Here is a 138,901-nt window from a genome sequence, read left to right as displayed (position 1 = left end):
TCTAGCAGGGTAGTGATCCAGTAATCCTCTAGTGAAGGGATGACTACAAACTGAAGTCAGTACCTTTAGAAAAGAAAAGAATGCCCTAGAACAATGGGCCCTGGCCCAGATCACCATAGGGTCAGCAAGGCAATAAGATAGGAAGAAAGAAATGAGTGAGGCATGTTTGAAAAGTAAGAGGCTGCTCAAGAGCCAGTAAGGAGGTGACAAATGTAGCACTAAGTGAGGTGAGTTTGAGGGAATGTTTGGGAGTTAGTCAAATGGAGAGATCAAGTTCGAATACAGAAAGCTGAAATAAAGACCAAGGAGAAAAAGGACCAGAGCTGAGGAAAGGCAGCAAATATGACCTCAAGGCTGAGGAGAGAGGGGTCTTAAGTACTACAAAAAGAAAATACATACTCCGTATGGAGTGTGTTCCATGCAGAGAGCTGACAAGTAGAGTGAGTGATTAGAGGAAGTGCCAGCAATTCTCCAAGCAGGCCCATCAGTGAAAGGGTGATGAGGTGCTGGTCAGGCCCAGAGGGCATAGGTGGTTCAGTAGAGATCAAGACGTTGGTCTGAGGCTATCAAAAGAGGGGATCAGGTGAGGAACACAGGAAAAACTTGTAGGACACAAAAAGGATCAGGATCAATGATGTCCAACTCTGAATTAAGTGGCAGAAACCAGGATACTAGAACAGTGGAGGGGAAACTGACCTGAGAGTAGAGTAGGAGCCTCTCCTTGCCTGTAACCTAACAGTGGGGAGGTCTGCACAGCCTTTGATTCTGAAAATTATAGAGAGTTCCATTCTTATGGTATCTATTGTTTCTGGAAGTAAATGGTAGAGAATATTTGGAAAAAAAAGTTACATGCAAGAGAAGAGTGGAGAAAAAACAAAACCCATAAAACTCTAAGGTCTGCCAGGTCAGGGAGAAGAGGATCCAGAAGTTGAGGCAAGGCTCATGTGCTGGGCTACATTGTATTCTCTAACAGGACCTACCTGCTGGGCTGACAAGCGCTATGAAAAAACTAAGAGGCCTGAGAAGGTTAAGGTAGATGGGCTTCCCTGAGGAGACAATGAGAAGTACTGGACAAAAATGCCTAATGAAGGAAAGAGCGTGAGCAAAGGCCCAAAGGCAGAAAGGAGCAAGAACCTTTAGAGTAACAGAAAGACCATGGTGACAGATGCTCAGTCAACAGAGAGAGGGTTAAGGAAAGACTAGCCAACAAAGATCAGCTTGGGGGATGGGGTGAGGAGTGCTTGAAGGCCACGTCAGACTTTATTAGTCTTTATTTTTTTTAGAGGAACAGGAAATTTCCTCCAGTGTTAAGCCCAAGAAGGCCTGGAGGGTTCCTCCCCATACCAGACCTGGAACTTTAGACTTCGGGAGCATCTGTTTGCTCATCCAGGAAAGAGGGATTAAAAACAGTCTAGCTCACAGGTACCACTGTCAGGAGTAAATAAAACTTTGTACAAAGATACTCAGCTAAGTGCCTGGTAAAAAGCAGTGGCTTGGCAAGTTCTCACACAAGCCCTTTATACCTGCCCATCCCGCCCAGCTCCCCCACAAGCCACTGGGTACTTTAGGATCAGTCTGCATCTCTTTTCCCCTGCTTGAACCTAGCACTGTGCCCAGCATACAGTAGGCCTTTAACAAAACTTGTTAATGAATTGTCTTTAAGCCTAAGGCATGTCAAAAGTCTAGTCCTGAACCCAAGGAAAGCATTTGAGCTTCTGAACTACATTCCCATGGCTGCCAGCCAGACTTCTTCACTGCCACCTGACATGGCCCAGTGCACAGTAGGCCTGCAGTCAACATTTTCCGAAGCCCTCTATAGCAGGGCTCCTACTGGGATGGATCGCTGGGAGTGGCTGTTCTTCAACAGCACTCCAAGTCACCAGCAGTACACAAGTTTTAAAACAATAAGTTGAAATGTACTCGCCAAGGAAGCCACCAACCTACAAAGAAAACCTTATCGCTGATCTTGCAATGAGCACCAGCCTCCCCTTTGCAAGAGCTGAGATCAAAAGATAAAGAAGCTATCAAAAAGCCATCTGCCCACTTAAAATAATATCATAAGTCACGTTAGGAACCACACACCTGGGGCCAGTTACCAAAACAATTGCCTAAATGAGCTGCTTCAATTTCTCCTTAAAACCACCTATGTATTTTTAAAAGAAAAACACCCTTCCCACCCACCTTGGCCCAGCAAGGTTTTGATTTCTCTGTTCTCTTCCTTTCACACTCTCAAAAATGACCAAACTCCATTACACAAACTGTCACATCTTACAGTCTGGGCTCTCACGAGAGCTAGCAAGGATGACAACTTGGGGAAAATGATAGAAATGAAGATGGTTCTTGGGCACTGGAACTGCTCGACCCCTTGACCTGAGTGGTGGTTATGCAAGTGCTTGCACAGGTACAAACCCATGGAACATACACTTAGGATCAATACACTTGATGTTAGTATACCTCAATAAAACAAAGTACTCAAAAGAGGTAAAAGACTTACTAGACACTATGCTGAAAACAAACTATACAACTTGTGGAAGGAAGGGGTGATGATGTCCAAAAAGAAATGTACTCATTACCAGACTTATAAAACTGTAACATCTCTGTATATCATTTTTAAAATAACAATTAAAATTTTTTTTAAAAAAGAGGTAGAAGAGTTGGGCACCAGTGGCTCATGCCTGTAATCTAGCTACTCAGGAGGCTGAGATGTGAGAATTGTGGTTCAAAGCCAGCCCTGGCAGGAAAGTCCATGAGACTCTAATCTCCAATTAACCACCCAAAGTGAAGAAGTGAAGCTGTAGCTCAAATGGTAAAAGTGCTATCTTGGAGCAAAAAAGCTCAAAGACAGCACCTAGTCCCTGAGTTCAAGCCCCAGGACACACACACACACACACACACACACACACACACACACACACACACACACACACACACACACACACACACACACACACACACACACACACACACACACACACAGAATCTGCACACACACACACACACAAAGAATCTGCCCTCAGACCTGCTAGGCCTTCAAGAGGACCAGTATTTTTTAACAATACACACACACACACACACACACACACACACACACACACACACACGAATCTGCCCTCAGACCTGCTAGGCCTTCAACAGGACCAGTATTTTTTTAATAAACAATATCCCTAGCATTTCTTCTCTGTTATCAGTCATTAGCTGGGTAACTGAGAGCAAGCTGGATACCACCTCTGAATTCCATTCTCCTCTCTTATGTGGGTATAGTCACAGTACCTACAACACACAGTACATGCAGCTGGCCTAAAAGAGAATGCACCTGGCCCTCTCAGCTGACATAATGCTGGCCTCCATTATCTTTTACAGCTACTACCTATTACCTTGCTCATGTTTGCTACATCCAACACAACCATACAGTGATCATCCTTCCCCCTTTAGCAGATGAGAAGATGGAGATAAGGCCACACAGTTGACAGGAATTTAGGAGAGGTCTCAAGAAAACTATACATTGAGTACCTGAATATTAATACTACCTAACACCTCTGTAGCATTAATTTGAACTAGGTTCAGTTCTAAGAGTTTTTATACCTCCTGTGAAAAAGCCATAGTAGAGGATAAAGTTATATGATGCATAGTACTGTTAAGATCTGGCCAAGAGCAGGCACTAGTGATTCATGCCTATAATCCAAGCTACTAAAGAGGTAGAGATCTGAGAATCAAGGTTCAAAGCCAGCCTGGGCTGACAAATCCAAGGGACCTTTATCTCCAATTAACTGGGAAAAAGCTAGAAGTAGAAAGTACCAGCCTTGAGCAGTTTTAGGCCAAGTGATGGGATAGCAGGAGTGGGCCAAGTTCACAGTCAGAAAATGGCAGGGCTGGGATTGGAACCCAGGCAATCTGATGCCAGAATTCATGCTCAATACTGTTTTTCAAAAGAAAAAAGGCATGCTGGGCACCAGTCACTCACACCTGTAACCTTGCTACTCAGGAGGCTGAGATCTAAGGATCCAGTTCAAAGTCAGCCAGGCAGGAAAGGCCATGAGACTCTTATCTCCAGTTAACTAGCAAAAGGCCAGAAGGGGAGCTATGGCTCAATTGGCAGAGAAACAGCCTTACAGGGAAAAGCTATGGGACAGTGCCCAGACCTGAATTCAAGACCAGGACTGGCACAAAAAAATAAGTCATGCTGCCTGCCCCCTTTCAACTAAGTCTCAAGGCTCTGGCTGGGTTCAGATTGGCAAGTGGGTGCTTGATTGCTTCCTCACTTACTCAGGCACTTCTGCTCACCGGGTGAGAAGTAAGACATTTCTGAACCACTCACAGCTCACCAAGATCAGTAGATCCCATACCTTGCTGCAGCCAGCGGCTTCTACTCAAGCAGACCCAAGGGCCAAATGAGCATTTCCCTTTCCATTCCCATTTTCAGCCCTCCAAGGGGCGGGGAAATTTTAGGGAGACTCTATTGATCCCCAGATTGACTTAGATGACTACACAAGGAATCATACCAGCTGCTGCCCTTGAAAAAACTCACAGCATAATAGGGGAAACCTTAAAAAAAAAACAAAAAAACAAAAAAACTCCTGTATCTGGATCTCCTGGGATGTAACTAGTTCTCTCTTTTCCAAGACTCTGAATAGTTTGTGGGAGCTATGGCAAAAAAAAAAAAAAAAAAAAAACCTACAAGGCACAGCTGGGAGCCTGTAGCTCAAGCCCATAATCCTAGCTACTCAGGAGGCTGACAACTAAGGATTGAGGTTCAAAGCCAACCCAGGCAGAAAAGTCTTTTAAGTCATCTCCAATTAACAACATAAAAGCTAAAGGTGGAGCTGTGGCTCAACTGGTAGAGTACTAGCCTTGAGTTCAAAAAAAACAAAAACAAAAAAACAAAACTCAGGGAGAGTGCGAAGGCCTGACTTCAAGCCCCAGGACCCACACAAAAGGGGGGGGGGATATTAAGAGCTGGAGGCATGACTCAAGTGGCAAGGCACTTGCTAGGCCCATATGAGGGCAAATTCAAACCCCAGTACCACCAAAAAGAAAATTAAGACATGAGCTTCAAGTACAAATCCCATTTCATTCTGCTTCTGGCAAAATACTGAATCCTTATGAATGGCTTCAGTCCCTTACCCCTACAGGAGGCTTCAGACTAGATAAGAGCATAACAGTAAAGAGCACACTTGGGCTTCAAGGTCAGGCATGGCTGAAGTTTAAAAGCCATGCACCATCACTTCCTCAACCAGTTTTGCCACCTCTAGAACCCTGATTTCCTGCTGTCAAATGCAAATCAGACTCCCTACCCACAATTGGCAAGGCCTTTGGCCATACTACCACGTCACATTGCACTTCTCCAATCCATCACACTGCCCATCATTCACACCAAGCTCATTTCCCACTTCAGGATCTTTGCACTTGCTTTTCCCTCTATCTAGAACAGCTTCCTTCCATACACATACATAACTGTTCCTAATCATTCAGGACTCAACTTAAATGGCACCTGCTCAGAATTCTCTCTGTTCCCTTTTCTACCAATTCTCTCATATAACTCACAGCATCCAGACCTTAACTCAAAGGCTCACCCTTAACGTGTCTAAACTGCTATTCCCTCCCAACTGTCCCTTACTGCATTTTCCTTTCCTCTCAGCATCTAACCATATCCCTATTCATATTCTGCTTACTTGCTTGCTTTTCCAAAGTACCTCACAAAAGAACCTTTTCATGATCCTTAAAGTCAGGGAAGATGTCTCTTGTTGGGGGCTGCAGGATGGAACTCAACAAATGAATGAAACCCCAGGAATTAAAAACAATGCCTAGCACGATCGTCCTCCACTACTCTTTGACTGAATGCACCCTCCTCCCTGTCCTGGGAAAGCAGGCCTGATGGGCTCTTGGGCCAGGATGCTTGTCATCCACTCTACCATACAGCCCTTGGTTGGCGGAGGTGGCGCTGGCAAACATTACCTGCGCCTCACCGGCTTCATGCAGCTCTTCAGCTGCCTGGCCTCAGCCTCCACGGGACCCTGGCACTCAGGCTGTGGCTCCAGCTGCTGCAGCTGCGGCTGCTGGGTCAGCCCTTCGACATCAGTGGGTGTGGGAGCGGGTGCGATCCGGAGCAGGACTGTATAGTTGCGGCCGTGGTTGTTGGCCCAGAAAGTGCCCTCGGGGGTCTCATAGCGCACCACGAAGTCGAGGCGCGCCCCATCGCCCGCACCCTCAGCAAAGGGCAGCTGGAAGGCAAAGCGGTCAGTGCGGCCGCCGTCGTCGGGCGAGGAGGTGGACGCCTGGCCAGGGCCCAGGCCGAGCCCCGGATCCAGAATATGGTCTCCTGCTCCTGGTCCTCCCGCTCCTGCCCCAGGTGCGCTGCGCGGGACGTAGCGCGCTGGGTGGTCGCAGAACGTAGCCCAGCCGTCGTGTGAGGCCCGCACGTGCACCGCCTTCTCGAAGGAACGATTCAACACGCGTACCAACCCGCGAAGCACCGGCGGGCGGCCCCCAGGCACCCACACCCCGGCACCCCCGGGAACCGCTCCAGGAGGCGGTAGCAACGCCTCTAGCTCTACCATGACGCGCCCCAAGCGCTCCAGACGGCCTGGCGCGGGCGGCAGCGAAAATGTGGGCACCAGGTAAAACCCCCCGCCAGCGGGAACGGGGCATAACGGCGAGGGATCGGGACAGGCCTCCTCTTCCTCCTCCCCTTCATCCCCATCCTCGCCATCGTCGTCCTCGTCAGCCCCGCCACTGCCGCCATCTTGCCCGGCCGCCGCCGCCATCTTGCCCGCCCCGGGCCCGCCCCACGGCCGGTAGCGGCGCAGCTGCGCCAGCGGCAGCCCCAGGGCCTCGTCGGCGAACAGCACCCTCCGCGGGGCTACCGTGGCCTCGACCGAGGCGCGGGGCTCACCCGCCGCTGGCGAGGGGGGCGCAGGATGCCGCAGCGGGGGCTCCACAGGGGCCGGGCGCGCCATATCGGCGGCGGCGGCGGCACCGACGGCACCGGCGGCGGGACCGGCGGGGGCAGGGCCTAAAGGGGCGAGCAGCCAATGGGAAGGCCAGGGCGGGAAGGTAGGGCTCAAGGGGGCGTAGGCGGCAAGATGAAGACTGGTATAGCAAAAAGCCAATGGGTAACGGCGCACGGGTGACGTAAGTGGGTGACTGGAGAGCCAATTCACGCAGCCAATGGAGATGACTGAGAGTGGGCGGGGTGGGAGGCGAGATGATTAGGGAATCAATGGGGAGGCGCGAGTAGGGGTGGTGTGGGACCCAGGATGCCGAGAGAGGCGGAACAACTAATGCGAGCTGAATGAGATCGGTAGTGGAAGCAGCAGGGAAAGTGGAATGGTTTCAAGCGGTGGTAACAGCAGGGAACGAACCCAGAGGTCTGAAAAGTGGGAGATCCGCGGGTTGCGTAGGCGGTGGGACGTAAGATAGAGACAGAACAGCCAATGAAGAACCGCGCGTCAATGACGTAAAGGCAAGATGACGAAAATGACTACAAGTAGCCAATGGAGAGTCTGGCGAGCATGCACTGCGGCTTCAAAGGGCGGTACCAGGGCAAAATTAGCCAATACAGAGACAAAAGGAGGCCAAGAGGCGGTGTGTGAGCAGCCACGGAGGCGGGGCTGTAGGAGGAAGCGCTAGTTGGTATGGGGAGGTGCTAGGACTGAGGAAGAGAAAGCAGATATCCTATAGGGTTGCCATGGTGAGAGCTGTTGGATCTCAAAGGGCAGTGGTAGTCTGGAGTTAACCAATGCCGAGGCTAGATAATGTAGACGGACAAGGGAGGATTTGGAGACCGATGAGAAAGAACTGAGCCAACGGAGGCCAGTTTAGGTAGTTGAAAGAAGCCCTGGGTAGCCAATAAGGAAATTAGAATGGAGGACTGGGCGTTGGCAGAGGCACAACTACTGGGTGATCCAGCAATAGACCTATAGAATACAGGCAGAGTATATTACACTGGAGGAAATATTTACCTTCTCCTTAACCTTGCATGAATCCCCAGCAATGCACCGAGCCCCTGGAGGCAGAGACTGCACCCTAGTGTGAGACCAAAGAAATCAAAACATGACTTTCCCTGAACAGTTATCAGGTCTCTCTTGCCATGAGCAAGAATGCCCCCGATTGTTCCTTTCTGGCTTAAAAATCTCTCATTGATCCTCAGCATTATCCATGACGTGGCACCATTGTTGAATGAGTGACGAAATGGAATTTTTTTTGTCAGATTAGCTTTTACTATCTTCAGTTCAATAAACACTGATTCTTTGTGCCACCAAGAATTAAATTGGGCATGTTGACAGTGGCTAATATAGCTACAAACCAAAACCTGTGCTTAGCCAATTTAACACTGCATAACCCATATCCCACAGAAGCGAGAGGGGGGGGAGGGGAGGGAGGGAGAGAGAGAGAGAGAGAGAGAGAGAGAGAGAGAGAGAGAGAGAGAGAGAGAGAGAGAGAGAGAGAGAGGGAGGGAGGGGGGACTGAAAACCTGCTTTATTTATTCCCCAGCTCTGCTTTTCCTTCTCTCCCAAGTTCCTTCTGCTTTCTCCATCTAGTTACTCCTCTCACTCTCCCTTTGAAAAGGGAACTGAGAAACTCCTAAAGCTGCTGATAGCAAAACACACCCGTTCATAGAATCCCCTTCAATTCTGGAAGGAATTACTGCATGCCTACCATCTGCTGCAGTTCTAAACATGCAGTTATCCAACCTTCACAGCATCCTTAAGAGGGAAGCAATCCCTCACAGTGGCTCTCTCCGTCAGGTCTCTGTTGAGGATAGTGTCATGAGTCAGGAAGGATTATGTTCAGCTACAAGTGGCATGAAATTACATAGAACTTGTTCCCGTTTTTTTCTCACCTAAAAGTTCAATCTGGCAAGTAGTCCAGAACTTCATCCTACCCACCCATTAGAGACACCATCTGTGTCCTGATCTGTCCCCCTCCCCCCAGCACTCATTCTTCAGCAAATCCTGTAGTTACTCTATTGAAAACATTTCTCCAATCCACCTGCTCACCACCACCTCCACTACTGGCACTGTCACCAGTCACCCAAACCCCTGAACCCCCTGCACTCCACTCTATATTCAGCAGCCAGGAGAATCCTGTTAAATCCTGACAGTTTGTATATGTTCTCTGCTCATAAACCTCCCATACTTCCCTCCTCACACAAGGTAAAAGCCAAAGTCTTTCTCATAGCCTAAAAGTTCCTGCATGGTCTAACCCCACCAGTCTCCTCTCTGTCCTTATCGCCTACATATCTTCCTCTCACTCATTCCACTGTAATCACACCAGCCTCCTTAGACCTAGAACAAATCAAATATACTCTTACCTCAAAGTCTTTCCACTGGCTGTTACTTCTGGAGTTCCACAGGTATCTACATGGCTCCCTCCCTTGCCGCCCCCAAGTCTTTGTCAAAGGCAACCTTCTCTGAGGGTGTTTTCTCAACTTGTTTAATCCTACTCCCTCACCCCACCTCCTATCCCTCCCAATCCCCTTCCCCAGAATCCCCTGTGCAAGAGGATATAGTCCAAGACAGAGGACAGGTAGTGACCTCTGCCCTTCTGTAACCACCTGATCCCCAGCCTTCATTCTACAAAAATCCTGGCTTTCCAGAGCATTATACCTCCCACATCCTAAACCTCACTCAAGTAGCCTTTTGGAAACCTTTGGCCAATTTAACCTCTTGCTTTTCTCCCACCTTTCTGACAATCACTGTCATGGAGCAAGTGACAGTAAAAGATAGATAGTTAGGGAAAGCATAAGGACCCTGAAAGAGAAAAACAGTTCCTACCCAGTCAGAAACAGGTACAGGGAATGGAAAGGGACCTCTGTTTATAATTACACAGGATGTGTAAGGAATGCTCAGACCCAAGTCCACAAGGAGCAGGGGATTATTAACCTTGGGGACATGCTTACAGTCAGCTCCCCAGATTCCTTCCTGACAAGAATGTTCCTCACTCTCTCTCTCTTGCTTCCTCCCACACGTAATAATTTCTGTTATACACAAGATCCCTTCAGACCTCCAAGTGGAGGGTCCTCATTCTACCATGATACCTCCTCCAGCTGCCCAGCACACACATGAGCCATCTTTGGGTCTTAGATGTATCCCAACATCTCAGAATCAACCAGTGAATGTTGTTTTAGTTGTTTCAGACTAATGGTAAAGAGGGTTGGGTTTTTGTTTTCTTTCTTCTCTTCTCCTCTCTTCTCTCTTCTTTCTCTTTTTTTTCTCTTTCTTTATTCTTGCCAGTCCCAGGGATTGAACTCAGGGCCTGAGCACTGTGTCTGAGCTTCTTTTGCTCAAAGCTAGCACTCTACCACTTGAGCCACAGTGACACTTCTGGCCTTTTCTGTTTATGTGGTACTGAGGAATCGAACTCAGGGCTTCATGCATGCTGGACACACACTCTACCACTAAGCCACCACGTTCCCAGCTCCCCCCCTCTCTTTCTTTGTTCTAGACAAGTTTTTGCCCAGACTAGCCTTGAACTCACAATCCACAGTCCTCCTGCCTCAGTCTCCTAAATGCCAGGATCACAGCCTTGAACTACTAGCCTAGTAACATTTTCTTTTAACTGCTTTGGGCTAATTTTTTAAGGTCTTTTGCCAGGCCAATTGGGCCTGGAAAGTAAATTGAATTAAGGAAGGATGCTTTCCTTTTTTGAGTGCTAAGAGGGGGGGGGGAGGAGGAGGGAAAGGGAGAAGGAGCAGATGAAAGAAGGGGCAAAGGGGTAGGTCCTGGCCACAAGGTTTGTACCTTGTGAATAAAAAGGCTGTTGGCAACTTCTCTTCCCCAAGCCTGAAGCCAGTTTTACAGAGGGGCCAGAATGGATGTTGGATAACTAGAACCCCAAGCCATGAAGAACACTGAAGAGCAGGGAACTAGAAGCCCAGCTATGCCCAACAGGAAAAGCCCCTGGAGGCTGGTCTCCCAATTGATTAATTGTTGGAAGGAGTGGGTACATGCTGAAGTGAGAAAATGCAGCTACCAAATAATGACCAACTTTAAAACCTCACAAATGTCGAGGCCCCAGAGGAATCTCCAAATCCCAGAACCACTCTATCGTGGCATAGAGAAGTGAAAACCTGAGACTTTGGGGGTCAGGGAAACTGGGGGCTCCAAAGGCTACCCACTAAGGAAAACAACATACACACCCTCTGTAATCTGCCAACTCGGTGATCTTGGGCAAATTGTTTGACTGCTTCGTGCCTCCATTTTCTCCTGTATAACAGCAATGCAGTCATGACCAGATGGACCGCAAAAGACTGGTGAGGACTGAACACAGTTCTTCGTAAGAAGCATGTCTGGCATGTGGAAAATTGAGATAAATGTCAGCTACCAGATGATGGTGCATGTTTGGAATCCTACATCCTTACAAACTGAAGCTTTTCAGAGTGTAATATTGCAAAGGCAAAGGATATCAGAAACATCAAGTTATGCTGTTCCTAACAGGATAAAAGGATCAGAAAAAGCCTCTGGGCTTCTTTGTGAAGTTCTGTTTTATTGTGGTGGTGGTGGTGGTGGTGGTGGTGATGGTGGTGGTGATGGTAGTTTTCATAGTAATGGTGGTGGTTGTTTTTTGAGACAGGGTCAAGCTGCTAATGAAATTGTGATCTTCCTGCCTCAAACTCCTAAGTACTGGGATTACAGACATGCATCACCACACTCAAAAGAAATGTTGTTGTTGTTGTTTTTGTGTGTGTGTGTGTGTGTGTGTGTGTAGTTTTCTTTTTCATTTTGCTTTTGTAGTGCTTGAGATGGAACCCAGAGCCTTGCAAGCACTCCACCCCCTAAACTACACTCCAGCCTTTTTTTGTGAAATTGGATGCATTGATACTGGGGGCCACTCCGGACCTTCTCAGTAAGATGGCAGCTAGGCCAGAGCACTTAAACTCTAAGACATGTAAGGCAAGACTTTTCTCCCTTCTTACTCAGTGACTCTCAGTGGATTCTGGGAACCAAAGACTCTTAACTCTTCAATTCCATGAATTGTGGGGGACAGGGGTGGATGCCCCACTTTTTTCTCTATGAATATACCTATGAATGTATTCTCTATGAATGTATGATGTGGGTGTCCAGAGATCCCTCGCCCTGGGCAACACAAATGGTGGTACCCCTATTGATTCCACCTAAGGGAAAACTGAGGCTGGCAGAAGGACAAAGTTATGTTTTCGATTCATTCTTTCTTAAGCTAGAGACCCTCAAATATCTTCTCACACACAGAGTGCTGTCTCTGCCTCACCTAGGATACCCCTGTGATTTTAATTCTTTTCCCTTATTTTTTTCTGAATCTACACACTTTTGTTTAAAAAAAAACTGTGGGTTTTTTTTTCATGAGCCCTGTTATCTCATTGATACCTCTCACCTCTGTGGTAAGGGGAAGAAATCATATTTTCAGATGACTGGTAAAGGGCAAAGAAAAAACCCAAAATTTCAAAATTTCCGTTTAAGTCTCACAATCAAGAAGCAAAGAAACAGCAAGCAAAAGAGAGAGAGAGAAAAAAAAACTATGAGAACCCCCCCCACCCCGTGATTATCAGCACACATACTCATCAGAAAAATTGGATTATTAGAAGAGAGAGGTCTGTGGCTTCCACGCAGTGGTTTTTCTTCTCGGTATAAAAGCAACGTTGTTTTTGATACGTGACAGTTTCCCACAAGCCAGGCTCATCCTTCTCTGTCACTCCACTTCATCAAGGTGAGTGTCCCTATCCTACTCTTTCCCATCAGATGCGGGTCCCAAAGAAGGAGATGACAGGGAGGTAGGCTTTGAGGGGTCAGGAGCCCTCTCTACAGTTGGACACACCCAGCCACTTGTGAGTCCACCAGGTAAGGTCTTTTTAAATTTTTTTAAAAGGCAATAAATTGCCAGATAGGTAAAGCACTCCATCAATGCTTGGGCAGGTACAAAGACCAATAAATTAACTGATAGGTGTGCAGATGAGTACCATTTTTAATACGTAAACTGCCAGACTTTATGGATGTCAGAATTTTGAGCAATTTGAAATGCCATCCAGATGTAACTTGAAATTTCAGTTGCATTCCGTCATCTGTCTCTTCCCTCTCAATGCCTCCTTATTCTCCATCTCACTGCTCACCCTGTCTGTCCCTTCCTGTTTCTCCATCCTCCTCTTTCTCTTGCTATTTATCTGTCTGTGTCCCTGGAACTAAGATTCTCTGTCCCTCTATTTTCCAGGCTCTGATCATCTCCCCTGTCTAACACCTCCATCTTGGCCACATTCCATCCATCACCTTTCCTCCATTTCTCTCCCATGGGCTCTCTACTCTCTTGACTCACCTTCCCTCACTTGCTTTCCCACCCAGCATCCAGCACAGAGATTTGGACACAGATGACACTTAATTATAGTGAGTTGAGCTTTATATTTTCCAAGAATGGGCATCAGTTCTGTTTGCCCCAGTAGCAGGAGGATTGTAAGATATCAAGTTAGGCTGAGAATTTATTTAACTGACCTTGGGTTTGCATCGCATGAGAGGAGACTTTCCTGGGGCGGGGGGGGGGGGGGGGCTTTCATACCATGGTCAGTCATGGTTTAGTACAGAACTGGGTGCTTATGACCAGAGTCCGTGTCCAGGAGGAGTTCTGGCCCCTCAGGGCTAGGGTGAGTTTGTCTCTGCTGGCTTAGCACTCTGGAATATTCTAATGCTCATTAAATGTTAATTATTAGTATTTATAACCAAATTGGAATCACTCTATTTGTTTTGTGCATGCTTTATTCAACTAATGAGTTTTATAGCCCAGTAAAAATTGAACACATGATCTTTCATGCCTGTTATGACTGTCTTCACATTGTCGTGAATGGTGATTGAGTAGATCAGGTGCTGATCATTGGACATTTGGGTTGGCTCTCATTTTTCCCCATAAACATCCCATCCTGGCTCCTTAAGATTCTTGAAAATGGAATTGCTAGGGAAAAAAGGATGCATATTTTTAAGGTTTCTGGCCCTCTTTGCAAATTGTTCTTCCAAAAGATGTCCTGTTTTATACTCCCTGTACTCAATCTAATCCTAGTGGGTATTGCTCCTTTATTCAATGCTTTTCCAATATAACAAGAAAACAAAGTACCGACTTGTTGAAATCTGTATTCCTTGCTTGTTTTTACTGCTTATGAGCAATTTGTGCTTTTGAGGATTGTTGTCTTGTTATATCCTTAGTACTAATAGAGTGTTCATCTTTTTCTCTTACTGATTTGCCATAGCTCTTTAAAAATATTTTTACTATCTTTAAGTAGTTATACAAAGGAGTGCCATGGCTCTTTATTTGGAAAAATAGTAACCTTTGGTCAGCCATAAATATAGAAAATATTTATCCCATCTCATCATGTGCCTTTTCTATTTGTTTATGGTGTTTTGTGATACTTAGGATGTTTTTTGTATTCAAATAGGTTAGCTTTTTTTTTTAGTGTGGTTTCTGTCTGGTTTTGTGCTTAGAAAGTCCTTTCCCACTTGAAAATGAGATAAATGTTCACCTCTGCCTTGGCTTCTAGTCTTCTTTATGGCTTCATTTTTTCCACTTACTATAGAGGTTAAGAGTGTACTGGAGCCAGACTGTCTGGAACGAATCCAGACTCACCCAAGTCATTTGTGTGATATTTAACTGTACTTCCACTTCCTCATATGTACCGTGGTAGTATCTTTTTCAAAGGGTCTTTGTAAAGGATTAAATTTATTAATCATAATAAGTGCTTCACACAGGGCTAGACACATGATAAACAGACAATCATTGTTAGATATTAAAATGTATCTCTGTAGTAGATCAGGAATTTATTCTAGAGCATATGATGATTGTGACATTTCACACTGGGCGGGGAGGGGACTGGTGGGAAAATGGACTGATTATCCATCCAGTCACTTTATTTTCCCTCTAATTATCTCATAAACATTTGTTAATCTAGCCTACCCTGTTCCCCATGTTGAAATACTGTATTCATCACACAAACTCAATACCCAATTTGCACAGGTCTGTGTCCAAGCTTTCTATTCTATTCTGTTCCTCAGTGTGGTCCTTGTACCAATGCAACACTACTTTGCTGATTATTGCTTTGCAGTACAATCCAATATCCAGCCGTGGGTGTCTCTAACACCTTGTTCTTCCCTGGTCTTCATTACTACAGTTGACATATGTCCTCCAACTAGTGGCCAGTGACTGTTCTGATTTGAGGCGAGCCTGTCTCTCTGTGTCAGTTTCTCATAATAACCCCCTATATCTCTCATTCTCTATGTATCTATTTCTGTCCACCTCAGGTCTCTCTCCACCTCAATTTCTCTTACTGTCTCTGACCTTCCATTTCTGTGTGTATGCATGTTTGTCTCTCTGCACCCCTGCATAGAGGGGCATCTATGAATTCAAAGCCTTCTACATACCTCATAACTCACACAAACCCCAAGGAAAAGACTCCTTGTCCTGTCTGTCCTATACCTTCTCCCTTCCCTTGTATGGAAGGGGCAAACTAAGGCCCAGATATGGGCAAGAGAACCCTTATCCAGGCCTCACAGATATGTACTTGCATAGTTAAAACCAGATCTCAGAATGTTCAGTGGGCTCTTGCTTGGTTCTGTCTCTTCCCTACTGTGGGCCTCAGTTTACCCCCTCTGGACCTTTGAGGTAAGCAAAGTGAGACCCTGGCTGCCAACTCCCACCTTCTGCCTTTTCATAGGTTGTACCCTGACTTAAGCAGGGCGATCCATAATCATGGCATGGGGCCCAGACTCACAAAATCTAGTGGAAGTCCTGGGCCCCTAATGATAGAAGGATATCAGTCTGTCTGTCTGTGTCTGTCTCCTCAGAACTGGTGCTACTCTCAAGGGATTTCTATCCTAGACTCCTTCCAGAGAGCCTGGTAGTAGACTCCCTCTGTAAGGCCCAGGCCACAAGGCCAGTCAACTTCAACTTCTTCTTCCTACTGTACCCATCTCTGGCAGAGTGCTACAAGCTCAGGGGCATTGTCTGAGGCAAACTGTTAGTCTGAGGCCATGTACATGCCCATTTACAAAGCACCGCCATTTTGCTCAGCAGTTCTTGTTTATTCATTTGGAAGATTGTACCTATCACCAATGTAGATATAAACTTGAAAGAGTGTTAGAGCTGGTTGATGACACAGCCTGATCCCAGGCTCAGGGCAAGAGAAGAGCTCTTCTGATTCTCTGCTATCATAGTTCAGGAGGGAGCTAGAGGAAGAAGCTCATTCCAGGCCTAGTGAGCAGGAGGCCGTCTGAAGTTTTGAGCTTCCCTGTCCTTCAGGTAGTCCATTTGTTGTAAACCAAGGACATTGATCTATGTGTATTGAGAAGTTAAGTCAGTAAACTCCAGTGAATATGTGGTATTGAGATTCTGGGATCCTTTGAATCTAAGAAAGGATGCCCTACAATTCTGGGGTTCTGGCGCTGGGCTATTTGAAGACCCCAGGGGTCTCAATATCTGTAGGGCATGCCTGGCACTCACCAAACTCCCAAGTCAGGGCCCTTTTGTAACCCAAGAAAGACCCAATTTACAGAATCCAGGGCTTGTACAATGGCCAGATGGATGTCACCCACCACATCCGCTAGCACCCACGTCATCCCACCTGGGCCAAGGCAGCTAGGGCGGGCTAGCGAGTTCTCGGAACAAAACCCGTGTGGTGGAAATGTACCTCCTTCTCTTCCTCCTCGGTGCAGATGAAGCCCAGCGTATCCGGCTGCCATGACGTCAATGGCAGAAAAACCCGTACAAGTTGGAGGCTGCGATAACAGGGCCTAAGTGTAGACCCCCAATAGGAAAACATAATCTGTCTCCCAGAAACATCCTCAATATAGCTTCTGAGAAACCTAGTCAGAAAGGGCCGCCCCAAGAGACAGTACAGGAAACTGACTGGCCAGCCCAGCCCTCCAGGTACCCCACCACCAGACAGACCATATCCAGGTCCTTTCTGAGAAATTAAATGTATTTCCCAGAGTCAGGCAGTTTCCAGATGTATTTGGGGAGGATATATCTTATAAACTCTAACAAAGTGTCCAGGCAGATGAAGAAGTGACAAGCCAGCCCCATGTAGGCTAGGCCAGCATGGCGGAAGACATTCCCCTTGCTCATCAAAATTGATATGTTTGTTCAGGCTGCTGTAATGAAGTATCACAAACCATGTGGCTTCAACAATATAAATGTATCATCTCAGTTCTGGAAGCAAGTCCAGGATCAAGATGTGGATAGGGTTCCTTCAGACATCTGCATGGGAGAATCTGTTCCAGGCCTCTCTGCTGGTTTCTAGTGATTTGCTGGTGATTGTCAACGTTCTTTTGGTTAGCAAAAGCACTATGTCACACTTGCCTTCATTTATCAGTTCAACTCCTCATCTCAGCAGCCCCCTTCCCAGGCTCTGTTCTCCGCCTTTGTAGACACAGACTTATGATTTGTACACTAATGTTTTAACCCCAGAAAAACTAAGGACCTAATCTAGATTCTTGCACATTATCTCTATGAGCACCACAGCTGACAACCCCCATGAAGTGATGACAAAGAAAGGATGGAGTGACTGCCCCCCCTCCCCAGGACCCACCTGTACTCCCCTGTCAGCAGCTATGTGTCCATCCCAGTGCTATGCTGTAGGACAGGAAATCACATGCACATATGTGCACACATGTACACAAAGCAAGGAGCTTATGAAATGGGCACAATACACTTCTGGAGAAAGAACTAAAGGTCTCAAGTTACCTTGGGACTGTGGAACACTAAGCCTGGGTGTCCCCTTCAGCAAACTGGAAGTTGGACTGGACAGTCCCTTCCAGCTTTGACTTGTTGACTGAGATTACAGGATTCTGAGAAACTGAGGCCATATTCTTCAGGGAGTATAAGGCAGTGGGGGCAGGCAGTGCTGGTGGCTCACACCTGTAATCCCAGCTACTCAGGAGGCTGAGATCTGAGGATTGCAATTCAAAGCCAGCCTGGGCAAGAAAGTCCATGGGACTCTTATCTCCAATTAACCACCAGAAAAGCAGAAGTGGGGCTGTGGCTCAAGTGGTAGAGCGCTGGCCTTGAGCTGAAGAGCCCAGGGACAGTGCCCAGGCCCAGAGTTCAAGACCCATGACTGACCAAAAAAAAAATTGCAAGAGGCTGACATCTGAGGATCACAGTTCAAAGCCAGCCAGGGTGAGAAAGTGTATGAGACTCATATCTCCAGTTAACTACCAGAAAACGGGAAGTGGTGCTGTGGCTCAAAGTGTAGAGCAAAAAGCTTAGGGACAGCATCCAAGCCCTGAGTTCAACTCCAGGACCAACCAAAAATAAAAAGATTAAAATAAAGTGGGATCCAGCAGAGGAGTTTGGAACCACTGTGGAGGCTATTCAGGAGAACAATAGAACAGCAGGCCTTGAATGGCATAGCTAGGAGAAGAAGTATGGGCAGTACAGGTGGAGTGAATGGCATGAGCCATCTGGAGAGCATGGAGTGAGTTGGGCTGGTGGCTAGACAGGTGTTTGCTCAGACTTGTAACAAAGTATCACAATCTAGGTTCATAAACAACACAAATGTATCAGGAAGTTACAAAGTCCAGACTCAAGTTGTCAACAGGCTCAGTCCTTTAAGGGGGGGGGCAGCCCTGGGGCTCAAACTCAGGGCCTGGGTACTCTCCCTGAAATTCTTTTCTCAAGGCTAGCATTCTACCACTTGAGCCACAACACTACTTCTGGCTGTTTCTGTTTGTGGTACTGAGGAATCGAACCCAGGGTTTCATTCATGCTAGCTAGGCAAGCACTCTACCACATTCCCAGCCCCAAGCTCAATTCCTTTAGAAGGCTATGAAGCCTTGACTTAAGAAAGCCTGACCTCCCTCTCTTTCTTTTTGGCAATCAGCTCTGCCAGCTCTGTGCAGAATACCCAGAGATGATGTCCCTGCTTAGCCCTGAACTTCATACTCCTCTATTCAGTCATCCACTTGTAGGTTACACAGATGCCTAATGCCACTAGCACCAGACCCCTGAACCCATGTACACCTGATTACCACCCCACCCCATTTCTGCTAGCATCAGCTCTGTCCTAGTTGTTCAAGCTAAAATCCAGAAGTCCCCTTGACCTTCCCTTTCTCCCACCCCCCCCCCCCCCCATATCCAAGCTGCCAGCAACTTCTGACTGTAACTTGAAGTCAGTAGCCCTACTACCATCCTGTGCTGGTGCATGACAGTTAGCAGAGTACTGGACCTGTGCATAGGGAGAGGAGCTTTACATGCATGCCTATGTTCCTTCTATCAGTGTGTCTGTGCATGCACACACGTATATACACATAGAATAGTGGCAGGAGGAGCCAGAGTTGGATGGAATGTGGTTATGGGGACCTCTGAGACAACGAAGCCAACACTTTCTCTAACTAGAGAAGTGTCCATGTGGTCTATGTACTTGAGAATCTTACACTGCCCCTAACACATATGATTCCTTCTCCCTATCATCCCTGCAGCCTGCCCTCAAACAAGGACCAAATGCCCAACCCTAGGCCAACCAAACCCACGGCCCCTTCCTTGGCCCTCGACCCATCCCTAGGAGCCTCTTCCTGCTGGAAGGCTGCACCCAAGACCTCTGATCACCTGGGGGCCAGGGGCCCTGGAGGAATCTTGCAAGGTTGGAACCTACGAGATGGGGCCCATGCCTCTTCTTCCTTGAACCCCCTGCCACCATCACAGCTGCAGGTGAGGCCCAGGTCCAGAATGGAGCAGACAGGGTGGGGTACCTGGGTCTACAGGTGCCGACCTTTACCGTGGCACAGGGTGAGAGGGGGGGTGGCTGGGGCACAGGAAGTGGTTTTGGGTCCCAGGCAGCAAGTCTGTGACTTATGCAGATGTTTCAAGGCCAAGAAAATCCCCATTTTCTGGGCCTCAAAAAATTTGAGGCTCTCCACGACCACCCAATCCGTTTCTGGAAAGGAAGGGACCCTATCATAGTCCCATGGGCACAGGTATGTGTCCTCATCTCAAGCGTACAAGAGGAGATAATGGGGCCCAAAAAGTTGAGGTGACAAGGTTGAGGCCAACTCTGCCTAACTCTGATCTTAATATATCACTCCACCTCTGTGAGCCTTGTTTGCACATGTGTAAACTGGATATGACCATAGTACTGCCCGTGTATGGCTGTGGTGAAGTTACATATGAAGTAGACCCCAGAACAGTGAGGATGAGATTGGCAACTCATGGCACCTGCTTTCTCCCTCCAGCTGCCTACAGTGCCCCTAGTCATGGTGGCACCTTCTGGAGCCCGACTGGGCCCCTCACCTCACCTGCAAGCACTTCTCCAGGATAGACCACACTTCATGCACCAGGTAGGAATCCTGCACTGACCAGGAGGAGGGAGCAGAGGGAAAACTTATGGGAAAGGTCCATGAGCCAGGCTGAGCTGTGGGCGCCTATGTGTCTCCCAGCTCTCCACAGTTGATGCCCATACCCGGACTCCTGTGCTACAGGTGCACCCACTGGACAGCCCAGCCATGATCAGCTTCCCACCACCCACTGCCACCACTGGGGTCTTCTCTCTCAAGGCTCGGCCTGGCCTGCCACCTGGTAACACCTTAGCCCATATCCCAGGGCTTCAAAGAACCCCCAAAGTCCCCAGACCCTTGAAAATGCACAAACTTAACGGTTCTGAATTGCAGCCCTCTGGAGGTCTGAGCAGGGTGGGACGGGGGGAATCAAATCTTAAAGAGTCATGGAAACTCCAACCTCCAAAAAACTGTCAGGTTTCCTGAAGACACAGAATGTCAAAATCACAGAACCACAGATCTTTACAGTTAAGTCAAAATGTCAGCATTTGCCAATGGCTGTCTTAAGAACTGTTCTGCCAGAAGCCCTGGACTGTTGGAACTGCAGGGCCTCCTGGGAAGGTCTTCAAGACTCAAGATGGGGGGAGGCCACAGCACAGCCCACAACACAAGTGCCCTGTCACCAACCCCCAGGGATCAACGTGGCCAGTCTGGAGTGGGTATCCAGGGAACCAGCCTTGCTTTGCACCTTCCCAAGCCCAGGTGCAGCCAGGAAGGACAGGTAAGTGGGCAGGGCCAGAAGTAACTTTTCACCTTACTGTCCCCTTCTCTAATACCCTCAATTTTCCCCATCAGCACTCTTTCAGGCACACCCTCAGGGCCCTGCCCACTGCTGGCAAATGGTGTCTGCAAGTGGCCTGGATGTGAGAAGGTCTTCAAGGAACAAGAGGACTTTCTCAAGTGAGAAACCTGGTCCAGGGACTTCTGGTGGGCAGACAGAGGTGTGGAGTGCAGATCACAACTCAAGCTGCCTCCAGATAGGTAGTAAGATAGAAAAGGGAAAAGCTAAGCCTAGACCCAAATCCTATCTTCATCACTCCTGGCTGGGTGAATTTGGACAAATAACATAGCTTCTCTGGGCCTGTTTCCTCATTTGTGTAATGGGACATAATACTAAAAGTACGTGCTATTATTATCTCTACTTCATAGACAAAGAAACTGAGACCAAACAGGGTAAATGTCTTGATCAAGATCACTCAGTTCCTAAGTGGCCGAGGTGGGAATTCAAAATCTATACTCCTGCTTTGCCCTGCTATCTCTCATGCCAACAGAGCATATTCATGATTGCCAAAGCCCCAGCTTCTCCAGATGGCTGATGCTGCCTCCCCTTCCTTCTTATTGTTGTTCTCTCTCTCCCTCCCTCTCCCTCTCCTTCTCCCCATACACACACACACACATACACACACACACACACACACACACACACACCCTTCCACTTCTCTGTAATACCTATTAGCAGCAATTCTTCATAGCTGAGCCTTTGCACAAACTGTCCCTTATATGTGGAATACCACTTCCACTCTCACCACCCTTCCAACATCATTGTCCACACCCTGGTCATACTCAAGGGGTAAGTTCAGATCTGGAAGGCAATAGGTAGCAAGAACAGATGGCGAAGGAAGGTCGAGTGAGAAACAGCCTGAGGGAGACTGTAGAGGGGACCTAAGGCTCTGAGGACAGGCCTCCTACGGGGTCTGGGCTATCCTCAACTCTAAACCAGGAGACAAGGCCTGTTGTGATCAGCTACATGGAATCTCCTTCCTACTCAGGCATTGCCAGGCAGACCACCTTTTGGATGAGAAGGGCAGAGCACAGTGTCTCCTCCAGAAAGAGGTGGTACAGTCTCTGGAGCAACAGGTATGGACCACAGGTAGCAGGAGGGATGGAGGATGGTGGAAGAGCAGCAGGCCCACCTGTGCCAAGAAGACTCATGTAGGACAGAAGCTTTCTAAGCGGGGAGGGAGAGAGGGTACTCCCAAGGAAAGCCAAAGCCTAGACAAAGATGTGGCAAAAAAGAAAAAAAGACCAGATGGAGCCTTCACTTTTGTGCTCATCCCCACAGCTGGAGCTGGAGAAGAAGAAGCTGGGAGCTATGCAGGCCCACCTGGCCGGAAAAATGGCACTGACCAAGACTCCAGTTGTGGTGAGCCACCTCAGACCCCTTAAGGCAGTGGACTTGGATTGCTGGTGGGCAGGAAAGGAGAAGATGTCTTTTCACAGACAGACCCTGAGGTGTATGAGCCATGCCCAGCTCCTTACATGCCTGAGCTGGGGATCTTTTCCATCTTATACATACTCTAAGCCTTCAATCCCCAATTACTGTTAATTTTCAAAGGAAAAGCAGCCAGCCATTTAAAGAAGGCAAACTGTTGTCCCCACAGCATTAACTACATAACTCACCAGGGCTGGCACAAAAGAACAAGGCAGAGATCTGTGTTCAAATTTCAAGATAGGAACCCCAGACCACTTAAGTGTGGGTTCACATATGACCCCACTGGCTACCTGACTACTAAGCCAGCACCATTTCTGAATATTCTGCTGTGTTAGCTTATTCAAGCCTCATGATACCACTATGAGATAGCTACCAGTATTATCCCAATTCACAGATGAGAACTGAGGGCAAGAAGATGTGATTGGTTCAATAAGAGGCAGTTTGGGTGCTAGTGCTAGGGGAGCCCAATTCAGCCCCACCATCTGTGACAACACATTCCTGTACTCTAACCAATATGGCTTACAGTGCTTTGTGAAATCTGCTACAGACTACTAGAAAATGTGCTTTTCATCTTAGAAATACAGCGTGATAATACATGCCTGTGATCTCAGCACTCAGGCTAAAGCAGGACTGTGAGTTCAAAGCCAGCCTGGACTACATAGCAAATTCCTGTCTCAGAAAAGGAGGAGGCGCTGAGGTTGTAACTCACAAATAGACTGCTGGCCTAACATGCACAAAGGTTCTGCCTCCCAGCACCTCAAAAAACAAATGAAAAATAAATCCACTGTTTTAAACCAGGCACAGGCTCACCCACCTATTATCTCGGCTACTCAGGAGACTTAAAGTAGGATTACTTGAGCCCTGGAGTTCAAGACCAACCTGGGCAACACAGTAAGACCCGGTTTAAAGTAAGTAAATAAAATCCAGGCACCAGTGGGTAACACTACTTATTTCCTAACTACTCATCAGGAAACTGAGATCTGAAGATTAAAGTTCGAGCCAGTCTTGACAGACAAATCTGAGAGAGTCTTATCTCCAATTAATCAGCAAAAAACTGGAAGTAGCTGGGCACTGGTGGCTTGCTCCTGTACTCCTAGCTACTCAAGAGGCTGAGATAGTGATTCAAAGACAGCCCTGACAGGAAAAGTATGTGAGACTCTCTCAGTTAATCACAAAAAAGCTGGAAATAGAGCACTAGCCTTGAGCAAAAGAGCTCAGGGATAGCACCAAGGCCCTGATTTCAAGCCCCAGTACCAGCACACAGAAAAAGCTGGAAGTGGAAGTGTGGTTCAAGTGATAGAATGAGAGCACACAGTTCAAGCCCAGTACCTACACAAAATTAAACAAGTAAAAAGGAAGCCCTGTCAGAAAACCGGAGTACTGCCAAAAATGAAACATAAAATAAGATGAAGTTCAAGTCTCTGGGTCACCAGCCCCCAACCCTGCTTTCTCTAGGAACCATTAGACAAGGGTTCCTGCTGCATTGTAGCTTCTGGCACCCAAAGCAGCACCGTCCCAGCCTGGTCAGGACCCCGGGATGCTTCGGATAGCCTGTTTGCTGTGCGGAGGCACCTCTGGAGTAGCCATGGAAACAGCACCTTCCCAGGTAAGTGATCCATGCCTAGCCTAATTACTCTAAGCCCCAAATCCCAACTCATGCTGGGGGGAGGTACAAAGGAGCTCCATATTGTTTCTTGTTACAGCCACTACCATCACTCACCCTTAGGGACAAAGTTAACTGCTTGCCAATGCTTCTCAGGATTTCCATGGCCTTGGCACCCTCTATATGGTCCCAAATATCTAGCCCAACCTTGTCTCCTGTGAGGACTGGAGCCATGTCTCACCCACTTTGGGATTGGGCTACTCTGATCTGGTTATCAGAAAGAATCTAGGCCAGGCGCTGATGGCTCATAGCTATAATCCTAGCTATTCACGAGGATGAGACCTGAGGATCCTAGTTTAAAGCAATCTTGGGAAGCAAAGGCTGTGAGACTGTTAGATCCAATTAACTACCAAAAAAGCCACAAGTGGAGCTATGGCTCAGTGGTACAGTGCTAGCCTTGAGCAGAAAACTTCAGGGACAGCATTCAGGCTCTGAGTTCAAGCCCTAGCACTGGCATCAGAAAAAGAAAAAAGAAAAGGAAGGATCTAGTTACGTAATTCTCACAGACCCTCCCTTGGGTGGATTTGCCCAAGGTTACCAATCTCTCTCCTACCCTTTCAGAATTGGGCTGTGGGTTTAACAAGGATCAGAAGCGTATCATCCTGGCTGTGCCACTTGACTGCTCACATGGGCAAGATACTTCCTTTCAATCTTGGGGAGGACAAGGTGGGCCAGAGTGGTACAGAAAGGAGACACACTATGTCAAATACTCTGCAGCCAGTAGTAGGGAGTGGAACGGGGAATCATGGGGCCCTACATGGGGCCTGACTCCTCCTTGCCCTCTGCCAGAGTTCTTCCACAACATGGACTACTTCAAGTTCCACAATATGCGGCCGCCTTTCACCTATGCCACCCTCATCCGCTGGGTAAGCCAGGGCAGTTCAGGTCCACAATGGAGGGAAAAGAAAGTGGGGAGGGGAGCCAAGTACCAGTAGCTCATGCCTGTAATCCTAGCTATTCAGGAGGCTGAGATGTGAGGATCATGGTTCAAAGCCACCTGGGCAGGAAAGTCTATGGGACTCTTATTTCCATTAGATACACAAAGCCAGAAGTGAAGCTGTGACTCAAGTGGTAGAGCACCAACCTTGAGCACAAATACTTGGGGACTGTTCACACACCTTGAGTTCAAGCCCCAGTGGGGAGGGGTCTGCCTCCTACACTACCACATCCCTCTGAGGAGTCCCAAGGCATTTCTTAAATATGACCCCTTCTGCTGGATTCAAACCAGACCTGTCACTGAACCCAGACCAAAACCACCAGCCAGGCCACTGCAAGCCCAATTCTGAGCCTAAATGGACCCTTTCCCCCATGTCTACCCCAGACTCCACCACACATCATCTTTCCCATCCCTCCCCTGCCTCCATAATTCTACCACCAGTGCAGGGGGCCCAAAATAGACTATCTCTCTTAGCCCTGACTTCAGGGGACACTCTCCTCACCCCATTCCACTCCAAAATCCAGGCCATCCTCGAGGCTCCTGAGAAGCAGCGGACACTCAATGAAATCTATCGCTGGTTCACACGTATGTTTGCTTTCTTCCGAAACCACCCTGCCACCTGGAAGGTGAGTGCCTCTGGAGGTGCTGGTGGCTGGGGTGGTCTCAAATATTACAACAGCACAGCAGCAGGCAGACATGGGGCTGGCCTCTCAGGCCTATGGGGAAGGGGAAGGAAGTTGGGAATGGCCAGGTCTGTTGCCCTCAGTGGGGAACTGATTGCCTGCTCTGGCTGGTTGGTCCTCCTTCCACAGAATGCCATCCGCCACAACCTGAGTTTGCATAAGTGTTTCGTGCGGGTGGAGAGTGAGAAAGGAGCTGTGTGGACCGTGAATGAGTTTGAATTCCGCAAGAAAAGGAGTCAGAGGCCCAGCAGGCGCTCCAACTCTACACCTAGCCCCTGATCTCAATACCATGGAAAGGAAGAAAGACAAGCCAGGGGCTAAAAGGGGAAGAAGTGGTAGGGGTAGGGGTGGCAGGCCTTGGACATACCTACAGAAACCAGGAAGGAAAGTATCCACAGCCTTGCCTTCCAGAATGTCTGCTCCCTGAGTTGGCTGCCATCCTGGATCCTATCTTCTACCCTGAGGCTGCTCAGAGGGGCCCCAGTCCAAGTCTAGCCTCAAACCTCCACCTCCCAGCCCCCAGACTTGGACTCTCCAGCCAAACAGAGCTCTTGAACCCAGCCACACACATACAGACTGCCTCAGATACTCACAGATGGCCTCAGGGTGTGAAAAGTGAAATAGACACAGTTATGATCCTCCCACAAAGCCCTCAAACATAAAGAGCCAGCTTGGGTACCCTCAAATGCCCTCAAAGCTGCATAGACACACACAGACTGTCCAACTCACAGACCCAAGGCACCCACCCACCCAGCCTCTGAACCCACAGGTATGGCGTCACTCAGAAGCAGCATCAGTACCCTCAGGACCACAGGTCCTAGAAAGCCACACAGACACATGACCGGTCATACACAGTCTCATGCAGCTCCTCATACACATATGCCTATTCACAGACCCAGCCTGTAGAACTCCCCTGCATATCTCATACATGTGCACATATGCACACACAAGCTCCCCACCCAGTCCCATGAAGATATACACTGACTGGCCATAGTGTACCCCATATTCCACTTGCCTTCCCTCTCCCTCCTATGTCTTGGGCCCGATCCATGCCTCAGCTTGGACTACAGAAGAGCCCCTCCTTTATTTGGGATCCATGCCCCTCTCCAAGTGCCCACCCAATAAAACTGCAGCTGAGCCCCTAACAATCTGGATAATCGGTCCAATCAGGGTTGGGGCCAAGTGGGTAGACATCTGGTTCCCAGAAGGAGAAACTGAATGATAAACAGAGGGAAGAGCTAGGGCAAGTGCTTAGTCACTGCCTCCAACACCCCAAATCTCTGCCTGTGGCTGTGGGAAACCTCCATCAGGAATCCTCAGGCCTCCCGGACTCGGCCCAGGAGGCTAGCATTCTCCTGGCGAAGGGCTCGGTAGTCCTCACAGATCTTCTCCAGGTTGCTGAGAGTCTTCTTGCCCATTTCTGTCTCGATCTAAGGTAATAGGGGATATATACAATCTCAGGGCCACTTTCCCCACCATTGTTGACCATCCCCCTCCATTAAAGCTACTTTGCACCCCTCCTGCACCCCCAAAAGTGGCCTGCTCCTTCCCACATATCATTCCCCTCATCTAAAGCACCCCCAAGGCAAAACGTCTGCCACTGGCTCTGGGAGATAGGCACGACCCTCAGGGTAGAAGCAGAAAGGACTCAGAGTAGGCCACTGGCTGGTCCCAGGTACCAAGCATAGGCACTAAGGAGCAGGGCTGAGTCGCTAGCTGTAGGCTATCTTGTCCCACAGCCTCTGTCAGCAAAAATCAAGGAGCTTCCCCCTGGCCTGTAACACTTCCCCTCCAGCTCCCTGGTTTTACCTGCTCCTCAAGGTCTCGAACCTCCCGCATAATCGTGCCTGTATCTTCAATTGTCTGGATGAGCTGGCTGCAGTTCTGGGGACAGCAGTAACAGAAGGTTTGCACCTATGTTGGTTCCTCTATAGCCACCCCCCCACAACCCCTTCCCTCTTGGGGCACACACTGTTCCTCTCACCTCATGCAGAGCAGCTAGATATTTGTAGGCCTTCCGAACTGCATCATCTTTCTTGGCATCCTGACCAGGCAAAGGGGATCTTGAAGATATCAGCAGGCTATTCCCACCTCCCCTGCCACCTCCATGTCCCTCAGGGCCACCCTCTCCCACCCTTGCCTTTCACTTGGCACATGTGTAAATAACTGTGTGCCTACAGACTCACAGAGAGCCCAAGGCAAAGCTAGCCTTTGAGCAGATGGACAGGCAATGGTCCAGCCCCACCTGCACCCTCCCACCAGTCTGGTGTGCCCCACACCTTGAACACAAGCTCATCAGTCACTGCAAATGTCCGGTCCAGCTTCCCAGAGAGGGAGTTAATTTCCTTCTGAAGCTCCTTCGTGTCAGACAAGATCTAGCAGACACCAGGGTGGCCATAAGCAAATGTCTGGGTCAGAGTAGGTACTCATATGTATTCTATGCATGTACTCAGGGCCTGTGACAATGTGGCTAGGGTAGACTGTGTGTGACTGTCCTATCAGGGTAGCTGGAAATTTCTGCCTATCAGAGTGTAAGATTGCCAAGTGCCAGTGGCTCATGCCTGTAATCCTAGCTACATAGGAGGCTGAGATCTGAAGATCAGAGTTTGAAGCCAGCCCAGGCACAAAAGTTCATGAGACTCTTTTCTCCAATTAACCAGCAAAATGCCAGAAGAGGAGCTGTGGCTTAAGAAGTAGCGTACTAGCCTTGAGGGAAAAAAAAAAAAAAAAAAAGCTAAGGAAAAATGCCCAGAATTCAAGCTCCAGTTCTGGCATTAAATAAAAAGGAATGTAAGGTCCTTGTTTGGCCACCCTATACCTGGATGCCTGTGACCCACTCGCCAGGGCCTCAGTGGTATGTACCTTAGTGATCTCTTCCTTCTGCTTCCGGATATTGCCCACAATCTCCAGGATGCGTTGTGTGTAGGCCAGCCGGGACACATCTCTTGGCAGAGTCTCCAACTCTGACACCTGAACAGGGACATGGCAGGCACTCCCCCAGGATCTATATCCCACCCTTGCCACCCAGAGCCCTCAACACAAGCCTTACCAACTGCTTATAGACCTCCTCCTTCCTACGGGCCTCTTCCACAGCTGCCCGAACACTCTGGTGTAGCTCCTGGATTTCCGCCAGTCGTCGAGAAGATTCTAGCTGCCAGGAGCCCATGGGCAGAGGGCAGTGAGCAGAGCTCAAGGATGGCCACCTAGAGGCACCAGACCTTCCACACTCAACACCCAAGATCCCACCACCTACCTCCCTGCAATCCCGAAGCTTTCGGAGGTGGCGGTACTCAGCAAGAAGTGGGACCCGATGCTTTTCCCACTGACCTGCCAGGTGGATGACCCGCTGGGCACTGCTCTCCACCACGAGCTGGTAGAGAGTCAGGGAAACATGCCTCATAAGCCGGGCCCATTCAACCTTCACCCCTCCCCAGACCAGCCCAGCCTCAGCCTTGGCCCACCTGCAGCTTGGTGAGGTTGGCAGCCCCATCAGGCAGCAGTTCCACTGCCCGGCTCTTCAGGCGCAGTGCCTGCTCCCGCTCCGCCATGCTGAGCTCGCTCTGCCGACATTCAGTCTCTACCTGGCACACCAGCATCCCAGCTCCCAGTCACATACCACAGCCCTCAGCCCCCATAGATCACTACATGGCCTCTAACCCCTATAGGCCTCTTGGACCCAGTGCCATGCTCATGGCCATAAGGAGCCCCACAAGCCCCTGGCATCCAGACCCACTTTCTTCTAACAATGCCCACACACCCTCACATTCACCTATAAGGACCACAGGTACCTCTAACTCCTATAAGCCCACCAAGCTCCCAACCCTATGAGTCTTGCCTCCATCAATTCTCTGGTACCCTTAAGAGCTCTAGAAGTCCCCAAGTCCCTCTAGCATCTGCTGACCTCTACAGATCACCAGTTAGGCCCACAAGGCCCTATGCCTGGTCTGACACAGACAGAGGCCTCAGCCCCTCACCTGCACAAGGCTGATTCCCAAAGTCTTCATATTGGCTTCAATTTCTTCAATGTTCTGCTTCACACCCTCCAGATGTTCCCGAAGAGACTCTAGCTCCTGTTCTTGAGCTGCCTTCAGGTCCTGCGAGGCACAGACCAGTAGAAATAGAGGTGTCAGATCCAGTAGATAGGCAAAGTCCCCAGTTCCTCTTGCCCGACCATTCTGCTCACCTGTTCAGGCTGCCGAGAAGAGGCTGGAATGTCTGCCACCTGGGCTGCCTGGGCCTGGGGCTCCTAGCAGTGAAAACAGGGGCATCCTGGCTGTTACAGAAGACCCTGTTCCTCATCACCTAGCCTCAAAATCCCAAAGCATTACCCATACCCACTCAACTACTGACAGCTCAGACTATAATTTAGGGGGGTAAAGGTACTATATGTGACCTCAAACTAGTGTGGCTGCCAAAGGGAAAAAATTCCTGAGTCTGACCCTGAGAAGAATAAAGGCTCCTCTGGATAAGCATCTAGGAAAAGATAAGCTCAAAGAAAAGTGCCTAGGACCAGATTTGGTGGCTCACGCCTGTAATCCCAACTACTCAAGTAGCTGAGATTGAGGATCATGGTTCAAAACCAGCCCAGGCAGAAAAGTACATGAGACTCTTATCTCCAATTAACCACCAGAAGACTAGAAGTGGTGCAAAGTAGTTTGAGAGCACCCATACCCTGAGTTTTTTTTTTTTTTTTATTGTGAGAATACCGTACAGAGGAGTTACAATTACATGGGCAAGATAACGAGTACCCATACCCTGAGTTTAAGGCCCAAGACTGACAAAGAAAGAAAGAGGAGAGAGAGAGAGAGAGAAGGGGCTGGGAAGGTGGCTCAGTGGTAGAGTGCTTGCTTTGCATGCATGAGGCCCTCAGTTCGATTTCTTAGCACCACATAAGCAGAAAAAGCTGGAAGTGGGGCTGATGCTCAAGTGGTAGAGCGCTAGTCTACAGCTGAAAAGCTGAGGGACAGCGCCCAGACCCAGAGTTCAGGCTCCACGACCAACAAAAAAAAAAGGAAGGAAGGAAAGGGAGAGAGAGAGAGAAAGAGAGAGAGGGAAGGAGGGAGGGAGGGAGGGAAAGAGAGAAGGAAGGAAGGAAAGAAGAAGGAAGGAAGGAAGGAAGGGAGGGAGGGAGGGAGGGAGGGAGGAAAAGAAAGAAAGAAAGAAAGAAAGAAAGAAAGAAAGAAAGAAAGAAAGAAAGAAAGAAAGAAAGAAAGAAAGAAAGAAAGAAAGAAAGAAAGAAAGAAAGAAAGAAAGAAAGGAAAGAAAGAAAGAAAGAAAGCCCAGACAGACCCTCCTGCTACCTAGATGACTGAGGCCATGTGCTCTCTCTTGCTGGAAATATGGTTCCTCTAATAAACCTTATAATAATCTAAAAAAGAAAAAGGAAGGAAGGAAGGAAGAGAAAGACGGATGCTTAGGGAAAGGTAGTGTTTGTGACAGGAGCACCCCCCCTACATGGTATCCACCTATCTTCCCTTTCTCCACTAAAGTTCTCAGAGGTTAGGGGAGCCCTCTGAACCCCCTACCCAGTAGAGGCAGAGGAACCTGTGTGAATAAGGATGGCATTTATACATAAAGCAACTTTTGAAGCAGCTATGCCCCATTAGCACATGCTGTGTCTACTCAGGCTCACCCACCAGGTGGAAGGTGAACTTCTCTGAATGTGTGAAGCGAGAGCCCTTGGGGACACTTGTCCTGGCCCCAGCACCCCAGGTCTGCAGCAGCTCTCCCAGATCTCGAGTTTGTGGGGCGACTCCAAGTGGACCCCAGCTTTGGCGCAGATGCTCTATTAACTGTTTCTGTAGCCGCTGTCGAGGAGCCCGGGGATCCTCCTGGAACAAACAGGCAAAGGATAAGGAAGGTGCTGGAGGTCTGCTGCCCCCAAGGCCTTGCTGCTTCCAGGGACCACTGGACAAGTGATACCCACCTATCAGCCCCTTCCCTGTTCTCCTGCCCTATTGGCCTAGGAGCATCCTAGGAACAGAGGGAGCACATCTTCTCCACAGTCATACTTCACTCACTCCCCACATTGGAGAAAGATGTGTAAGGGGAGAAACTAGCCTAGAGCCCTCCCCCCCCCAATCAGAGACACACACAGAAAGGATGCGTGGGACAGAGCAAAAACAGAGTTAAAGATGCCAGGCAAAGAAAGGGACAGAGTGAATAAGAGGGAGAGGGAGATGAGGGGGAGAGAATAACAGTTGCAAGACCTCTGAGGAAATCTGGTCATAAAATCTGTGTTAGATTGTACTGAGATCATTATTCATTTCATTGTGGAAATGGGCAATGGTTACATTTTTGGGGGGAAAAAAGAATAAACTAGGCACCAGTGGCTTATACTTATAATCCTGGGCTACTCGGGAGGTTGAGTCTTAGGGATTTAGCTCAGGGCTTGGGTGCTATCCCTTAGCATTTTTGCTCAAGGCTAGTGCTCTACCACTTGAACCACAGCTCCACTTCTGGTATTTTGTTAGTTAATGGGAAATAAGTTTCACAGAATTTCTTGCCCAGGCTGGCTTCATGCCAGACCTCAGCCTCCTGAGTAGCTAGGATTACAGCTGTGAGCCACCAGAACCCAGTTCAAGAAAGTCTTAAGTAGTTAAGAGTTGCAACTATACACTGGGGATAGAAGCCAAGGCCTGTGCACAATAGGCAAATCCTCTACTACTGAACTATCTCTCTAGTCCTGAGATATGCCTTAATACAGAGAAGGGCTGGGAACATGGATCAAGCAGTAGAGCACATGCCTAGCAAGCATAAGGCCCACAAGTCAAATGCCAGTGCCAGATGATAATGATGATGTTGATGATGATGGAAGAGGAAAGGAGCTGAGGAATCTATAGGAAGACTGGCAAAATGGTATACAGGACTCATTAGAATATTCTCTCTGCTTTTATATTAGACAATTCCTATAAATTTAAAAAATAAAGACAAAGATGAACAAGTGGTAGCCAGACACTGGTGGCTTATGACTGTAATGCTAGCTACTCAGGAAGCTGAAATCTGAGGATCCTGGATTGAAGCCAGCCAAGACATAAAAGTCCATAAGACTCTTATTCCCCAGTAACTAACAAAAAGCCCTAAGTAGAGGTGTGGCTCAGGTGGCACAGTGCCAGCCTTGAACAAAAAAGTCAAGTGGGAACATAAGGTACTGAGTTCAAGCCTCAGTACTGGCACAGACGCACGCAGGCGATGAACAAGTGGCAATCGAGACAGATCAGTGGTTAGATCAATGGGGACAGATAAACAAGTAGACAGAGGGCCACAGGGAAAAGACACAAAGGGAGAGAGGTAGAGATGCAGCACAGAAATGAGAACACAGAGAGACTGACAGAGACCATGACAGGAAGGGACCAGGCAGAAACCTAGATATAGAAACCATAAGCATCACCGACAATCAGAAAATGAGAGACTCAGGGACAGGAGAAACTGGTAGAGACAAGGAGGAAGGTAACCCATCCAAACTGTCCTGTCAGTCAAGATCACTGCATACAATGGCTACTCCTGTTTTCAGAACAGGAAATAAAGCCTTGAGAAGTGAGATCAACTTGTCCCATATGCAGCCATTCTACCTCCAGTGTTCTACCAGGTGGGGACCGGATGAGTACATGTGGTGGGGGGGGGGGGCGGCAATGAGACTAAAGAGGAAAAAGGGGAAGGGTAGAAGGCCAAAAGGAGACAAATCTAGGGTTACTAGGAGCAGAAGCCTCAGCAGCAGGGAACCAAACATCTGGCAGTACCTGGGGTGGGAGGCGTGATGCCCGGCGTACCCAATCCTCATCTCCTGCATGATCTCGCCCCATCTGCTGGCAGAGCTGAAGAGCATGGCACTCAAGGAGGGAGGCTGCCCTCCCAGATGGCTGGGGCACCTGAGTGGGAGCTGGTAGCAGCATGAGACTTGACTGGAACTCCTTAGACTCTAAAATCAGGAACAGAATCAGTCCACCTTCCCACATGGCAACAGTGGGACCCAGGTGTCCCCTTCCTCCCCAGCTTCTTCCCAGTCTCAGCCTCACCTTCTCTGGAATTCAACTCAGGCAGGACCAGCCTGCTGGACTGGAAAGGCTGCTGGAGGCCAGAGCCCTGGTGTGTGTGTTAAGGCAGGGAAGAACAGAGTCAGAATTTCCAGGACAAAGTATGACAAGAGTCAACAACCATACAACTGGATGGGGACAGGGAAGGCAAGGCAGAAATAAGCATAGATCTATAGGAATCAGGGATCCTACCTGTAGGTGCTGCAGCTTGGGGGTGCGAAGGAGAGGTGGAACCCAGGGAAGAACCAGCTGGTCCCGGATTTGACTTCCAATGGCCCGAAGGAGAATAGCTGAGTCACCTAGGCCAGGTGGGGAAGAAGAAGTCACCAAATGACATGCTACAAATCCAAAAGTACACACTCTAGGAAACCACCCCTCATCTAGACATGTAGATTGATCCAGCTAGCATCTTCACTCAGTGATTCAACAAACACAGAGTACGAACTAGGCACTAGTCATCATATCAGATATTAGGGTCAAAGTAGGAACAAAGTAGGAAAGATCCCCATCCTCATACAGTCAGTCAACAAGCTAGAAGAGAGTTCATGCATAGAATTTTAAGTGCATTTCCAAACCATGGTCAGGTGATGGTCAAGGAGAGGAGGATTGCTAAAAGGAGCCTAGAGTGTTTCACAAGACAGTCAAAGGAAGTCCTATGAGGTAATGGCAGAGAGGAAAATTATAGACAGCTAAGGAGTTAACAATGAGGATATCTGGGGAAAAATAACCCAGATACAAAGGCCTTGAGAATCGACAGTGTGCCTGGTGCTTTGGGGACCTCCAACGATGCCCACATGGTGAGAGTAGAAGGAGTAAGGAGGAGGAATCAGGGAGGTCCCTCCACTGTACCCACTCACCACCTGAGTCTATCAGTTCCCCAGCCCTGCATCCATTTCCTCTCTGACCCTCCCCTCAATCCTACCCAGCTCTCCCAAATACATACTCCCATTTCTACTCATCAATCTCAGGACCACACTCCAGTCCCCAACCTCTATGTACCTGCAGGCTGGTCTGCATCCTCAGACGCATCAGAGGGCAAGCGCTCAGCCAAGAAGAGTAGCAGATCCCGAAGATCAGGCTCACTGGGGTACAGGAAGTTCTGGTAGCCAAGTTCCAAGGGATAGCCCAGATCCTGGAGGTTATCAGGTATTAATCAGGTGACAATGCCTGGGATTGGGGAAGTAGGCCCCTATAAGCCAGGCAGGCAGGATCCTCCTGCCCTGGGAGCCCCTTGACCTAGGCCATACCTGTTGCCACTATCTTACCAACCACCACCCTCCCCAGGTTAGCCAGGGTATGATTACAATCAATGCCAACAGAGAGCCAGAAAGGACATTAAAGCTCTGGCTTTGCTAACTATGAATCAAGATCCAAAGGCCACAAAAGAGAAGATGGAATTTCTGCCTACATGGAAATAAGTAGACAATTTTGAGAAAAATGTAATTAGCAAAGTCAAAATAATAATAATAAATTGGGAAAAATATCTGGAGTCTGTATTATAGACAGCAACTCTGCCTATTATATAAAGAGTGCCTAAAAATAAACAGGAAAGCTGGGATGTGGCTCAATGGTAAAGTACATGCCTAGAGTGTGCCAGACTCTGGGATCCATCCCAAGCATCACTAAAAAAAAATAATGATAATAAAACAAAATAAACAGATTAATAAAAGAGACCAGCAACACAATAGCTCAGAATGAAAATACTTCCAAGGGTTCTATATGGGATTAGCAAACAGACTATTCATAGATGAAAAAAAAAAAAAACCTTGTTCTGCCAGAGGTTTGTGTTTTGTTTTGTATGTGTTTGTTGTGTGTGTGTGTGTGTGTGTGTACGTGTGTTTGAGACTTGAAGTCAAGGCCACTAGTCCTAGCTTAGCTTTCTCCTCAAAGCTGGTACCCTACCACTTGAGCCACACCTCCACTTCCAGCTTTTTGTTGTTAAACTGGAGATAAGAGTCTCAGGGATTTGTCTGCCTGTGGTGGCTTTGAACCATGATATTCAGATCTCAGCCTCCTGAGTAGCAAGATTACAGGCAGGAGACAACAGCATCCAGCTAACTACATATTGGTCCAGAGTTACATGGACCCCAAAGAAGACTTTCTAGGTTCAGACCTACGCTCTGCCTCTTACCAACCTCAGGAAAATCACTTAACTTCTTTGTGCTGTGCTTGCTTCATCTAAAACCAAAAAGGATTCCAAAAATATCTACTCCAGAGGGTTGACATGAAATTGTGTTATACTACTAGCACAACTCAAAAGCAATCTTTAATACATTTATATATTTGCTCTGGGTCACAGAGTAAGCTGTATTTATTTAGAAGAGTCATGATCAAAAAGGTATGAAATGCATTGGGGTATTGATACATTACTGGGTTGCTTTTGTTTTTGGTCTTTTTTTTTTACCCTGACATCTGCAATCAAAGAGTTATGATGGCCACAGAAACTCACCCCGGGAGTAAGGTATGTACAGTGACAAGTGCCAACATGGAGGTGGCTTGGGCATACAAATGGGTACCAGGAGCAGGGCACTTATAGGACCAAAATAAGGCAATGCTAAGCTAAAGATACCCTTTCTGCCTGCTGCTGGCAAACAATTCCATGTAGCTTAAGAAAGCCAGATGGTCTACCCCACGCTGAAGTTAGCATGAGCTAAATGAGAGGGGAAGAGAGGGAGGACAAGGGATGGAATGGGAGGAGAAGAGAGAGGGGAGGAGAGAAGGAGAAGGCAGGGAAGGGAAAGGAGAAAGGAAAGCCTCACTCCCACATTGGCACTGAACACTTGGAATCCTCCAAGCCTGACCAAATACTTAACTTCTCCCTTAGATTGCCATCCTTGAGGACATAGCCCCAGGCTAGGGACTGCCTGCCTCTAGAAGCCACCAAGAGCCCCAGACAGAAGAATCAGGAAATTCTGACAGCTAAGTGAATCTGAGAGTGAAGAGGTGGCAGAAAACTAAGAACCAGAACTGCACAAGCAATTGGGCAAGGTGAACAACTCTGACCACGCTATGCCCTTTGTCTAAATGGATGTTTTCACTGGAGTTGCTCTGCTGCCTTCAAGAAATATTAACTGGGTGTGGGAAGTGTTTAATTGATTGCATAGCCACCAGTTGCTGGAAGGTAAACAGCCAGATCACCTCTATCTGGCTATTTAAATGTTAACTCTGCAAGTGGCTGGTAGCTCACTTAATCCTAGCTACTCAGGAAGCTGAGATCTGATGACTGAGGTTCAAAGTTAGCCCCAGCAGGAATGTCTGTGGGACTCTTATCTACCAAAAGAAAAGGCAGGAGTAAAGCAGTACCCAAGTGCTAAGAGTGCTAGCCATGAGCAAAAGAAGCTCAGGGACAGCACTCAGGCCCTGAGTTCAAGCCTCAGGACTGACACCAAAAAAAATATATATATTAAGTGAATTTTTACTGTATTTTCTTCCATGTGGGCCTTGTGCATTCAAAACATGCCCTGGAAAATTGAGCCTCTATTTCTTTAATTCATTTTTAATCTTTACAGCAACCCCACAGTAGGTACAATTCTTTTGTGTGTGTCTCTCAGTACTGGGGGCTTGAACTTGGCCTGGACACTCATCCTTCACTTTTTCTTTCCACTTTGTTTTTTGGTTGTGGTTCTTGAACTCTCTCCACTTTTTCATTCAAGGCAGGCACTCTGCCATTTGAACAACAGCTCCATTTCCAGGTTTTTGGTGGTTAATTGGAGGTAAGAGTCTCACAGACTGTCCTGCACAGGCTGGCTTTGAACCACAAAACTCAGATCTCAGCCTCCTGGGTAGCTAGGATTATAGGGGTGAGCCACTGGTCCCCAGCCAGTGCTCTTAACTACAGTAACTGGACAAAGCTCCAGACTGAGAAAGGGTGAGTTTTTCACTAGAAAGGTACTTTATTTGACCCACCACGGAGACATTTTTTGGAACTGTTACTGGAGGCGTGTTGCGCATTCTTGCTACAGGAGAATGTAACAGATACAGTTTAGTTAACTAGCACACGAGAGGGGCAGCCAATCATAGTGTCCTATAGGGATCATATGACATAGGCTGGGCCAATCACAATTCAGTGTCTAGTTTAGGTGCAGGAAAGGAAGGCCTTTCTGGAACTGCTAGATGAACACTCTGGGTGGGTGGGTGAGGTCATGATACTAAGCTTAAAATATGAAAGCTAGGGGCAGCCTCGGTATATATGGGATCACTCATTTAATGCCCATAACATTATTTTTATGATGGCCACAGATAAGAAAATTGAGGCCCACAAGGTTTAGAGGTCAAAGAGCAAATGGTAGAGCTAGGGTTTGAACTACTTACAGTTTGGCAATAGGACCAACAGCTTTTAACCACTAATGAATGCTAAACCACAAAGAGAGATGGCAGGGAGGAAAGGCAAAAGTGTCGCAGGAGCTTGGTTACTTTGTAAAGGAGGAAGTAAGATAGTGTGTGGACTGGAAGACACTCACCATGCAGGCCTGAGCTAGGCTCATGGCCAGGCGGAACCGGGCTGACATGGCTGGAGGAAGCAGGGGACTGAGGCTAGAGCCCACAGCAGGGTTGATCACACGCAGGCATCGGACCACTGCCTCTACAACTAGCTCAGTGGTGAAGGCTCGTAAGGACTGCACATCTGGAGGGATTGCCCTGAAGAAGAAAGAGGCAGGCTCAACACTGGGGAGTATTCTAGAAACGGGGAGCAGGCTGGGCTATACAGTGTCCTTCAAAAAGAAGTTCTGAAACTGGAGTGAGGGTGGGGGTCAAAGCCCAAATTCCAACAGATCCTAGATGTTAATGATTCAGACTTTGATTTGGAAAACAAAGAACTAGGTAAATCCTCAGATCCTAATACTTCCCATGTAAAAGAATGGTGGAGGGAAGAAATCTGAACTCAGCAAAACCTCCAACTTCCCCTGTGCTTAAAGGTCCCAAATTTCTGGGCTCTGAGAAAGTGAAAGGACCTCGTTAATTAGCATGGTCTCTATATTTCTTGATCCCCTCATGTTCTCTGCATGTCAGAGATCAGATCTGCTGGGGTTTGGAGATGACTACATGTAGAGACAGGAATTCTCAAGAGTTTCAAATGTCAGGGTCCCTAGAAATCAACATCTCTGGCTTCAAACAACACAAAAATTAGGCACCCTAGATTTTGGTATAGAAGACTTTTAGGGCCCTCAAATGGAAAAGTCCTTCTGTGTCAGAGTGATCCAGAACTGATGTCACCAGATTCTAGGGTCCTGGTGTTTTTAGTCCCCAAATATTTAGGGACGAAGTTTGAAGGTTCTCAAGTATCAGCCCCTGGGATTTGGGGAGTCCCTGAAAAGCAAGGTTGTGGTGGTTTTATTCCCTGGTTCTCCAGGTGCAATTGTCTTAGGAGTTCCAGATACCAAGGTCTCAAGGTCTTGAGGTTTCAAGGTTGTAAAGTCTCAGGGTGTCTGGATCCTAAAGCTTGGGTATGCCGCATGTCGAGATCAAAGAGCTTGGGAGCTTGGGAGCCCCCAGATTGTCAGGACGTAGGCGGGAGGGGATCTTAGAGACCTGGAAGTTGGAGCCCTAGATGTCAATCAAGGTGTCCTGGGCATTAAGGTTCCGGGATAACGGGGTCCTGGGTTTTGAAGTCCCGGATGTAAGCATTTAGAGACCAGTGGGGGTTGTGTACTTACGTTCCAGCCTGGCGCAAGGAGTGGATGAGGATCCGGTCTGCCTCCTCCATGGTGGAGCTGATTCAGTGCCGGGGCCCGGTCCAGGACCGGATCTGAGAAAGTAGAATGCAGCTGTAGCAAGCCCGCTCGGTGCTCGGGACTCGCGATGGCCGCGCGGGGTGGATTGGGAAGTGTAGTTCCATTGAGCAAGCCGGGCTGGGGCAGGCTGCCTGGAGGCGGGGTGTGAATGTGCGCGCGCAGGCTTTAAGACGCAATCGCTGCTGGAAGCCTTAGTCGGGCTCTTCCCGGCGGAAAAGGAGCTGTGCTGGGTGGGGAAGAAAGGGACCAAGATGGGTTTTATTTAGGGCAGCATTCGTCTTCTAGGCTATAAAGAATGTCCAAATGAAGGGCTGGAGTTTTAACACAAAGCGACTGCTTTCCTGTGTCTTGCTTTCCTTATCTGGCAATAAGGGACTCTGGCTAGTACCTCATTCCAAAGATTAAAACAGGTACTAAATGGGGTGTGGTGGTGCACACCCAGAATCCCAGTACTTGGGAGACTGAGACAGAAAGATTAGCCTGCGCAACACACAAAGACCCTGACTAAACAAACAATCAGAAAATCTTTAAGTACATTGTATTCTGTGCCTGCCACATAGTAAGAAAGCATACCATGTAAACCCTATGTGGTGGCACATGCCTGTAATCCTGGCACTGGGAAGGCTGACCCAGGAGAATTAAGAGTTTCAGGTCAGCCTTGGGCTACACAGTGAGACTTTGTCTCAAAGAAGAAACAAAACAAAACACTGAGAGTTATAGTTACTAGTATTCATCCAGTTAATATATGTTTTAGTTTCATGTTACACATATACACTCCAACGAACAATAACACAGCAAATAATTTTGTAAACACTGTGTTAAAAAACTTATATACTCACTTGGGAGGATGGGTGCTAGTGGCAAGGGTTGGTCTGAGGAGAATGAACTACATACAATGAATGTAATTGAAGCAGTAGTTTGCATGTATGAAAATGGAACATGAAAAATATTGCAACTGTTTTTGGAAATTGGGGAGGGAGAGTGATAGAGGGGGATAGATTGATTAGAATACTTTGTATACATATATGGAAAGGTCACAATGAAAGTTCACCTTGCATTCTTAATATATGCTGATTTAAAAAGGCTCATGCCTCTAAGTCTAACTACTCAGGAGGCTGAGATCTAAGGAACCCTGTTCAAAACCAGGCAGGGCCAGAAAAGTCCATGAGTCTCTTATCTCCAATTAATTAGCATAAAACCATAAGTAGAATTGTGGTTCAAGTGGTAGAGCACAGCTCTGAGCAAAAAAGCCAAGAGAGAATGTGAGGCTCTGAGTTCAAACCTCAGTACTGGCATGAAACAAGCAAACAAATAAATAAATAAAGGCTATTTTTCTCCACTACCCAGTAGTGCCAAAACTTGTCGCAAATCATGTATGTATGTATATATATATATGGCTCAGTTTCTGAACTATATTTTGTTCTTAATTACCGCAGCTTTATAATGAGCTTGATATCAAATATGGCATCTTGATCTTTTTCACAAGATTTTGGCTTTCATCGATATACATTTCAGAATTAGTTTGTCATATTCCATGGGAAAATCCCTTGAAATTTTCTTTGGAATTACATTGAATCTCTACATCACTTTGGAAAGGATTGACATCCTCATGATATTGAGTATTTCAATCAGAAAATGTTGTATTTTTTTCTGTATTTAGGTCTCCTTTAATATTTAATATGGGATGCTTTTTTCCAGACATATCGCACATATGTTAGGTTTCCCCTACTTACTTCAAATTTCAAATACTCTTAGAAAATCATACATTTTTATTCTAGTTTCGGACTAATGTGGATATCTATTCGGTAAACATTTAATCATGTCCCATTTGTGCCTAGCTTACACTCCCAACTGGCACTACTATTGCCCCGCCCCATGACCTTAATCCCCTCAAAGCTGGGGAAAGAAAGGGGGGCTACATGCAGATGGCCCTTCAACCTGGAGAGGAGGATGTCGGAATCCGAAGGCGGGAAAGGTGAGAGCAGCCATCCACCCATGCAGACCCTTGGAGCAAGCCTCTGCTCTACCCTCATCCTTTTGACCCACCCTCTTCCTGGAGCCTACTACCCTCAGAGAGCTTTGTCCCAAACACAGTCTCTTAGCCATCTGAGGGGGGATACTCAGCCTGACCCAGATTCTGTCCCCTACATCCCCTCAGCCCCACCCACAACCTTTGTTCCTAAATGAAACCAACCTCAGTCCTTACCCTGACCCCTTTCCTAGTGCCCACACCAACTCTAACACCAATTCAGCCTCAAACTGTACCCTACCTAACACAAACCCTACCAACAAGAGCCATCATCCCCCCTGAGAGTTCAAACCCTACTTGTTTTTTGTTTGTTTGTTGTTGTTGTTCATCTGGTTTGTTGGTTGGCTTGGTTTTGGGGTTGTTTGTGTCTGTGCCCATACTAGGGCTTGAATTTAGGGCCTCATACTCTCACTCTATCCCTTAGCTTTGTTGCTTGAGGCTGGCACTCTACTACTTGCGCCACAGCTCCACTACTGGCTTTTTGCTGGTTATATGGAGATAAGAGTCTCACAGACTTTTCCTGCCTAGGCGGGCTTCGAAGCACAAATCCTCAGATTTCAGCCTCTTGAGTAGTTAGGATTACATGCATAAGCCAACAGCACCTGGCTCAGACTTTGTGTGTGTGTGTGTGGGGGGGGGGGGGTGTCAGTGGTGGGGCCTGAACTCTGGGCCTGGGCGCTGTCCCTCAGCTCTTGAGCTCAAAGCTAGCACTCTATCACTTGAGCCACAGTGCCACTTAACGGCTTTTTCTGCTTATGTGGTGCTAAGGAATTGAACCCAGGGCCTCACACATACAAGGCAAACACTCTACCACTGAGCTACCTTCCCAGCCCTGGCTCAGACTTTTTTTTTTGTTGGTAGTGGGGCTTGAACTCTGGGCTTGGGCACTGTCCCAAGCCCTTGAGCCTTCAGCTCAAGGCGAGAACTCTACTGCTTGAGCCATAGCACCACTTCCAGTTTTCTAGTGGTTTATTGGAGATAAGAGTCTCATGGACTTTCCTGCCCGGGCTGGCTTGAACCATGATCCTCAGATCTCAACCTCCGGTGGAGCTAGGATTACAGGCATGAGCCACCGGCGCCCAGCTACAGACTTCATCTTGAACACTAAATTCACTTAACTCCTACCTCAACACCTAGATGCCAGACTGTTAGTAAGTATTGTCTCTGACCCTTCTTACAAAAGACATACAGAACAAGAACCCACACCTGATCATGATAGTAATCTGGGAAGGCTTTGGGAGTCAGGCTGCCTACTGGGTTTTGTTTCTGTTTGTTTTTGCTGTTGGTATTGTTTTATTTGTGCTGATACCCAAACTTAAACTCAGAGCCATGATCTGTCACTCAGCTTGCTTGCTCAAGGCTGGCACTCTACGACTTGAGCCATTGTCTCTAGTCCAGCATTTTGCTTATTGAATCTCACAAACTTTTCTGCCCAGACTGGCTTCAATACAGGATCCTCCAGGTCTCAGCCTAATGAGTATCTAGAATCACAGATGTGAGCCATGACTCCCAGTGACCACCTAGTTTTGACTACTAACTTATAGACTTCACTAAGCCATTTAACCTTTTTGCCTCAATTTCCCAGTCTTTAAAATAGGAATAATGCTGCAAGTCAGGCATTTCATTTTATTTTATTATTTTTGCCAGTCCTGGGGCTTGAACTAGGGCTTGTACATTGTCCCTGAATTCTTTTGCTCAAGGCTAGCACTCTACCACTTGAGCCACAGCACCACTTCTGGCTTTTTCTATATATGTGGTATTGAGGAATCAAACCCAGGGCTTCATGCATGTTAGGCAAGCACTTTACCACTAAGCCACATTCCTAGCCCAAGCCAGGTATTCTTCTGAATGCTGAATTCATTTAATCCTTATACTGCCACCATAATGCAAGTACCAATATTATCATCCCCATTATACATATAAGAAAAAAAGGCTGAGAGATAGCATATTTACTCAAGATGTCAAAGAGCTTCAGAGTGTACAGTCAGGATTTAAACTCGGATAGCTAGGGGTCTTAACCTGGCTAACCTACTGACCCTCAGAGGCTGAAACAAGGCCATAGGAAATGGAGATGGATTTAGCTGAAAATCCCAAAGCAAAACTCATATCACACTCAAAACTCAATTTCAGCTCTATCCTTGTTTCAAATTCTAATCTCAATTCATTCAGATACCTAGTCGTATCCATAAATATTAGCCAAACTCCACTCTCACCTACATTTAAATTCAACTCCACCAACCTAAAACCCACCATTCCAATTTAACCTTAAATTTGTATCCAATTATATAAACTTACGCCCACTACATGACAATATTTTGTAAATCTCACTCCACACCAATTGTGAGTGTGTGTGTGTGTGTGTGTGTGTGTGTGTGTGTGTGTGCGCCAATCCTGGGGCTTGAACTCAGAGTCTGGGCCCTGTCTCTGAGCTTGTTGTTGTTGTTATTGTTCAAGGCTAGCACTCTACTACTTGAGACACAGCTCTACTTCTGGCTTTTTGTTGGTTAATCAGAGATAAGTCTCAGACTTTCCTACCTGGACTGGCTTCAAACTGTAATCCTCAGATCTCAGCCTCCTGAGTAGCTAAAATTAGAGATGTGACCCACCTGGCTACTGCAGCAATCTTTTTTTTTGTTTTTGCCAGTCCTGGGCCTTGAACTCAGGGCCTTGGCACTGTCCCTGAGCTTCTTTTGCTTAAGGCTAGCACTCTACCACTTGAACCACAGCTCTGCTTCCAGCTTTTTCTGTTTATGTGGTACTGAGGAATCAAACCAAGGGTTTCATGCATGATAGACAAGCACTCTACACTAAGCCACATTCCCAGTCCTACCGCACCAATCTTTATTCCAACACTGTGTCTTTCTTGTGTGTGTGCCAGTACTGGGGCTTGAACTCAGAGCCTACGTACTGCCCCTTAGCTCTTTCCCTCAATCCTATTACTCTACCACATGAGCCACACCTCTACCTTGGGCATTTGGTTAGCTAATTAAAGATAAAGGTTTCTAGGACTTTTTTTGTCTGGGCTGACTTTGAACCTCAATCCTCCAATCTGAGCCTCCTGAGTAGCTAGGATTATAGGCATAAGCCACTGGTACCCAGCCCAACATAAATTTTTACCCTTCAATCCTTAACCCAAGTATGCTCAATTCTCCCTAATTTTTTTTTTGGTGGAGGGTCTGGTCATTGGGCCTGAACTCTGGGCCTGAGCACTGTCCCTCAGCTCTTCAGCTCAAGGCTAGCACTCTACCACTTGAACCACAGCACCACTTCTGGCTTTTTTCTTTTTTGCTTATGTGGTGCTGAAGAATTGAACCCAGGGCCTCATGCATGCAAGGCAAGCGCTCTAACACTGAGCCACCTTCCCAGCCCCTCAATTCTCCTAATTTTTCATGCTCTTCTCTCCCTCCTTCAGATAGAGGAGTAGGATCAAGTAAGAAGTAGCTATGTCACTGGGCACCGGTGGCTCACACCTGTAATCCTATCTACTCAGGAGGCTGAGATCTGAGGATCTCGGTTCAAAGCCAGCTTGGGCAGGAAAGTCTGTGAGACTCTTATCTCCAGTAAACCACTAGAAAACTGGAAGAGACACTGTGGCTCAATTGGTAGAGCGCTTCCCCTTGAGCTGTAAGAGCTGAGGGACAGCACCCAAACCCAGAATTCAAGCCCCATGACCGACCAAAAAAAAAAGAAAAGTAGCTTTGCTTGCCTCAATGTCCTGTCCCCTTATGATTTTGTTTCTCTGCACAGACACCACCTCTGAACCCAGTCCAGCCAATGGGATAGGCCCTGGTCCTGAATGGGGGCTTTGTCCCGGCCCTCCAGCCACAGGAGGCGACATCAGTGGGACCTCAGGCCTAGAGACTCCTAAGCGAAGGACACAACACAATAAGCATAAAACAGTGGCAGTAGCCAGTGCCCAGAGATCACCTCGAGCACTCTTCTGCCTCACTCTAGCCAATCCCATTCGTCGGTCCTGCATCAGCATAGTGGAATGGAAGTATCCTAAAAGCCTCAGGGGTAAGGGCCACCAGCGTACCAACAATCAAACATTGGATCAGGACTGGAATGGAAAGGGGCCAAGTCACCAGGAGTCAAGAGTCAAAAGCTGGGGACAGGGAATTCCTGGAACGGGGGTGTAATTCAGTGGTAGGATGTTTGCCTAACAAACGACTGTGGTTTCCATCCCCAACATAGCAACAAAAAAAGGGGGGAGGGGAGAGGTGGAGTCAAGTACTAAACCAGATATGGTATCGCAAACCTGTATGCGTGTAATTACAACTCTTGAGAAATTGTAGCAGGTGGATTTCCTGTTCAAGGCCAACCTAGACTACACAATTATACTCACAAATGCTACGCTCTGGTGGCTCACTCCTGTAATCCCAGCTGCTCAGGAGGCTACCTGAGAATTGCAGTTCATAACCAGCCCAGGAAAGAAAGTCCATGAGATTCTTATCTCCAAATAACCATCTAAAAAGCTTAAAGTGGAGTTGTGTCTCAAGTGGTAGAGCACCAGCTTTAGCAAAATAAGCTCAGAGACAGTGCCTAGGCCTTGAGTTGAAGCCCCAGGACTGGCAAAAAAAAAATTAAAGATGAAATCAAAGCAAGAGTTGGGAATGATTACTAGTGGGGAGAGGTGGTCAAAGTCAAAGCTCTAGTCAAGCTTTTGAGAATTGCAGAATATCATAACCAGTAATCTACAAGCCATGGGTCAGCACTAGGTGGGAAGGGCCCCCAAGGGAACATGGGTATTTTAAGGCCGTTCTGCCTGGGTCCTTGACTGTGTCTACCTGAGACCTTTTGACATCCTCATATTGCTGACCATCTTTGCCAACTGTGTGGCCCTAGGGGTCTACATCCCCTTCCCAGAGGATGACTCCAACACTGCCAACCACAATCTGGTGAGTCCCGCCCTCCTGGTCCCTGGCAGATTATAGCCTATTAGAGTCACACCTCAAGCCTTCCAGCCAATCCCTGCCCCTCTCTGACATACCCACCCCACCCTCCAGAATATGTGCCTTCTTCCTCAACCTGAACATACTCTGACTCTGCCTCCAAATAACTGGACTTCCTTTCCCGCCCCTGGCTCTGCCCCCAGGAGCAAGTGGAATACGTATTCCTGGTCATTTTCACCGTGGAGACTGTGCTCAAAATCGTAGCCTATGGGCTGGTGCTCCACCCGAGCGCCTATATCCGCAATGGCTGGAATCTACTCGACTTCATCATCGTCGTGGTTGGGTGCGCATCATCAGAGAGTGGGGACTTCCTAACCCTAGCCCCGTTAAATTCCAAGCTCAAGCCGGGTGCCAGTGGCTCACACCTGTAATCCTAACTACTCAGAAGGCTGAGATCTGAGGATCACAGTTCAAAGCCAGCCATGGCAAGAAAGGCCATGAGACTCTTATCTCCAATTAACCACCAGAAAACTGGAAGTGGCGCTGTGGCTCAAGTGGTAGAGCGCTTGCCTTGAGCTGAAGAGCTGAGGGATAGCGCCTAGGCCCAGAGTTCAAGCCCCATGATTGACAAAAAAAAAAAAAAAAGTTCATGGCTCAGGGAAGTGACACTATCTTGTTCACTAGCCAGAATTAAGGATATGAGCATAGTTACAGTCATTTGTTCTTCCAGTAATGGATTTGTACTTTTGAGGAGAAGGGAGGGATGAAGAAGTCCAAAACCTGAACTTCTCCCTGCCCTTCCCATGCTTCACCATCAGGCTCTTTAGCGTGCTGCTGGAACAGGGACCTGGGCGACCAGGCGATGCCCCACATACTGGGGGGAAGCCAGGGGGCTTCGATGTGAAAGCTTTGCGGGCATTTAGAGTGCTGCGGCCACTGAGACTGGTGTCTGGAGTCCCAAGTAAGTGGCAGGCTTCTCTTGGTTGGGGGTGAAGGTGGGGCTGACAGTGGGGCTGTGCTGACCCACGTTTACCTCCCCATAGGTCTGCACATAGTTCTCAACTCCATCATGAAGGCACTAGTGCCTCTGCTGCACATTGCACTGCTGGTGCTCTTCGTCATTATCATTTATGCCATTATTGGATTGGAGCTGTTCCTTGGACGCATGCACAAGACGTGTTACTTCCTGGGATCTGGTCAGTCAGCTCACCATCCTTGAATCCTAACAACTTCTTTGAAGGAAACACACTGAAATTCACAAGATTTACACACACACACACACACACACGCACGCACACACATCAGGCTACCCATGGATAGCTAAGCCTCACCCCTATATTGAGGACTTTGCTCTAAACCAAGAACAAGTGGTTCAGGCCCTAGTTACTCAGGAGGCTGAGCTCTAGAGGATCAGTGATTGAGGCCAGGCCAGACAGAAAAGTTCACTAGAGTATCTCCAAAATAACCAGCAAAAAGCAGAGCTGGAGATACAACTCAAACAGTAGCCAAGACCCTGCTCTGCAGCTAAGACTACCTCCTTCACAACTGACCCTTTATCTTGGCTTCAGTTCAAGCTCTACCCTCAGTAGACTCTTGAAATTCACAATACTCCATGGTCCATGTGCATGCTTCACACCATTAGAGTGATGTGTGTGTGTGTGTGTGTGTGTGTGTGTGTGTGTGTGTGTGTGTGTGTGTACTAGGACTTGAAATCTATGGCCTCACACCCTTGCTTAGATTTTTCTTCTTAAGAGTGGCACTCCACTAGTTGAACCACACCTCCACTTCCCTCCACTTAACAGATTTTTTGTTGGTTAGTTTGAAATAAGAGTCTCTCAGATTTGTCTGCCTGAGCTTGCTTCAAACCAAGATTCTCTGATCTCAGACTCCTGAGTAACTAGGATTACAAGTGTGAACCACCAGCGCCCAGCAGATCCCTACTGGTGATATTCTCAGCTTTCCCAAGGAGAATTTGGCTCCAGAGATGGAGCTATGGGTTGCCCATGCCGTAGGAAACTCTAGGTTCCTGAGTCAAACTTTCTTTTTCTTTCTTTTTGTTGTTGCCATGGGGCGTGAAGTTGGGGCCTTGGCACTGTCCCTGAGCTCTCTTTGCTCAAGGCTAGCACTCTGCCACTTTGAGCCACAGTGCCACTTCCAATTTTCTGGTGGTTAATTGGAGATAAGGGTCTCATGGACTTTCTTGCCTGGGCTGGCTTTGAACCTTGATCCTTAGATCTCAGCCTCCAGAGTAACTAGGATTACAGGCATGATATACCAGTACCTGGCTTCTGAGTCAAACTTTCTATGAGGGGCTCCTGAATACCAGGAACTCTCTTCTCATAGCCTGCTAGTGGCCATGCTTTATAGCCTTGACCTCCACCTTTCCCATAGATGTAGAGGCAGAAGAGGATCCATCACCTTGTGCATCTTCAGGCTCTGGTCGGGTGTGCATGTTGAACCAGACTGAGTGCCGAGGGCGCTGGCCTGGGCCCAATGGTGGCATCACCAACTTTGACAACTTCTTCTTTGCCATGCTGACCGTCTTTCAGTGCATCACCATGGAAGGCTGGACTGATGTACTCTACTGGGTGAGATGAACAAGCAAGCACACAGTTCAAAAGGGGAACCTACCTTCCTCTTCAGTTCAGGTGGGCTGTCTATATTCCCTGAGGGAAGTATGCTGTCTCTTTCCAGATGCAGGATGCTATGGGTTATGAGCTACCCTGGGTGTACTTCGTCAGCCTTGTCATCTTTGGATCCTTCTTCGTCCTCAACCTTGTGCTTGGTGTCCTGAGTGGGTGAGAAGCCTAGACATTCTATCTTTCCACTTCTGTAGTCCCCTCCCCATTACAGCCCCTTCCTTTGCTTTTTTTTTTTTTTTTGCCAGTCCTAAGGCCTGAGCTCAGGCCTGTCTCTGAGCTTCTTTTGCTCAAGCTAGAACTCTACCACTTGAGCCACAGCATCACTTCTAGATTTTTCTGTTGATGTGGTACTGAGGAATTGAACCCAGGGCTTCATGCGTGAGAGGCAAGCACTCTACCACCAAGCCACATTCCAAAAACTCTGCTTCTTTTTGTATGTCAGAAAACTCCTAGGTATCTTTAAAATCAATCTAGTAAGAAGTTTGTTAATTTTTTTTCTTATGCATGCTAGGCAAGAGCTCTACCACTAAGCTACACTCCCATCTGTTCAAAAACATTCTGAAATGCTCCTTCATTTAATTTTAAACATCTACTATGGAAGAAACTGTTTTAAGAATGTAATAGGGACTTGGTGCCAGGGGCTCATGCCTATAATCCTACCTACTCAAGAGGCGGAGATCTGAGGATCATAGTTCAAAACAAGCCCCTGCAGAAAAATCTTCATGAGCCTTTTGTCTCCATTTAACCACTCAAAAACTGGAAGTAAAGCTGTGGGTCAAAGTACAGTAGAGTGCTAGCCTTGAGCGAAAGAGCTCAGGAACAGCACCAACATCTTGAGTTCAAGCCCCACAACAACAACAAAAAATGTAATATGTGGCCACACTGTAGTCCTAGCTACTCAGAAAGCTGAGATCTAAGGATTGCGGTTCAAAGCCAGCCTGGGCAGAAAAGTCTATGAGACTCATCTCCAATTAGACACCAGAAAAACAAAATAGAGCTGTGGCTCAAATGGTGAAACACTAGCCTTGTGCAAAAAAGCTCAAGGACAGCACCTGGGCCCTGAGTTCAAGTCCCAGGACTGGCTCTAGAAGTAATATAATAGGAGAGCCAGACAGTGGTCGATCATGCCTATAATACTAGCTACTCAGGAGGCTGAGGTCCAAGGATTTTGGTTTAAAGCCGCCTAGATAGAAAAGTTAGTGAAATTCTTATCCCCAATTAATTGACAAAAAGCCAGAAATGGAGATAAGGTTCAAGTGGTAGAGCTCCAGCCTTGAGTGAAAAAGCTAAATGAGTGCTCAAGGCTCCGAGTTCAAGCCCAGTACCAGCACAAACATACCAAAAGAATGTAACAGGAGCTGGTTACCAGTGGCTCATGCCTGTAATCCTAGCTACTCAAAAGGCTGAGATCTGAAGATCACAGTTCAAAGCCAACCTGGGCAAGAAATTCAGGGAGACTAATCCAATTAACCATCAAAAAGCCAGAAGAGTGTGGTTCAAGTGGTAGAGTGCTAGCTTGGAGCAAAAAAGCTCAGGGACCACACCCAGGCCCTGAGTTCAAGCCCCAGGACTAAAGGGAGGAAGGAAGGAGAAAGGAAGGAAGGAAGGAAGGAAGGAAAGAAAGAAAGAAAGAAAGAAAGAAAGAAAGAAAGAAAGAAAGAAAGAAAGAAAGAAAGAAAGAAAGAAAGAAAGAAAGGAAGGAAGGAAGGAAGGAAGGAAGGAGGGAAGGAAGGATAGAGGGAAGGACAGAAGGAGAGAAAAAAAGAAAATGAAAGAAAGGGAGAGAGGGAAAGAGAGAGCAAGAGAGTGAGAGGTGGGGGGAAGCCAGGCACCAGAACAGTCTTCACTGAGAACATGTTTTTTGTTGTTTGTTTTTGTTTGTTTGTTTATATGGTACTGAGGAATTGAACCCAGGGCCTCATGCATGCTAAGCAAGCACCCAACCACTGATCATATTGAGTATAAATGAGGCAAAGTTGAGGGAGTGGGCTATGTAACTATTTCAGGACATTGCCTCCCAAGCAACAGGAACAACTAATGCAAAGGCTTAGAGGCTAGAATATGTTTGGTACATTCAAGGAACCCATAGGAGGCTCATGTAGTGAAGGTGAGGGTACTGAGGTGGCTCCCTCACCTACTCTTTCACCTCCTCCAGGGAGTTCTCCAAGGAGAGAGAGAAGGCAAAAGCACGAGGTGATTTCCAGAAGCTTCGAGAGAAGCAGCAGATGGAAGAGGACTTGAGAGGCTACTTGGACTGGATCACACAGGCTGAGGAGCTAGACCTAGAGGACCCCTCAACAGAGGGCAACTTTGGTTCTATGGCCGAAGAGGGCCGAGCTGGCCATCGTAGGCAACCCCAAGCTGGCTCATTCCCTACTCCGTTCCTGCCCCAGATGTAGCCCACCCTCCTGAATGCTACCTGAGAGTCAAACTATACCTCTAGACTTCACCCCCAGTTCTAGCTCAGAATACCAAGCTTCAGATGCAAATATTCCCTATAGCACCCCCTCCCCTAGACATAGTCCTAACTCTATCTCAGGTTATCCTCAATTTCCTTTTTTGTCTCCACAGGGCCACAGTTATCTGAGCTGACCAATAGGAGGCGTGGACGTCTGCGCTGGTTTAGTCACTCCACTCGCTCAACCCACTCTACCAGCAGCCATGGTGTGGGCCCAGCCAGAGATGGGCAGGAAGAAGAGAAAAAGTAAAAGCAGGACCTAGGGTTTTCAGGTCTTGACCTTTGTCTTCACTTTACCCACAGCCAGCCTCCCAGCCAGTGACACCGGTTCAATGGCAGACACCCCAGGAGATGAGGATGAAGAAGAAGGGACTCTGGACAGTTGTACACGCTGCCTGTGAGGACCTCCAGCCGTGTGTGTGTGTGTGTGTGTGTGTGTGTGTGTGTGTGTGTGTGTTGATACTGGTGCTTGAACTCAGTATCCTGGGCATTGTTCCTTAGCTTTTTCTACCACTTGAGCCACAGCTCCACTTCTAGATTGTTGCTGGATAATTGGATATAAGAATCTCTCAGATTTCTATACCTGGGTTGATAGCAGATCCTCAGATCTCAGCCACATGAACAGTGAGGATACAGACATGAAACACTGGTGCCCAGCAATCCTCAGCCCTTGAGCCCTGGCCAGCCCAGACCCTGACCCTAGTCCTTGCTTTAGTCTCAAACCTTGATCTCAGTCCCTAGGCCCATCTGCAGATCCTTTTCATCCCTTTATTACAGCTACCTCTCCTCTTCTTTTCCAGAAACAAGATCATGAAAACCAGAGTTTGGTGAGTTGGTAAAGTTTCACAACTCCTTGATCCTGTGACTGAGACCCTTCCTACTGCCAAGTTCTCCCTGACCTGGGCTCCCCAGGCTTATGTAGGTGATCTCAATGGTGGACTTTCTTCCTATCAGCCGCCGCCTCCGCAGAGCCAACCGGAGCCTCCGAGCTCGTTGCCGGCGAGCTGTGAAATCCAATGCCTGCTACTGGGCCGTACTGCTGCTTGTCTTCCTCAACACACTGACTATCGCCTCAGAGCACCATGGACAACCCCTATGGCTCACCCAGACCCAAGGTACTCCCTCAGCCTGTCTAGTCCCTCTCCTACCCCCTGCTTCCTCCACCCTACAAGTTCAAATCTAGTATTGTCTAGGGAGTCCCATAGCACACTGTCTTCCTGCTAGCATAAATGCAGAAACATTAGCCTGTCCCATCCTACCATGTCACCTACACTCATAGATGACACTTGCTGTATGCATAAAGCTCTCTTCTCAGCATTTCACATGCCTCGACTCTTCACTACAATCTTGTGTGAATTAAGAGTCAAGGTACTGATCGCCAAGATGCTGGAGGGTTAAGTCCTAAGACTCAGCTTGTTGAGAAGCAGACCTGAAATTAGAAGCCAAGCACTCTAGCCCGAGAATCCAAGCTCCTAACATTATGATATCCTAGCAAGCTAACTCTTCTGTGCCTCAGTTCCCTCATCCACAATATGGATTAAGTGGCTTCAAATGGAAAGTGCTTAGTGTGTCACATGGCTTCCCATAAAATTAATGCTGTATATGTAAGTGAATGTTTAATAAGTAATGTTATTCATTAGGATCCCTAAACCTGATTACTGAGCTTGTTTGTACCTCCAGCCCTTAAGCCAGCCTCAGTCCCAACAAAACTTTGGACTCAAGGCTGAGAGTACAATTCAGTAGTTCATGTGGTTAGCATGCATCAGGCTCTGGGATTCATCTCCTGTACAAAAAATACAAGATAAAAAGATGGAGATAAAGTTAAAGGAAAGCAATAGTGGCTCACACCTCTAGGTGGCTCCCACCTCAGAAATCTCAGGAGGCTGAAATCCAGGAAACACAGTTCAAAGCCAGCCAGGGTAGAAAAGCCCCTGAGACTCTTTAAGCACCAAGAAGTGGAGGTGTGTCTCAAGTGGTAGAGTGCTAGCTTTGAAAAATAAATAAATAAAACACCTAGGACAATGCCCAGGCCTTGAATTCAAGCATCATACCTGAAAAACATAACCCTTGAGTTGAAGGTTTCCTGAACTCCCAGAAGCTCACTGACTCCAAGCCCACCTCTGCTCCTTGCCCCAGTTCTAGGCCCTTCCAAGCCTGACCTACCCACCCCCCACCTCCAGCTTGTGGCTAGCCTGATACTGGTTACCCCAAGATCATCCATGACCCCTACTCTCCCCATATCACCCCAGAAGCTGGCCAGCCTAGTTACCCAGCCACTCTCCCAACAGAGTATGCCAACAAAGTGTTGCTCTGTCTGTTCACCGTGGAGATGCTCCTCAAGCTGTATGGTCTGGGGCCCTCTGTCTATGTCTCCTCCTTCTTCAACCGTTTTGACTGCTTCGTGGTCTGCGGGGGCATCCTGGAGACCACCTTGGTGGAAGTGGGGGCCATGCAGCCCCTTGGCATCTCAGTGCTCCGATGTGTGCGTCTCCTCAGGATCTTTAAGGTCACCAGGTGTGTACTCAGGGGAGGGGAGACTAGGTCCCCAAATACAAATCCGTAGGCAGGCTGCTTTGCCGTATCTCATCTCCAGTGAGAATTTTATCTGCCTCACCATTCATTTAGCAAACACACACTAAGCACCTACTGCGTGCTGGGTCTATGCCCTAGGGAAACACCAGGAATCAAAGCAGACATGAGTTCCTAACTTCAGCCAGGTGCTGGTAAGTCACACCTGTAATCCTAGCTATTCAGGAAGGCTGAGATCTGAGGATCAAAATTTGAAGCCAGCCTAGGCAAATTCCAGAGCCATCTCCGATCAACCAGAAAATAAAGCTAGAAGTTAAAATGTGGCTTGAATGCTAGAGTGCCAGACTTGATCAGAAAGAACTAAGCAATAGCTTGAGCCCCTAAGTTCAAGTCCCAATACTGGCACACAAAAATAAGTAAATAAATAAATAAGGCTCAGGCCTATAATCCTAGCTACTCAAGAAGCTGAGATCTGAGGATCGCAGTTCAAAGCTAGCTCAGCAAGGAAAGTCCGTGAGACTCTTATCTCCAATTCACCAGAAAACCGGAAGTGGCGCTGTGGCTCAAATGGTAGATCACTAGCCTTCAGCTGAAGAGCTCAGGGAAAGTGCCCAGACCGAGTTCAAGCCCCACGACTGACAATAAAAAATAAGTGAAAGTTTCTCCCCTTGGGAAGAGTAGAGTACGTTAGGAAAAACCTACTACATTTCCATCCCGTTCCTCAACCTCAATGCCCGGCTCCAACATTACTCTCAAGGCTATATTCAAACTCAACTCCATACTGATCCCCAACCCCCAAAGCATAACACCTTCTCTAACCCCTAACTCCCCAATGTGCATCACTCTAGGTCTATTTCCAACTCTACTATCCAGTTCTAAGCCCAGCCCACCTTCTCACCTCATCCCTAACTCCCAGACTCAACCATCACTACTAAGTACAATGCCATTCTCAAACCTCAAACAAATCCCTACTTTCTAACATTCACCCTATCTCCAGGTGCAGCCCCCAACCTCTTCTCATCTCATCTCCTAGACAAAGCCTCTACCACAACCTTATCCCAGCTCCATATCCAATCCCAAATCTGCACACCTCCAAACAACTATCCCATCCACAGCTCAGTCCCAACTTGAAACCCAATTCTAGCTGTATCAATTTCCAGCTACACCTGCATCCTAATCTCATCTCTCATGACAACCCTAATGCTAATCTGAACCCGAAGCTCAGCAGTTCCCTCATTTTTCACTCTCACCACACTCCAGCCTACAAATCACCTCTAACCTTGACTCCACAGAGTACTTTACTTTTTACTTTTGTGTGCATGAGCCAATAAGGGGGCTTGAACTCAAGGCTTCATGCTTTTGTTTGGCTTTTTCACTCAAGGTTGTTGCTCTACCACTTGAGCCATATCTCCACTTCCAGTGTTTTGGTGGTTAATTGGAGATAAGAATCTCAGACTTTACTGCCTAGGCTGGCTTTGAACTGTGATCCTCTGATTTCAGCCTCCTGAGTAGCTAAGATTACAAGCATGAACCACTAGTGCCCAACTTCCCATTGACTCAGGAACACTACCCTGGCTCCTGGTTGTCAGTAGATAGGATGCCAGCTCTGCCCTGTATATCCCTGCTGCAGGCACTGGGCATCTCTGAGCAATCTAGTGGCATCCCTGCTCAACTCCATGAAATCCATTGCATCCTTACTGCTTCTCCTCTTCCTATTTATCATCATCTTCTCCCTGCTTGGCATGCAACTGTTTGGGGGCAAGTTCAACTTTGACCAGACACACACCAAGCGAAGCACCTTTGACACCTTCCCCCAGGCTCTCCTCACTGTCTTTCAGGTGAAGCCTAGAGACTCAGAGATGGGTATGTTGGGAGGTGGGAAGGGGTGTCATGGAATTACAGAAGGTCCCAACAAGCTTCGTGGTGACTCTTCATCCACTCCCAGATCCTGACAGGGGAGGACTGGAACGTGGTTATGTATGATGGTATCATGGCCTACGGTGGCCCCTTCTTCCCAGGGATGCTGGTGTGTGTCTATTTCATCATTCTCTTCATCTGTGGAAACTGTATCCTTGGAGCTCTGAGGAGCTGGCTGGGAGTGGGCTGGGGAGTGGGTAGGGGGGTCCTTGGAAGTCTGCAATGAGGCTCCCATCTTTGCAGCCTGAGCTCATCTAAGATATCTTGTTGAATGTGTTTCTTGCCATTGCTGTGGATAACTTGGCCAGCGGGGATGCAGGCACTACCAAGGACAAGGGCAGGTGAGCTCTGGCTTTGCCTCCAAAATGGTCTTTCCCTGACTAGGGAGCCTCATACACATCCCACACCACCAGAGATAACTAATCACCCTAGTAATCTCCACTTTCACATACAAGCTTCTAGCACTCATTTATTCAACAGGTATTTTTTTCTTTTTTAATATTTTATTGTTATTATAAAGGTGATGTACAAAGGGGTCATAGTTACATAAATCAGGTCATGAATACATTTCTTTTGGGGTCAATATCACCCCTTCTCTCGTTCTATCCCAGTTGTTCCCTCCTATCTCCACCCACAAGTTATACAGTTCATTTTCAACATAGTATCCAGTATCCACTTGTTCACCCTTTGTCCCTCCAAGGACAGATAAATGTACAAACAAGACAAAAGAAAACACAACAGAAACAGAAACAAAGAAAAAAACCCTCTTGTTTCCATTTCCTGGAGTTCATTTTGAAAAATATTATTTTGTATAATCAGGTGCACATAGGCATTGCACCTTTTTTGTACCTCTCCTAAAGTACCCTCCTCTGCTTTCACTGTGCATGAATGTCTAGAGTCCTGTATAATTTATCATGTCCTGGTGTATTTTTGATCGAGCTTCCACATGTGAGGGAAAACATGCACCGTCTGTCTTCTGAGCTTAGCTTACCTTACTTAACATGATTTGTTCTAGGTCGTCCATTTCCCTGAAAATGACATACTATTGCTCTAATGGCTGTGTGAAATTCCATTGTATATAGGTACTACATATTTTGATCCACTAGTCTGCTGTAGGGCATCTGTGCTGAACAGGCATTTCTTAAGCAATTACTTTGTGCTGGGACCCATTGCAGATGCTACAGAGTGCAGGGGTCAAAATAGACACATACCTTACCTTTTCAGGAGTTGATTTGATTGCAAAAACACAAACATGAGTATATGACTTAGGTAGACATTAGATATAAGTAATTCCAGAAGCCAATGGCTCACATAGCTGAGGCAAAGATTTGAGGATTGTGGTTCAAAGCCAGACTCTGTAAGAAAGTCTTTGAGACTCTCTCTTTTTTGTTGTGCCAGTCCTGGGGTTTGAGCTCAGCCTGAGTGCTGAACCTGAGCTTATTCTTTTTCACTCATGACTAGTGTTCTACCACTTGAGCTACAGCTCCACTTCTAGCTTTTTGGTGGTTAATTGGCGATAAGAATCTTCAGCTCTTCCAATGAGGTTGGCTTATAACTGTGATCCTCAGATGTCAGCCTCCTGAGTAGCTGGGATTATAGACATCAGCACCCAGCCCGTAAGACTCTTATTTCCAGTTAATCAACAAAAAGGCAGAAGTGGAGCTGTGGCTCAAATGGTAGAGGGCCAACTTTGAGCTAAGGGATAACATCTAGAACATGACTTCAAACTCAAATTCTGGCACAAAAAAAATAAGTAATGAGAACCAGAGGCATAGTTCAAATGTGCTTAGCAAGCACAAAGCCTTGAGTTCAATCCCCAGTACTGAAAGGAAAAAAAATTCAAACTCTCACTTTGGCCCAGAATGCCCTTTTGGTCTCCCTATGATTGACCCTCAGCTCCTTCTATCCTCCTCTTTGTTCACTCCATTCCTTCTTCCTGTGGCTTTCAGTCCAAGACTTTGGCTTTTTGCTCTTGGTTGGGGGAGGGGAGCAAGGGAAGGTTGTATTAGAAAAGGAATGTGGAAGACAGGATTTTACATGCTGTGAAAACAGATTGAGGGGTGAGGGGTGTGTGTGTTAAGAGTGGAGGTGGGAATGTTGTAGGGAACCCAACAAAAGGTCTATTCTGCTCCTAATGACCTCTCCAAACTTTGCCCATCTGCTAATATCTGCAGCATTCACCTCCTCCCCAATTTCTTCACACAGAGAGAAGAGCAGTGAAGGGAATGCCCCCAAGGAGAATGGCGAGTTGGTGAGTTAGAAGACTGGGCTCTGCCAACATTTCCCCTCCCCCATACCTGTCTCTGTGTGTGGCTTTAATACCTATCCTCTGCCTAAGCCATTTTCCATTATTGAATTCCTCCCATGCATCCTATATATTTTCCCCAACATGAATAACTCCCATCTTCCTCTCTTCAGGTCCCTGATGGGGAGAAGGAAGAAGGAAATGGTGCAAAGAGTGAAGGAGCAGGCAAGTAGATAGGTGGAGGGTATATGGGGTCTTCAGAATAGAAGAACCAAGGCAGATAGCTCCTGACCACAAACACCTTCCTCTCAGGGGAACAACTTTTTCCAAGATCACTCTGAAGGCACCAAGTGTGGTGGCATATGCCTACAATTCCAGCAGTTATGAATTAGAGACAGGAGGATCTTGAGTTCAAGGCCAACTTGGGCTACATAGCAAGAACCTGGTCTCAAAAAAACAAAAACAAAAACAAGGACTGCTAGGTACCAGTGGCTCATGTCTATAATCCTAGCTACTCCAGAGGCTGAGATCTAAGGATCATAGTTCAAAGCCATCCCAGGCAGGAAAGTCTGTAAGACTCTTACCTCCAATTAACTACAAAAAGAGCTGGAAGTGGAGCTGTGGCTCAAGTGGTAAAGTGCTAGCCTTGAGCACAAAAAGCACAGGGGCAACACCCAAGCCCAGGACTGGCACAAAAATAGGATAAAGGTGTAACTCAATAGCAGAGTGCTTGTTTGACATGTAGAAGAGTTTGTATTCCATCTCCAACATGAAAAGATGATCCTGAAAAAAGAAATACACAGGCTTAGTGTGTAGTCATCAACACTTTTAAACATTGAGGTTAAAGAAGAGAATTTTTGTTTTACTACACAACTCCTCAGAGCTTTTTTTTTTTTGCCGGTCATGGGGCCTGAACTCTGGGCCTGGGTGCTGTCCCTCAGCTCTTCAGCTCAAGGCTAGCGCTCTACCACTTGAGCCACAGCGCCACTTCCGGCTTTTTCTGTTTATGTGGTCTGAGGAATCGAACCCAGGGCTTCATGCTTGCAAGGCATGTACTCTACTGCTGAGCCACCTTCCCAGCCCCTCAGAGCTTTTTTTAAAAAAAAAATTTAGGCCTCACATGCCTTTTTCCACTCAAGGCTGGCTCGCTACCACTTGAGTCACAGCTCCACTTCCAGCCTTTCTGCTGGTTAATGGGAGATAAGAGTCTCAGAGACCTGTCTGCCTGGGCTGGGTTCAAACCAAGATCCTTGGGTCTCAGGCTAGATACCAGCCACCAGCACCTGGTTCTCAGAACCTTTGTTATCAAATTATGTGCATATACAACCTTCACTGGCCTGGGTCCCAGACACTTTTCTCTGGGCTGAGCACATAGCATTAAACCAAACAGACTAAGATCCCTTTCCCAAGCAGCTGCCATTCTGCCAGGGAACGGCAAGAATTTGCCACATGACAAACACCATTCCAATTGCTTTACATCAAGTCCTCTCAATGAATTTTCTCTTTGCTTTTTTTTTTTTTTTTGTCGGTCGTGGGGCTTGAACTCTGGGCCTGGGCGCTGTCCCTCAGCTCTTCAGCTCAAGGCGAGCGCTCTACCACTTGAGCTACAGCGCCACTTCCGGTTTTCTGGTGGTTTATTGGAGATAGGAGTCTCACGGTCTCTCCTGCCCGGGCTGGCTTTGAACCGCAATCCTCAGATCTCAGCCTCCTGAGTAGCTAGGATTACAGGCGTGAGCCACCAGCGCCCGGCTTCTCTTTGCTTCTTTGTCCAGTGCCTGGCGTGGAGGAGGAAGAAGAAGAGGAGGAGGAGGAGGAGGAAGAGGGTGCAGGGCGTGTGGAACTCCTCCAGGAAGTTGTACCCAAGGAGAAAGTGGTACCCATCCCTGAGGGCAGTGCCTTTTTCTGCCTCAGCCAAACCAACCCGTGAGTGTTGGGAGCAGCAATGTGACCAAGGCAGGAGAGGGCAGGGCAGGTGGAGATCCAGGGAGCTACTGAGGCTGCAAAGGGGCCCTGCTGTATCACTTGGGCTATCCCAGCCACCACTGTGGTCCCAGGATCTAACCACAGCCCTTTCCCTACTCCTCAGGTTGAGGAAGGCCTGCCACACCCTCATCCATCATCACATCTTCACCAATCTTATCTTGGTGTTCATTATCCTTAGCAGTGTGTCCCTGGCGGCTGAGGATCCCATCCGAGCTCACTCCTTCCGAAACCATGTAAGCCTATGGGCTTAGGGCTGGTGGGAGGGTAGGGGGAGATACAAGCCAGTACCATAGTGGATACAAAGAGAAGCCCCCTTATTGAACTAAGAGAATCAATAATGATGACTACTAAAAGGGTGACATTGATCAAGATGTGTTATACTCATAAAATGATATGTTGGATTGAATCTCCTTTGCACAAATGCTTAAAAATAATAAAAAAATAATGATGTCTGGAAATGTGGCTTAGTGGTAGAGTGCTTGCCTACTCTGCATGAAGCCCTGGGTTCAATTCCTCAGTACCACATACACAGAAAAAGTTGGATGTGGTGCTGTGGCTCAAGTGGTAGAGTGCTAGCCTTGAGCAAAAGAAGCTCAGGGACAAGGGCTAGGCCTTGAGTTCAAGCCCTAGGACTGGCAATAATAATAATAATGGTTTCTTTTTTGGGGGGTGGGGTTGTCCGGTCGTGGGGCCTGAACTCTGGGTCTGGGCGCTGTCCCTCAGCTCTTCAGCTCAAGGCTAGCACTCTACCACTTGAGCCATAGCACCACTTCCAGCTTTTTTTTTTTTGCTTATGTGGTGCTGAGGAATCGAACCCAGGGCCTAGGCATGCAAGGCAAGCACTCTACCACTGAGCCACCTTCCCAGCCCCAATAATAATGGTTTCTACTAAAGCAGCAGCCCTTACCATGTATGTAGCTCACTTGGGAAAGTGCCAAACAGGGGATCAGGATTTAACTGGGAATGGAGGGGAGGGATAGGGAGCTGTGCTGAGAGATTAAGTAGGCCCAAGGGCACTAACGTAATTGGGTAGAGGAGTTCAAATTAAAGGTATAAACTCTAATGGGCAAACCTTTTGGCTTGTAGAAAAGTCTTCAGGATATTAAGAGGTAGAGAAGGTAAAGCTAGCCAGATGCCAGTGGGTCACACCTTCATCCTAGCTACTCAGGAGGCTGAGATCTGAGGATCTCAGTTCGAAGCCAAACCAGGCAGGAAAATCCATGAGACTTTTTTTTTGGGGGGGGGTTCTGGTCATGGGACCTGAACTCTGGGCCTGGGCTGTCCCTCAGCTCTTCAGCTCAAGGCTAGCGCTCTACCACTTGAGGCACAGCGCCACTTCCGCCTTTTTTCATTTTGCTTATGTGGTGCTGAGGAATCAAACCCAGGGCCTCATGCGTGAAAGGCAAGCGCTGTACCACTGAGCCACCTTCCCAGCCCCTCCATGAGACTCTTATCTCCAATGAACCACAAAAAAGCTGGAAGTAGAGCTATCGCTCAAGTGAAAGCCTTGAGCAAAAAAGCTCAGAGATAGTGCCCAGGCCCTAAGTTCAAGCCTCAGAACTAGCAAAAAAAGCCAGAAATGGAGCTATACCTCAAGTGGTAGAGCACTAGCCTTCTGCATAAAAGCTCAGGGACAGTGTCCAGGCCCTGATTTCAAGTCCTGGGATTAGCACCAAAAAAAAAAAAAAAAGATAAAGCTTATATAAAAAGGTGTACACACATAATCCACCTCTATCCTCTTCTCTCATGACTCAGTGGCTTCCCCTCTTTCTCACCCCCTCCCCAGATTCTAGGATACTTCGATTATGCCTTCACTTCCATTTTCACTGTGGAGATTCTACTAAAGGTGACTAACGAGCCTCCCCCACAACATATCTTCAGTTGTCATCCTAACACACTCCTCACCTACCCTCAAAGCCTTTCTCTCTAATTCATGTCTCCTCCTCCTAATGATCCTCTGGTCCCTAGATGACAGTGTTTGGGGCCTTCCTACACCGTGGCTCCTTCTGCCGTAGCTGGTTTAATCTATTGGATCTGCTTGTGGTCAGTGTATCCCTCATCTCTTTTGGCATCCAGTAAGTAACATCCCTTTGCCCATTCCACTTCTCCCAAAGTCAAGACCAGCCTGGGTCAGGGGCTGAGGTCCTCCCCTTCCCCAGCTCCAGTGCCATCTCAGTAGTGAAGATTCTTCGAGTTCTCCGAGTACTGCGACCCCTCCGAGCCATCAATAGGGCCAAGGGACTCAAGGTAAGCCCACCTCAGCCAGGCCCTGCCCCACCCCAGGCTCATTCATCTAAGCGGCCCTTTGCACTGATGCATGACCATATAGTCTGGACCCACTATGAAACCAGAAATTCTTTCTTTTTTATTTTCTGGTCAGTCATGAGGCTTGAACTCGGGGACTGGGCGCTGTCCCTGAGCTTTTACACTCAAGGCTAGCACTCTACCACTTTGAACCACAGTGCCACTTTACCTTTTCTGGTGGTTAATTGGAGATAAAGAGTCTCACCCACTTTCCTGCCCAGGGCTGGCTTTGAACGCTGATCCTCAGGTCTCAGCCTCCTAAGTAGCTAGGATTACAGGCATGAGCCACCAGTGCTCAACCTAGCCAGACATTCTTTTTTTTTTGGGTGGGGGTATGGTTGTGGGGCCTGAACTCTGCTCCTGGGCGCTGTCCCTCAGCTCTTCAGCTCAAGGCTAGTGCTCTACCGCTTGAGCTACAGCGCCACTTCCAGTTTTCTGGTGGTTTATTGGAGATAGGAGTCTCACGGTCTTTTCTGCCCGGGCTGGCTTTGAACTATGATCCTCAGATCTCAGCCTCCTGAGTAACTAGGATTACAGACGTGAGCCACTGGCGCCCAGCATAGACAGATATTCTTTACTAGCTTTGAGGACTGATTTGTCCCTTGCAAGTGATTTACCATACATTCCTTACTAATGGTCACATTTATCTAATTTAAGTCCCTAACACCAGGCCTAGCAAACATTTGTCCCTAGCTAGTGCCCACATGTGTGAACCCATGTCACTCACTACTTTTGGCCATGTGTTTCTGACCACATATCTCTGATCAGTCACTGAAGGTCCCTAGCCCAATTCCTTGAAATGTATCTATCATTAGAAGCCCTGCCACATGGTCAACATGGCCTATGGTATCCATTGGGCCATGTGTTCGGGGTTTTTTGCCTGCAGCACGTGGTACAATGTGTGTTCGTGGCCATCCGGACCATCGGAAACATCATGATCGTCACCACGCTCCTGCAATTCATGTTCGCCTGCATTGGTGTGCAACTTTTCAAGGTGGGGGAAATGCCGTGGGGAGAACCAGGCATGGGTCAATGCAGGGGAGAAGGAGGAACCTGCTTGGACAGATGTGATCCTCTCCCTACAGGGGAAATTCTACAGTTGTACTGATGAAGCCAAACACACCCCAAAAGAATGCAAGTGAGTGTCTGAGGCCTGCCCTCCATGGAACTCTCTAAGAGGCCATAGGGGCCTATCCCTGAAACCCATAGAGCCTCCACCCAAGAACTGTAGAAACCCCAAGATTTCCTTAATTCCCTAAAACCCACACATTTCCCCCCAAAATCCAAGATCCACCCTCCCCCCAGAACTTTCTCCAAGAACTAGAGTGGCTACCAGGTGCCCATGCCTCATACCTGTGATCCTAGCTACTCAGGAGTCTAAGATCTGAGGGTTGTGGTTCAAAGCCAGCCTGAGCAGGGAAGTTTGTGAGATTATCTGCAATTATCTACCAGAAAACCAGAAGAGGAGCTGTGGCTCAAGTGGTAGAGAGCTAGCCTTGAGTGAAAAAGCTCAGGGACAGTGGCCAGACCCTGAGTTCTAACCCCAAGACCAACACACCAATACAGAGAGAGAGAGAGAGAGAGAGAGAGAGAGAGAGAGAGAGAGAGAGAGAGAGAGAGAGAGAGAGAGAACTACAGAAGCTTTCTGATATCATCAAGCCTAAAGAGCCATGCACATGACCTCCCAAGATCCCTCTCTATATTCCTCAGAGTTACCCACATACCACTCCAGGCCCCCAAGCAATGTCTTTCCTATAAGTCCCTGGATTTTCTTTAGAGACATCCTTTCTAGGCTGTGCTCCAGAGCATGAGTTGTGTTCTGGAAGTGTAAATAGAAGGATCACAGCATGAACCCGGCCCAAGCAAAAGTTAGCAAAATCCTGTCTCAGAAACAAGACGTGATTTTAGCACATCTACTGTTCAGCAAGCTATAGATAGGAAGATTGAAGTTAGAGGCTAGTCTGGGCAAAAAGCATAAGTTTCTTTCTGAAAAATGAAACTAAAAGCAAAAGGGCTAGGGGCATGACTCAAGGAGTAGAATGCTTGCCCAGCAAACATGAGGCCCTGCGTGCAAACCCCCATACTGCAATTAATTAATATTTTAAAAATAAAAATATGGATCAGGCACCAGTGGCTCACACCTGTAATCCTACCTACTCAGGAGGCTGAGATCTGAGGATTGCCAGCCTAGGCAAGAAATTCCATGAGACTCTTATCTCCAGTTAACCGCCAAAAAGCAGGAAGTTGGATTGTGGTTCAAGTGGTAAAGTGCTGGTCTTGAGGGGGAAAAAAGCTCAGATGTAGCATCCAGGCCTTGAGTTTAAACCCCAATACTGCCCCCCAAAAAATACATGAGCCATGAAACCAGATATTACTGAGATTAATGTGATTTGGAACATTTTTTAGCTTTGTGGAATCTAGTTTATCTCAGCTGAAAAATAGGAATAAAAGAGGTGCCTATCTTGTAGAGTTGCTGTGAGAAGAAGCCAAGTCACTGCTTGAAAACTGTATTACAGGGGCTGGGAATGTGGCTTAGTGGTAGAGTGCTTCCCTAGCATGCATGAAGCACTGGGTTCGATTCCTCAGTACCACATTAAAAGAAAAAGCCAGAAGTGAGACTATGGCTCAAATGGTAGAGTGCTAGCCTTGAGCAAAAGAAGCTCAGGGATAGTGCCCAGGCCCTGAGTTCAAGCCCCAGGACTGGAACTAAAAAAAAAAGAAAATTATATTACAGTCTAAATTTTCTGCATGGAAAATCCAGCACAGTATCTGGCTACTTGCTGGGTGCTGGATGGCTCATGCCTGTAATGATAGCAAGTCAGAAAACTGATATCTGAGAACTGTAGTTCAGAGCCAGTCCAGGCAGACAAATCCAAGAGACTGTTATCTCCAAATAGCCAGCAAAAAGCTGGATGTGGAGCAAATAGCAGAAAAATGACAGGATAAGATTTGAATCCAGACTGTCTAGTTCTATCACCATGCCTGTTGCCTTCATGCTAGAAACCTCACACCCTTTATCCCAGCCCCCCACTTCTCCTCATTCACTTATTCATTCTGCAACATCCACAGGGGCTCCTTCCTCATCTACCCTGATGGAGATGTGTCGCGGCCCCTGGTTCGGGAGCGGCTCTGGGTCAACAGTGATTTCAACTTTGACAACGTCCTTTCAGCCATGATGGCCCTGTTCACTGTATCTACCTTTGAAGGCTGGCCTGCGTGAGAGCAGGGCCCTAAGGATGGCCGGGGACTGGGTGGAAGTCTCTGAGAAATAGGTTGGGGATCTCCTAGGAATGGATGCAAATATACTTTGGGGAGGTAATTAAGGTCTCCAGAGACTGGTGGCTGTATCAAAGGACTGATTGTTGGAGGCAGGTCTCCCCAAAGCAGACTGGAAGTTCTTTGAGGATTTGGGGTAAGAGTCTACAGAAATTGCATACAAGTCTCCTGAAAGACTAAATGGAAGTTTAAAAGTGATTGGGTAGGATTTATGGGGGACTGAGTAGAGATGGGAGATGGGGAGGGGGTTCATCAATGGATATAGCAGGGGACTCAAAGTTTCTGTGAGCTGCACAAGTCTTCAGGGTGCCACTTGGGGATTTCTAGGGGAGATGGATCAGAGGATTTGAGATGATGGGCCAACTTAGAGATTTTTTTTTTTTGGTCGGTTGTGGGACTTGAACGCTGAGCCTGGGCACTGTCCCTCAGCTCTTCAGCTCAAGGCTAGCACTCTACCACTTGAGCCACAGCACCACTTCCGGTTTTCTGGTCGTTTATTGAAGAGTCTCACAGACTTTCCCACCTGGGTTGGCTTTGAACCATGATCCTCAGATCTCAGCTTCCTGAGTAGCTAGGATTACAGGCGTGAGCCACTGGCACCCAGCAATTTAGAGATCTTTAGGGACTTGTAGGAGAATTCTGGAGAGTTCATAGGGGTTGCCATGTGGCTGAATAAGGGTATTTGGAGTTCTGTGGAAACTTAAGAGATTTGTGGGATCTTTGACAGTCTAGCTGGAGATCTTTAGAAGGCTGTATGAGGGTTTTTAGATGGGGGCTAGAACAGAGATTTGGGGACCTTAGAGGGCTTTGTAGAGGTCTTTAGAAAATGTATGGGGGTCCTAAGTGGATAGGTGGGGAACATACAATCCTTTGATATGCCACACAGAAGATTCTGATGTATGTGTGAGGTCTGGAAGCAGGTTGGAGGGGCTGAGATACTCCCTCACCTGTCTCCACCTCTCCCCTCCCTGCCTCATGCTGGTTCCCACAGACTGCTATACAAGGCCATTGATGCACATGCAGAAGATGAAGGCCCCATCTACAACTACCACGTGGAGATCTCTGTGTTCTTCATTGTCTACATCATCATCATTGCATTCTTCATGATGAATATCTTTGTGGGCTTTGTTATCATCACCTTCCGTGCGCAGGGAGAACAGGAGTACCAAAACTGTGAGCTGGACAAGAACCAGGTGACTTCTGACTCCCTACCCATGACTACCAACTCCTCTCCCTTTACCTTGAGACTTCCCTGCTTACTCATTCTCTGCACCATTACATTACACAGCGCCAGTGTGTGGAGTATGCCCTCAAGGCCCAGCCACTTCGCCGATACATCCCCAAGAACCCACATCAGTATCGTGTGTGGGCCACTGTGAACTCTGCTGCCTTTGAGTACCTCATGTTCCTGCTCATTCTACTCAACACGGTTGCCCTAGCCATGCAGGTCTGAGCTCCCCATCCTGATCTTTGTCATATACTTGCCCTTGTTCTTTCTACCCACTGGGAATGCTTGGAGATATTTTAGGCTACAAGTAACTGGGGATGCTTTAGGTTGCAAGTAACAAAACCTCCCAACTGATAGAGACTTGAGCTATTAAGATATGTACCGCTGGGGCTGGAAGGTGGCTCAGTGGTAGAGTGCTTACCTTGCATGCACGAGGCCCTCGGTTCAATTCCTCAGCACCACATAAACAGAAAAAGCCAGAAGTGGGGCTGAGGGTCAAGTGAGCGCTAGCCTTGAGCTGAAGAGCTGAGGGACAGCGCCCAGGCCCAGAGTTCAGGGCCCACGACCGACAAAAAAAAAAAAAAAAAGATATTTACATTTTCCAAATCAATCTAAGGCCAATAATTATACACTGCATTGTGTTTTCAGTGATATAAGAATGTGAAAACAGGGCTGGGAAGGTGGCTCAGTGGTAGAGCACTTGTCTTGCATGCTCGAGGCCCTGGGTTCGATTCCTCAGCACCACGTAAGAAAAAAGCCGGAAGTGGCGCTGTGGCTCAAGTGGTAGAGTGCTAGCCTTGAGCTGAAGAGCTGAGGGACAGCGCCCAGGCCCAGAGTTCAGGCCCCACGACCAGACCCCCCCCAAAAAAAAAAAAGAATGTGAAAACAATGGCTCATGGACATTGTAAGTTGTCATTTGTTGTAAAATACACCCCAATTTCAGAGATTCTAAAATATAAAAAGATAGAGAGAGCATCTAGAGTGAATTAAATAGGATATGAATTATGCTCACATAATGAGAAGCATTAAGAAAGGTTTGTTTGCCTTTGGACAACAACCCAAAGATCCAGGCTCTGGCCATCTTTCTACTCCACCATTCTTGGCAAGCTGGCTGCCATTTACATGCTTATTGCTTTTTGATCACAAGGCAGCTGCTACAGACATCAAAACCACAATCAAGGAAGGAAAAAAGAGAAAGATTTCACTATCCTCTATTGAGTGTTTTAATGGAAGGCAAAATATTTTTCACAGAAGCTGTCAGCCAACAGCCAACTTACATTTATTTTTCATTAACAAAACTTGCCTTGCCAGTTTGTAAGAGCAGTTAGAAATCAAGTAGGAGGCCAGGCACCTGTGGCTCACTCCTGGAATCCTAGCTACTCAGGAGGCTGAGATTTGAGGATCTCAGTTCGAAGCTAGCCCAGGCAGAAAAGTCTGTGAGACTCTTTTTTTTTGGGGGGGTGGGAGGGGGTCCGCTCGTGGAGCCTGAACTCTGGGAATGGGCACTGTCCCTCAGCTCTTCAGCTCAAGGCTAGCGCTCTACCACTTGAGCCATAGTCCCACTTCCAGCTTTTTTCTTTTTGCTTATGTGGTACTGAGGAATGGAACCAGGGCCTCATGCATGCAAGACAAGCACTCTACCACTGAGCCACCTTCCCAGCCCCAGGGGGGAGGGGGTCCGGTCATGGGGCCTGAACTCTGGGTCTGGGCGCTGTCCCTCAGCTCTTCAGCTCAAGGCTGGCGCTCTACCACTTGAGCCATAGTTCCACTTCCAGCTTTTTTCTTTTTGCTTATGTGTTACTGAGGAATGGAACCCAGGGCCTCATGCATGCAAGGCAAGCGCTCTACCACTGAGCCACCTTCCCAGCCCCATGTGAGACTCTTATCTCCAATTAACGACCAGAAAATCAGAAGTGGCGCTGTGGCTGAAAGTGGTAGAGCGCTGGCCTTGAGCAGAAAAGCTCAGGGACAATGCCCAAGCCCTAAGTTCAAGCCCCACAACTGACAAAAATAAAAAATAAAATTAATCAAGAAGCAGTCTTTCCAGTTTCTATAATGAAAAGCAGACAATACAAGGTGTTTGGACATCCCATAGTGCTGTCATATCCCCAGAATCACCAGAGCCCAGGCTAGAGACTATTTGGCTCCCACCAAATAGCTGCTTCAGGCTCTGTCCTCATCTGCTTTTCTCTTCCAGCACTATGAACAGACTGCTCCCTTCAACTACGCCATGGACATTCTCAACATGGTCTTCACTGGCCTCTTCACTATCGAAATGGTTCTCAAAATCATTGCCTTCAAACCCAAGGTACACCCCTGCCCTAGACACACCCTGGTGTGTATTCCTTAGGAGTGGGGCTCATTACAAAACTTTCAGGGAGGCAGTAACTGGGTAAATCATGAGACTAGGGAGTAAGAAGGATCCAGATTCAGGTCCATCATGTGGCCCAAGCCAGGACCTACCTCCCTAATACTCTCTGCCACTGGTGCCAGGCAGATAGCTGAGAAAAGACAATGCCCTGTCTTCTTTCTGCCCACAGCATTACTTTGCTGATGCCTGGAACACGTTTGATGCACTTATTGTGGTGGGCAGTGTAGTGGACATCGCCGTCACTGAAGTCAATGTGAGAACTGCCCTCTCTACTAACTCCTCTCCTCCACACCAAACCTTTTCCTATCTCTACCTCAGACCTTCCTTCATTTGATTCCCATTCATATCTTCCCCACTCCTAGAGACATAGGACACCCCATTCTAGTTCTATCTCTTCAAAATCCATATTGGGATCAGATGAAGTCTCCCTCCCTCTACCAACTCCATTCCACTCTTTTTTTTCTTTTTTTTAATTGTGAAAATACTGTACAGAGGGGTTACAATTACATGGGTAAGATAATGAGTACATTTCTTATCAAGCATTGTAGCCTCCTCCTTCCCATTCCTTCCCATTCTCCCCCCACCCCCTCCATTCCACTCTTTTGTAATCTATCCACTGGTTGTACAATCTCCTGCAATGCTTCTTCTCTTATTTTTGTTTTTCTTTTCAATCATCTCTGTCACCCTCTCCATTGGCTACATCATCTGCACTGATTTCTGCCTTGGGCTCCATCGTCTCTTCTGACTACTCCATTGGCTCCATTTCCTCCATCAATTCCACCATCTCCAACACTGGCTCTTTCCTGGCTCTGTCATCACCACTGTCTACACGGTTGACTCCATCATCTTCTCCATTGGATACTCCATGGCCCTACCACCTCAACTGACAATGCTGCTGGTTCCATTTCTACATTGGGTTGTCCATTTGTTCTCATCTCCATCATCTCTGTGAAACACTGGCTCCGTCATTCCCTTCAATGTCATTCCTTCCTCATCTCCTTTACATACTCTTCGCCCTTCTACCCCGATTACCAACTATTTCCACAAACTGGAAACTGATCCATTACCGTATAACCTCCTCTATCCTGCCCTGTACCTGGTCCATCATTCTCTCCTTGCACATCTGAACATCTGCTCTCATCATATCTTCTGTCACCTGTGTTTGGCCATATGTCCCTCCAGAATGGTGGCCACCTCGGCGAGGTAGTCTCCCCAAAATAAACACTTTCTTGGTCCACTCTTCTACCCTTCCTCTCTTTTGTCCTAAGAGTCCTTCTTAGATATACTACTTAACCACTCTGAGAGCTGAGTTCTGAGGGATATGGCAGTTGGGAGGCTCAAAGCATGCAATAAGGGAGTTGAATGGGGATGGGGCTGACCAGAGCATCACTTTCTGTATCCTGAATCACAGAGCTCTGAGGACAGCTCTCGAATATCTATCACCTTCTTTCGCCTCTTCCGAGTCATGCGGCTAGTCAAGCTTCTCAGTAAGGGAGAAGGGATCCGCACACTGCTCTGGACATTCATCAAATCCTTCCAGGTAATCTTCAACCCATCTGTTTGACTACATCTCACCTCTACCCTTTACCTCTCAGTCTGCTGCTCTACTACCTCAGAACTACATCTCCCAGCATGCAATACCACTCTATTTCCTGGGCTCTCAATTCCCAACATGCCTTTGACCTCACTGACTTTAGTATATTCTATTTAGTACAATAACACATTTGGAAGACATTGGTAGTCTTAGGTACTTTATTTATTGGTGGTACTGTGTTTGAACTCAGGGCCTTGGGTTTGCTAGACAAGTGACCCACCATTTGAGTCATACTGCTATCCTTTTATGCGTTAGTTATTTTTCAGTTAGGGTCTTGAGATCTTACCTGATTAGCCTTGGATTGTGATCATCCTGTGAAGATGAAATTTAAAGGGGTACATCCATGTCCAGCTTATTCTTTTTGTCAGTCATGGGGCTTGAACTCAGGGCCTAGGTGCTGTCCCTGAGCTCTTTTGCTCAAAGCTGGCACTCTACTACTTTGAGCCATAGTTCCATTTCCAGTTTTCTGGTAGTCAACTGGGGATAAGAGTCTCATGTACTTTCCTGCCCAGGCTAGTTTTGAACCCTGATCAGATTTCAGCCTCCTGAGTAGCAAAGATTATAGGCCTAAGCCACCAGTACCTGACACATGTCTAGCTTATTTGTTGAGATGATGTCCCATTCACTTTTTGCCTGGGCTAACCTTGAGTCTCAATCCTCCTGATCTCTGCTTTCTGAGTAGCTCAGCCCAGTCCTAGGTATTTTGATTATGAACTCATCTCCCAACAAGCCCAAGCTAGGAGAAACAGTGCATTCTGGGACTTATAGTTTGGCCTGAACCTAAGCATCTATCTTCCTATCCCCATAGGCCTTACCCTATGTGGCTCTTCTCATAGCAATGATATTCTTCATCTATGCTGTCATTGGAATGCAGGTAAGTGGAGACCCTAAGCAACAATCTTCTGGCCCCCTTCTACAGGAAGGGAAACAATTGGATAGGAATAGCCCCAAAGCAAGGGTTGTGGGTAGAAAAACAGACAAACTGGATGGCCCGGGGTCAGTCTAATACATCCATGAAATGGATCTGCCATGCCTGCTTGTCAGCATTCATTATGAGGACCTTCTACCTATTAGCAGATATGAAATGGGTGGAAACATATAGTGAGAGGCATGGGTTTACCCCCTTATATAACCTATGTGTGCCTACAGATGTTTGGCAAGGTGGCTCTTCAAGATGGCACACAGATCAACCGAAACAACAACTTCCAGACCTTTCCACAGGCTGTGCTGCTTCTGTTCAGGTGACATCTTCCCACTTCCTTGCCACCTTGGTCACCAGTATGCCCTTAGGTTTTTCCTACACCCTCTCTGGGTCCCAGACTGCTTGAACAGGGCATCCTGGAGTTCCATATAGCCTGAAAGCTTTTCAGGGTATGATTTGGGGAAAATTATTAAATTATTCTACTCACAGCCATTCTTTTTCTGACTGGAAAATACAACCCCTTTCTGAATCCACAGTGCCTTCATCTGTAAGAGGCAATCCTAGCTGCTCAAGAGGCTGAGATCTGAGGATCCTGATTTGAAGCCAGCCCAGGCAGCAAAGTCAATGAGACTCTTACATTCAACTAACCACCAAAATACTGGAAATGGAACTGTGGCTCAAGAGATAGAGCACTAGTCTTGAGCAAAAAAAAAAAAAGCTCAGGGACAATGTCCAGGCCCTGAGTTCAATCCCCAGGACCAGCTCCCCAAAAAATCACTATTATCAACATGGTCATGCTAGCTGTTAAAGTATCATTATGTGTGTGCAAGGAGTAAACCCTGGAGAGAAGTAGGCTACCTCCTCACTCTCCCAATCCTCCATAATTCCACGATTTCCATGATTGCATAGCCTCTCCTACAAAATGCCGCTCCTGTGTGCCCTCTCCAGGTGTGCTACTGGTGAGGCATGGCAGGAGATAATGCTCGCCAGCCTTCCTGGAAACCGATGTGACCCAGAGTCTGATTTTGGCCCTGGCGAGGAGTTTACCTGTGGTAGCAATTTTGCCATTGCCTATTTTATCAGCTTCTTCATGCTCTGTGCCTTCCTGGTGAGAACCATTTCCCCCACAGCCACTGCCATTGCCATAAGGGCTGGCCTCCAGGGGGCCCAGGGATGCCCAAGTGAGACAAGCAGCCCAGATCTTGAGGGGGCTGGCATGATAATACAATCTACCTAGAGACTCATAACCTATTGATAATTTAGGATCATCCTGGCCTCCCTCCAATCCCCCATGACCTGACTCTTCAGTGCCCCTAACTCTTGCTTGCTCACTGGTCCACAGATCATAAATCTCTTCGTGGCTGTGATCATGGACAACTTCGATTATTTGACAAGAGATTGGTCTATCCTGGGCCCCCATCACCTTGATGAATTCAAGAGGATCTGGTCTGAATATGATCCTGGGGCCAAGTATGCCCTTTAACCTTTAACCTAGAATCTCCAGGGGACAATGCAAAAATGCCCTTTATAGTCCTTTAGCCCCAGAATCTGTGACTCGTGCATCCTATTACCTACCAATAGGTGCCCCCGGATCTCTACTGTGCCTGTCTCTATCCTCTCCAACTATCCTTCAGTTCTTTCCTGCAAGACTTTAGAGTATTAGTGTGGGAGGTGACGATGAGCTGGTTGGGCCTCAAGAAAGGGCTGGAGTGGGTATTGCCAGTCCAGTGGAACCTCCCCCAACTGCCCCAGGGGCCGCATCAAGCACCTGGACGTGGTTGCCCTGCTGAGACGCATCCAGCCCCCCCTGGGATTTGGGAAGCTGTGCCCACATCGAGTGGCCTGTAAGGTTTGTGTTCCACCTTTCCCGTCTACTTCTGGTCTTTGGGAGGGCTCTGTACTAGATAGGGAGGGACAAGGACTTGTCTTGGGTTGGGATAGCTGTTTGCTCACAAACCAAAGGTTTCTGAGTCTAGGTATTCTTGTCTACATACCTGGCATTTTCTCAGAATGGATTCTGGTGTTGCAGAGACTTGTGGCAATGAACGTGCCTCTCAACTCAGATGGGACGGTGACATTCAATGCCACACTCTTTGCCTTGGTGCGAACATCCTTAAAGATCAAGACAGAAGGTGAGCCGGGTGCTGGTGGCTCACCAGCATAAGTAGCCTGTAATCTAGCTGAGGCTGAGATCTAAGGATCATAGTCCAAAGCCAGCCCAGGCAGGAAAGCCTGTGAGACCCTTATCTGTGATTAAGCACCAAAAGGACAGAAGTAAAGTTGTGTCTGAAGTTGTAGAACACTAGCCTTGAGCAAACAAAACTAAGGGACAGTGCTTAGGCCCTAAGTTCAAGCCCCAGTAGCAACACAAAGAAATAAAGGGGCAGGGAAACAAAGCAAAAAGTGTGGGAAATGGGAGGAGAAGTAGAGATAAAAGAATAGGAGAGTCCTTTGGGAGAGTATCAGGAGCAACTCAGAAAGTGGAAGACCCAAATCTTTGCTCTGATACCTCAGATACATCATGAAGTTCCTCCAGACTGATGTCCCCATCTTGTCTGATGGGGATTATGATTAGTTTTGATCAAAGTTTTCAAGCCCCTAACTAACAATTAGTGGCAACTACAAATGTTCTTCTTATTTCATCTGCACTTCATTCTCCTCCTTCCAATGTAGGGAACCTGGAGCAAGCCAACCAGGAGTTACGGATGGTCATCAAAAAAATCTGGAAGCGGATAAAGCAGAAGCTGTTAGATGAAGTCATCCCCCCTCCAGATGGTGAGTGCCCCCTTCACCCTAATCCTTGATCCTGGGTGATTGCTCATATCATCTGCTCATATCGTCTGCTCTCCATCACAAAACCAGCATTGGCCCTAGGGTAAGGGGCAATTCTTGCTTTTGGGTAGGAAGTAGAGAGGCAGTGGTAGGGCAGTGGACCTCTGTGTAACTTTGTCCTCTTTCCTTTGTCCCCAGAGGAGGAGGTCACCGTGGGCAAATTCTATGCCACTTTCCTGATCCAAGATTATTTCCGAAAATTCCGGAGGAGGAAAGAAAAGGGGCTACTAGGAACTGAGGCCCCACCCAGCACATCCTCTGTCCTTCAGGTTTTCAGCACAAGGCCTAGTGTGACTGTGCGAGTGTGTAGGCTGATCTCTTTCTTTTTCTTTTCTGTTCCTGGGACTTGAACTCTGGGCCTGGGCACTGTCTGAAGCTTCTTTTGGTCAAGGCGAGTTCTCTATCACTTGAGCCACAGTACCACTTCTGGCTTTTTTTTGAGTAGTTTATTGGAGATAAGAGTCTCATGGAGTTTCCTGCCCAGGCTGGCTTCTAACCACGATCCTCAGATCTCATTACAGGCGAGAGCTACCAGCAACAGCCTGACCTCTTTCTTGATCTCATGAAACTTATGTCATAGATGAGGAAAGTCAGACCCCAGGCCCAATAGAGAGTCAGGGGTGGCTGAGAACCCACCCTGTGTGCACACCCTTGTATGCATGTAAACCCTGAGCTGCCAATTTCCCTGTTGTTGTTTTTTAATACATTTTTATTGTAAAAAAGATAGTGTACAAAGGGTTTACAGTTACATGAGTAAGGTAATAAGTACATTTCCTATCAAGCATTGTTACCTCTTCATTTATTTTTCCCCTATCATCCCTTCCCTCCCCACCTCCCCAACTCCTCCCTCTCTCCTCCCCACAAGTTGTAAAGTTCGTTTTCAACATAGTGTCTTGTACATCTCATTGTTACAATGGGTTAGCCTGTATCCCTATTTAAGCATTTTGTTTATTCCCTTCCCTTCCCCAAATTAGAAAAGTGTGTATACATTATGCAGGGCACCAGAATCAAATACAGTGAAAACAGGGGTAATACCATGAGGGAAGAGCATACAAAAGAAACAAAAAAATCACATAGCATATTATAAGTATGTTTTAAAAAAGCAACAGCAAGAAAAAAAACCACTTGTGTCTCTGTCTTGGGGTTCATTTCACTTAACATCATCTTATATGGTCATATGTACATAGCTTTTGACCTTTTCTGCTAGTCCTAGTTATTGCAAATAAGGGGAACCATGGGACCTATGTTTCTTTGGGCCGGGATTACTTCACTTAATATAATTTCTTCCAAGTCTTTCCATTTCCTAACAAATGGGGCAATGTCATTCTTTCTGATGGAGGCAAAGAATTTCATTGTGTGTGTGTGTGTGTGTGTGTGTGTGTGTGTGTGTGTGTGTGTATCACATTTTCTTGATCCATTCATCTACTGAGGGGCATCTGGGTTGGTTCCATATCTTAGCTATGGTGAATAATGCTGCAATAAACATAGTTGTGCTGATAGCTTTAGTATACACTTGTTTGTGATAGTTTGAGCAAATGCCCAAAAGTGGGATTGCTGGGTCATAGAGGAGCTCTATGTGGAATCTTCTGAAGAACCTCCATACTGCTTTCCAAAGTGGTTGAACAAGTTTACATTCCTACCAACAATGCAGTAGGGTTCCCTTTTGGCCACATCCCCTCCAGCCTATTGTTGTTTTTTATCCCCATAGGCTGGTCTAAGGAGCCTACAGGACTTGGGTCCTGAGATTCGGCAGGCCCTCACCTGTGACACGGAGGAGGAAGAAGAGGAGGAAGAAGAGCAACAAGAAAGAGAGGAGGAGGCTCAGAAAGATACAGAAACATACAAAGTGAGGACAAGTTTTAATTTCCCCAGGAACTCTGGAGTTTAAAATATTCCTTCTAACCCCTACATGACTTTCATGGTGTCTCCCCAAATGGAAAAACTATTGAGTACTGGGGCTTGAACTCAGAGCCTCAAGTTCTTGCTTAGCTTTTTCACTCAAAGCTGGGACTCTGCCACTTGAGCCACACCTTCACTTCCAGCTTTTTGCTGGTTGATTATAAGAGTCTCAGGAGATTTGTCTTCCCCAAGCTGGCTTTGAACCATGATCCTCAGATCTCAGTTTCCTGAGTAGCTAGGATTATATGCGTGAGCCACCAGTACTTGGCTCACAATGGAAAAATCTTTTTTTATGGTCGGTTGTGGGCTTGAACGCAGGGTCTGGGCACTGTCCCTGAGCCTCTTCATACTCAAGGCTAGTGCTCTACCACTTGAGCCACAGCACCACTTCTGGTTTTTGAGTGGTTAATTGGAGATAAGAGTCTCATGGGGACTTTTCTGCCCAGGCTGGCTTCAAACATCCATCCTTAAATCTCAGCCTTCTGAGTAACTAAGATTCCAGCACCCAGCTAGAAAAATCTTTATTGAAACCCCTGGGAACTCATGGAGCAGTGAAAGATACATGCAACCAACCAAATGACTTAGACATAACACTAATATAAAACTCCGTCTCAGACAGGCATTGGTGGCCCATGCCTATAATCTTAGCTACTTAGGAGGCTGAGATCTGAGGATCGAGGTTCAAAGCTAGCCCAGAAAGAAAGTCCGTGAGACTCTTATCTCCAGTTAGCCACTAGAAAACCAGAAGTGGCGCTGTGGCTCAAATGGTAGAGCACTAACCTTGAGCTGAAGAGCTGAGGGACAGCGCTCAGGCCCAGAGTTCAAGCCCCATGACTGACCAAAAAAAAAAAACAACAACAAAAAAAAAACTCAGTCTTATGAATTTCTGCAGGCCCCCATGGGTTCTCAACCGCCATCTCGCCGGAGCTCCAGGATTTCTGTGTCTTTGCCTGTTGGGGAAAGTCTCCCAGATTCACTCTCTCCTGGGCCCAGTGATGATGATGTGAGGGGTCCAAATTCCAGACAGCCTGATATGCCCCAGGCTGCATCACAGCCTCACAGGTACAGTCTAACATCTGGGAAAGGGTGTGAGGGGAAACAAGAGTTAGACACCATATTGGGGGGCATAGGAGAAGGGCCTAGAAGCCCTCAAGTGAAAGTCTAAGAAGGATGGAAGTGTTTAGATGAGTGGGAATAGAGGATAACAAGAGTCATGAAAACAGCAATGTTATATGATATAGAGCCAACTGGGTTTGAATTTAAATAGTGGCTCTGTCATTTGCTAAGTGAACTTGGACTAGATATTTTCTTTCTACAATCTCTAAATAGTGGCTCTGTCATTTGCTAAGTGAACTTGGACTAGATATTTTCTTTCTACAATCTCCAATTCCTCATCTGTAAAATGGGGATGAGAATGGCACTTACTTCATAGGATAATGAAATGCATAATGCATGACACATCATACATACCAAATGCCTAGCTTATACTCCCTGCAAACACTCGTGGTTGTCACGTTGATGCTGTCTTTTCAGCAGGCCAACTTTGAGTTTTTTGAAACTTTGAGTCTTTTCCTCTTTACTTATGTATTTATTTGTTTTTGTAATCCTTACTACTCAGGAGGCTGAGATATCAGGACCAAAGTTTGAAGCCAGCCAAGGCAGAATTCTTATCTCTGATTAAGCACCAAGAAGCTAGAAGTAAAGTTTGGCTCAAGTGGTAGGACAATAGCTTTGAGTAAAAATCAAGCAAGAACACAAGGCCCGGTATTCCAGCCCCAGTTACCAACACAGAAAAGTTACATTTATGCTGTGTGACTGTTCCTCAAAAAAAATTGTAAAGCTCAGTGTTTTTGTAGGAGATACAGCATGGAAAACAGGAACCCAGGGATATATATTGGGGGAAGGGGAAACCTGGCTTGCTTTATTTTGTGCCAGTACCGGGGCTTGAACTCAGGGCTTGGGTGTTGTCCTTAGCTTTTTCTCTCAAGGCTAGCACTCTACCACTTGAGCCACAACTCCAGTCGAGCTTCTTTGGTGGTTAATTGGAGATAATAGTCTCATAGACTTTCCTGCCCAAGCTGACTTCAAACCTAGATTCTCAGATCTCAGGCACTTAAGTAGTTAGGATTATAGGTGTGAGCCACTAGTGCCTGACTGGATTGATTTGCTTAATGTGCATTGCTTTCTCCAGGAGAAACTCTGGGGCTCTCATGTTCACTATCCCAGAAGAAGGAAGTCCTCAGCCCAAGGTTACTAAAGGGCAAGACAGTCAGAATGAAGAAGAGGAAGTTCCTGACCGGTACACTGGGCACAAGGGCACACCACATAAGAAACCTCCCAGGGCTGGGAATGTGGCTTAGTGGTAGAGTGCTTGCCTAGCATGCATGAAGCCCTGGGTTCAATTCCTCAGCACCACATAAACAGAAGAATCCAGAAGTGGGGCTGTGGCTCAAGTGGTAGAATGCTAGCCTTGAGCTGAAGAGCTGAGGGACAGTGCCCAGGCCCAGAGTTCAGGCCCCAGGACTGGCAAAAAAAAAGAAAGAAAAGAAAAGAAACCACCCAGGGAGGGCAAGACTATGGTCTTGGACTAGGACTAGGACTAGGACTAGGACTTGGACTAGGACTGAGGGGCCAGGTACCTCCAACACTGGGTCCTAGACCTCAGTTCACACCTGACCCTTCTGCACAGGCTCTCCTACATAGATGAACAGGCAGGGACTATGTCAACCCCAGTCCTTCTGCCACCTCAACGATCCCAGAGATTCGTAAATGGGCACCACATACAACGTCGACGTCTGCTGCCCCCCACACCTGCAGGTAAGTATAGGAATGAGGAGGCTGGGAATGTGGCTTACTGGTAGAGTGCTTGCCTAGCATTCATGAAGCCCTGGGTTCAATTCCTCAGTAGCACATAAACAGAAAAAGACATAAGTGGTGCTATGGCTCAAGTGGTAGAGTGCTAGCCTTGAGCAAAAGAAATTCAGGAACAGTGCCCAGGCCCTGAGTTCAAGCCCCAGGACTAGCAAAAAAAAGAGAGAGAGAGAGAGTAGGACTGAGGGGCCAGGTACCAATGGCCCATCCATGTAATCTTAGCTACCCAGGAGGTTGATATCTGAGAATAAAAGTTCTAATCCAATCTAGGCAGAAGAGTCTGTAAGATTTAATCTCCAATTTAACAGGGAAAAAAGCTGAAAATGGAGCTGTGGCACAAGAGGTAGAGTGCTAGCCTTGAGCAAAAAAGCTTAGAGACAGTGCTCAGGCTCTAGTTCAAGCCTCGGGTCTGACACAAAAATAAAAAGATTTTGGATGAGCCCTCCAGGTCTCCTAAGGACAAACAGAACTGAGAGATAGAGATGGACCAACCTTGTTCTTTGCCTCCAGATCGAAAGCCCTCCTTCACCATCCAGTGTCTGCAACGCCAGGGAAGTTGTGAAGATTTACCCATCCCAGGCACCTATCATCGTGGGCGGAACTCAGGGCCTGGCAGAGCTCAGGTGAGGTGCTGGGGTCTGCAGGGGTGGGGGAGCCTAAGTTGAACTTATCAAACACACTACCCGTCAGGCTGTCAGCAAAATGGGACACATGTGAACGAGTGCACATAATCCTCTTTGTACTTGTGAGCTAGGTATTACTGCTCCCGTTTTATAGATGAGGGAATTGAGGCCGAGAAGTTGATCTGCCCAAGATCACACAGCTATTAGGCAGCAACAATTAAATCTAGGCCTTGTGAAGGGAGTGGAGCTTCTGGCTAGGAGTGGAGCTCAGTGGTAGAGCAATTGCTTTATATGGTAAAGGATGGCCCTGAGTACCATCTCCACCACCACAAATAAAAAACAGCCAGATTTGAATCAAAGAGAAGGAAAAAGAAACAAAGAAAGAAACAAAGAGAGAGTGAGGAGGGAGAGGGGGAGAATATTAAGCTGGGCACCTGTAGCTCATGCCTGTAATTCTAGCTACTCAGGGGACTGGCATCCTAAGAATCATGGTTCAAGGCCAGTCTGGGCAGAAAAGTCTGAAATACTCCATCTCCAAATTAACGAGCAAAAAGCTTGGCTGGGGGCATGACTCAAGTGTTAGACTTCCAGATAATCAAACTAGCTGAACAAGGGAGGTCTTAAGACCCAGTACTAGAGGGTTGGGAAGGTGGCTCAGTGGTAGAGTGATTGCCTTGCATGCATGAGGCCCTGGGTTCGATTCCTCAGCACCACATAAGCAGAAAAAGCCAGAAGTGGTGCTGTGGTTCAAGTGGTAGAGCACTAGCCTTGAGCTGAAGAGCTCAGGGACAGTGCCCAGGCCCAGAGTTCAAGCCCCATAACTGACAAAAAAATAACAAAAGACCAAGTACTAGAAAAAAGAAAGAAAGTGGTGCTGTGGCTCAAGTGGTAGAAGGCTTGTTTTAAGCTGAAGAGCTCAGGGACAGCACCGAGGCCCAGAGTTCAAGCCCAACAATATTATTATTATTAATAATAATAATAATAAGGGGCTGGGAAGATGGCTCAGTGGTAGAGCACTTGCCTTGCATGCCTGAGGCCCTGGGTTCTATTCCTCAGCACCACATAAGCAAAAAAAAAAAAAAAAAACGGAAGTGTCACTGTGGCTCAAGTGGTAGAGCACTAGCCTTGAGCTGAAGAGCTGAGGGACAGTGCCCAGGCCGAGTTCAGGCCCCATGACTGGACCCAAAATAATAATAATAATAATAATAATAAAAAGGAAGGGAGGAGGGAGGGAGGGAGAGAGAGAAGGAAGGAAGGAAGGAAGGAAGGAAGGAAGGAAGGAAGGAAGGAAGGAAGGAAGGAAGGAAGGAAGGAAGGAAGAAAGAAAGAAAGAAAGAAAAAGAAGGGAAAAGAAGCCATTCATGGTGGTATATTCCTCTAAGGCTGAGGCAGGAAAATCACTAGCTCCAGGATAACCAGGCCTATATAATGAGACCTTGTCACTAAAAATAAAACTAAAATAAATATAAAACTAAAATAAAAATAAAATAATAAAATAACTTAAATTACACTTGGAAATAAAGAAAAGATGAGCTGGGTGCTGGTAGCTCATGCTTATAATCCTAGCTACTCAGGAGGGTGAGATCTAAGGACCATGGTTCAAAGCCAGCCCAGGCAAGAAAGTGAGTGAAATGCTTTATCTCCAATAAACCACTCAGATAAAGCCAGAAGTGGTGCTGTGGCTCAAGTGGTATAGCACTACCCTTGAGAAAAAGAAGCTGAGGGACAATGCCCAGGTTCTGATTTCAAACCTCAAGACTGGCAAGAAAAGAAAAAAGAAAAAGAAAACAGGGCTGGGAAGGTGGCTCAGTGGTAGAGCACTTGCCTGCATGCTTGAGGCCCTGGGCTCAATTCCTCAGCACCACATAAGCAAAAAGAAAAAAGCTGGAAGTGGCACTGTGGCTCAAGTAGTAGAGCACTAGCCTTGAGCTGAAGAGCTGAGGGACAGCGCCCAGGCCCAGAGTTCAGACCCCAGGACAGGACCCAAAAAAAGAAAAGAAAAGAAAGAACATCAAGTCTAATTTACATCTATTGCTTATTCTGGGATTTTTTGTGTGTGGGGGCCAATACAGAATCTAGAACTCAATGCCTTGGTGCTATCCCTTAGCTTCTTCACTCAAGGCTGGCACTCTACCATTTGAGCCACTGCTCCACTTTTGGCTTTTTGGTGATTATTTGGAGATAAACGTGTCACAGACTTTCCTGCCTGGACTGGCTGGCTTTGAAGCATGATCCTCAGCTCTCAGCTTCCTGAGTAGCTAAGATTACAGGTGTGAGCCACTGGAACCCAGCACACATATGTTCTCTTTTACTCTATTTTTGTATTGAGAGAGAGGGATGAGACTCACAAGAGGGAGTTCAAGACCCTTACAGCCTCCTGTCAATCCCTGTCCCTTTGATGTTTATTCTGGTTTAGGGTTCCTGGGCCACCCCTCCTCAGAGGGGACGACTCTTATATGCCCCACTATTGTTGGTGGAAGAGGGCACAGCGGGGGAAGGATATCTTGGCAAATCCAGTGGTCCACTTCGCACCTTTACCTGTCTGCACGTGCCTGGAACTCACCCAGACCCTAGCCACCGCAAGAGAGGCAGCGCCGACAGCTTGGTGGAGGCTGTAAGTCTGTGAGGGGTGATGTAGTCAAAGAGGCTGGGGTGTAAGGGGAAGTGGTGGGCACTTAGGAAGGAAGGTAAAGGAGTCTCCATGTTCTGTGTCAGGCACATTATGTGTGTGCCTTTGATCAATGGTGATCCCACTTGCATCCCCCAGGTACTGATCTCCGAGGGCCTGGGCCTCTTTGCCCGAGACCCACACTTCGTGGCTCTAGCCAAGCAGGAGATTGCAGATGCATGTTGTCTGACATTGGATGAGATGGACAGTGCTGCCAGTGACCTGCTGGCACAGGGCACTAACTCACTGTACAGTGATGAAGAGTCCATCCTCTCCCGCTTTGACGAAGAGGACCTGAGAGATGAGATGGCCTGTGTCCATGCCATCTGAATTCATCACCCCCTCCAAGACTCAATAAAGCTGGTGTCTCCCCTCTCCAGAAGGGGACAGACATGGACCACATATTGCTGTGTTTGGGTATCTTTGCCCTGAGGGGTCTGCCCAGTCATCCCCACACATCCACCTATCCATCCATCCATCCATCCATCCATCCATCCATCCATCCTTCCTTCCTTCCTTCCTTCCCCAGTTCCAGCCCTGAGCTACTGCCCACACATGGGTATTTCCAGAAACCAGGACAGCTAGGCCTGATTATTCAGCGTCAGGGAAGGAGGGAGGAGGAGGAGGAAGAGACAGCAGCCAAAAAAAGCTGGAGACAGAGCGGAGGTGGTGGGGGAGGAGGAGGGCACTGGGCAGAGATGGAGGAAGGGGGAAAGAGAAGATGTGGCAGGTACTTGGATGGTAGGGAAAAGCAGATTTCCACAATGAGGGGTCAGTCAGGGCAGACTGAAGAAGGAAGGACAGACAAGTGGAAAGGAAACGATAAAGACGCCTGTAAGAGACTCAGTAGAAAGGCCTGGAGGTTGGAGGTGGCTGGTACAAAATGTATTTTAGGAAGAAGGGTCCTATTATGGCATCAGGAATTTCAAGGAGGCTAAGTTGAGATTACCCTGTCTCCCATCTCCTGTCTTCTACCTGAGAAAGAAGAAAACCTAAATCCATTAGTAGAAAATATAGGTGACAACAAAGGGTGGGGCTGGTAGCCCTTGGGAACCTGCTCAGAGTCCCCTGACCTTCCTGAAACCGCGTAAGAGTTACCCACTCTCCTCTCACATAGCTGTCCAAGTGCCAGTACTGGGACTTGAACTCAGAACTTTCTGCTTTCACTTGGCTCTTCTGCTCAAGGCCGAAGTTCTACCACTTGAGCCACAACCTCCACTATCCTTTTTCTGATTCTTGCTCCACCTTTGCTTATCACCCCACCTTTGTTCCGTCATGGAAGGCTTCTCAGGCACTTACTGTGTGCCAGGAGCCATGTTGGGCTTCCCTCAGGGCAAACTGAGCTGGCTTAGACATGCAACAAGGCTTACCCCAAGTGGGAATTAGTTCCACTCCAAAGGAATTGGAGCCGGGCGCTGGTGGCTCACGCCTGTAATCCTAGCTATTCAGGAGGCTGAGATCTGAGGATCGCGGTTCAAAGCCAGCCCAGGCAGGAGAGACCGTGAGACTCCTATCTCCAATAAACCACCAGAAAACCGGAAGTGGCGCTGTAGCTCAAGTGGTAGAGCGCTCGCCATGAGCTGAAGAGCTGAGGGACAACGCCCAGGCCCAGAGTTCAAGCCCCATGACCGACAAAAAAAAAAAAACAAAGGAATTGGAATCATTGTAGTGAATGATGGAGGATGGGGCCACTACTGAGGAGAGTCTAACTTACAGTCACCACCTCACTCACAGTAGGGGTTTCTCATTTGTGTCAATCAAGCTACATTGAAATGGAAGGGGAAGCCACAGTAAAGACTGGAACTCCAGAGAGTTACACTAAGCATTGAAACAAATGCTTGAAATGGCCAGGCGCTGGTGGCTCACGCCTGTAATCCTAGCTACTCAGGAGGCTGAGATCTGAGGATCGCGGTTCAAAGCCAGCCCGGGCAGGAGAGACCGTGAGACTCCTATCTCCAATAAACCACCAGAAAACCGGAAGTGGCGCTGTAGCTCAAGTGGTAGAGCGCTCGCCTTGAGCTGAAGAGCTGAGGGACAATGCCCAGGCCCAGAGTTCAAGCCCCACGACCAACAAAAAAAAAAAATGCTTGAAATGGTTGTGCTGGTATATAATAGGACAGCAAGCCATGGGCAGGGAGGGTGAAGAGAGTGAAAGAGAAGAAGAGGCTGGAGCCTCACACCTGTTAGCAACCCAAGCAACTGAGATCTGAGGATCATCATTCAAAGCCAGACAGGGCAGGAAAGTCTGTGAGAATCTTAGCTCCAATTAGCTACCAAAAAGCTAGAACTAGAAGTGCTGCTCAAGTGATAGAGCACCTAGACTTGAGGAAAAAAAGCTAAGGAGGGTGACATCGTCCAAAAAGAAATGTACTCATTACCTGACTTATGAAATAGTAGCCATTCTATATATCACCTTAATAATAACAATAAAATAATAATGATAATAATAATAGCTAAGGAACAGCTCCCAGGCCCTTAGTTCAAGCCCTAGTACCACAACCAACCTACACTCCCGCCCTCAGCCAAAAAATAATAAAAGAAGGGAGACGGGAGACTGCTGAGGGATGAAGTAGAAGAAGCCACCTGAGTCCAGATCATACAGAGCCTTGGCTACTGGCCCCCAAAACATGGGTTTGTTTCTAAGACAATGAGAAACCATAAGAATTTGAGTAGGGTAGTGACATGGTTAACTTTGCATTTTAAATAGATACTCCCATAGCTGTGCTGAAAACAGAAGGGAGGGGGAAGAGACTGGAGATGCTAAAACTGGCAGAAATGATGGTCCCCTTAAGCAAGAGGAGGTGAGAGAGGAGATGGCAAGAAGTGATTACACTCCAGAGGACTGAAGTAGGTAAAATAAACCATTTCTTGGGCCTTGTGCTAACTGTGTTACCATGATTGATTGTCTTGTTTAATCAGTACAGTGACCTTATACATACCATTTTAAACCATCTTACACATTCAAGGTCAAACATTAGAAAGGGAATTCTAATTCAAGGAACTAAATGCCAAAATCCATGCTCTTACCCCTTCCAGTGTATTGCTTCCTCCAATAAGGCAGCAACTGGGAAGTATTCATTACATATTTGTACATTTTAAAAATAGGAACACAGATGGGCACTAGTGGCTCATATCAGTAATCCTAACTACTCAGGAGGCTGAGATCTGAAGATCACAATTCGAAGCCAGCCTGGGTGGCTGAAAGACTGTGAGACTCAGATCTCCAATTCAGCACCAAAAAAACCTGAAAGTGGAGCTGTGGCTCAAGTGGTAGATTGCTAGCTAGCCTTAAGCAAAAAAAAAAAAAAAAAAAAATTTAAGGGATAGCACAAAACAGTCTACATTCAGATGTTTCAAGTGAAAAGATAAAGGAATATAAAGTGAAAAGTTTCTTTGTCCTCTAAAAACAGTTATCAGGCATTTAGTAATTTTTATGGGCATTTCTCAGGGTATGAGTGTAATTGAACTGAATTTTATCTATTGTATTTTGCAACAAGACAGCCATCATGGACCTTGATGTCCTTAGTTTTAGTAACATGAAGAAAGGAGTTTTTTGGACCTGTTTGAAGTGCACTTTCAAGAAGGAACTTCACGTTCTTGAACTATGTTTTAATTGCAAAGATTCTGGGCACTGCCAATTACTAACCGTGTGACCTCGTGCAAGTCACTAGTGCAAGTCACTTCATCTCTCTGGGGGACTAATTTTCCTCATCTGTAAAAACATTGAATCCCTTACTGCATGGGGATTAAATAAGTGAATAAATCAAGTTTTTTTTAATAGCCAAGTAAAGTGTCATAGTCTAGAAATGAGTGGTCCTCCTTGCCTTAGACTGCTAGCTTTTATTTTCACAATGATGTTCCCAGCACGATTTTCCAGATTCAGCCTTCAGGCTGGAATGGCGACCACCAAGGCCCTTGAGACCGGCAAACTGTTCATTGTGCGCAGGCGCGCCGGGCGGGGGCTGCGAGGGGCGGGGCTGCCCCCTCTTGGGCTGTTCCAACGATCGCGCACCGCCCCCGCTGCGCCCCGCGCACGCCCTTGCTAGCAGGCACCTCCCGCCCCCTGCATTGCTGATGCTGCTGCTGGCAGACATGGACGTGGTGAATCAGGTATGCGCTCCAGTACCAAGGACAGAGTCCACTGCTTCCCTACCACCGGACCCAGGGGTCACTTAGACTCCCTAATTTTAAGAAATGGTGTCCGGGCAGCAGAGACCTGGTTCCTGAGGCTGTGATTGGGGAGGTTGTGGCAGGCAAAGGGAGGAAAGGGGAGGTTGAAAAAAAGAAGGAGTGCGCTCTTTGCCGCAGCGAGGGCCATCCTCACTGCCGCAGCGGGGGCCTCCAGAAGCTCAGATCAGTACTGGCGATCTCGAAGGGAGCAGAAAGAGCCTCGGAGCTGGCCGGGAGAAAGGATAGAGAATGGGGAGAATGGAAGGAAGATTGAGGGGGGCTGCAGATGAGCTCGGAAATAGAGCGACAGAAGGTGTGGGGGTGGGGTGGGGAAGGTCTGACACCCGCCCCTCCCAAAGAGACTGCACCCCGGTAGCTGACCACCCCTTATTTGAGAAGAGATATAGGGGAACGATCCGATTTTTGCCTCTCCAAAACCCCTAGTTTCCTCATCCTCAACGTCTATCCCCACTGGAGCCATGTCCTAGCTCTCCCCAACCTCAATCAATCCAGACCCTCTCCGCCATCTCATCCTTCACCACCACGGAACCTCGCCCCTCCCAAACCAATACCAACCCCTTCCATCCCTATCTTCTAAGACCACCACCACCATCTGACTCACCTTTACCGCTGCCGACCCCTCCCCCACGCTAACCAACCCGCCCTGTTATGACTCACCTTCACCACTCAAGACCCCCTCCCCCACTCTCCTGAACCCTGACTCCTTCCTCACTCTCTCCAACCAACCTTCTTCCCTATCTGATTCACCATTGAGGGTTTCAGATCCTCCTACCTTAGCTAGAACAGACCCCAGCCCCATCTTCTGCACCCCTGACCTCTTCCACTATCTGATTCATCACGCCCCAGACATCTCCATTCCTGAATCCTTGGGGGAAGGGGGTCTTCTCTAGTGCTTGTTCGTTCTTCAAGGTGTCATTTTCTCCTTCTCACTCCCTTTCCAAATGTCACCCCTCCCGGAGGTCACATGCCCCATCCTTAGGGATCATTGCCTGACAGCTTTGCCCCTCACTTCCCTTTCTATTCACCTCCCCCCCACCCCTTCCCCACTGTTTCTCTCCTCAGCTCGTGGCTGGGGGTCAGTTCCGGGTGGTCAAGGAACCCCTTGGCTTTGTGAAGGTGCTGCAATGGGTGAGTGTGGTCTGGGTCATGTGGGGAGGGGGTGGGGAGAAGTTCAGAAGAGAAAATGGTAGTGGGATCCTGAAGACCGTGGAGGAAGGGCAGGGAGCATGGAAGGAGATGAGGTCCCAAGGATTGAGACCAGAAGATGGATGGACTGTGACGTCACATAAGGATGAGGGGTACCCCCTGTGGTGAAGTGGTAGGTTGTGACGTCCTACCTCTCCCCTCTTGAAGAGAGGCGGTGGAACCTAAAGCCAGATTTCTGGGAGAGACATGCAAAGCTAGAGAAACCCAGAGATAGCAAAGGAGATTTTAAAAATGAGAGGCAGGAAATGGTAGAAATAGATGAAAATTACTGAGAAAATAAAAGAGATATAGAGATGAGAGAAAGAAGAGAGAAACACATAAAGCAAAAGGAGAGAGAAAAGTACAGAGAACAGAGATCCAAAGGGAAATCGACACAGGGACAGAGGCAAGAAAATGGGGTGGGTAAGAAAGAGAGACAGAGACAGAAAGAGATAACTCAGAAAAAAATAGGAGAGAGAGAAAACAGCACATGGTGGGGGGAAAGAAACACAAGAGAGACAGAAACATCCAGAGCCTGCATGACAGACAGCATAGAGATAGAGACAAAAGGATCAAGAAACAGAAAGACACTGATATAGAAAGACATGCATTCACAGAGAGAATAAATAGTTACCTGGAGGTGTAGGAGAGGCAGAGAATCAGAGATAGGAGACCTCTGGAAGAAAAAAAGACAAAGACACATAAAGAAACAAAATTAGTGATCAAGGGACAGAGAGAACAGAGAACCACAAAGATGGACAGGGAGTCAGGAACAAGTAGAAAGAAGGAAGGTCAGAGCACGGAGAGGTAGAACAGAAGCACAGATACAACCACACCCCTGTAATCAGCTTGTACTTGGACCCGATGAGCCCTGATTAGGGAATGGGGGGGGGAGACCTCTCCATCTGCTGCTGCCTATGCTGAGCCCCCATCTGCCCAGAGGAGGGCACCCCTCCCATACATGCCTCAGGCTCACTATAGCCATTCCCATCCCTGCTACTCAAGGTTTTTGCCATCTTCGCCTTTGCCACTTGTGGCAGCTATGACGGGGAGCTCCGGCTGAGTGTGGAGTGTGCCAACAAGACTGAGAGTGACCTCAGCATTGAGGTTGAATTTGAGTACCCCTTCAGGTGTGTACCCCTTCTGGTATCCCAACTGACCATGCCAGGGACAGGGTGGGTCTGGCCTCCATCCCGCTGATCTCTGAGAAGCCCTCACCTCAAGAGTCCACAACCAGTGGGATGGCTGTTACATGCACGGAGCACTTGCTGTGTACCTGTTACTGTTCTGGATGTATAGGAGCACACAGACACAGGTTATTACCCTCTGGCTTTGTGCTAAGTGAAGGGAGCAGGCAATAGACAAGATTCAAAAGTATAGGACAGGTAGTCAAGTGGCTCACTCATTCCTGTAACCCTAGTTACTCAGGAAGCTGAGATCTGAGGATCTAGGTTCAAAGCCAACTTAGGCAGAGAAATTTGAGAGGCTCTTATCTACAGTTAACTAGCAAAGAGCCAAAAATAGAGCTGTGGCGCAAGTAGAGCACCAGCCTTGTACAGAAAAAGCCAACCAAGAGTGTGAGGCCCTGAATTCAAGCCGTAGTACCAGCATACACACACATACACACAGGGTTGGGGGTAGCATAATGGTAGAGTACTTGCATAGTATGGGCAGGGGCTTGGATTCCATGCCCAGCACCAAAAAAGAAAGAGGAAGAAAGAAAGGAAAGGAAGGAAGGGAGAAAGAAGAAAGAAAGAGAAAAAAATTAGAACACACACACACGCACCTCTTTGCTTGCAGTAGATGCCCAATTAATGTTAGTTGCTGGATGTGATTCATGCCTCTAATCCTAGTACTCAGGAGGCTGAAGCAGGAGAATTGTGAGTTTGAGGCTAACCTGAACTACATAGTAAGACCCTGCCTCAAAAACTCATTCCTATTTAAGCCCCATTCATTCAATCATTCCATATACTTTTTTTTGTCCGTCATGGGACTTGAACTCTGGGCCTGGGCACTGTCCCTGAGCTCTTCAGCTCAAAGCTAGCACTCTACCACTTGAGCCACAGCACCACTTCCAGCTTTTTCTGTTTATGTGGTGCTGAGGAATCGAACTCAGGGCCTCATGCATGCAAGGCAAGCACTCTAACAATGAGCCACCTTCCCAGTCCCAAGATACATTTTTTGAGAATCTGTTGTTTGCTAGTACTGCCCAAAGTGCTTGGGGACACAACAGAGGCTAAAGCCAGACCAAGCTGCTAACCCTCATGGAGCCTACCTTATGGCAAACACAATAATTAATAAAGAAGATAATTGCAGATGCAGAGAAATTCTAGGAACAGATCCATCCTCACACAGAATTTTGTAGTAGATGGAACCCAGTTGAACCATCCTGATATTCACTGAGGTCCTACTATGTGCTGGGCATGGGTGCTGGGTACTACTACACAGGAGTGAGCAGAGGCTGGAGAGGATGCTACTCCCTGAGGGGTGAGGAGATGGGCTCACAAACACAATTTCATTTGAGGTTTCCCCACTACTTACATGACTGCTGAAGTCTCAATTTCCTCATCCGTAAAGTGTTTAGCATAGTGCCTGGTATGTCAAAAGTACCCTCCACGGTATGTGTGAAACAAGAGAGGAGTGGTAGTGTTCACCTGTAATTCCAACTATTCGGAAGGCGGAGGCAGGATCAAGGCCCTAAGCAAAAATGTAAGACCCTATCTTAATAATAAAAGCAAAAAGGGCTGACAGTATGGCTCAAGTGGTAGAGTGCTTGCCTACCAAGCACTTGGCCCTGAGTTCAAATCCCACCACTAATTACTTAACGAAAGCAATGGGTGTCAGGAACTCAGGAAACAGGCCAAGCATCCAGCTGAAAATTAGTTTGAGAGCACAAGGTGTAAATGTAGAACCAAGAGATGACTCAGTTGGAAAAGGAAGAGTGTAAAGAGAGAGACCCAGCCTAAGCCCAAAGCAATGATGGAAAGAAGAGGTTAGGAGAATATGGCCTGAGAGACAGAGGGGCAGGTGTTCAGGGATCTATTTGTTGATATATTCGGGGAGAAGAGAGTTTGGCAAAGGAGGGACAATTGGCAGCTTTGGATACTGCTGAGAGCTGTTCCTTTGGGAATCCACAAAAACAAACAAAAAGCCCTGATGAATTTGCCTGCAGCCCCCACCCCCACCCCAGTCTAGGACCTCAGGCCAGAGGATCTTCTCTTTACCCACAAGTCTTCGAGGGGAAAAAGCGCTGTGCTTTGAATCCTGCCAAGTAAATCTCCCCACACCCATGACTCCTCATTCCCCCTCAAACACTCCCTCTCCCAACATAGCCCACTAGAAACAGAAACTCAAATGCAAATTCAACTCATTGGACAGCCTTGAGCAAGTTAACTTAGCTTTGCTAATCCTCTACTTTTTCATCTGTAAAATAAGTATAATAATACCCACTTGATGGGGCTGGGAAGGTGGCTCAGTGGTAGAGTACTTACCTTGCATGCCTGAGGCCCTGGGTTCCATTCCTCAGCGCCACATAAGCAAAAAGAAAAAAGCCGGAAGTGGCGCTGTGGCTCAAGTGGTAGAGCGCTAGCCTTGAGCTGAAGAGCTGAGGAACAGCACCCAGGCCCCAGAGTTCAGGCTCCACGACTGGACCCAAAAAAAAATACCCACTTGTGGTGTCATTAAATGTGACAGTTACATAAAGTGCTTAGTAGATGATTGATAAATGTAAAGGCCTTTGCTATAGAAGAGCATCAGCACTATTCTCAGTCTCAGGGTCTTGCCCAACCCTCAGTCTGAGTCCAGAGGTATGGGCCCCCCACTCCAATCCTTCTCCCCAATAGCCACACTCCCCCTCTTCAATCACACCATGGTACATGCCATAGTCGCATTACACCTCAGATTGTCTCTTACCTCATATATACACATGCTGTTCCAAGATCCTTTTTACCTCCCCATGTGCATTCTGTCTGTCTGTCTTTGTCTTTTCCAATGTTGTAGCCACTGGGCTGTCCTCTGCTATACATACATTTTTTTTTTCTCTCAGGGACTTGAAGTGGGATGGGAAGGGTTGACATCATGTGGGGGAAAAACAAGATTCAGACCCCAACCTTATCATTCCCCTTACCATCTATGTGACTTTCAGCAAGTGAATACACCTCTAAGCCTGTTTCCACCTCTCTACATTTCATTCCACAAACATTGCCTAAGCACCTACTATATGCCAGCATGGTTCCAGACCCAGAGGATCTATGAGTGAACAAGACAGAGGGTAAAGCCCTCTTCTAGTATGTCCCGCTGTGTCATGTGTGGATCAATGCTGTAGAGGAAAATGGACCAAGAAAAAAGCTAAGGTGTGCCAAAGAAGGAATGTTTCAAATGAATTGTAAATAGTGAGCTCTAGGACAGCCTCGTGGAGGGTGACAGTTGAACAAAACTTAAAGGAGATAAGAAGGGGATAAGATATGAAGATATCCAAGGAAAGAGCATCCCTGCTGGCAAAGAGAACCATCAATGCAATGGTCCTGGGATAGAAGGATGCCTGGTGAGTTCTAGTAATAACTAAGAGGCAAGAAAAAGTGCCTGGATTGGATGAATTAATACCTATCTCGCCAGGATGCTCTGAGCAATCCACAAAATGTGAATGGTACATTGCAGGTGCTCTGTGAATGGTTATTTCCCTGGGACCCTGTAGGAACCTGGGGGACCCATGTCTGGGAGGCGAAGGGGGCTTTGGGGAGTTGGAGCCTACCTGGTCACCTCTCTCTACAGGCTGCACCAAGTGTACTTTGATGCACCCAACTGCCGAGGAGGCACCACCAAGGTCTTCCTAGTGGGGGACTACTCCTCCTCAGCTGAATTCTTTGTCACAGTGGCTGTGTTTGCCTTCCTCTACTCCATGGGGGCACTGGCCACCTACATTTTCCTGCAGAACAAGTACCGTGAGAACAACAAAGGACCCATGATGGTGAGTCTTCACAGCCCATTGTGCCCTGAGATTAAGGATGGGAGGCCTCAGGAACACAGTTCATTTGTCTTCTAGGCCATACCAACTCCCAGCCAGGCACCTATGTGGAAGCAGCTGCTGGCTACTGATGTCACCTGGAGTCCACACTGGGCATCAGAGACCTGGAGTCAGGGTCCCAGGGAATCCCACACACAGAATCACAGACAAGACCACAAACTGTAAACTTGCCAACTCTCACACAACCACGCAGTCTAGATCAAAGGCAGGAGCACTCAGAGGTTCACTGCGACAAGCACACATGTCATCTTGCCACACAGACACTGATTCCTACACAGCTATATTCACACACCCTCAACCCAGACGTAAAATGACATAAATTCCCACATGCAGATAAAAGTAGAAAGACACACAACACTTCTCACAGATTCGGAAACAGCCCACGGAGTTCCTCCCGCAATACAATCACACTCCCACACTTCTGTATCACACACACTCATACAAGCTCAGGCTGGAGGGTCACCTTCAGGGGAAAATGCTGTGGCCTTCAGAGCCTGAAAGGCAGGAGAGAAACCTTTTCTTGGTGACCTCCCCCCACCCTCAAAAAAGTCTCCCGAGCCCGTTCAAAGCAGTCTAGTCACAATGTCGTCTTTCTCATCCATGCCCATCCTAGGATTTTCTGGCTACAGCAGTATTCGCCTTCATGTGGCTAGTTAGCTCATCTGCCTGGGCCAAGGGGCTGTCGGATGTGAAGATGGCCACAGACCCAGAGAATATCATCAAGGAGATGGTTGTGTGCCGCCAGGCAGGAAACACATGCAAGGAGCTAAGAGACCCTGTGACCTCAGGGCTCAATACCTCGGTGGTAAGTCCTTCCTGGGTAGCTATTTGGGCTGGAGGAAGGAGGCCTAGAAACATACAGTCTGGTATATAGAGTGGTGGGTGGAAAGAGAAGATGAGAGGAAAATCAGAGGTAATCCGAGGGGGCTTCCTGGCAGAGACACCCCAACAACAGAGTTTCAATTGTAGACATTGTGAACCAATATACAAGGCCTTCTGTCAAGCTTAGACTTAGGAGACTTGGATCCCAGATCCAGCTTAACCATGTAAAATCTCCTGATACACAGTATCCTCTCAGGACCTCAATTTCCTTATGTGCAAAAGGAGTGAATGGCTTGAAATGTTGTCGTACTCCGACGCCCCCTACTGGCTGAGAGTCACACTGTCTTGAGCTCAAATCCTAGTTCTAGGGCTGAGAATGTGGCTTAGGGGTAGAGTGTTTGCCTGGCATGCATGAAGCCCTGGTTTTGATTACTCAGTACCATATAAACAGGAGGGAAAAAAAAACAAACAGAAATGGCGCTGTCACTCTAGTGGCACAGTGGTAGCCTTCAGCAAGAGAAGCTTAGGGACCGTGCTCAGGCCCTGAGTTCAAGCCCCAGGATAAGAAAAAAAAAAAAAATCCTAGCTCTATCCCTTGCAAACTCTGAACTGAAGCCAGTCACAAAGCCTTTCAAGGATCAGTTTAAGCATTTAACTTGAAGAGTAGTAATATGTCCTGCTTCACAGTAGACTATTTAATGAATTAATAGTGTACAAAGTACTTAGAAAAGAGCACGAGATAAGTCACATACCAGTATTGCAGAGGTTAAGATTCCAACTCAAGCCCGGCATCAGTAGCCAGCCCAGACAGGAAAATCTATGGAACTTTTATCTCCAATAAACCACACAAAAAAAGCTAGAAATAGAGGTGTGGCTCAAGCAATAAAGCATTAACTTTATGGGAAAATGGGTCAGGGACAATGCCCAGGCCCTGAGTTCAAGCCCCAGGACTGACACACACATACACACAAAGATTACAACTCTCCTGTCACTTGCTAACTATGAGACCAGCTCCCTCTGTGAAAGGAAGGCTTCTCTGGCCTCAATTTCATCAGCCTTAAAATGGAGAGATTGCCCAGCACCAGTGGTTCATGCCTGTAATCCTAGCTACTCAAAAGGCTGTGATCTGAGGATCATGGTTCAAAGCCAGCCCAAGCAAAAAAGTCTATGAGACTCTTACTTCCAATTAACCACCAAAAAGCCAGAAGCGGATCTGAGGCTCAAGTAGTAGACCACCAGCCTTGAACAAAATGCTAAGAGACAGTACCCAGGACCTAAGTTTAAGGCATAGTGCTGGCATGTGCACACCCTGCCGCCCACGAAATATCCACCCAGTATGGAGGCCTATAGTCCCAACTACACTAGAGGCTGAGCCAGGAAGATCACTTGAGCCCAAGGATTTAAGTCCAGCCTGAGCAACATTCTGAGATGAAGAGAAGAAAGAAGGAAGAGGAAGAGGAGGAGGAAGAGAAGGAAGAGGAGGGGGGAGGAGGAGGAGAAGGAGGAGGAGGAAAAGGAGGAGGAGGAGGAGGAGGACGAGGAGGAGGAAGATGAAGAAGAAGAAGAAGGAGGAGGAGGAGGTGGAGGAGGAGGTGGAGGAGGAGGAGGAGGAAGGAAGGAAGGTAGGAAGGAAGGAAGGAAGGAAGGAAGGAAGAAAGAAGAAGGGGGAGGAGGGAGGGGAAGAAGAAAGAGAGGAGGAGGAGAAATGTCTTCCTGTTCAAAAGTGGAATTTAAAAAATGAAACATTAAGTAAATTAATACCATATAGGGAACTTAAGCATAGGAAAACATATGACATACAGTACCAGGTGTACTGTTTTAAAATATATGTCATATAACTTCCACATATTTATACTTTAACACGAGCACATTTTTTTTTCTTTTCTTTTCTTTTTTTTTTTGGGGGGGGGGGGTCCGGTCGTGGGGCCTGAACTCTGGGCCTGGGCGCTGTCCCTCAGCTCTTCAGCTCAAGGTTAGCGCTCTACCACTTGAGCCACAGCGCCACTTACGGCTTTTTTTTCCTGCTTATGTGGTGCTGAGGAATCGAACCCAGGGCCTCATGCATGCAAGGCAAGCACTCTACCACTGAGCCACCTTCCCAGCCCATGAGCACATTTTATATACATGCATTACTGTGCAAACTTGTAACTACATGCAGGTGTATGTTTATTTAACAAAAACATATGTAGGGGGCTGAGGTTTCAGAAATCACTGTCCTCCGTGGGCCCACATATTCATGCCCTATGTGCCCATTTTGCACGTCAGGCCACAATGCCCTCCCGCCCCCGCCCCGAGGCCCCAAAGGCAATAGACCGATAAGATAGCCAGGTCTTGTCTCCCCTCAGGTGTTCGGCTTCCTGAATCTGGTGCTCTGGGTTGGCAACCTGTGGTTCGTGTTCAAAGAGACAGGCTGGGCCGCCCCATTCATGCGCGCACCTCCTGGTGCCCCCGAGAAGCAACCAGCACCTGGAGATGCCTACGGCGATGCAGGCTACGGGCAGGGCCCCGGAGGGTATGGGCCCCAGGACTCCTACGGGCCCCAGGGTGGCTACCAGCCGGACTACGGGCAGCCAGCTGGCGGCGGTGGCGGTGGCTACGGGCCTCAGGGCGACTATGGGCAGCAAGGCTACGGCCCACAGGGTGCGCCCACCTCCTTCTCCAATCAGATGTAATCTGGTGAGTGATGGGCATGTACTTCAGCCAACGGAGGTACAAGAACTGAGATGGGCGGGGCAGTGAACCAATAAGATCCCTGAGCAATAAGTTTGCCAGGCGAGTAAGGGCGGAAATTTGAAGGAACTAATAGAGAGGCAGAGTTACTTGAGGAGTGAAAAACTAGCCAATAAATGGAGAGCAGATGCGTGATGCCAATGGAAGAGAGGTAGAGGCGCGGTTCTGCGGGAGAGGGCGGGGAAAGGTACAGAGCTACCAATGGAAGGGTGGAATATCCCGGGGACTTGCACAGTGAGGAATATCAGGGGAATGGTGGAACCTTGGAAGGAAAAGGGACGTGGGTTTTTTAAAATGATTGTTAAGCCAATAGGTAATAAGGCTAATAGATGGATCTAGAAGGTCCGACGAGTTTACCAACGCGGAAGCAAGTTGTAGATCCATCACTTTTCCCAGCTCTGAGAAAATGGTGTAGGATGTTAAAGGATGTAAAAGGGGTGGGGCGGAGAACTACGAAAGACTTGCGACCTTTCTAGCTGTGTCTTAAAAGAAAACTGAACCCCAGCGCTGATGGCTCAGGGCTGTAATCTCAGCTATTCAAGAGGCTGAGAACTGAGTGATAGTTGTTCGAAGCTAGCTTGGGGCAGGAAAGGCTGGGAGACTCTCATCTCCAAATAACGACTAAAAGGGGCCTGAGAATGTGGTTTGGTGCTTGCCTAACCTGCATGAAGCTCTGGGTTCGATTACTCAGTACTACATAAACAGAAAAAGCTGGAAGTGGTGCTGTAGCTCAAGTGGTAGAGTGCGAGCCTTGAGTAAAAGAAGCTCAGGGGCAGTGCCCAAGCCCTGAGTTCAAGCCCCAGGACCACCTCCTCCCCCCAAAATAAAACAATGCAAGCATGGTGGCCAGTTGGCCTTGGGTATATAGTAAGATCTTTTCTCATAAAAAGAGATAACAGACAGGTCATTTTCCTTAGAAGGGGGAAGGTGTGAAGGTTGACTTGGGAGGGGAGAAAAGAAATAAGGTAAATGGAAGATACAGATTGGTTCTGTCTGTGGATGGAGAGAACAGGAAATTTGATAAAGCATCACACACTTCAATTCATTTTAAAATCCTGTTGGCTCAATAGTTTGCCAATTTCTCACCAGCATCTCCCCTGGATCTCTTCACAAGTGTCCATTCATTCCTATTATTCACAGTATAAGTACATTCTGTTAAGTGCTAAATCAAACCACAGCCCTCCTCTACATAGTAGTACTCATCTCAGGAAAGGCAGGAGTCTTCATTAGAATCACCCACACAATTAGCCCTCCCCACTTTTTTGCCAGTCTTGGGGCTTGAACTCAGGGCCTGGGCACTGCCCCTGAGCTTTTTGCTCAAGGCTAGCACTCTACCACTTGAGCCACTGCACCACTTCTGGCTTTTTCTGTTTATGTGGTACTGAGGATTTGAACACAGGGCTTCATGCATGAGAGGCAAACACTCTACCACTAAGCCACATTCCCAGCCCAATTGTCCATTTTAGTGAACCAGGCACAAGTTGATCTCAGGGCCTTTGGCCTTTGAACTTATTCCCCACCCCCTATGTCTCTGTCTCTCTCTGTCTCTCTCTGTGTCTCTTTCACACACACACACACATCTTTGCCTAGACAACTCCCTTTCATTCTTTTAGTCACTTATACAGTGAGTTCTTATCTGACTACCCTGTAAACAAATCGCCCTTGTTATCTCTCTGTATGCTTTTCCTTATCACCATCTGTAATTATTGTTTATAGGTTTCTTGACTGTCTCTTCCACTAGACTATAGAATGTAACCAAGACATGCTCTATACACATCACTTAAAACACGCTTAATATTGAGAGACATTTTATTGAGTAAGTAATGGAAACAACATAGCATAAGGTATTGTGTGTGTGTGTGTGTGTGTGTGTGTGTGTGTGTGTGTGTGTGTGTGTGTGTGTGTGTGTGTGTGTGTTGGTACTGGGACTTGAAGTCAGGGCCTGGGCACTATCACAGAGCTTTTTTGCTCAAGCCTACTCTGAACCGACATGAAGTGATTAGTAGTTTTAATTTACTTCTCTTAATGTGAATGTCCACAAAATTTACCTGAAACAATAATATGGTTCAGACTATGCAGCCCCAGAGCCTGAAGGGAATGTTATGAGATTTGCAGTGTATATACTGTGTAGACTTGTGGGGTTTTTTTTGTTTTGTTTTGTTTTGTTTTGTTTTGCCAGTCCTGTGGCTTGAATCAGAACCTGGGCACGATCCCTAAACTTTTTGCTCAAAACTTTAACTCTGCGACTTTGAGCCATAGCTCCATCTCCAGCTTTTTGGTGGTTAATTAGAAATAAGAGTTCCACAGACTTGCCAAGCACTCGTGGCTTATACCTATAATCCTAGCTAAACAGGAGGCTGAGATCTGTGGATCATGGTTCAAAGCCAGCCAGGGCAGGAAAGTCCATGAGACTCTTATCTCCAATTTTAATCACCAGGAAAACTGGAAGTGGCACTGTGGCTCAAGTGGTAGAGCATTAGCTTTGAGCTGAATAGCTCAGGGACAGCACCCAGACCCAGAGTTCAAGCCTTATAACTGACAAAAAAAAATAATAATTTCACAGACTTTCCTACCCAGGCTGTCTTCAAATCATGATTCTCAGATATCAGCCTCCTAAGTAGCTAGAATTTACAGTTATGAGCCACCAGCACCTGACAGCATGAGATGTTTTACAATCCTTCTACTCTTCACTGCAGAAAATTGTTCTTAGTGCCTTAGGCCTCATCAAAAGCAAAGCTGCAGTCCTCACAGGACTACACTATGACCCCACCTCACACCTTCTGACATCACTTCTAGCCTTCTCCTCCTTGCTCTCTCCACTTTTTTTTTTTTTTGTCATGGGACCTGAACTCTGGGCCTAGGCACTGTCCCTGAGCTCTTCAGCTCAAGGCTAGCGCTCTACCATTTGAGCCACAGCACCATTTCTGGCTTTTTCTGCTTATGTGGTGCTGAGGAATAGAACCCAGGGCCTCATGCATGCAAGGCAAGCACTCTACCACTGAGTCACGTTCCGCTCCCTGCTCTCTCTACTTTATGTATTCTGTCCTCATGTATTGTTACCTTGTGCTCCTAGATAACTCTCTTAGGTTTCACATTCGTTGTATGAAGTCTTATCTCCTGCTACAAAGGCAGAGATCTTGTTTTGCTCAATATAGGCTGTCGCCAATGGTTAAACAGTACCTACTAATGGACTTTTGGGGTTAGGAGATGGGAACCTTCATTGTTGCTTTGGTACACAGTGGGAACAGGATCAGGAATAGCTTTTCAGTGGGGGCAGCTGAGATGAAGCTGAGTGAATGAAGATATGAGTGAAAGAAGCAAAAAAGACATTCAGGCAATAGGAAAAGCCAGGGCAAAGGCATAGTGGCCCACCTCCTCCCTGAAGAGACCACCCATATCAAGACCCCTTCTCCTTCCCGTTTTCTGTCTCTACAGGTCAGTGCAGCTGGGAGGACCCCATCCCCATGGGTGGGCACGAGCTCAAGAGAAGGCCTGCCCCCCTTCCTATCCCTATACCCTAGGTCTCCACCCCTCAAGCCAGGAGACCCTCAATTGTCTTTGCTGTTTATATATATATATATTATATATAAATATCTATTTATCTGTCTGAGCCTTCCCCTCATCCACTCCCCTCTCTCATGCACTAGGGGCCCAGCCTTGAATGGGCTCCTCCTTAGCCCTACACCTTCCCCTGAACCCATCAGCCCCTTTCTGTTCCCTAGCCCTGTCCCCTGAGGTTAGGAGGCTTTGGAAAGGGGCAGGAAGGGGAGACCTTGGCTGTATGGGGAGGGTGGGAGGTGATTTCAGACTCTCTCCTCTCTCTCCTCCCCCTCCTAACTCTGGCCTTGTTCCTCTAGCAATATCTGACCAGACTGTGAAGGGTAAGTTCAACCCCAAGGTGTAAGAAAGGCAGATTTAGGGGACTTGGAGTAAAGGGGACAACTTTGGACTGAAAGTGTTCTTTGAGTAGACAGGACTAGTGGACAAGACTAATCAACAAGGAGCTAGGTTCCAGATATACTAAATGTGGAACCTGACAAATGAGGTGCCTAAAGCATTCTGGAGTGGAACTCTGAAGGGGGTAGAGGGCATGCTCTAGAAGGGACAGAGCTTTAAATGATGCTTCCAGTGGGCTCCAGGGTGGGCAGGCTTGAATTGAGACTAGCAGCCCTAGGTGTGTGGCCTGGAACATTGCAAAGTCTGAACTTGATTCTAAAGGATCTTGAGCAGAGTAAGAAGTGAGGTTCAGAAATGGCCTACCCTTGGGGTGAAGTCCAGGTCAGGGGTCCAGACACTGAGGTTTAGTATAGAGAGTGCATGGTGGTTTCACAAGGAGCAGCCCCTCTCCCAATGGGGCAGCAAAGAAAGTAGGTTTCAAAGTGAACAGAGTTTGGGTAGTAGCTGTGGGAAGAGGGTAGTTAAGAGCCTTGGGATGAGTTTTAAGGTAGGTGAGTACCCCTGACCAAAGCTGGGCATTGAGGTTTGGGAAAGATCTGAGAGGATGAGGGGTGGGATCTAGAGAACAATACCCCTTGCCCACTCCCTTGACAAGTCAGCTAGGTAATCAGAGGATAGAGTTCAACTGGTCTAGTGGGGCTGGCCCATCCCTCTGCCTCCTCCCCTGCCCCCACTCTCCACCCCCTCCCACCAGGCCTGGGTGGTTGGAGGCTGGGTCTGGAGCTCCTATCCTGCACCCTCTGCTGTGTCTGTGATGTCGGTAGTGCCTGTGATCGTGTGTTGCCATTTTGTCTGGCTGTGGCCCTTCCCTCTCCTCTCCAGACCTCCCCTTTCCTTGCTCCCTTCGGTATTGTTTGAAGACCCCCTTCTCCCTGAGGAAGAACAGATATGAGTACTTCTCCTCCCTCAAATAAACTCCTCAATCACCTAGTCTGCATGGCTCTCATTTCTCTTTTTTGAAGTCCAGGTGAGGGGAGAGATGGGTGGGAATTTGTGACAGGAAACTCGGACTCACCCTAGCCCCCAGCCGCATCCTTTGGTGAAGCCTGGCCTAGCAATCAGATCATTCCAAGTCGTCTTACTCGCTGCCCCATGACTAGCTATCCAATGCCCAGGCTTTCTCGAGTTCGGTTCTCATTCTGGTCCCTTAGCCACAATCCTTCCCAGTCCCGGTGGAGCCCTTTCCTCAAGTCCTCACAGGATCCCACGAAGATGACTCCACATGGGAAACCTCATCCTACATAACTCTCACTCCTCATATTGGAGTCCAGCAGACCCCTCTCCATACTGGTAAGACCGTGAGATCGGCTGGGCAGGAAGGCTGGGCACCCATAGATCTCCATAGCTGAATAATTTATTTTTTCCTCTTTCCCTCTCCCCAGCTCCTCCCTGGAACGAGGAGGGGTGGGAAGTGACTGAGCTGTCTATACCGGGGTGGAGGAAGTTCCCTGGCGCCTAAGATGAAAGATCGGGCCGCCAGCAGCCGCCTCCGTGCTTAATTAAAGACCCGGGCCAGGCGCCTGGGTTCTGAGTCCTTTATTGTGGATGCCGAGACCCCCTCCTCCCACCCAGAGGCTCCCAGACTGCTGAGAGCGTGAAAAAGAGAGCTAAAGGAAGGGAATGTGTAACTGAAGAGAATATGGGGGTCGGGGGTAGGTTTTAGAACCTACTTTTCTGGGCTTAGGGTCCACAATGGGTGGGCCTGTAAAGAACAGCGAGGGAGTCGGGGAGAGAGCCTCAGATTCTGGCCAGTGATTTTTAGCCCCTTCCTCAGAAATCTCAAAATCCTGGCTCTTGGAGGGGAACGGGGAAGGGAAATTCTAGCCGGATGGTGAAATCCACCCACTGCCAGCTGGAACTGCGAATGTTATTCGAGCCATTCGTCCGGAAGAGTCGGGGGGAGAAGGTTTGAGAAGAGGCTAAGAAGTGGCTTTAATCCGTATGCCTTTATCCCCTGCCCCAAATACCCAAGACAAATCGACACAACGCGTCAATACAAGCACCCGGGAGCGCCACCCCTTCTACTCGGGTCACCACCTCCAAGCCCTCTTAGCCCCTCCCCGTCAGCCTCCAAGCCCAAAGGCCGCGTGGCATAGTGGGGTTCTGGAGGCTGTGCCTCCAGACGCCTGGCTCTGGCCCCAAGCGAGAGGACAGTGGACTTTTCTGTAAAGTTCTTCCGGGCTGCAAGCTGGCAGTGCCCAACACCTTTGGGTAGAGGACACAGTTGGCAGCCGAGAGCCAACAGGCCTGGGGGGCGGGCTCTACGGGGTGTGGCTCCTCCCACGCCGGAGTCAGGTTTACGGAACCGAGTTGCCAGGCCGGACGCGCTGTGGCCTGGCGGCGGGGAGAACTTCATTCGCCTGACCTGGCCCAGACTGACCCTGTCCGGACGCACCATGTTCGCGCGTGGGTCGCGGAGGCGCCGCTCTGGGCGTGCGGTGAGCAGGATACTGGGCAGCAGTGGATGGGGGCAGGGGTAAACTGAGGCCCAGGCAAGCGGGCCGAGCACGGGGATAGCAATGAGGAGCCCCAGAGAGGGTGTGAGAATTCCCATCCCCAGCTTTTGTAGAGTGGGCACTAGGACTAGCGGACGCTCATGGATTGAAGGAACTGGTGTGGATTCGGTGGCTCTTGCTGCCTAATCACATCTTGGAACACCTTAATCAACACCCCCTAAGAGACCTTGTGTGTTCTCCTCTCCAGTGAATTGACAGAGGATTCTAAGGGTCAAAAGATTGGGTTTGGACCTCAGGATGAGCAGGAACCTCCTGAGCTTCTGAAGCAAGGGATTTCGTATCTTTGGGACTTACAGACTTAGGAATGGGAGCGCTACACACTGGTCGAGTGCCCCAATTTATGAGTGAAGGACTGAGATTTGGAGACTCAGAGTTTCTAAGCTTCCACCTGAGCCTGGAAACTTTTGCCTTCCTAGGTAGAAGGGTCTGGGTTTGGAGGGCCAGAAGAGATAATAGTCCTAGGATGAGGGGTAAAGACTAGGCTTCTTGGAGTAGGGGTTCTTCAATGGAGCAGGAGTGGCCTGAGGTCCTGGGAGATCTTCAGTTTCTTAAATTGGGGAGAACAGGGGTTTTAGGGAGGGCTCTTGAACTACTGAAGGGAAGAACAGGGTCTCAGACTCCTACCCCAGGGAATTGGAGGGCTACTGCCCTCCTAGGTGAAGAGGCCAGGATGAAGCTTGGGAATGGATGTCCAGATTAGGGGCTCTGCTCTAGTGGGAAGAGTATGGGATTCTTTCTGATGGATGGAAGTGTTTGAGATCTGGCGTAGGGGACAAGCCAACCCCAGAATGCTGAATTTCTTGCAAAAGGGGCATATAGTGAGGTGGACTCTGCTGCCCCACCTCTGGCTGGGTTGTGTCCCCCTCCCCCACACTCTAAGCACTGTCTCAGCCTGCCCAGAGCTGCCCTAGTGGGACAGGCCCCAGCGTGTGGTCTTGGGCTTGGGCGTGGAGGGAAGGGCGTTGACGTCTCCCTCCCTGCTTGGGCACCTCTTTGGGGCTCTGCTCCCGCCCACTACAGCCTCCAGAGGCAGAAGATCCAGACCGAGGCCAACCTTGCAACTCCTGTAGGGAACAGTGCCCAGGCTTCCTGCTGCATGGCTGGAGGTAAGTGACCCGCCCCAGGGCTTCACCTTTGCCAGAGCTCCGCCCTCTGGGGACTTGGGGGCGGGATGCTATGGCCACACCTCTAGGCTTGAGCTCTATTCATACACTCACCTCAACAGGAAAAAGAACCTCAAGCTCAGATTGAGGGTCTTGCCACCTGACTCGTTCCCAGTCGTTCAATTCCCAGGAAAGTTCTACTCACTACACAACCTCGATTCTAAGAATCCTCCCCAAATCTCTGAGTCTCAGATCTTGGGAATATCCTCTGTCTGCGGCTTTCAGTACCATCCGTGGAATCATCTCCTCCACCTCCTTTTTAGGCTTTTAGTTCTCCCACACTCACTGTCCTATTCTCCTACTAAAACCCTGCATTCAATGACCCAGATAGTGGCTGGACAACAGTGGCTCATGCCTGTAATCCTAGCTACTCAAAAACTGAGATCTGAGGATCATAGTTCAAAACCAAGCCAGACAGGAAAGTCTGTAAGACTCAACTCCAATTTTCCACCAAGTGGCCCAAGTGTTAGAGCACTAGCCTTGAGCAAAGAAGCTCAGGGACACTGTCCAGGCCCAGATTTCAAGCCTGAGTATTGACACCAAAAAGAGTCTCAGAAAGTATCACAGACCATAGTCCCACAGGCTGATAGTCACTTTCACACACACACACACACACACACACACACATTCAGAGTCTTATCACAGGGGAAAGGCCACTTTCAGGGAGAGTTCCTCCACAAAGCACTTCTAAGCCTTTCCTAGGGGAAGTGTCTAGATTTAGAACTCCAATCTCAGGTCCAGAGGCCCACCCTTCTCGGGCTCTCTGCCCAGAGTTAGTTTCTCTCTCTCTCTCTCTCTCTCTCTCTCTCTCACACACACACACACACACACACACACATACACACCACACACACACACACACACACACACACACACACACACACACACACACACCAGAGCAGGAAGTTAGGCTTGAGACTCCACCTGTTTAATCAGCTTCATCCTGTCACATCCTGTGTCCAGGCGCATAGCCTCTACTCTCAGTTCTTTGGGCTCTTGTAGCCCTGCCATCAGCCAGAAGCTGAACCCCACACAACCTATGTTCTACAACCCATGGCTCAAATAAGATCCTAGCTCTCAGTCCCACCTCCTGTCAGCCCTGGCCCAACTCTAATGTCCTTGGGCCACCTTTCATTTGGATTTGGGCTGTCTAGAGGTCTGATTGAAGAAAATTCTTAGTAATTGATACCATCATGTCTCCTCAGAAAGATCTGTCAACATTGCAAATGCCCACGAGAGGAGCATGCCGTGCATGCTGTGCCTGTGGACTTGGAACGCATCATGTGTCGGCTGATCTCTGACTTCCAGCGTCACTCCATCTCAGATGATGATTCAGGCTGTGCCTCCGAGGAGTATGCCTGGGTGCCCCCAGGCCTTAAACCTGAGCAGGTAACCATTCTGCAGTGAGTGACACTCGTGGAGGCACACATTCATGTGGAAAGACTTTTTCTAGAGTAATGCAGAGAGCCATGTATGATCACCAGTTCATCAGTGTGTCATTCCATCTCTATTCTGCCCCTACCTCAGGCTTTATCCCAGAACTTCATTCATCGCATCAATTCAGCGAATAGTGTGGAACACTGCTGTAAGCACTGTTTCATAGCAATGGAGAAAATATGAAACAGAGACATTCAATGGCACAGCTCTTGTCTATCCTGTACAAAACCCTAGTAGGCATATACGTGTGCAAACACGTGCATGCATCCACACGCACACACACACAAATGTCTTCTCATATGAAGATTAGATTCCTAAATAGAGTAATAACCAATATATGAGCTGATAAATAGCTGGGCACCAGTGACTCATGCCTGTAATCTTAGCTACTCAAGAGGCTGACATCTGAAGATTGTGGTTCGAAGCCAGCCCAGGCAGGAAAGTCTGTGAAACTCTTATCTCCAAATCAACACCAAAAGGCCAGAAGTGGAACTGTGGCTCAAGTGGTAGAGCACTGGACTTGAGCATAAAAGCTCAGGGAAAGTGCCCATGTCCTGAGGTCAAGCCCCAGGACTGGCACAAAGCAAACAAAGAACCTATAACTTTACAATCTTCCTTTGGTATCCTCAAGAAATTAGCTCAACAACCAGTCACAGATACCTTTCTTTCTTTCTTTTTTCTTTTTTTTTTTTTTGCTGATCCTGGGGCTTGAACTCAAGGCCTGGGCTCTGTGCCTGAGCATCTTTGTACTCAGGGTTAGTGTTCTAACACTTTGAGCCACAGCACCACTTCCAGCTTTTTCTGAGTAGTTTATTGGAGATAAGAGTCTCACAGACTTCTCTGCGTAGGCTGGCTTCGAACTATGATCCTCAGATCTCAACCTCCTGAGTAACTAGGATTACAGGCATGAGGCACTGGCTCCCAGCTTCACAGATACCTTAACCTGGAGATATACAAGTGTATATGCACACAATCTCAAGCACATCCTCCCATATACTTTATATCTTCTTTAGGTTATTTTTCTTTTGTCAGTCATAGGCCTTGAACTCAGGGCCTGGGCACTGTCCCTGAACTTTTTCACTCAAGTCTAGTGCTCTACCACTTTGAGCCACAGCAACACTTCTGGTTTTCTGCTGGTTAATTGGAAATAAATGTCTCATGGACTTTCCTTCCTATGCTAGCTTTAAACCATGATCCTTAGATCTCAGCCTCCTGAGTAGCTAGGATTACAGGTGTGAGCCACTAGTGCCTGGCTATATTACTTATAATCCTTATAATACATGTATTATTTATGGGCTGAGGTGTAGTTCAATTTTTGTACATATAGATTGCATATTTTGCAATCTTTTTGTACACATATGTGTGGGATGTATGTATGTATGTTTGGGGGAGGTGTTTATACAGAACAGATTTGTTTCTCACAACATTGGTGGCTAGAGACCTGAGATCTTGCTAACATAGCTGGATTCTAGTAAGAGAACTCTTCTGGGTTGAAAACTTTTATTCAGGCTGGGATGTAGCTTAGTGGTAGAGTGCTTGCCTAGCATGCATGAAACCCTGGGTTCGATTCCTCAGGACCACATAAACAGAAAAAGCCAGATGTGGCACTATGGCTCAAGTGGTAGAGTGCTAGCTTTGAGCCAAAGAAGCTCAGAAGACAATGCCCAGGCCCTGAGTCCAAGCCCCAGGACTGCCAAAAAAAAATTATTCTTGCTAGATTCTCACATGGTCCAGAAAATTTGTCTTTTTATATTTTTTTATTTTATTGTATCGTAAAGGTGATGTGCAGAGGGATTACAGTTATGCAATGTAATGAGTATATTTCTTGTTAAACATTGTTATCCCCTCCCTCATTTTTCTCCACAGAAAAGTTTTCGTGGGGAAGGAAGGTACTAAGGTTTTGATGGTACTGAGATTTGAACTCAGGGATTTGTACTAGGTAGTCAGACACTCTACCACTTTAGCCATACTTCCAACCTTTTTTGCTTTACATTTTATGGGGGTATTTTGGGGGGATGCCTTCCTGGGGCTTAAACTCAGGACCTGGGTGCTTTTGACCTGGGAACTGGCTTCAATCCACAGTCATCATATCTCAGACTCCTGAGTAACTAGGATTACAGGGCTACCAGTGCCCTGCATTGCTTTAGTTATGTTCTTCAGTTATAGTCTCAAATTATTACCTGGGCCTTCTTCAGACTACAGTCCCCCTATCTATGCCTCCTTTGTAAGTGGAATGACTGGTGCATACTACCATGGATTCAGTGAATAATGTGTGGCACTGGGGAAACAGTAATAGAGAAAACATTGGTAGAGATAGGGTAGGGTCTTGATAATTTTTTGCCTAGACTGGCCTTGAATTCCAATCATCTGTTCTCTCCCAAGTAGCCAGGAATACAGATGTGAGCCATCACACCCAGCCTTTTGTTATTATTTTTGGGTTGTTTTCCACTTGTTTTTGAGAGAGGGGCCTTACTATGTAGCTCAAAGTGGCCTGGAATTCACTATGTAACCCAGGCCTCCTGATTCAATCTCCTCAGGGCTAGATGCTAAATGTACACTAAGATGCTCAGCTTCTTTTCAAAAATGTGTGTGTGTGTGTGTGTGTGTGTGTGTGTGTGTGTGTGTTCATACATGCATGTGTATTAGTACCAGAGCTTGAACTCAAGGTCTTGAGCTTTCAGTCTACTTGCTTGCTGACAGCTGGTACCCTACCACTTGAACCTCACCTATAGTCCTACATTTTGCTAGTTAATTGGAGATATGACTCTTTTTCTGCCTACACTGGCTTTGATCCTCAGATCTCATTCTCTTGAGTAGCTAGGATTACAGCCATGAACCACCAGCACCAGGGGCTTTTCAAGTATTTTTTATTGTTTTTTTATTTTTATTGTGAAAATACCGTACAGAGGGGTTACAATTACGTGGTCAAGTTTTCAAGTATTTTTGACCCATAATGGTTGAACCTGAGGATATGGATACAGATGAATGATGGCATTATCAAAAGGCATAAAGAGGCAGGCACCAGTGGCTTATGCCTGTAATCCTAGTTACTCAGGAGGCTGATATCTGAGGATCACAGTTCAAATCCAGTCCAGGCAGGAAAGTCCATGAGACTTGAGCAAAAAAGGAGCCCAAGGACAGTGCCCAGGCCCAGAGTTCTAGTTCCAGAACCAGCAAAAAATAAAAAGGCAGGGCTGGGAAGGTGGCTCAGTGGTAGAGCGCTTGCCTTCCATGCATGAGGCCCTGGGTTCAATTCCTCAGCACCACATAAGCAAAAAGAAAAAAGCCGGAAGTGGTGCTGTGGCTCAAGTGGTAGAGCGCTAGCCTTAAGCTGAAGAGCTGAGGGACAGTGCCCAGGCCCAGAGTTCAGACCCCACAACCGGACCCCCCTACAAAAAAAAATAAAAATAAAATAAAAAGGCATAAGAACTATGGAATCAAAAAACAAGGAAAGCAAGGGAGAGAGAGAAGAAAAGAGAAGTGAGGGGGAAGTCTGGAATTGTAAAAAGGGTGCCCATGTAAGTGTCTGTGAGAATTTAATGTCTCAGCTACCCTGAAGGCAGCTCCTGAAGATGGTGAAGTGAGCCTTCAGGTATCTGAGATTAGCACATTCCAGGCAAACGGAATAGCAATGCCAAGGCTCAGAGGAAGGAGTGTGTTTCACATATGTTCAGAAGGGAGGGGAGGGCTGGGAAGGTGGCTCAGTGGTAAAACTCTTGCCTTGCATGCATGAGGCCCTGGGTTTGATTCCAGCACCACATAAGCAGAAAAAAAAAAAGCCGGAAGTGGCGCTGTGGCTCAAGTGGTAGAGCCCTAGCCTTAAGGTGAAGAGCTGAGGGACAGCGCCCAGGCCCAGAGTTCAGGCCCCACGACCGGACCCGAAAACAAACAAAACAAAACAGAAGGGAGGGGAGAGCTGGAATGTAGCCCAGTGGCAAAATGCTTTTCTAGTAAATACAATGTCCTAGGTTTGATCCCCAGTACCAGAAATACTGGAGGGGGGAGGGGGGAGAGAGAGAGAGAGATGCTGATGGCTTATGCCTAAAATCCTAGCTACTTAGGAAGCTGAGATCTGAGGATCATGGCTTGAAATCATCCTGGGCAGAAAAGTCTATGAGACTCTTATCTCCAATAAACTACTCAGAAAAAGCTGGAAGTGGTGCTGTGGTTCAAGTGGTAGAGTGCTAGCCTTGAGCACAAGAAGCTCAGGGACAGTGCCTAAGTCCTGAGTTTAAGCCCTAGGACCATCACAAAAAAAAAAAAAAAGGAAAAGGCAAGAGGAGACCAATCAGCTGGAGAAAAGAAAATGAAATGGAGAGCAGTTGGAGCTGAGGTCAGAAAGATGATGGTGCTCTGGAAAAGACGGGTTTAGAATGAGGAGGGGGAATGCTCCAAATCACAAGAGGATGTGTTTAGTCTTATGGTTTAACAGAACCTTTGTATATTGTTAACAGCTGCTAAGGATGAGGAAGGAAGCAGCTGATACAGCGAGGAGAGTACTGCATTATCCAGGCCACCAGTCAATGCTGGGAGTGGAAGTAATGTAGTTTAATTCCATTTTTGTTGTTGTTGTTTTTTTTATGCTGGAACTGGGGCTTGAACTTAGGGCCTCACACTCTCACTTTTTTGTCGGTCATTGGGCCTGAACTCTGGGCCTGGGCGCTGTCCCTCAGCTCTTCAGCTCAAGGCTAGCACTCTACCACTTGAACCATAGCGCTTGTTCCAGTTTTCTGTTGGTTGATTGGAGATAAGAGTCTCATCAACTTTCCTGTCTTGGCTGGCTTTAAACCATGATCCTCAGATCTCAGCCTCCTGAGTAGCTAGAACTACAGGCATGAACCACTGGTGCCCAGTTTGCTTTTTGAGTGTGTGTGTTTTTATTTCACTCAAGGCTGGTATTCTACTGCTTGAACGACAGCTCTACTTCCAAACAGTATGGTTTAGAATTGGTGCATATATGTATACATATTTTGTGGTGCTGGGGATGGAAACCAGGGGCCTTGAACATTCTAGGCAACTGCTCTACCACTGAGCCAAACCCCCAGTCCTGATTCTAGATATTTTCTTTTGTTGTTGTTAGGAATTTTTGAATTTGGTTGGGTTTTTTTTTTTTTTTTTTTGCTTTAATTTTTCTTTCTTGTTTTATTTTTTTATTTATTTTTTATTTTTTGGTCCGGTCATGGGGCCTGAACTCTGGGCCTAGACGCTGTTCCTCAGCTCTTCAGCTCAAGGCTAGCGCTCTACCACTTGAGCCACAGTGCCACTTCCGGTTTTTTTCTTTTTGCTTATGTAGTGCTGAGGAATTGAACCCAGGGCCTCATGCATGCAAGGCAAGCGCTCTACCACTGAGCCACCTTTCCAGCCCTTATTTTGTTTTGAGACATGTCTCACTTGGTGGTCCCTGGCTGGCCTGAAACTTGTTATGTACCTAGGTTGGCCTCAAACTCACAATCCTCTTGCCTTAAGCCTCTTACATGCTGAGTTTATAGGTGCATGCCCACAGCCAGCATTTAACCTTACTTTAAAAATCTTCCCAATACCTATCATCCCAACAGAGGTAGGAAGATTGTGAGTTGAAGGCCAGCTTGGACCATACAGCAAGAACTTGTCTCAAAAAATAAACTTCGGTGGGACTGTGGTTCAAAGTAGAGCAGTAGTTTTGAGCAAAAGAGCTCAGGGCCAGCGTCCAGGCACTGAGTTCAAGCCACTTGACTGACAAAAAAAATGTAAAATGCAGGTCAGGTGCCAGTAGCTCACACTTATAATCTTAACTGCTCAGGAAACTGAGATCTGAAGATTGCAGTTCAAAGCCAGCTAGGACAAAAAAGTCCTTGAGATTCTTTTTTTTTTGGGGGGGGGGGGGGGTCTGGTCATGGGGCCTGAACTCTGGGCCTGGGTGCTGTCCCTCAGCTCTTCAGCTCAAGACTAGCGCTCTACCACTTGAGCCACAGTGCCACTTCCGGCTTTTTTCTTTTTGCTTATGTGGTGCTGAGGAATTGAACCCAGGGCCTCATGCATGCAAGGCAAGCGCTCTACCACTGAGCCACCTTCCCAGCCCTCCTTGAGATTCTTGTCTCCAATTAACTAACCAGCTATGACTCAAGTAGTAGAATACTAGCCTTGAGAAAAAAAAAAAAAAAACAAGCTCAGACACAATGCCTATATCCTGAGTTCAAGCCCCAGGACTGGCACAAAAAAAAGTAAATGCAAAGCTAGGAGGTTTTCCTGATGGATGAGAGAGAGGAATAAAAGATGTCCTCAAGCGGGCCCATGACTCACACCTGTAATCCTCACTACTCAGGAGGCTGAGATCTGAGGATCGAATTTCAAAGCCAGCCCAGGCAGGAAAGTCCGTGAGACTCTTGTCTCCAATAAACCACTAGAAAACTGGAAGTGGCTCTGTGACTCAAGTGGTAGAGCGCTTACTTTGAGCTGAAGAGCTCAGGGTCAGCGCCCAAGCCTAGAGTTCAAGCCCCACGACCAACCAAAAAAAAAAAAGAAAGAAAGAAAAGTAAAGATGACCTCAAAAATAAGTGGATGGATTCACTAGTATGAGAAAAACAAGGGGTTGGAAGCATGGCTCTGTTAGTAGAGTGCTAGCCAATGAGTGAAAGTGGCAGGTACCAGTCTCAGAACTAAAAAGAGACACAGAGAGAAAGGCAAAAGCAAAAGCAAGCTGGAGAAGTAAGAGTCTGAGGTTCTTGTTAAACATCTAAGGGGCTACATTGCCTGGAAGTCAAGAAAGTGCTCTCAAGACTAGAGATAGGCATCGTGACACCTTAGTCAACAGATGCTATTTACAGCCAAGAGGTAGTATACAATTTCCAAGAGGGTGAATGCAGAGGCAAAAGGGCAAAGGACTGAGCCTTTGAAACCTTTCATATTCAAGGGTCAGCTACTTGAGGAATCAAAAGGACACAGAACCAAGTCATTGCAATCCCTCTCTACATAACCTTCATAATAACAGTACATTTTTATTTTTATGTTTTAATTTTTTTAATAATTTTTATTGAGATTAAGTGATTACATAAATTTCACAGTATTGTGAGACAGTGATACTTAGTTAAAGTCACAAACACATTTTAACCTTCATGGGGCAAATTGTCATTATCATGGACTATAATGTTTGTGAATTCTATGAGCTTTGACAATACAGCTATTTCTTCCACATCAGGTGGTATATGTATTTCTTTCCTTTTGCTTAGTATAGTTGTTCCCTCTTTCTCTTTCATTCCCCCCATCCCATCGTTGCCCTTGAGTTGCTTAGTTCATTTTCATCAATGTCCAGTGCAGCTAATGGGCCCTTCTGTTGTATATTTTCCTCCATTTCCCTCTGATTGTATGTCCTCCTCCTAGCTTCCCTCATATGTGTATATATATATATACACACACTATATATGTGGTCAAGAACATGGAGTCATTTAGAAATGATACAACAAATTGAGTAGAGGTCCTTCGTTTCTCGAGTCCTGTTTACTTTGTTATATCTCCTTGCCTTTTGGATTTAACATCTGCATATCAGGGAGACCATGTGCTGTTTGTCTCTCTGCTTTTGGCTTACCAAGTCATTGTAATTCCTTTCTATATCACCTTCATAATAATAGTAAAGTAATTTTTTTAAAAGGACAAAGAATGAGCAGCCAATGAGGAAGGAAGGAAGGAAACCAGGCCTGTGCAGAGTTATGGAGGCCAAGGGAAGAAACTTTCCAGGAAGAGGGAGTGACCAACTAGGTTCAAGGCTACTGATGTTCAAGTCCACAGAGGAATAAGATGTGAACAATGATTTTAACAATGTAGATATCCTGTATGACCTTAACAGCCATGCAGGAAGGAGAGGTGGGGGCCAGAAGCCTAACCAGACTAGGGTCAAGAGAGGATGGGAAGAGAGGAAGTAGAGTGCATAGGAATGCTCACTACACTTTCAAAGAGTTTTACTGTGAAAAGAAGGAGAAAAGAAATCAGGGCACTGGTGGTTCATGCCTGCAATCCTTCAGAAAGCTGAGATCTGAGGATCACAGTTCAAAGCCAAGCCAGTCAAAAAAAAAAATCGGAAACATTTTTGCCAGTCCTGGGGCTTGAATTTGAGGTCTGGGCACTGTCCCTGAGCTTCTTTTGCTCAAGGCTAACACTTTACCACTTGATGCCAAAGCACCACTTTCAGCTTTTTCTGTGTATGTGGTACTGAGGAATCGAACCCAGGGCTTTATGTATGCTAAGCAAGCACTCTACCAATAAGCCATATTCCCAGCTCAAAATCTGAGACTCTTATTTCCAATTAACCACCAAAAGGCTGAAAGTAGAGCTGTGGCTCAAATGGTAGATAACCTGCCTTGAGCAAAGAAGCTAAGAGAAGAGCACCCAGGTTCTTAATTCAAGACACAGTACCAGGAGAGGGAGTGAGAGAGACAGAGACAGACACAGAGACAGAGGCTTGTAAATGTAGATTCTGCAATTATGTTGAACTCACATATACTAATTTTCATTAAGTTTCAAGATAAACAGTAATGTAGGCCCTTGTATCTTGCCTGTTTTCCATATTAAAAATGTGGTTACATGTTATAATATGCTAATTGTGAATATTAAAATATTTGTGGTCCTTCAGAGTTGCCTCACTTTATTATATTGAACTTATTTGTTAGGGTTTTTGCTGTTGTTGTTGTTTGCCAGTCCTGGGGCTTGAACTCAGGGCCTGGGCACTGTCCCTGAGCTTCTTTTGCCCAAGACAAGCACAGAGACACAGCACCACTTCTGGCTTTTTCTGTGTTTGTGGTACTAAGGAATCAAATCTAGGGCTTCATGCATGCTGGGTAAGCACTCTACCAATAAGCCACGTTCCCAGCCTTGAACTTATTTTGAAAGTTTTTGTTGTTTGTTTGTTTGTTTTGGTATTACAAACGGGTCCCTCCTAGCTATCACCTAGTTTTCACCAATAGTCACTGATGGCTCATGCCTGTAATTCTACCTACTCAGGAACTTGCAAGCTGAGGACTGTGGTTTAAAGCCAGACTAGGCAAACAAATCCATAATATTCTTTTTTCTTTTCTTTTCTTTTTTTTTGTAAGTCATAAGGCTTGAACTCTGGGCCTGGGCACTGTCCCCCAGCTATTCAGCTCAAGGTGAGCACTCTACCACTTGAGCCACAACACCACTTCCTGTTTTCTGGTGGTTTATTGGAGATAAGAATCTCACTGAGGGCTGAGAAGGTGGCTCAGTAGTAGAGCACTTGCCTTGCATGCTTGAGGCCCTGGGTTCGATTCCTCAACACCACATAAGCAAAAAGAAAAAAGCCGGAAGTGGTGCTGTGGCTCAAGTGGTAGAGTACTAGCCTTGAGCTGAAGAGCTGAGGGACAGTGCCCAGGCCCAGAGTTCAGGCCCCACGACTGGACCCCCAAAAAAAAAAGTCTCACCGACTTTCCTGCCTGGGCTGGCTTTGAATCAGGATTCTCAGATCTCAGCCTCCTGAGTAGCTAGGATTACAGGAGTGAGCCACCAGCACCTGGCCCCATAAGATTCTTATCTCCAATTTTCCAAAATGCCAAAAGTGAATCTGTGGCTCAAGTGGTAGAGCAAGAATGTGATGGTTGGGCTGGGATGGAGCTCAGTGGCAAAGCGCTTACCTAGCAAGTGCAATGTCCTGAGTTCAATCCCCAGTACCAAAACAAAAAAAGAAAAGACAAGAAATACAGTTGGGGCCGGGAAGGTGACTCAGTGGTAGAGTGCTTGCCTCACATGCATGAGACCCTGGGTTCAATTCCTCAGCACCACATAAGCAGAAAAAAAAAGCCAGAAGTGGCGCTGTGGCTCAAGTGGTAGAGCGCTAGCCTTGAGCTGAAGATCTGAGGGACAGCGCCCAGGCCCTGAATTCAAGCCCCACAACTGACAAAAATAAATACAGTTCAAAAACAAACAAAAAGTGTGATGTAAAGCCAAAAGCAACAGGCACGCGCACACACACACACACACACACATGAAGGAGGGTGGACTTAGACACTTCCCTTCAGATAACTAATTTTCTCATATGTATCACAACAACCCCAAACCTCAGTTATTTTCTCCCACCCTACCCCACATCCTCCCAGGTGTACCAGTTTTTCAGCTGCCTTCCAGAAGACAAGGTCCCCTATGTCAACAGTCCAGGAGAGAAATACAGGATCAAGCAGCTGCTGCACCAGCTGCCCCCACATGACAGTGAGGTAAGGAGAGAAGACAGGAAGGGAATGCCAAGTCCAGGGCACAGCCTGGGCACATGCTGAGCAGCTGGAAAGAAATAAGCAAAACAAGGTCACAGGAGGAAAGGAGCTGGGCCAAGATGAGAGATTTGGACAGGAAAGGGCCACCAAGAAACATTCTTTGGCATACCCACAACTGGGCATTGGGAGAAGAGGTGAGAGTTGGGCATTTTAGGCAAGAGGTACAGTCTGTCTATACAAAGGCCTAGAAGTAAATGTGGTGAGGAAAGATGACCTTTGGAAGACCCCTTCCTCTCTCCAGGCACAATATTGCACAGCTCTGGAAGAGGAGGAGAAGAAAGAGCTCAGAGCCTTCAGCCAGCAACGGAAGCGGGAGAATCTGGGGCGTGGCACCGTACGCATCTTCCCAGTGACCATCACTGGGGCCATCTGTGAAGAGGTGAGCCACAGAAGGCCTCTGCAAAGGAGGACTCTGAAGCATTGGCCCTGGGCCACTGGAGCCTGCCACTGAAGCCCTAGTACATTATATCTAGGGCCTCCTAATGAATATTACTTATTCCTTAGGTCATCCTACAGTTGGGTATATTTTGTGTTTAAGGAGGCCTTGATCTATCTTATCTGTGGTTTCCTCCCATCCACGCATGCTTGCAGTTGATGCATGTCATGGGATATTTCTTTGGTCTTTTTTGACAGTCCTGTGGCTTGAACTCAGGGCCTTGGCACTGTCCCTAAACTTCTTTTGCTCAAGGCTAGCACTCTATCACTTGAGCCACAGCACCACTTCTGGCTTTTTCTGTTTATATGCTACTGAGGAATCAAACCCAAGATTTCATGCATGCTAGGCAAGCACTCTACCACTAAGCCGTATTCCCAGTCCTTGTTCAGATCTTTTCCTTAAGAACTGACCCACAGATCAGTTCTGGACATAGTTCAGTGGCAGAGGGCTTGCTTAGCATACATGAAGACCTGGGTTCCATCCCCAGCACCACAAAAGAAAAAAGAAAAAAAAATAACTGACTTATAGTGACAAATCCTGTCTCTAGAGTCCTCCAGAGTGGGCAGATTTAAGCAGATGCTGGTGGCTTACGTCTATAGTCTTAACTACTCAAGAGGCTACAGTTCATAGCTAACCTGGGCAAGAAAGTCCATGAGACTCTTCTCCAATTAAGCACAAAAAAATCGGAAGTGGGCCTATGACTCAAGTGGTAGAGCACTAGCCTTTAGCAGAAAAGTTCAGGGGCAGGGGCTGGGAAGGTGGCTCAGTGGTAGAGCGCTTGCCTTGCATGCTCAAGGCCCTGGGTTCGATTCCTCAGCACCACATAAGCAAAAAGAAAAAAAAGCCGGAAGTGGCACTGTAGCTCAAGTGGTAGAGTGCTAGCCTTGAGCTGAAGAGCTGAGGGACAGTGCCCAGGCCCAGAGTTCAGGCCCCACGACCAGACCCCCCCAAAAAAAAGAAAAGTTCAGGGGCAGAGCCCAGGCCTTGAATTCAAGCCACACAACTGACAAAAAGAGCTAAGTATAGTGCCAGGCCCTGAGTTAAAACCCAATTACCAGCATATGCATGTGTACACACATGTGCACACAGAGAGTGGGCAGATTTATCTCCAATGCCTTCTTTACTGGCTGCGGCTCATCCTTAGAACTTACTGTTTGGTAAAATTTGTCGCTAAGATTCTGAAGGTGGAAATTATCTTCACAGCTCCCCACTGGGTTTAGCCTGTCTCTATATTTGCTCCAACCCATAGAGGAGCTTGCTCTATGACAGGTCCTGTATCTATGCTTTCCCCCTACTCATGAACTGAGTCAGTCTCTAAAGCACCTCCACACAGGTAGGAATATCAGAATTTCCCTGTAGGTGGAGCTAGTCAAAAAGCTTCATCACAAAGCCCAGCACCGGTGGCTCACATCTGTAATCCTAGCTACTCAAGAGGCTGAGATCTGAGGATCACAGTTCAAAGCCAGCCCAGGCAGGAAAGTCCCTGAGACTCCTCTCCAAATAACCAGCAGAAAACCGGAAATGGTGCTGTGGCTCAAGTGGTAGAGTGCTAGCCTTGAGCTGAAGAGTGCAGGGACAACACCCAAGTCCAGAATTCAAGCTCCACGACAAAGGGAAAAAAAGCTTTATCACAGAGGCTGGCACCCTTGACTCATACCTGTAATCCTACTCTGGAGGCTGATATAACCTTTGAAAGTTAGCCCAGTCTGTGAGACTTAATCTCCAATTAACCACCAGAAAACTGGAAGTGATGCTATGGCTTAAAGTGTAGAGTACTAGCTTTGAGCAAGAGCTCAGGGACAGTGCCCAGGCCCTGAGTTCCAGCCCCACAACTGACATAAAAAAGAAGCACCTCAGGGACAGAAGTCAGGGCCTGAGTTCAAGCCCCAGGATTAGCACGCGTGCATGCACACGCGCACACACACACACACACACACACACAAAGATCCATCACAGGGAAGTCCCATGTATGACACTGACCCCAATCCATTGAACCATCTTTGTAATAGTGATGGTGTCTATCATTTGGCAGTGCGGGAAGCAGATCGGAGGTGGGGACATTGCAGTGTTTGCCAGTCGTGCAGGCCTGGGAGCTTGTTGGCACCCACAGTGCTTTGTGTGCACTACGTGCCGGGAGCTGCTTGTTGACCTCATCTACTTCTATCATGCTGGCAAAGTCTACTGTGGGCGGCACCATGCTGAATGCCTGCGCCCTCGCTGCCAAGCCTGTGATGAGGTTTGTGCCTTCCTGGCCAGAGTGGGAGTGGAGGAGGGGCAGGGTCAAGCTCTTCTGACAGTCATAGATGATCTGTGCCCTGCAGATCATCTTCTCCCCGGAGTGCACGGAGGCTGAGGGCCGGCATTGGCACATGGGTCACTTCTGCTGTTTCGAGTGTGAAGCTTCGCTTGGAGGGCAGCGCTATGTCATGCGTCAAAGCCGGCCCCACTGCTGTGCCTGCTATGAAGCCCGCCATGCTGAGTACTGTGATGGCTGTGGAGAGCACATTGGTGGGTGAACATCATGGAACTGCTCAGAGGGGTCCATGAGCAGGGCCACAGCCCCACCCATCAGGAGTCCTCCTGTTCTCCAGGCTTCATCCCTCTCCCATCCCCCCACCCCCATCCTTTAAATCTCAGTTCCTATTCCCAGTATCACAGGCCCCAAGCATACATAGCTATGCCTCTCTCTGTCTTTCATTTTCTCTTTCTTTTTTCCCCCTGGTACCAGATACCAAATCCATCATCTCAAGCACAATAAGCAGGTGCTCTATCATTGAACTACCATATACTGTCTTTTTTTATGGGTACGCCAGTCCTGGGCCTTGAACTCAGGGCCTGGGCATTGTCCCTGAGCTTTCTTTCACTCAAGGCTAGCACTACCACTTGAACTGGCACTACGTCTGGCTTTCTGTTTATGTAGTACTGAGGAATCAAACCCAGGGCTTCCTGCATGCTTGGCAAGCACTCTACCACTAAGCCACATTCCCACCCAGGACCTATAATCTTGCTTGGTTTTTACTGATCAAGGCTATGCTCTACTCCTTGATTCACACACCCCCACTTCTGGCTTTTCGCTGGTTAGAGACAAGAATTTCATGGACTTGCTGGGTGCTGGTGGCTCACGCCTGTAATCCTAGCTACTCAGGAGGCTGAGATTTGAGGATTGCAATTAAAGCCAGCCGGGGCAGGAAAGTCCATGAGACTCTTATTCTCCAATAAACCACTAGAAAGCTGGAAGTAGCACTGTGGCTCAAGTGGTTGAGTGCTTACCTTAAGCTGAAAAGTTGAGGGACAGCGCCCAGGCCCAGAGTTCAAGCCCCATGACCTACAAAAAAAATTTCATGGACTTCTTCCCAGACTGGCTTCAAGTCGTGATCCTCTGATCTCAGCCTCCTGAGTAACTAGTATTACAGGCATGACCCACCAGTGCCCAGCTACATGCTATACTTTTTTGTCGGTTGATGGGCTTGAACTCAGGGCCTGGGCACTGTCTCTGGGCCTCTTTGTGCTCAAGGCTAGCACTCTACTACTTGAGCCACAGCATCACTTCTGGTTTATGAGTGGTTAACTGAAGATAAGAAACTCACAGAGACTTTTCTGCCTGGACTGGTTTTGAACCAAAATCCTCAGATCTCAGCCTCCTGAGTAGCTAGGATTACAGGTGTGAGCCACCCGTGCCTGGCTATGCCATACTTTTTAAGTTCCACTCACACAACAGTAGGCAACCACTTCAGGCCTATACCTACCACCTGCACAGCACCTTCTGATTCCAGTCCTCTATGGCTTGGAGCTATGCCCTAGTCTCTCTTCCACTGTTCTCCATCAGCCTAGGTAAGGTCCTACCGTCTAGCAACACACTACCTTCTAAGCCCTACTTCTATCCCACTAAGTTCATGTTCTACAGGGTAAGCCTTGCCCCCATCCCCCAAGCCTCTTCAGGCCCAGCCTTCTACTACCGTCTACTTGAAGTAAGCACTCCTTAATGTCTAAGTGTGGCATAGATGTTAGAGTCCACTCCCCAGCCCCACTCCTGAAGGGGCACCCTGGGAAAGGAAAGGAGCTGGGAGACATTACCAACCAGTATTCCAGGTGATAAGGAAGATAGGGAACCAGGAAATGAAAATCAAACCTCAATTTTCCAGCTTTCTCCAGAGAAGGAGTCTGTTCGGGAAGGTGGAGGTAGCATATCAGAGTACCCTGCCTCAGTTTCCTCAACTATTCCCAAGGAAAGCCCCATTTCAAGATGGGTGGGTTCATGCTTGTGGGTTCTGCCTCAATTTTCCCTTGTGTTGGTCCCCACAGGCTTGGACCAGGGCCAGATGGCCTATGAGGGCCAGCATTGGCATGCCTCAGATCGCTGCTTCTGCTGTAGTAGCTGTGGTCGAGCCCTGCTGGGTCGCCCCTTCCTGCCACGCCGTGGTCTAATCTTCTGCTCTCGAGCCTGCAGCCTTGGGTCAGAGACCACTGCTCCAGGATCAGGCCGGCGCAGCTGGAGTGCAGGCACAGTCACCGCACCGCTCACTGGGTCCACTGCCTCTTTCCCAGTTGAGGAGGGGGCGTCAGAGACCGCTACCAAAGGCACCAGTACTGAGGCCACTCCTGGTGAGTGTCAAGCCCAGCCCTTCCCCTTCACTAGCTAGACCCAGAACGTTTAGCTTTTGTCGATCCAAACTCTTGCCACGCCTCCTTTCCCACACCATTCCTGGCCAACTCTCCAGCCCTAACCTGCCTTGTGAACCCTAGGTCCCAGTGCCTCTACCACCTGCCCCTTCATCAACTTGTCCCAACTTGAGCTCGTTTCTCCTTTCTACATCCACTCAGTGGGCCACGCCTCCATTTAAATATATGCCACACCCCCTTCCGGCGAAGCCACTTCCCTATTCCCTGGGGATGCCCCACCGGCCTGGCTCTAGGTGATCTTCCCACCTTCACTCAGGGCTCAAACTTCTGGTGCTCCTTATCTCCCTGCTCATCCCTGTCCCTGGCCTCACTTCCCATTCCTGGGGAATTGGGGTAAGGGAGAGGAAGCCTCCCCACTGGAGAGAGGCCAGATCAGACACATACAGGGATGGCCCCATCTCTCCTATTCCAGCTGTAGGCCATGAGGAGCCCCCTAGATTTCTGAGAGGGGCCCCACACCGACACTCCATGCCTGAGCTGGGGCTTCGAAGCCCTCCAGAACCACCGATGGAGACCCCAGGACAACCTGACCAATGCCCGGAGGATAGTACCTTTGGTCGTCAAAGCACACAGCGTGTCAGCTTCCGAGATCCTCTGGTGTCTGAGGGAGGTCCACGGAGGACCCTGAGTGCACCCCCAGCCCAGCGCCGCAGGCCACGTAGTCCCCCACCCAGGGCTCCCACCCGACATCACCGCCACCACCGCCACCATCATCACCACCACCACCATCCAAGCAGACGTCGCCATCGTCGTCGATGTGATTTGGGATCAGGATCAGACTCGGGATCTTGCTCTAGCTCGCCCTCCAGCCCCAGTTCCGAATCCTCTGAGGATGATGGTCTCTTCCTAGGGGAACGCATCCCACTGCCCCCACACCTGTGCAGGCCCAAGGCTACTCAAGACACTGCGGCTGGCACCTTCAACTCCCCAGCCCCACCACTCTCAGGAGATTCTGGCCCAGGGATGATTCGCCAGGCCAGAGACAAGAACTGCATTGTTGCCTGAATGCAGTCAATCCTGGAGGAAGCTCCATTCTCCAGTCAGCATAGATGATGACTAAGTCATAAATGCCATCCTACCTCCCCCTTTCCTGCCACCTCTACTCCCCTCCCTTTAATTTGCAGGCACAGGAGCTTAAACTCAGTGGCAAGGCACTGTTCCTTAGCTTTTTGTGCTCAAGGGTGGCATTCTACCACTTGAGCCACAGCTCAATTTCCAGCTTTGTTGCTGGTTAATTGGACATAGGAATCATGGGACTTTCCTGCCCAGGCTAGCTTCAAACTGCAATCCTCAGCTCTCAGCTACCTGATTAGCTAGGAATACAGGCATGACACACAGCTACTCCCCCCACCACACACACCTTTGAGGCATGAGATTTATCCAAATTTAACAGAAGGATTGTTATTCATGACATATTTTAACAATCATTTATTATTTATTTGCCCCTCTACAGCCCATCTCTCACACTGAGGTTATTTGAAGTGGGTCACTCAGAAATCAGAGATACCCACCTCCCTCATTTTGTAGCTTAAGTGGGCAGAACTGGTGTTTCCTTCTGGATACTGGCAGAAGGGAGGGGGCTTGGGCATGCACATAAAAGTGATTACACCCAGGAGGGTTGATTGACAGATTGGTAGACAAAATCCTCCCAATAAAGGCACTTTTACCATAACAGGGGGCTGGAGAGTTGCTTGGCTGGAAGTGTTGTGGGGAATGAGAGGAGTTTTTGCCATAGAGGAGTGATTTTCAGAGCGCAGTGAGTGAAGTTCACCTACACGGGACCATCTGTGGGGTCTGCAGGAGGAAAAGAAAGCATTAGTTAGTTTCATGTGTCCATTTTACTCACAGAAATGCTAATACTTACTTTTGTGCCAGTGCTGGGACTGAGGGTCTTGAGCTCTCACTGCTTTCTTGCTCAAGGCTGGCACTCTACCACTTGAGTCATATCTCTGGTATGGCATTTTTTGCTAGTTAATTACAAATGAAACCTCTCCAACTTTTCTGCCTAGGCTGGCTTTTTTTTAGTTGCTGTAGGGCCTGAACTCTGGGCCTGGGCACTGTCCTTCAGCTCTTCAGCTCAAGGCAGTGCTCTACCGCTTGAGCCACAGCGCCACTTCTGATTTTCTAGTGGTTTATTGGAGATAAGAGTCTCAAGGAGTTTCCTGCCTGGGCTGGCTTTGAACTGCGATCCTCAGATCTCAGCCTCCTGAGTAGCTAGGATTACAGGCATGAGCCTGCAGCACCCAGCCCACTTCCAGTTTTCTGAGTGGTTTATTCGAGATAAGAGTCTCATGGACTTTTCTTGCTGGGGATGGCTTTGAACCACGATCTTTAGATCACAACCCCCTGAGTAGCTAGGATTACAGGCGTGAGCTACAAGAGCCGGGCTGTCTAGGCTGGCTTTGAACCTCCATCCTCCAAGTCTCAGCTTGGGGACTGGCATGAGCCACGACCCCCAGCAAGACTGCTGATACTTATGATAGTTATAGGCACAAGCAACAGAAATGCCAATAAAGGCCAAAGTTGGTGTTCATGCTCCTTATTCACAGATCCCTTTCCTTTTCCCTCAGCAATACACACACACACACACACACACACACACACACACACACACACACACACTTACCCGTAGGGGCTGCTGTGTGTCTTTGCTGCCGAAGAGGGAAGGTGAAGTAGGCATCATATCCAAAAAGTATAGTAGCCATTAGGCCCAGTACCTGGCAGGTGATGGGAATGAATGGATTAAATGGTGGACCTACACAGGATAGGAGCTACAGCCCCAGGCTAAAAAGCCAGAGAGTCCCAAGGAAAGTCCAGGAGGCTTCATTCTCCCCTCTCCCTAGTACCTCTCAACAAAGGACAGCCACACGGTGCCTGACACATAGGGGGCACAACTCAGACAATGTTCTAGCAGATGGTAGCCTAACATGTTGACAAAGGGCCACCTGTTTGTGCTTCCCACATAAGTCTCCTAGTCTGACAAGGGAGAGCATTTTATCACAAATGATCTTGGGAGATAAATGATGGCTGAAGTCAGACTTTTGCTGCAGGCCTTGAGAGAAAAGTTGGTTTGCTGTGGGTCACAGTTTCTATAGAAGCAGAGGCAGAAATAATTCAGGATCCTCAAACATTCCTCCCTGCGCTTTAGAGATGCCTCCCCCGCCCCCATCCATATTACCCCAGCAGCGATTTTGGAATGGCCTCCCCTCTCAACAAGGACCACAATGGAGGTGATCAGGTAGAGGATGGCAGCTATGAGGGCTCGGAAGAAATCCTATAAGGTACAGGAAGGAAAAGAGGATTTTTGTCAGCACTCAGAGTTCTCCCACATAATCCCAATGGCCCAGGCCCCTGCCCAGCCTAGCCACTGTTGGTCCCCTTCTCACACTCCAGGGCCAGTTGATGAATGGTATCTTGGTGTGCCAGTCACACATATAGATGACAAACAGGACAGCAGCAATGATCATCTCAATCACCGACAGGGAGGAATATGCTGATGTAGAGGCACTGAAGCAAATCAGAATCACCAGGCAGAATAACTACAAGGAAGACATGAGAGGAGAGGGACTTAGCTCCCTGGGGTGATGTAATTGGGGAAAAGGAAGCTAGGGTTTGAAACTCAAATGTCTACAAGGAAAAAAAATGAAACCCACTTTCCAAAGCTGGGGCTGAAGCTCAGTGATAGAGCATTTACCTCGTATGCATAAGGCCTTGGATTCTATCTCCAGCACAGGGGACAAAAAAATCCACTTTTCAAATGTCTGCCAGGACTGAGAAAATGACACACCATGATTGCTAAACACTTTTTGTGCGTTCACAGTGCTCCAAGCATTCTCCTAAGAACTTTATAAGTATTCATTCACAGGCACTGCCACTTAATGAGAAAGATACTGTTATTAGTGTGTCTATTTTACAGATGTGAAAAGTGAGTCACAGAGAGGTTAAGTGGCTTGTCCAGGGTCACTCAGGTAAGGAACAGAGCTGAGGGCCTGCAGCTCCCTTTTCCCTTCCATGATATGAGCAGCCCGAGGGGGTGGCTCTGCCAGGTGTTTTGTGAACACCGCTGGCGCCAGCTCCCAGGCCTTGAGGGGGCGGGACGTGCGGTTCCCTCGGCAACCCCCTTGGGGAGCGGTGAGACAGACACTGGAGGGACAAGGCTCCGTTAAAGGCGCCGCACCCCTTTTCCAAGTGAGTCAAGGGCAGCGCCCACTTTGAGGAGGGCGGGAAACCTAGGTTCCCTAGCCACTCAAAGAGCTAAGGACCGCCCCCACGGTTCCAAAAGGACGAGGAAGAACTGGCAATGGGTGGGGCACCCCACCCTGAGGGGGGGAACTAGCACTCGCGGCCCCACCCCAACAGGCCCCACCCACGGGCACGCAGCCAGCCCGCTCGCCAGTGCTCAGGCCGTGCCACGCCCTGCCACGGGAGGCCCCCCGACTTCCCAGCCCTCCAGGAGAGCCCCTTTGCTAAATTCACTAGTGAGGCCACTTGGGCTTTCCCCTCACCAAGTTCCCTGCATAAGTTATAGGCAGATCACTTCACGTGTGCCACCAGCTTCCGACCACCATTCCCCTTCTCCAGAAAAAAAAAATACACCGATTCCCCCTGCACCCCTAGTCTCGAGTCTCCTCCACGAACCCACCCAACCTGTGCCCCACTGCTGAACGCTCTGGCCACGTGGCTGCTTCACACTGATCGTCCAGTACCGCGTGGTCCAGCCACCCCGCCCAGCCTTTGCCCACCCCGGCAGCTTGCCCCGGAAAGCTCACAATCTCAGCGAACAGAAGAAGTCCCTTTCGTGTACGCCAGTAGTTGGTGCAGGCTGTCCAGCAGCCAGGGGCCGAGTAGCGCTCGGAATCCGCCATGGTGTGGACTAGTGTCCCTAGGAGCGCAGAGGAACTGCTCGTTGGCTCGTGGGTTCGAGGACGCTGCACACCCAGCCGTCTTACCCGCCGTCTGGCCGGGAAGGGGGCCCCCAGGGCGAAGGAGGGAGTGAATCACCGCGGCGAGGCGAAGCGGGCGGGGCCGGAGGGGGCCGGGCCAGGTGGCTGCCGCCCCGGAAGCCCCCTTGCCCCGCCCCGCCGATGACTGTCCTGGCCGAGGGAACAACCCCCGGGGTGCCCCATCTTGGAAACACTTGGCATTCCCTGGTACCAGCCGCAGGAATATCGGGACCTTTTGCCTTTTGAGATTTGTGTGCACTGGCTCCATTCAGAAGCACATGAATCTGGATTTGGAAGGGAGTGACTCAGTTTCCTTAGCCAAATGCTGAGGTCATGTTTAAGCTCAAGACTGGAGAGGAGTAAGGGCAGGTAAATTTCCCAAAGACTGAATATTCTGAGTATTAGAAAGCTTGCTCAATTTACATATGGTATATTACTTAACACTCAGCAGAGTATGGAATGTTAAAAGTTCATTGTTTTCCCAGGGAAAGGTATACATGTTTGCAATAAGTGAGTAACACCATGGATACTTGTTACTAATTAGGTTATATATGGTTCTGTAGACTTTAAATGGTACCAAACTGGGGAGGGAGCAGTCGGTTTCCGGAACCTTATAGATTCTAGAATTATGGATAAAAGATAAAATGTGAAGCCATGCTCCAGTGGCTTAAGCCTATAATCCTAGCTATTCAGGAGGTTAAGATCTGAGCATCAAGGTCCAAAGCTAATTCTGGGCAAGAAAGCCCATGAGACTTTTATCGCCAATAAGCCAGCAAAAAGCTAGAAGTGGAACTGTGGTACCTGATAGAACAGCAGCCTTGAGCAAAAATGCAAAGGGAGAGTGTTCAGACCTTGAGTTCAAGCCCCTGCACCTGCACCCAAAAGAAAGAAAGAAAGAGAAAAGGATAATGGAATGTACATAAAACTCCTACCAATGACAAGAATTGAGGCTGTGCTGACAGAAAGGCTGAGCAAGAACAGGGCCTGAAGACTTACAGCTTCCCTATAAAGAAGGGCAAACATTGTTAAAAGAGGTTAGAGATGAGATAGCCAAAGGCCAGATTCTTAAGCTGCAACTTCAAGAATGTTCTGGGCCTAAATGTTGGGCCTCAATTTTCTGATTCTGAGATGGGTGACCAGTCTAGCTCTAGATGAGGAATAGGGAAAGAGAATAAATTTATTGCAGGGTGCTGGGCAAGATAAGGGGCTAGCCCTTGTAGCATAATGCGGAATGGCAAAGTTGTTGATATTTGCAGAATATATTGTTCTCAGCAAGTAATTCCTCCTAGCTTACCCTCACAGTTGCATGAGACATTCACCTGGCTGTTTTGAATCAGTATCCCCGAGGTATTCTGATGAACACCCTCATCCGGAATGGGTGTTGGTTTTATTCTCATCCCATAGGAAGTAGAGAGTAACAAAAACCTAAAAAAATTTATCCCAATAGCCTACCTACTCTTCTACTCCCAAATACGGGTCCTCTCAAAGCTGAAGAGGCTCTCCTTTTTCCACCAAGGTTAGTAAGTAGAAGGGCTGAAATATATTTTTCCCAGTGCCAAGTATGTGCTTTCCAACTGTGATGAATGCTTCAATTTCTGGAACAAAACAAATCTGGCTGCTCTGGGGGCCTTTACACTTTCAGTTTCCACTGCAATCAATGCCCTCCCCCCCCCACTTTTAATTTATCTAGCTTGAGATCATTCAAGCCCTAGTTTGATTATTAGGACTTCAAAAGGCCAGTAGTCTACCATCATTGCTCCTAACACCTTTTTTTTTTTGAGACAAAATTTTGCTACATAGCTCAGGCTAAGATCAAACTCAAAATCCTTCTGCCTCAGCCTCCCAAATACTGGAATTACAGAAATGTACCACATGCCCAACTATAACCTCCTTTTTCAATTTTTTTGCCTGTACTGGGGCTTGAACTCAAGGCCTGGGCACTATCCCTTAGCTTTTTCACTCAAAGCTGGCACTCTACCAGTTAAGCCATACCTCCTCTATCAGCTTTTTTTGGTAGTTAATTGGAGATAAGAGTCTCATGAACTTTCCTGCCCAGGTTGGCTTCAAAATCACAATTCTTGCCAAGCACTGATAACTCATACCTGTAATTCTAGCTATTCAAGAGGCTGAGATCTGAGAATCTCAGTTTGAAGCCAGACTGGGCAGGAAAGTCTGTGAGAGCCTTATCTCCAATTAACCACTAGAAAACAGAAAGTGGTGCTGTGGCTCAAGTGATAGAGTAAAAGAAAGCTCAGGGACACTGCCCAGTCCCTGAGTTCAAGCCCCAGGATTGGCATAAAACAAACAAACAAAATCATAATTCTCAGATGTCAGCCTGCTGAGTGGCTAGGACCTTTCAATATTTTTGGAACTCTTGTGTCTCTCTGAATTTTTTTTATCGTTTTTTTATTGTGAAAATACTGTCCAGAGGGGTTACAATTACATGGGCAAGATAATGAGTACATTTTTTTTCTTTTTTGGGGGGGGGGGGCGGTTGTGGGGCTTGAACTCTGGGCCTGGGCGCTGTCCCTCAGCTCTTCAGCTCAAGGCTAGCACTCTACCACTTGAGCCACAGCACCACTTCCGCTTTTTTCTTTTTGCTTATGTGGTGCTGAGGAATCAAACCCAGGGCCTCATGCATGCAAGGCAAGTGCTCTACCACTGAGCCACCTTCCCAGCCCCAATGAGTACATTTCTTATCAAGCATTGTAGCCTCCTCCTTTGTTTCCCCTTCCCATCCCATCCCATCCTCCCCCGCCCCCCACCCAATCCTCCCTCCTGAATTTTTTTTTTTTGTCATGGGGCCTGAACTCTGGGTCTGGGTGCTGTCCCTCAGCTCTTCAGCTCAAGGCAAGCACTCTATCACTTGAGCCACAGTGCCACCTCTGGCTTTTTCTGCTTATGTGGTGCTGAGCAATCGAACCCAAGGCCTCATGCATGCAAGGCAAGCACTCTACCACTGAGCCACCTTCCCAGCCTGAAATTATCTTTTTATTTTTTCATTTTCATATCTTTCTTTCCCTTATATCTACCTAGCCTTACTAGACCAACTACACAAGGGTGGAATGTATGTGTTGTTCCTCCAGCATTTCCATAGTTCCTACTTTTGTGTAAGATATAGAGTTGAAGTTCAATTGCTACTTGTTAAATACAGATGAGATCAAAAAGACAGACTGATTCATCTTGTTTCCACCTCCTCCTAACCTCAAGCTATTAGAAATCTCTGAGCCTCAGTTTTCTCCTCTATAAAATGCACTGATCAGAATTGCTGAGTAGGTTTGTAACTATTGCACTAAAGCCAGTAGCAGAGATGAGATTAAGTAAAAGGTGGCTGGGGTTACTATTATTGGTCCTCTGAGTGTAACCATATTTATAAGAATAAGGTGCTAGAGTCCTTTCCTGACTTTTGTAGTCATGATTTCACCAAGCTGAGTCAGGGAGGGGTATTTAGAAGCCACTTACACAGTCCCTTATAACGTCTACAGCACTGACTATTCAAATGGTCACTTCTACTCAGGGTGAGGTGGCACATGCCTGTATTCCCAGCGTTTGAGAAACTCAGACAGGAAAATTTTGAGTTGGAGGACAGCCTGGACTACATAGCAAGTTCCAGGCCAATCTGAGCTAAGGGCTATTTAGTGAGACCCTGTCTTTAAAAAAAATGATTTGGCTTTGCAGTCCCTGCCCTGCCAGCACCCCACACCCAGAATTTCATACTCTGGTCATGTAATTTTTCTCTCCCATCCCCACCTCCTCCTATGGGGGGGTGGCGGGGAAGTTGCCTATTCCGGTCTAACCACAGCTTCTCTGGGGGGGGGGGGGGCTGGGTGTGTTCAGGATGTGGTGACAGACAACAGAGGTGACTGTATATTTCTGATATTGGCTAGCACCTGCCTCAGTGCTACCTCGGTTGGAATCCCACTGTCTATAAAAGCCGGGACTGTGGAGCCTAGTTCCCAGGATGGAGGAAACTCTGGGTCTCTCCCGGGACCGGGAACACCCAGTGCATGGCATGTGCACACAAGCCCTGGCTGCAGTTTTTGTCACCATCTATGGAAAAGGGGGGCGCGGCCCAAGGTTTCTAACAGCCTTTTTTAGCCTGGCCTGGCCTGCCTGCTGACTCACACCTTCCCGGCTCTATCCCAAAGGGGGCTCTGGGGCCCGGGAGGGTGGCAGTTTTCAAGCCAGTAAAAGCTGATCCTTTAGGCCGGAAGTGGGAGACCACAGTCTTCTAGCGAAGGACACCACCCTGCTTCTAGATTTGCTGTCCCAAACTTCAGCTGAGGATCTGGATGATTGTGAGCAGCAACTGTGCGTATACTGGGGCACTCCCGCTAGGACAGGCTCACTTCTGCACCAGTACCACCCGTGCCATGAGCAATCATTGTGTGTGTGTGTGTGTGTGTGTGTGTGTGTGCAAGCCCTTGCACACCTCCAAATGGATAGGGAGAGAAGCAGGAATTGGTCAAGAGAAGGAGGAGAGGAGGCATAAAAGAAACTGCACACCTCTGGCCGGTGGTTTCGAGAGGCCCTCCTCGAAACCAGATCGACCCACCCCCTTCCGTCCAGGGTGGACTGGGGAGCCCCACCCCGCCTGGGGCACCTGGCAAGTCAAGACTGGATGCAACCATTTTTTATTACTTTCTTCTCCCGGAACTAGCGCGGAGATGGGGAAGGAGGGGGTCCGGGAGGGCCGTACCACTGACAATGTGAGGGGTGTGCGAACCAGAGGGATAGGGGACCACGCCAAGAGGAAGCCTGAAGGACGCTGCTAGTGCGTGCCTGTCGGAGTACGCCTGATCCAGGTTGGACCACAGCACTTGAGCTCAGAGCTGGCAGCTCAGTGTCTTCGTTTTCCGGCAGTCAACTCTTGATCTAGCTGCGCGGTCCTCGGGACTCCTAGGGCCCGTGAGAGCCGCTCTTCGCTGGGCACCAGCCAGGGCCCCGGGGAAGTAGGAACATGATCATCCAGGTCCTCTGTGCAGTGCTCCAGAACAGGGACCTCAGGGCTGTCAGACACTGCCTGGGGTCTAGGCTCGAGGCTTTCTCGGATCTTAGGCATCCTACTGGATCGAGAGTGGTGAACTGGGGAAATGCTGGCGCTTTGAGATCTCATGGTCCCCGGACTCCTAGGATCTGGACTGCGATCTGAGGATGGAAATACCTCAGGTTAGATCGGGCGGTGGGGTGGGGAGTGGAAAAATTGGGGTCCTTAGCTGACAGTGGTGGAGAAAGCTCAATGACCGCAACAGAGACTCCGCCTCTTGGGAAAAACTTCCCTTCAGGAAGTAGAGGTGCTGTTCAGTGACCAGCAACCAGTGCTACCCCTCACAAACCGCAACACCTGTTTTCTGTGACCTCTCCCCACCTTGATCTAGAACGTTCTCCTCAGAAAGAATTTCCTGCAATCTCCAAAAGAAAGCAAAACAACCTTAGCCTTGGGAGTGGGAACTTCACCTTTATGAGATCTCCTCCCTTGCCACATCCTACCTCCACTGGCTCCCAATCCTCCCTCTCCTTGACTAATTATCTAGAATGGAACCCCTACCATGCTATCTCCCCCCTGCTGTAATCCATTTCCACCTTTCTGCTTCCAGATCACACCCCCTTTTTCTCCTCTGCATACTAGAAAGCCTCTCTGAAATTCCTTCCCTGATGGGCTCTCCTAATCCCAGCTTCCCCCCCCCCTTTTTTTTTGCCAGTCCTGGGGCTTGAACTAGGGCCTGGGCACTGTCCCTGAGCTTCTTTTTGCTCAAGGCTAGCACTCTACCACTTGAGCCACAGTGCTACTTCTGGCATTTTCTGCTTACATGGTACTGAGGAATCGAACCCAGGGCTCCATGCATGCTAAGCAAGCAATTTCCACTAAGCCACATTCCCAGCCCCTTATCCCAGCTTTTGAGCATACCATAACCACACTGAGATAAGGAACCTTGATCCTCTCCACTGAGACCACCAAACCCTTTCCACTTAGGACCCTAGCCTTTCTGCTCTGCGAGCCTCTCCTTCCCCTCTTAGATCTCTGCCCTTCTCCCCTGGGAAACCCCACCGCCTTACCTCCCTTCTGGGATTTTTCCACCCCTTCAAGTTTTCGGGGGCATTGGATCTCTGGAGGCCTGTGGAGGAGGAGATGGAGCTGGGGACCCCCAGCTCGGATCCGCTCCAGGACCTGGGCATGTGTGAGGCCATCAGTTGACTCTCCATTGATAAGAAGCACTAGGTCTCCAGCCTGTAAGCACATGGCAGTAGTATTATAGGAAGGACAGATGAGCAGCACTAGACAAAGGCAGAGAATGCAGGATATCTTAGGGCTAACCTGCAAACCACAGCGCTGAGCCGGTCCATCCTTCAGCAACCCACGCACAGCCAGTGGAGCATCGTCTGGTACACCCCTTCCTCCACTTAAGGTGAGGCCAAAGCCTGCAGGACCACGCACAAGCTCCACAGAGAATCGACCAGAGATTTGGAGTGGCTTCGAAGCACAATTTGCCTTACTCGGGGTCACTGGCACAGTACATTTACCCAGGGTATCTGATCGACGATGCTGGAGTAAGGACACCAGTATATATAGATTGCCAGCCTCAAGGCAGGTGGAATGGACTAGAAGGAGGAAGTGGTACCTGGGACTGATGTTCCACAAGAGTGGTATGAGGCAGGCGACTATCTGTGACTTCTATATCCGCAGAATCCAGAACATTAACTGCTAGAGGATGAAAGAGACAGAAAGGGACATAGAAGGACATGCCAAGAAAACACCCTAGGACCAGTCCTCTGAGTTAGCATTCTGACCTGGTCTCTACAATTCACACACAAGACTCGCCCATCATTTTACTATCTAGAGATCACTCCCTGCCCCCCAGTAATAACTGTTCTGAGTTCAACCCACAGGAATAACTGTTCTGACTCCACCTTCTTAACAAATAATCCTGGCCAGATATTTGAATAATCCTTAAGATCTTCCTACCTGCCACTAATAACATGTAGAGTCCATGCCTCAAAATAACACCCAAGCCCTCTAGCCTCTAAACCTCAACTCATTCCTCAGTTTTAAAACTCTGCTCTCAATGCGTTCGGTTTCCTCCCTCTGACCGGCATTCCAGCCCTACCCCTTTGGCGAGTCTCGACCCCAAGACTCCGACGTTCCAGAAATAGTATTTGCAGCCACAGTGAACCGAATAACCACTCAGCCTTGCACCTTTAAGAATCTACAAGCGTTTGCTAATCACAATAACCTCAAAGGGACACGCCCCCTGGAAACAACTCCTAACTCCGCCCTCTTGAAGCACATCCTTGGGCCCACCCAGGGGAGTAACTAACAATCCCAGGCCTGTAATTTCAAACCTAGCAGTCACTCTAGCTCCACCCCTCTGGAGACCCTCCCCTCCCCACCCCTCTGGAGGCCCTGCTGTCACTCACCCTTCTTGGGGCGCAGGCGCAATGTGGTCCCTGCTCTTCGTACCAGAGCTGACACGTCCGCCGCAGCTCTGGCCGCCAGGGGACGCGCGTCCAGCCGCGCCAGGAACTGCCTGGACCTGGGGCCCGCAGACGGGGGAAATCCGCGACCTGCTTGAGAGAGGGGAGAATGATCACAGCACGGATCTTAATCCTCGGCAAACACCCACGATTCTGACGTTCCGAGAGCTAGAAATGCAGCTCAAGATACCCTGGGACTCCTGGCCACCCTCTCCCAAGTTCTGGAAGTCGCCAACAGATAGAGACTAGACCATCGCGGTATAAGCGTGGAGCTTCTCCTTGCCCCCACGATCCCTGGAGATAGCCATTTGACTACAATAGTCCTGGACACCTTCCAACACTATACATTTCTCCGGAACTCCCCAACTGTCCCTTAATGACTCTAGATATCAAACTCGTTCGCTATCTCCCCCCCCTCCCCCCCGAGAACATGCTCCCCTCCCCAGACCAGGGGCCCTACTCCACCCCACCCCCGATTCGCCTTCGGGATATTCTAAGCAATCCCTGCTACCTTCCTGTAGTTCCCTTTCCCTTAGAGGCCCCGTTTCCCCAACTCGACCCAAATACCTCCAGATTCCCCCTCCGCAGCTCCCCAGCCGGCCCCCACCCAACACCGAATTCACGAGAGACCCTAAGTGTGCAGGCGTCCTCAGACGCCTCCTGAAACAATTCTCTGGAGACTCTTGAGCCCCTTCCTGTCTGGTGCCCCCTCCACGCGAGTGAAAGTGTGGGCAGTCAAGGTCTCTGGACTCCCTCCCTGGTTGCCGCCCGCTCGGGTGTCAGTGCTGCGGTTTACCTCACCTGTAGGATGGAAAAGGTGAGGAGCAGACAGGTGGGGCAAGAGCCATTGAGAATGCTCTCTTTCCCTCCCTCTCCCTACCCCACACCAGTACCTCCTCTACTCCCTCTAGCATCGGCAGTGTTCCTCGCGCGCGACTCCATGGCCAGTGGTCCGTCCAGTGGACTCAAGGCTGCCCAGCGACGAGTATTTAGCACAGGGGCACGCTCACCTGGCTCCTCGCCCAGGCCTGGACACGGCTGGGGCCGATCAGTCCCCGTGCCTGGCGTCCTAACTCGCGCGGTGACCTACCTGGCTGCAGGCAAGGAGACCTGGCTGTGGAGCCAGTAGGAACCCTTAGCCTGGCTTTTCCTCTGGTGCTGCTGTTTCTCTTCACCGAGGACCCTGGTTTCCACTAACAAGCCTGACTATAAGAAGTGTTGAAGAAAACATGAGGAAATAGAACTTAACTATACTGCTGATGGAAATGTAAGATAGTACAGCAACTTTACAAAACGCTTTGGCAGCGTCCTCAAAAGGTAAACTTCCAACTATGTTATTTTCCCTCCAGTGTGTTTAACTAAAAAAAAATGCACACATTACATAAAGACTTATGTAGGCGTGGTGGTGGTGGCAGCAGGCTTGTAATCCTAGCTACTCAGGAGGTAGGGACAAGAGTGTTCAAGGCCAGCCAGGACAAAGGTAGTAGTTATATTCTATTTCAAAACACAAAATAAAGGACTGGGATATAGTTCATGTGGTAGAGCTGTTTGCCTAGCAAGTGTGAGGCCCTGGGTTTAATCTCTAGTACCACAAACAAAAGATGTGTAGAATATTTGGGGCACCTTTATTTCCTGCCATAATTGTCATGGGCTGTCATAACGAAGCATTGCAGACTGGTGGCTGAAACAGTACAAACTGGTTTCTTACTATTCTGTAGACTAGAAATATAAGATTAAGGGGCTGGCCAATTTAGCTCCTGACTTGGTTCTCTTCTTTGGCAGTTGGCTGAGTTTTAGCTATGTCTCCACATAGAGTTAAGAGATAACCCTTTCTTCCTTTTCTTATGAGGATACCAGCCTGATCAAGAGCCCAAACCTTACAGCCTCCTTTAACTTTAGTTACCTCCTAAAAGATTCCTTCTCCAGATACAGTCTCTATGAGGGTTAACAAGTGAATTTAGCATAAGAAGGTCCATATAACTCATAATTCATTCCATAGCAATTGGAAATAGGTCTTCTAGAGCCACATTTTTTTTTGTCTTTTTTTTCTGCCAGTCCTGGGGCTTGAACTCAGGGCCTGGGCATTGTCCCTGAGTTTCTTTTGCTCAAAGTTAGCACTCTACCACTGGAGCCACAGCACCACTTCTGGCTTTTTCTGTTTATGTGGTACTAAAGTATCAAACCCGGGGCTTCATGCATGCTAGGCAAGTACTCTACCACTAAGCCAAATTCCCAGCTCCCTTTTCCCCCAGTTTCTTGGGGTTGTATCTCCACACCCTGAAAGGACATAGGCCACCCAGAGGTATGTCACCACCAACACACTCTACCCAGTCTGTCTTTCCAGGCAGCCAGCATCTCTCCTATAAGGTCTCACAAAAGGGGAGCCTGGCTATCCTACTGACAAGGAAACAGCACAGGAAAGGAATCAGGGGATGAGTACAGATAGCGTTACTAATGAGATGATTAGGGCTTAGGCTCTGTCCCTGAGCCTCTCTGTGCTCAAGGCTAGCACTCTACCATTTGAAATAGCGCCACTCCCAGATTTTTCAGCATAGTAAGAATATCACTGACTTTCCTTCTCCGGGAAGATTTCAAACCAAGATCCTCAGATCTCAGCCGCCTAAATAGGTAAGTTTACAGGCGTGAGCCACCTGTGCCCAGCTGAAACACCAGTCTTTTTTCTTTCTTTCTTTCTTTCTTTCTTTCTTTCTTTCTTTCTTTCTTTCTTTCTTTCTTTCTTTCTTTCTTTCATTCTTTCTTTTTTTTGTTGGTCATGGGGCCTGAACTTTGGACCTGGGCACTATCCTTCGGCTCTCCAGCTCAAGGCTAGCACTTTGCCACTTGAGTCAAAGAGCCACTTCTGCTTGTTCTGCTTAGGTGGTGCAGAGGAATCGAATCCAGGGCCTCATGCATACAAGGCAAGCACTCTACCACTGAGCCACCTTCCCAGCCTCTGAAACACGTCTTGAGTGAAAAACCTAAGGCATATCACTCTGAGTTCAAGCCTAAGAGTCAACAGAAAATAAGTATGTTGTAAAGGACTTTTAGTATTACATCTCCACATATACCTGCAATATATTTTATTCAGACTTACCCCTTCTGTCACTTTTCCCAAACCAATCTCCATAAAATTTATCTTTACATTTTCATAGATGTATAAAAAGTATTTTGACCACATTCTCTCTCCCCTTTCCCGCTAGTATGCACACTATGACAAGATGTTTCCTTTCTTGTCATTCATTTTATTGGTGTATGCTAATTGTTCAAAGGGGATTCATAATGGTATTTACACATGCATATACAGTATGTTACTACCACATGATGGCTCTTAAGGTTCTTTTTTAAAAGATTTTTATTTGCGTACATTATTTCTACAGGAAGAAGTTTATTGTGACATTTCTATGCATGAATATAATGTACACCTACTCCCCTTCATCTTTCTCCCTATTCTCTTCTCACTTCTTAAAGCAATTTCAACAGGTTTCATTGTTCTATTTCTTCTATTTTTGTGGCAGGGCCTGGTCCCTGTCCCTGAGCTTATTCATTCAAGGCCACTTCTGTACCATCTGGACCACTTCCGGCTTTTTTTTTCCTTTGTAGTTAACTGGAGAAAAGAGTATCATGGAGTTTCCTGCCTGGGCTAGCTTTGAACAATGATCCTCAGATTTCTGCTTCCTGAGTAGCTAGGATTATAGTTGTGAGCCATGGGTGCCCATCATCGTCTTCCCAAACAGCTCCTATAGTCAACTCATTACACACACACACACACACACACACACACACACACACAACGTCTGTGTAATCTTTTTGTGTGAGTGTGCCAGTTCTGAGACCTGAAGTCAGGGCTTAGGTGTTGTAGCTGAGCTTTTGTGCTCAAGGCTAGTCCTTTAGCACTTGAGCTACAGCTCTTCTTTTGGCTCTTTTTGGTGGTTAATTGGAGATGAGAGAGCAAAAAAATTAGTAATGATGAGATCAAGCAAAAGACTCGTGTTTTTCTACTTGAGTCACAGTTCTACTTTCATCTTTTTGGTAGTTTATTGGAAATAAGAGTTTCACAAGGTCTGGGAAGGTAGCTCAGTGGTAGAGTGCTTGCCTTGCATGCATGAGGCCCTGGGTTCGATCCCTCAGCACCACATAAGCAAAAAGAAAAAAGCCGGAAGTGGCACTGTGGCTCAAGTGGTAGAGCACTAGCTTTGAGCTGAAGAGCTGAGGGACAGCGCCTAGGCCCAGAGTTCAGGACCCACAACTGTACCCCCCCCCAAAAAAAAAAAAGAGTTTCACAGATTTTCCTGCCCAGACTAGCTTTGAACCCTCATCTTTAGAGCTCACCTTCTGAATAGCTAGGATTACCAGCATGAGCCACCAGCATCTGGTTACAATATATTGATGTTAACTTAAAAAAATGTGGGGAGCTAGGTGTTGGTGGCTCGCACCTGCAATACTAGTACTCATAAGGCTGAGATCTGAAAGATCACAATTCAAGGCAAGCACTGGCAGAAGAGTCCTAGAGATTCCATCTCAAAAGTAACCACGCATGGGGCCGGGAAAGTGGCTTAGTGGTAGAGTGCTTGCCTAGCATGCATGAAGCTCTAGGTTCGATTCCTCAGTACCACATAAACAGAAAATGCTGGATGTGGTGCTGTAGCTCAAGTGGTAGAGTGCTAGCCTTGGGCAAAAGAAGCTGGGACAGTGCCCAGGCCCTGAGTTCAAGCTCCAGGACTGGCAAAAAAAACAAACAGTGGAACTGAAGGTGTGGCTCAAGTGCTAGAGAGTGCCAACCTAGCAAGAACAAGGCCATGAGTTCAAACACAAAAAGAACCTAGTTGGTCCGGGCACATAAGATGTCCACGTGTAGATGGGGCAGCTGTAGCAGCCTCCTAAAACAGGCCTGCCAGATTGCCCTCCCCAACCTTAGAGTGCCTAGCAGGCCCTTGACCAAGCTCCTCCTTCAGGTATCCTAGGAGAACTCTGGGTGAGGGGCAGGGGTCCTAGCTAATGGGGCCAGGACATATGTTTTTAGTGTTTTCTTGAAAACTGCCCCTCTCTGCCCCAGCTGACTAACCAGAAGATGAAGGAAACTGATTTATACTCTAACCCTGGACTCACAACCAAGCCCCACACAGGAATGCTCAACAAATCCTTGTTGAGCCAGGTGCCAGTGGCTCACGCCTGTAATATTACGTACTCAGGAGACTAATCTCTGAGGATTGAGGTTCAAAGCCAGCCCAGGCAGAAAAGTCCTCATGAGACTCTTATCTCCAATTAACCACTCCCAAACC

The 138,901-nt window shown here is 47.8% G+C and overlaps 8 protein-coding genes across 15 annotated transcripts in view; 4 read left to right on the top strand and 4 right to left on the bottom strand.

Annotated features, from left to right (window-relative positions):
- The window catches only part of Ppp1r3f (protein phosphatase 1 regulatory subunit 3F), a 23,298-nt gene extending 13,865 nt beyond the window's left edge, over positions 1 to 9,433 (bottom strand). The window contains exons 1-3 of one of the 3 annotated variants that reach the window (XM_042669277.1): positions 9,311 to 9,433; positions 8,656 to 8,748; positions 7,959 to 8,022 (exon numbers count right to left, since the gene is read on the bottom strand). In XM_042669277.1, the coding sequence (XP_042525211.1) occupies positions 7,959 to 8,022; positions 8,656 to 8,677 (86 nt within the window). In that variant the 5' untranslated portion in view covers positions 8,678 to 8,748; positions 9,311 to 9,433. Of the gene's footprint in view, positions 1 to 5,952; positions 7,042 to 7,958; positions 8,023 to 8,655; positions 8,749 to 9,310 lie in introns of those variants that run through there. The other 2 variants (XM_042669278.1, XM_042669276.1) reach the window with 2 other exon arrangements.
- Positions 9,434 to 19,081: 9,648 nt separating this feature from the next.
- On the top strand, positions 19,082 to 26,814 carry Foxp3 (forkhead box P3). Of its 2 annotated transcripts, XM_042669233.1 has the most exons (11): positions 19,082 to 19,650; positions 20,172 to 20,276; positions 20,376 to 20,514; positions 20,907 to 20,994; positions 21,069 to 21,173; positions 22,043 to 22,130; positions 22,336 to 22,416; positions 23,941 to 24,091; positions 24,938 to 25,014; positions 25,610 to 25,711; positions 25,898 to 26,814. In XM_042669233.1, the coding sequence occupies exons 1-11, from the start codon at positions 19,393 to 19,395 to the stop codon at positions 26,045 to 26,047; spliced, it is 1,344 nt and encodes a 447-aa protein (XP_042525167.1). In that variant the 5' UTR covers positions 19,082 to 19,392; the 3' UTR covers positions 26,048 to 26,814. The 2 variants fall into 2 exon arrangements, with proteins under 2 accessions (XP_042525167.1, XP_042525168.1); XM_042669234.1 differs by lacking the exon at positions 20,172 to 20,276.
- Positions 26,815 to 26,906: 92 nt separating this feature from the next.
- On the bottom strand, positions 26,907 to 39,739 carry Ccdc22 (coiled-coil domain containing 22). The gene is made up of 17 exons (XM_042669232.1): positions 39,456 to 39,739; positions 38,262 to 38,439; positions 34,801 to 34,933; positions 33,994 to 34,100; positions 33,784 to 33,850; positions 33,508 to 33,686; positions 31,405 to 31,599; positions 29,952 to 30,014; positions 29,743 to 29,862; positions 29,230 to 29,349; positions 29,022 to 29,138; positions 28,818 to 28,919; positions 28,631 to 28,738; positions 28,048 to 28,143; positions 27,753 to 27,812; positions 27,578 to 27,652; positions 26,907 to 27,198 (listed from the first exon to the last, which is right to left on the bottom strand). Exons 1-17 carry the CDS (start codon positions 39,503 to 39,505, stop codon positions 27,085 to 27,087), a joined length of 1,884 nt encoding a protein of 627 aa, XP_042525166.1. The 5' UTR covers positions 39,506 to 39,739; the 3' UTR covers positions 26,907 to 27,084.
- Positions 39,740 to 41,483: 1,744 nt separating this feature from the next.
- Cacna1f (calcium voltage-gated channel subunit alpha1 F) lies at positions 41,484 to 83,146 on the top strand. Of its 4 annotated transcripts, none has more exons than XM_042669222.1 (49): positions 41,484 to 41,508; positions 45,310 to 45,559; positions 46,355 to 46,460; positions 46,658 to 46,797; positions 47,273 to 47,415; positions 47,498 to 47,650; positions 48,846 to 49,042; positions 49,149 to 49,252; positions 51,252 to 51,409; positions 51,668 to 51,760; positions 51,858 to 51,951; positions 52,355 to 52,381; positions 52,509 to 52,669; positions 53,843 to 54,068; positions 55,714 to 55,921; positions 56,029 to 56,149; positions 56,260 to 56,341; positions 58,206 to 58,251; positions 58,419 to 58,474; positions 59,674 to 59,689; positions 60,032 to 60,168; positions 60,332 to 60,461; positions 62,015 to 62,074; positions 62,197 to 62,303; positions 62,388 to 62,475; positions 63,419 to 63,526; positions 63,618 to 63,670; positions 65,602 to 65,748; positions 66,800 to 67,001; positions 67,097 to 67,255; positions 69,234 to 69,344; positions 69,577 to 69,660; positions 70,590 to 70,610; positions 70,819 to 70,947; positions 71,810 to 71,875; positions 72,151 to 72,242; positions 72,872 to 73,031; positions 73,266 to 73,393; positions 73,676 to 73,772; positions 73,953 to 74,055; positions 74,597 to 74,698; positions 74,894 to 75,024; positions 76,464 to 76,601; positions 77,547 to 77,716; positions 78,846 to 78,953; positions 79,344 to 79,471; positions 80,036 to 80,148; positions 82,565 to 82,762; positions 82,916 to 83,146. In XM_042669222.1, exons 1-49 carry the CDS (start codon positions 41,484 to 41,486, stop codon positions 83,144 to 83,146), a joined length of 5,907 nt encoding a protein of 1,968 aa, XP_042525156.1. The 4 variants fall into 4 exon arrangements, with proteins under 4 accessions (XP_042525156.1, XP_042525155.1, XP_042525157.1 ...); XM_042669221.1 differs by having other exon boundaries at positions 51,252 to 51,442; XM_042669223.1 differs by having other exon boundaries at positions 41,484 to 41,553; positions 45,550 to 45,559; positions 51,252 to 51,442.
- A 3,633-nt stretch (positions 83,147 to 86,779) lies between these two features.
- On the top strand, positions 86,780 to 101,657 carry LOC122098814 (synaptophysin). Its single transcript, XM_042669271.1, has 7 exons — positions 86,780 to 86,926; positions 88,070 to 88,135; positions 89,198 to 89,322; positions 92,963 to 93,158; positions 93,829 to 94,020; positions 96,383 to 96,713; positions 100,203 to 101,657. The coding sequence occupies exons 1-6, from the start codon at positions 86,891 to 86,893 to the stop codon at positions 96,707 to 96,709; spliced, it is 942 nt and encodes a 313-aa protein (XP_042525205.1). The 5' UTR covers positions 86,780 to 86,890; the 3' UTR covers positions 96,710 to 96,713; positions 100,203 to 101,657.
- A 1,385-nt stretch (positions 101,658 to 103,042) lies between these two features.
- On the top strand, positions 103,043 to 122,385 carry Prickle3 (prickle planar cell polarity protein 3). Its single transcript, XM_042669252.1, has 9 exons — positions 103,043 to 103,162; positions 104,261 to 104,346; positions 105,609 to 105,792; positions 115,920 to 116,033; positions 116,332 to 116,469; positions 118,559 to 118,762; positions 118,848 to 119,034; positions 120,829 to 121,128; positions 121,619 to 122,385. The coding sequence occupies exons 1-9, from the start codon at positions 103,121 to 103,123 to the stop codon at positions 122,209 to 122,211; spliced, it is 1,848 nt and encodes a 615-aa protein (XP_042525186.1). The 5' UTR covers positions 103,043 to 103,120; the 3' UTR covers positions 122,212 to 122,385.
- A 232-nt stretch (positions 122,386 to 122,617) lies between these two features.
- Plp2 (proteolipid protein 2) lies at positions 122,618 to 126,219 on the bottom strand. Its single transcript, XM_042669235.1, has 5 exons — positions 125,976 to 126,219; positions 124,593 to 124,745; positions 124,385 to 124,480; positions 123,833 to 123,923; positions 122,618 to 123,000 (listed from the first exon to the last, which is right to left on the bottom strand). Exons 1-5 carry the CDS (start codon positions 126,069 to 126,071, stop codon positions 122,978 to 122,980), a joined length of 459 nt encoding a protein of 152 aa, XP_042525169.1. The 5' UTR covers positions 126,072 to 126,219; the 3' UTR covers positions 122,618 to 122,977.
- A 4,585-nt stretch (positions 126,220 to 130,804) lies between these two features.
- Magix (MAGI family member, X-linked) lies at positions 130,805 to 134,762 on the bottom strand. 2 transcript variants are annotated; one of them, XM_042669255.1, is made up of 7 exons: positions 134,516 to 134,762; positions 133,566 to 133,712; positions 132,770 to 132,852; positions 132,645 to 132,693; positions 132,466 to 132,569; positions 132,207 to 132,378; positions 130,805 to 131,297 (listed from the first exon to the last, which is right to left on the bottom strand). In XM_042669255.1, the coding sequence occupies exons 1-7, from the start codon at positions 134,562 to 134,564 to the stop codon at positions 130,990 to 130,992; spliced, it is 912 nt and encodes a 303-aa protein (XP_042525189.1). In that variant the 5' UTR covers positions 134,565 to 134,762; the 3' UTR covers positions 130,805 to 130,989. The 2 variants fall into 2 exon arrangements, with proteins under 2 accessions (XP_042525189.1, XP_042525188.1); XM_042669254.1 differs by having other exon boundaries at positions 132,466 to 132,693.
- Positions 134,763 to 138,901: the final 4,139 nt, after the last annotated feature.

Source organism: Dipodomys spectabilis, unplaced genomic scaffold (genome assembly GCF_019054845.1).
Source record: "Dipodomys spectabilis isolate Male_0828 unplaced genomic scaffold, ASM1905484v1 ptg000492l, whole genome shotgun sequence".
Taxonomy (NCBI): Eukaryota; Metazoa; Chordata; class Mammalia; order Rodentia; family Heteromyidae; genus Dipodomys; species Dipodomys spectabilis.
This window is presented reverse-complemented; position numbering and strand designations above follow the sequence as displayed.

Bases quoted from the DNA above. Each gene is read 5' to 3' on its own strand.
- Magix (XM_042669254.1), bottom strand. From the start codon at position 134,564: ATGGAGTCGCGCGCGAGGAACACTGCCGATGCTAGAGGGAGTAGAGGA. The intron at 133,713-134,515 runs GTACTGGTGTGG...TCTCTCAAGCAG, and splicing joins TGCTAGAGGGAGTAGAGGAG to GTCGCGGATTTCCCCCGTCT. The intron at 132,694-132,769 runs GTACCACTTCCT...TCCTTACTCCAG, and splicing joins TTGTGGAACATCAGTCCCAG to CATCGTCGATCAGATACCCT.
- Foxp3 (XM_042669233.1), top strand. From the start codon at position 19,393: ATGATTCCTTCTCCCTATCATCCCTGCAGCCTGCCCTCAAACAAGGAC. The intron at 19,651-20,171 runs GTGAGGCCCAGG...TTCTCCCTCCAG, and splicing joins TGCCACCATCACAGCTGCAG to CTGCCTACAGTGCCCCTAGT. The intron at 24,092-24,937 runs GTAAGTGATCCA...GCCCTCTGCCAG, and splicing joins TGGAAACAGCACCTTCCCAG to AGTTCTTCCACAACATGGAC.
- Plp2 (XM_042669235.1), bottom strand. From the start codon at position 126,071: ATGGCGGATTCCGAGCGCTACTCGGCCCCTGGCTGCTGGACAGCCTGC. The intron at 124,481-124,592 runs GTGAGAAGGGGA...TGTACCTTATAG, and splicing joins TCATCAACTGGCCCTGGAGT to GATTTCTTCCGAGCCCTCAT. The intron at 123,001-123,832 runs GTAAGTGTGTGT...TTCCTCCTGCAG, and splicing joins ACACACAGCAGCCCCTACGG to ACCCCACAGATGGTCCCGTG.
- Cacna1f (XM_042669221.1), top strand. From the start codon at position 41,484: ATGTCGGAATCCGAAGGCGGGAAAG. The intron at 73,773-73,952 runs GTTTGTGTTCCA...CTGGTGTTGCAG, and splicing joins CACATCGAGTGGCCTGTAAG to AGACTTGTGGCAATGAACGT. The intron at 82,763-82,915 runs GTAAGTCTGTGA...TGCATCCCCCAG, and splicing joins CCGACAGCTTGGTGGAGGCT to GTACTGATCTCCGAGGGCCT.
- LOC122098814 (XM_042669271.1), top strand. From the start codon at position 86,891: ATGCTGCTGCTGGCAGACATGGACGTGGTGAATCAG. The intron at 86,927-88,069 runs GTATGCGCTCCA...TTCTCTCCTCAG, and splicing joins ACATGGACGTGGTGAATCAG to CTCGTGGCTGGGGGTCAGTT. The intron at 89,323-92,962 runs GTGTGTACCCCT...CTCTCTCTACAG, and splicing joins GAATTTGAGTACCCCTTCAG to GCTGCACCAAGTGTACTTTG.
- Prickle3 (XM_042669252.1), top strand. From the start codon at position 103,121: ATGTTCGCGCGTGGGTCGCGGAGGCGCCGCTCTGGGCGTGCG. The intron at 118,763-118,847 runs GTTTGTGCCTTC...TGTGCCCTGCAG, and splicing joins GCTGCCAAGCCTGTGATGAG to ATCATCTTCTCCCCGGAGTG. The intron at 121,129-121,618 runs GTGAGTGTCAAG...CTCCTATTCCAG, and splicing joins CAGTACTGAGGCCACTCCTG to CTGTAGGCCATGAGGAGCCC.
- Ccdc22 (XM_042669232.1), bottom strand. From the start codon at position 39,505: ATGGAGGAGGCAGACCGGATCCTCATCCACTCCTTGCGCCAGGCTGGA. The intron at 33,851-33,993 runs GTAGGATCCCTG...CACACACACCAG, and splicing joins CCAAGCTGCAGCACCTACAG to GGCTCTGGCCTCCAGCAGCC. The intron at 33,687-33,783 runs GTGAGGCTGAGA...TCCTGATTTTAG, and splicing joins TGAGTTGAATTCCAGAGAAG to AGTCTAAGGAGTTCCAGTCA.